Source organism: Sminthopsis crassicaudata, chromosome 3 (assembly GCF_048593235.1).
Source record: "Sminthopsis crassicaudata isolate SCR6 chromosome 3, ASM4859323v1, whole genome shotgun sequence".
In the NCBI taxonomy this organism is placed as follows: Eukaryota; Metazoa; Chordata; class Mammalia; order Dasyuromorphia; family Dasyuridae; genus Sminthopsis; species Sminthopsis crassicaudata.
This window is the reverse complement of record NC_133619.1, coordinates 649,215,344-649,331,518: the sequence shown is the minus strand read 5'-3', so window position 1 is coordinate 649,331,518 and position 116,175 is coordinate 649,215,344. Positions and strand designations below refer to the sequence as shown.

At 43.1% G+C, this 116,175-nt stretch overlaps 1 protein-coding gene across 1 annotated transcript; it reads right to left on the bottom strand.

Annotated features, from left to right (window-relative positions):
• Positions 1-28,045: 28,045 nt before the first annotated feature.
• WDR87 (WD repeat domain 87) lies at positions 28,046-114,117 on the bottom strand. The gene is made up of 8 exons (XM_074302642.1): positions 113,743-114,117; positions 112,170-112,331; positions 92,583-95,494; positions 91,811-92,088; positions 39,207-45,058; positions 29,724-30,926; positions 28,588-29,626; positions 28,046-28,509 (listed from the first exon to the last, which is right to left on the bottom strand). Exons 1-8 carry the CDS (start codon positions 113,815-113,817, stop codon positions 28,046-28,048), a joined length of 11,985 nt encoding a protein of 3,994 aa, XP_074158743.1. The 5' UTR covers positions 113,818-114,117.
• Positions 114,118-116,175: the final 2,058 nt, after the last annotated feature.

The window sequence follows — 116,175 nt, the reverse complement described above, 5'->3', positions numbered from 1 at the left end:
TTCAGTGGAGTGATTGGTGTGTAAACTAGGTTACAATGGTAGTTGGTGAGAACCTAGAGATCTTGAGTGGAAATTTTTAAAAAGAATTTTGGAGATAGGGAGCCAAGATGACGGAGAGGGATACATGATTCTTTCTGATCTTCTCCCATGACCCTCAGCAAATTAACAAATCCAGCCTCTTAATTAGTTCTGGACTGGCAGAATCCACAAATATTGGGAGTGTAACAAATTACTAGCAGAAGATAATTTTAAGATTGCCAGAAAAGATCTGTTTTGGTAGGACATGGAGGGAGGTGGCCAGGTGCAAACAAGTCAAGCAGGGGTGCTAGTACACACTGTGCAAACCTAGGGCATGTGTGGACTCTGTGGTGTGGTGCAGATTCTGCATGGTGGAGAATATAGGGGGATTATTCTACAGCAGTGTTGGCTACTCTGCCCTGGTTGCAAGCCAATAGATTAGCATAGATAAAATATCCAACAGAAACACAAAAGATAAATACTGAACCCTGAAATGCCAGAAACTCGTGGGACCTAGCCACACAACACCAGGAGTGGGTCAGCAGGAGCCCAATACAGCCACTGCCACCTCACTGCCACTTGTAGAGGAAGCTTGGAAAACCTCCCTTGCCCTAAAAGTAGATCCCAACTTTAAAAAATAAAAGAGTCAAAAGACCATAGATCGTTTTTATGGTGAAAGAGAAAAACAGATTTCAAACCCTGAGGAGACTAAAAGCAGATCGTCTTCAGATGAAGCCCCAAAGGGTGATATAACCTGGTCCCCATCACACAAGACTCTCCTAGAAGAAGTTAAAAGAGAGATAGAAGAAGAAAAATGGGGAAAGGGTTTGGAAAAGGCAATGTAAAATAGACTTAGTGAAATGGAAAAAGCATATAATTCAGTAAAAAAAAATTTGACAAAATGGAAAAAGAAAACAACTCCCTGAAAAACAGAATTTGTGAAATGGAAAAAATCCATAGAACAAAACAACTCATTTAAAAACTCAATTGGACAAATACAAAAAGAAGTTAAAAAAAAAAAAAAAAAAGTAAATGAGGAAAATAATTCACTAAAAATCAGAACCGAACAAATGGAAATAAATGACTCAATGAGACATCAAGAATCAGCCAAGCAAAACAAAATAAAACAAAAACCAAAACCAAAAAACAAAAATCAAAAAGAAAAGAAAAGAAAAAAAAAAGTAACTTAGGAAAACAACTGTCCTAGAAAAATAGATCTAGGAGAGACAATCTAAGCATTATTGGACTCCCTGAAAACGATGATTTTAAAAAGAGCCTAGACACTATTTTTCAGGACATAATCAAAGAGAAAAGCCCTGATGTCATAGGATCAAAAGGTAAAATAGTAATTGAAAGAATTCACTGAACACCTTGTGAAAGAGACCCCAAAATTAAAACTCCAAGGAATATCATTACAAACAATTCAAATACTGAGGAGTCACAACAAGGATTACCCAGGATCTAGCAGCTTTCACCTTAAAGGATTGAAGAGCCTGGATGATAGTCCTAAAAGGCAAAGGAACTTGGAATTCAGCCAAGAATAAACTACTCAATTAAACTGAACATTTTCTTCCAGAGAAAAATATGGGCATTCAATGAAACAGGTGAATTCCAATTATTTCTGATGAAAAGAGCAGAGCTAAACAAAAATTTTGACTTCCAACTATAGGATTCAAGAGAAGCATAAAAATATAAAAAGAACTCTTAAGAACATTATTTCTGTTATAGAGATACATAGAGAGTGCATGTATAATTTGATTTTACTGTTATAATATAAAAAAGAAAATAGAGGTAGAAAGGGAATTGTACTGGAAAAAGGAAAAAGTGGAGGTAAAATGAGGGAAATTACATCTTATGAAGAAGCAAAGGAAACCTATTATATTTGAGGGAAAGAAGGGAGGAGGATGAACATTGTGTGAATCTTACTCTCATCAAATTTGGCTCAAAGAGAAAATATCGCATAAATTTGGTTTACACAAAAACTTCTCTCACCTTATTGTAAAGTGGAAGAGGAAAGGCAAAAAGGAAAGGGATAGGCTAAATAGAAGGGAAAACAGAAATAGAAGAAAGGTATAAGAAAGGGGGAAGGACTCTAAAAGGGGAGGGCTGCTTGAGGCATGTGGTGCTCATAAGTAAAATACTGGGAAGGAGGGAAAGGGGGAAAGGAAAGTGAAAAGTATAATCTGGTGAAAATAAGATGGCAGGAAATACAAAATTAGTAGTTTTAATTGTGTTAAAGGTGTGTTAAGGGACAAGTTAATTCTCTGAGAGCCTCCATAGCTGTGAATCATAACATTGGAAGGAATTACAAGGCAGCCTTTGCTGACACAGGTGTTTCGGACTGAGAATGAGATAAATTGGAGACAGAGGGAAGAGGAGAGAGGTCAGACAATGAAATAGCCTCTTAGTCAGAGAGGTCAAAGAACAGCAACTGTTTCTCAGTCTCATTGTATCATCATTGTATCAATGAAGGGCCTGGAATATGATATTCTGAAAGGCTAAGGAACTTGGTATGCAGCCAAGAATAACTTACCCAGCAAAAATGAGCATCCTTTTCCAGGGAAGAAAGATGGATATTTAACGAAAATAAATGAATTCCATCTATTCTCGATGAAAAAACCAGATCTACACAAAATGTTTGATCTTCAAATAAAGAACTCAAGAGATATCTAAAAAGGTAAAAAGAAAACTTGAGAACTATATTTCTGCCATAAAGATTTGTAAAGAACACATGTATAATTTGTCCTATAAACCAGAGGTGGAAAGGAAATTATATCATAAAAAAGGGTAAAGTGGTGGCACTACATCTCATGAAGAGGCAAAGGTAACCTATTATATCTGTTTTTTTTTTTTTGAGGCTGGGGTTAAGTGACTTGCCCAGGCTCACACAACTAGGAAGTGTTGAGTGTCTGAGATCATATTTGAACTTGGGTCCTCCTGAATTCAAGGCTAGTGCTCCATCCACTGCACCACTTAGCTGGCCCCAACCTATTATATCTGAAAGAAAGAAAGGAGGGGGTGAACATAGTGTGTATTAATCGACATATTTGTTTTAAGGTGAAACTTCTTCCACTTCATTGAAAAGTGGGAGGGAAGACGTAAGCTAAGAGGAAGGGAATACAGAAATTGTGAGGAAAAGGGGTAAAATAAGGGGAGGAACCTTAAGATGGGGGAGGGATACTAAAAAGGGAGGGCTGGGAAAGCAAGTGGTACTCACAAATTTAATACTGGGAGGGAGGTAAGAGGGAAGGAAAGAAGAAAAGCATAAGCAGGGGTTAACAGGATGGCAAGCAATATAGAACTAGTCATTCTAACCATAAATATGAATGGGATAAACTCCCCCATAAAGAGGAAGCAGTTAGCAGACTGGATTAAAACCCAGAATCCTACTATATGTTGTTTACAGGAAACATACCTGAAACAGGGTGATACATTCAGAATAAAGGTAGAAGGGTGGAGCAGAATCTACTATGCTTCAGGTGAAGCCAAAAAAGCAGGGGTAGCCAACCTCATCTCAGATCAAACAAAAACAAAAATTGATCTAATTAAAAGAGATAAGGAAGGGCATTATATCTTGCTAAAGGGTAGCATAGATAATGAAGCAGTATCAATATTAAACATATATGCACCAAATGGTGCAGCATCTAAATTCTTAAAAGACAAACTAAAAGAGCTTCAAGGAGAAATAGACAGCAAAACTATAATAGTGAGAGATCTCAACCTTGCACTCTCAGAATTAGATAAATCAAACCACAAAATAAATAAGAAAGAAGTCAAAGAGGTAAATAGAATACTAGAAAAGTTTGATATGATAGATCTTTGGCAAAAAACTAAATGGAGACAGAAAGGAATATACTTTCTTCTCAGCAGTTCATGGAACCTATACAAAAATTGATCATATACTAGGTCATAAAAAACCTCAAAATCCAAATGCAGTAAGGCAGAAGTAGTAAATGCATCCTTTTCAGACCACAATGCAATGAAAATTACATTCAATAAAAAGCCAGGAGAAAATAGACCAAAAATAACTGGAAACTAAATAATCTCATACTAAAGAATGATTGGGTGAAACAGCAAATCATAGACATAATTAATAACTTCACCCAAGAAAATGACAATAATGAGACATCATACTAAAATGTGTGGGATACAGCCAAAGCAATAATAAGGGGAAGTTTTATATCTCTAAAGGCCTACTTGCATAAAATAGAGAAAGAGAAGGTCAACAAATTGGGCTTACTAGAAAAAGAACAAATTAAAAACCCCCAGACAAACACAAAACTTGAAATTCTAAAAATAAAAGGTGAGATTAATAAAATTGAAAGTAAAAAAACTATTGAATTAATTAATAAAACTAAGAGTTGGTTCTATGAAAAAAACCAACAAAATAGACAAACCCTTAGTAAATCTGATTAAAAAAAGGAAAGATGAAAAGCAAATTGATAGTCTTAAAAATGAAAAGGGAGAACTCACCACTAATAAAAAGGAAATTATAACAATAGTCAGGAGCTACTTTGCCCAACTTTATGCCAATAAATTCGATAACTTAAATGAAATGGAAGAATACCTTCAAAAATATAGATTGCCCAGATTAACAGAGGAAGAAGTAAATATTCAGAAAATGAAATAGAACAAGCTATTAACCAACTCCCTAAGAAAAAATCCCCAGGACCAGATGGATTTACATTTGAATTCTACCAAACATTCAAAGAACAACTAACTCCAATACTATATAAACTATATGAAAAAATAGGGATTGAAAGAGTCCTACCAAATTCTTTTTATGACACAGACATGGTACTGATCCCTAAACCAGGTAAGCTGAAAGCAGAGAAAGAAAATTACAGACCAATCTCCCTAATGAATATTGATGCTAAAATCTTAAATAAAATATTAGCAAAAAGACTACAGAAAATCATCCCCAGAATAATACACTATGACCAAGTGGGATTTATGCCAGGAATGCAGGGCTGGTTCAATATTAGGAAAACTATTAGCATAACTGACTCTATCAATAATCAAATTAACAAAAAGCATATGATCATCTCAATAGATGCAGAAAAAGCAGTTGATAAAATCCTACATCCATTTCTACTAAAAACACTGGAGAGTATAGGAATAAATGGACTATTCCTTAAAATAATATGGAGCATATATTTAAAACCGTCAGTAAACATCATATGTAATGGCAATAAACTAGAACCTTTCCCTGTAAATCAGGAGTGAAACAAGGTTGCCCACTCTCACCATTACTATTCAATATTGTACCAGAAACACTAGCCTCGGCAATAAGAGCTGAGAAATAGATTCCAGGAATTAGAGTAGGTAATGAGGAAATCAAACTATCACTCTTTGCAGATGATATGATGGTATACTTCAAGAACCCCAAAGATTCTGTTAAAAAGCTATTAGAAATTGTAACGTGCTCTCCTGGCAGTTACTATTACTAGTCTGTCCTAGACCCACCAGAGTACCTTTGACCACTGTCCTTAGCAGTGTGAACTCTACCCGGCTCGGCTCCTCTGAGGCCTTCAAATGTCTCTGGTCACAATCTCTTGAATCTATAGCTTAATAACCGGTAGAGCACTCAAGAACAACCACATATAATCTTAAAAGCCTTTATTATACCTACTCACATAATGCCCTGACTTGTTGGTTCCCGAGTGAACACCTGGTCAGAAGACCCACGTGTTCACTACCAAAATCCTTACCTCTTTTGGCTATCCATCTTGGCTTGGCCACCCAGGCTGGGGAGCCAGGGTGAAGAACGCCAGGTTAAAAAGAGGGGCGACTGCTGCCTGCAGTGGGCTTACATAGGGCCTGTGAGGTCACACACACAGCCAATCAGCGAGAGAGTCACCCATTATGAAGCTATCTCAAAATGGACAGGATCCCACCTACAAGGCAGTCCTAATATCCACAGAAATTACTTCTGGACCACTCAATCTCCCGATGCACTGTGGCGCCCATTTAAAAGGCTCTTACAAGAAATAATTCAGAACTTTAGCAAAGTTGCAGGTTACAAAAATAAATCCATATACATCTCAACATTTTTATACATTACCAACACAATCCAAGAGCAAGAGATACAAAGAGAAATTCCATTCAAAATAACTGTCGATAGTATAAAATATTTGGGAATATATCTACCAAAGGAAAGTCAGGAATTATATGAGCAAAATTACAAAACACATGCCACAAAAATAAAGTCAGATTTAAATAATTGGAAAGACATTAAGTGCCCTTGGATAGGGCGAGTGAATATAATCAAGACGACAATACTCCCTAAACTAATCTATTTATTTAGTGCTATACCAATCAGACTCCCAAGAAACTACTTTAATGAAATTAATGAAAAAAAATTAAATGAAGGTGGCCTAGCTGTACCTGATCTAGAACTATATTATAAAGCAGCATTCACCAAAACCATTTGGTATTGGCTAAGAAACAGATTAGTTGATCAGTGGAATAGGTTAGGTTCACAGGACAAGACAGTGAATAAAAATAGCAATCTAGTGTTTGACAAACCCAAAGATCCCAACTTTTGGGATAAGAATTCATTATTTGACAAAAACTGCTGGGAAAACTGGAAATTAGTATGGTAGAAACTAGACATGGACCCACATGTAACGCCACATACTAAGATAAGATCAAAATGGGTCCATGATTTAGGCATAAAGAATGAAATCATAAATACATTAGAGGAATATAGGATAGTCTACCTCTCAGACTTGTGGAGGAGGAAGGAATTTGTGACCAAAGGAGAACCAGAGATCATTATTGATTACAAAATAGAAAATTTTGATTACATCAAATTAAGAAGCTTTTGTACAAACAAAACTAATGCAAACAAGATTAGAAGGGAAGTAACAAATTGGGAAAACATTTTTACAGTTAAAGATTCTGATAAAGGCCTCATCTCCAAAATATATAGAAAATTGACTCTATAAGAAATCAAGCCATTCTCCAATTGATAAATGGTCAAAGGATATGAACAGACAATATTCAGATGATGAAATTGGAACTATTTCCACTCATATGAAAGAGTGTTCCAAATCACTATTGATCAGAGAAATGTAAATTAAGACAACTCTGAGATACCACTACACACCATCAGATTGGCTAAAATGACAGGAACAAATAATGATGAATGTTGGAGGGGATGAGGGAAAACTGGGACACTGATGCATTGTTGGTGGAGTTGTGAAAGAATGCAACCATTCTGGAGAGAAATCTGGAATTATGCCTAAAAAGTTATCAAACTGTGCATTCCCTTTGAGCCAGCAGTGCTACTACTGGGCTTATATCCCAAGGAAATATTAAAGAAGGGAAAGGGACCTGTATGTGCCAAAATGTTTGTGGCAGTCCTTTTTGTAGTGGCTAGAAACTGGAAAATGAATGAATGCCCATCAATTGGAGAATGGTTGGATAAATTATGGTATATGAATGTTATGGAATATTATTGTTCTGTAAGAAATGACCAACAGGATGAATACAGAGAGGCTTGGAGAGACTTACATCAACTGATGCTGAATGAAATGAATAGAACTAGGAGATCATTATACACTTTAACAACAATACTATATGATGATGTATTCTGATGGAAGTGGATATCTTCAACATAGAGAAGAGCATTTTTAGCATTTTTTGTTTTTCTCCCCAGGTTATTTTTTACCTTCTGAATCCAATTCTTCCTTTGCAACAACAACAACAACAACAACAAAATTCGGTTCTGCACACACACACACACACACACACACACACACATATATATATACTATAACATATTTAATATATATGGGAATGCCTGCCATCTAGGGGAGGGAGTGCAGGGAAGGAGGGGAAAAATTCAGAACAGAAGGGAGTGCAAGGGATAATGTTGTAAAAAATTACCTATGCATATATACTGTCAAAAAATGTTATAATTATAAAATTAATAAAAAAATAAAAATTTAAATAAAAAAATAAATCTAATTAAAAGAAATAAGGAAGGAAACTATACCTTGCTAAAGGGTACCATAGATGAAGCAATATCAATATTAAACATATATGCACCAAGTAGTGTAACATCTAAATTCCTAAAGGAGAAGTTATAATAGTTGCAAGAAGAAATAGACACCAAAACTATAATAGTGGGAGATCTCAACCTTGCACTCTCAGAACTAGATAAATCAAACCACAAAATAAATAAGAAAGAAGTCAAAGAGGTAAATAGAATACTAGAAAAGTTAGGTATGATAGATCTTTAGAGAAAATTGAATGGAGCCAGAAAAGAGTACACTTTCTTCTCAACAGTTCATGGAACCTATACAAAAATTGCCCATACAATAGAGACCTCCAAATCAAATGCAGAAAGACATTTTTTCAGATCATGATGCAATAAAAAGGCCAGAAAATAGACCAAAAAGTAGTTGGAAATTAAAAAATCTCATCCTAAAGAATGAAAGCGTGAAACAGCAAATCATACCCACAATAATTTCATCCAAGAGAATGACAATAATGAGACAACAGATTTTTGACTTGCAGCCAAAGCAGTAATAAAGGGAAATTTTATATCTCTAGATGCTTACTTGCATAAAATAAAGAGAAGATAAATGAATTGGGCTTGCAACTAAAAAAGCTAGAAAAAGACCAAATTAAAAACCACCAATCAAGTTTGGTATTCAAAAAACCACCAATCAAGTTTGGTATTCAAACTTGAAATTCTAAAGATAAAAGGAGAGAATAATAAAATTGAGAAAAAAAACTTGAATTAATAAATAAAAATAAGAGTTGGATTTATGAAAAAACCAACAAAATAGATAAACCTTTAGTAAATTTGATTAGAAAAAGGAAAGAGGAAAGTCAAATTGTTAGTCTTAAAAATGAAAAGGGAGAACTTTCCACCAATGAAGAGGAAATTAGAGAAATAATTAGAAGTTATTTTGCCCAACTTTATGCCAATAAATTTGACAACCTAAGTGAAATGGAGGATTACCTACAAAAATATGGATTGCCCAGATTAACAGAGGAAATAAATTACTTAAATAGTCCCATTTTAGAAAAAGAAATAGAACAAGCTATTAATAAATAAAATTAATAAATAAAAAAATCCCCGGGACCAGATGGATTTACATATCAATTCTATCAAACATTTAAAGAACAATTAACTCCAATATTATATAAACTATTTGAAAAAATAGGGAATGAAGAACTCCTATCAAATTCCTTTTATAACACAGATATGGTACTGATACATAAACCAGATTGGAAGAAAGCAAAGAAAGAAAATTATAGACCAATCTCTTTAATGAATATTGATGCAGAAATCTTAAATAAAATATTAGCAAAGAGATAGCAAAAAATCATCCCCCAGATAATACATCATGACCAAGCAGGATTCATACCAGGAATGCAGGGCTGGTTTGATATTAGGAAAACGATTAGCATAATTGACTATATCAATAGCCAAATTAACAAAAATCATATGATTATCTCAATAGATGCAGGAAAAGCATTTGATAAAATCTGACTGCCATTCCTATTAAGAGCACTAGAAAGTATAGGAATAAATGGACTTTTCCTTAAAATAACTAGTAGCATCTATTTAAAACCATTAGCAAACATCATATGTAATTAGGATAAACTGGAATAATTCCCAACAAAATCAGGGGTGAAACAAGGTTGTCCACTATCACCATTGCTATTCAGTATTGTATTAGAAATGCTAGCTTCGGCAATAAGAGAAGAAAAAAAGATTAAAGGAATTAGAGTTGGTAATAAGGAAACCAAATTATCACTCTTTGCAGATGATATGATGATATACTTAGAGAATCCCAGAGGTTCTACTAAAAAGCTATTAGAAATAATCCACAACTTTAGCAAAGTTGCAGGATAAAAAATAAATCCACATAAATCCTCAGCATTTTTATACATCACTAAACAAAATCCAACAGCAAGAGATACAAAGAGAAATTCCATTTAAAATAATTGTTGATAGTATAAAATATTTGGGAATTAATCTGCCAAGAGAAAGTCAGGAACTATATGAGCAAAACTACAAAACACTTTCCACACAAATAAAATCAAGATCTAAATGATTGGAAAAATATCAAGTTCTCTTGGATAGACAGAGCAAATATAATAAAGACGACAATACTTCCTAAACTAATCTATTTATTTAGTGTCACATCAATCAGACTCCGAAGAAACTAGTTTAATGACCTAGAAAAAAATAACAAAATTCATCTGAAAGAAGGTCAAAAATTTCAAGGGAACTAATGAAAAAAAAAATCAAATGAAGATGGCCTACCTGTGCCAGACCTAAAACTATATTGTAAAGCAGCAGTCACCAAGATCATTTGGTATTGGGTAAGAAATAGTGTAGTTGATCAGTGGAATAGGTTAGGTTCACAGGACAAAATAGTCAAAGAGTATAGTAATCTAGTGTTTGACAAACTCAAAGACCCCCAATTTTTTTTTCTTTTATTTAGAATTTTTCCCACAGTATATATGCATGAGTAATTTTTTTTATAATATTATCCCTTGTATTCATTTTTCCAAATTATCCCCCCCTCCCTCCACACCCTCCCCCCGATAACAGGCAATCCCATACATTTTACATATGTTACAATATAACCTAGATACAATATATGTGTGTAAATACCATTTTCTTATTGCACATTAAGTATTAGATTCCGAAGGTATAAGTAACCTGGGTCGATAGACAGTAGTGCTAACAATTTACATTCACTTCCCAGTGTTCCTTCTCTGGGTGTAGTTATTTCTGTCCATTATTGATCAACTGGAAGTGAGTTGGATCTTCTTTATATTGAAGATATCCACTTCCATCAGAATACATCTTCATACAACATTGAAGTGTACAGAGATCTTCTGGTTCTATTCATTTCACTCAGCATCAGTTGATGTAAGTCTCTCCAAGCCTCTCTGTATTCCTCCTGCTGGTCATTTCTTACAGAGCAATAATATTCCATAACCTTCATATACCATAATTTACCCAACCAATCTCCAAGTGATGGACATCCATTCAACTTCCAGTTTCTAGCTACTACAAAAAGAGCTGCCACAAACATTTTGGCACATACAGGTCCCTTTCCCTTCTTTAGTATTTCTTTGGGATATAAGCCCAATAACAGCAATGCTGGGTCAAAGGGTATGCACAGTTTGATAACTTTTTGGGCATAGTTCCAAATTGCTCTCCAGAATGGTTGGATTCTTTCACAACTCCACCAACAATGTATCAGTGTCCCAGTTTTCCCACATCCCCTCCAACATTCATCATTATTTGTTCCTGTCATCTTAGCCAATCTGACAGGTGTGTAGGGGTATCTCAGAGTTGTCTTAATTTGCATTTCTCTGATCAGTAGTGATTTGGAACACTTTCATATGAGTGGATATAGTTTCAATTTCATCATCTGAGAATTGTCTGTTCATATCCTTTGACCATTTATCAATTGGAGAATGGTTTGATTTCTTATAAATTAGGGTCAGTTCTCTATATATTTTGGAAATGAGACCTTTGAAAGACCCCAAATTTTGAGATAAGAATTCACTTTTTGACAAAAACTGCCGGGAAAATTGGAAACTAGTAGGGCAGAAACTAGGTATTGATCCACACTTAACATGTATTGGATTACCAGCCACCTAGGGGAGGGGGTGGGGGAAAGGAGGGGAAATTTTGGATCAGAAGGTTTTGCAAGGGTCAGTGTTAAAAAAAATTACCCGTCCATATGTTTTGTAAATAAAAAACTATAATCAAATCAAATAAAAAAAGAATTGTGATATTGTGATCCCCATGATGATGATGATGATGATGAACGTGTGTTTTGACTGTTTATCCCAACAAGTCAGCATAGGGACAGAAGAAGAATGGAGATAACCTTGGGAGAAACCTGCTTTCTTGGTGGATTATGGAAACAAGATAATTTTCTAGGAACTTGTTGGAAACAGCTGTTTTTCTAGGAACTTGTTTGAATTTATGATTCTTTTTAAACAATAAAGAAAATATTCTTTCTTTTAAAAATTATTGGGAAGGATTACAGTGCCTAATGTTGGAAAAGTAACCTCCAACTTCCTCCAATTGTGTCTGCTACAAAATCTATTAGTGGTTGCTAGAATATTCAGGTTTGGCCAGAGCATGCTTGAAAAGCTGAAACCACACAATAACAACCTAATGTGGCTCTTAGGAAAAACATTTAATAGAAATCGCCAGCACAGAAATTACAGTCTTTGTGCTTCTCCACTTGGGAATATGAATCTATTAAAATGACTAAATAATCAAAATAGAATATTCCAAATATTTAGGAACCTCCTCTCCTCTCCATAAAGGGCTCGGCAAAAAATTATAATATCTGTCCTAAGTCAGTTGGCCTACAATTTCCAAGACAATGGTGGAGGAAAAGAAAAGAAGAAGGGAAAAAGAAGGAAGTGGAGTAAAGTGGAGAGAAGTAGGAACACTGAGGGGACAAAGAAGAAGAGAGAGAGACATGGAGAAAGAAAAAGAGGGAGAGTGGGAAAGAGATAGGGAAAGAAGACTCAAGGAGAGTGCATCTAATAAACCTCCAAACTTCTGATCAATCCTTAAGAAGAGGGGAAGAATGAGAGGGCTCCATTGTTCTGCTCCACCAGTGATAAAGGAAAGGTAGGAGCAAAACCAAGAGGTTGTTTCTTTGTGGAAGGAAGAAGGGAAGGGGGCAGAATGATCTCTCTGTTTCAGCAGGAAGTCTTCCCATATTCGTTATGTTCATAAGGTTTATTTTCACTATGAACTTTCTGATGTCAAGTAAGCTGTGGACTTCAACAAAAGGCCTTCCCACAATTATTACATACAAGGTTTCTCTCCAATTTGAATTCTCTGATGTTGAGTAAGTTGTGTGTTCTGATGTAAAATCTTCCCACATTCATCATATGTAGAAGGCTTCTGTCCAGTATGAATTCTTCTAGTGAGAAGGCCTTCTTACATTCATTACATTTACAGACTTCTCTCCAGTATGAACTTGTTGAGTAAAGTGCATACATTGGTGGAAGTTCTTTCCACATTTGTTACATTCATAAGGTTTCTCTCCAGTATGAAGTCTTTGATGTTGGATAAGTTGTGTGCTCCAATGGAAAGTTTTCCCATATTTACTACATTCATAAGGTTTCTCTCCAGTGTGGATTCTATGATGTTCATTTAGGTGTGTGTTCTTTTGGAAAGCTTTGCCACATTCATTGCATTTATAAGGTTTCTCTCTAGTATGAATTCTTTGATGTTGAATAAGTTGGGCATTCTTTTAGAAGGCTTTCCCATATTCATTACAAAAATAAGGTTTCTCTCCAGTAAGAATTCCTTGGTGTTCATTAAGTTGCATCTTCCATAAGGATGCCTGAACAGGGCCTTTCATCTGTGAGTGAGCTGCTGAATTGCTGGATTGGCTCTCCTTCTATTGGCAGATACCATGTATACACAAAGCCCACAAGCTGCTACTCTGAATGGCGATTGGGGATTGCCTACTGTCCACATGCTGATCATGCTTGCAAAATATATATCAACAAGGCTGTATGGCATAATAAACTATGTTAGGTTCTACTTAACAATTCTCTAGCTCAGAGTTCACACAGTTAGTTTAAACTTTAAGAGGAGTTTACACCTTTAAAGAAGCAAGTTCATTGGTTGTAGGAGTTCCCACAAGCCCCTGGGAGTACCCACAAGCCCATTCTCTGGGACGATAAAAAGAGGAACATTGAGTCTGGAAGACGGCAGTCTGGAGAGAAGTCTGTATTTCGATAAGGACAAGACTTCCCAATAGAACAGGGAAGCTCGAGGAGATTCAGAGCCAGGATTCAGGAAGAAGAGGTTTCGAGATTTTACCTTCGCTCTGGCTGGAGGCTCCAGAAGCCTCCCAAGAAACCTACTCCCAGAAAAAAAGAATAACAAAAAAGAAACATCCTCCCAGAGACGGATTATAATTGAGAGACAACAGAACATTTACATTTTGGCGCCCAATGTAGGGCAAGGACTTTTACTTATCCTGACTTTGCCTGATTATGAGCCCTTCAGAGGAGCTAGCCTGGACTTGACAAAACTGGAGCTCTTTTCTCCTGCCCCATTCATCTTGCCTCTGAAATCAAAGGGCTCATATGCCATGAGCTCTTAAAAGCCAGCCACAACAGATCTCCATTTTCTTCTGTATTACACTTAACCCTGGAGTATCTCTTGTGTGCTCCACCAAGAAAAATGACTGTTAAACAATATCAATTATGCCCAGACATTTAGAGTTTATTAACTCTTTTCTTTTTGATCCTGCAGTTATGACATTTCCCCCCCCTGAGGCTGGGGTTAAGTGACTTGCCCAGGGTCACACAGCTAGGAAGTGTTAAGTGTCTGAGACCAGATTTGAATTTGGGTCCTCCTGAATTCAAGGCTGGTGCTCTATCCACTGCGCCACCTAGCTTCCCCAGACATTTTCTATAATTTACTGTTAAAAGGATGATTAATGAACATATAGAAAAATAAGAAGAGATCTCCTAATTTATTCCAGAACTGACCCCAATTCCTTGTTGGTAGGGTCACAAAAAGGGTAGATCAAGGGAAGATAGTATTTTATCTACGTTTTGGCAAATTCTTTCATGTCAAGAATAGAGAACAGACAACATACTGCTCAAATTACTTTATCAATTTTACAGGAACAGGGGGCAGCTAGGTGATGCAGTGGATAGAGCACCAGCCTTGAATTCACAATGCATGAAAGGAAGAGAGAAGAGTCAATCATCCAGAACAAAGATGGAGGGCAGATGGCTAAACTGTGTTGGACAACGTCAGCCTCACAGAACTTTGTGGACAAGAGGATCTTTTGGTAAAAATGTTGGGGGAAATGTTGAGCTATCTGCCTAGTGCCAGCCTCTGCTCAATTGTGGTCCAGCACTGCAGCCATCTTCCATTTCCTCTGTTACTCTTATAATTGAATGGAGTCACAGGAAGCCAATTGACCTGTCGATTGACAACCATTTATCAAGTGCTTTCTGTGTACCAAGGACTGGTTCCTGCCCAAGGAATCCCCAGTCTAATGGTGGAAACTACAAGCATTAAACTATTTTCACACAAGTCATAAACAGGATAAATGGAAGGTGATCTCAGAGAGCAGACTGGAAGGGCTGGAAAAGTGCAATCTGAGCTGAGGATTGATGAGGCAGAAATGAGCAGTCTGAGTGTATTAAATTTAGAGGGGATATTGGGAAAAAGAGGACTGTGTTGAGGACAGTCATATCATTGGGGAAGATTACAGAGAGAGGAAGGACCAGGTTGTCAGGGCCTTGAATGCCAAACAAAGCATTTTGTATTTGTTCCTGGAGGGAATAGGGAACAACTGAAGGTTACTGAGTAGGGGGTGACATGGTCACTTGGTGGCTGAATGGAAGATAGACTGGAGGGGGAGAGACTGAGGAAGGAAGACCACACCTCTTGCCTTCCAGTAGCTTCTACAGTAGCCCATTACAAGGTGATGATGACATAGGAACATAACAGGAGAATAAGGGGAGGGGAGCAGAGTATGCTCAGTTTGAGATGTCTGTGGGAGATGGACCAGTACTTCTTAGAAAGAAGATACTATTTTTCAATAACTGCTTGAAAAAGTATTCAAACTTTCAATTGGAGAAATTCAAGTGAAAACAACAGACTACTCACCTTATCCTCATTAAATCAGCAAAGAAGGAGCTTTTTTTCTCAGGGAAAAAAAAAAAAAAGAAAATTGAGGGCATGCCCATCAATTGGGGAAGGGCTCAATAAACTGTGGTATATGTTTGTACTGGGATATTATTGTTCTATGGGAAATAATGAGCCGAATGCTCTCAGAAAAATACCTGAAAAAGTCCTCCATGAACTCAAGCAAAGTGAAATGTACTGTGTACAAAAAATAATAATTTTCTGGGATGATCAGCTGTGGAATGACTTTGCTATTATCAGTAGTATCTCAGCTGTATTAGCAGTATCACAACCACTCTGAGGGGCTTATGATGAAAAATCCTATCTGCACCAGAAAGGGAACTGGTTGTGTTTAGATACAGAATGAAGCATTCTTTCTCTATTTCTTTCTTCCTTTTAAACTTAATTTTTCTTGAGGGTTTTTATTTTCATTAGGGTGAGAGATCTATATTTTCTTTCACAACTTGACTTATGAAAATGTTTTTGCATAATTTCACATGTGGTTTCTTAATTGTGAGTGAGGTTATAGGAGAGAATCTAGAACTCTAGAAATTTTCAAAACAAATGTAAAAAAAAATTTTTTTTGTTTTGAATGTAACTGGGGAAATTAAATAAATAACATTTTACAAGAATAAAAAAAAAGAGCTGCCATGACAAAGCTGATAAAAACATATGCAGATAAGCAACGAATCTTCCTGGTCCCCTACCAGGACTGTGTCCCTAAAGAGCCAAGGCCTGTCTCCTGAGAAGTATTCTAAATAATTCCTGTCTCTAATGATGAAACTTAGGGAGGCAGTAGAAGAGGGAGAGAGAGCCAGAGAGAGGAGCCATCACTTCAGCTTCTGGTCCAGAGAGGTCACTGGTGTTGGATACTTCAGCACTGGAATGCCCTCCATCAATGCAGATGGGGGCAAAGCCATCCCTAAGAATCACCAGGGTCTCCCAATCAGGATGGGGGGGGAGGTGGTGCCTCCTCCACTCCTCATTCAACCCTCTGCCCACTAAACAATTAAGCGAAATTAAAATTATCTTTATGTAAAATAATGTAGAAACACACACACACACACACACACACACACACACACACACACACACACACACTGGGGGAAGGGATAGGGAAGGCATATTAGAGGAAGGAACACCATCTCTGCAAAGCCCTTGCTCAGGGAATTGCTGAGGGACCCTTTTCCTGACCTCCTAATCATATACAGAGATGGTGAAGTTGGGTAGGTATGTGGGTGAGGAAACTCTTGCCCCACCCCTTGCTCTGGACACCATCCTTCCCAGGTCCCAAAAGCAAATTCAGCCCCACCCAGGCTGTCTGCCTCTGCTTTGATGTTAGGTTCTTACTAAGTGCTAATGAGATAATGAGATGATAGGTTCTTAGGAAGTGCTAAGTCAGTACTTAACAATTCTCTAGTTCTGGCCTTTAGGGGAGTTTTACCTCTGTGAATTAAAGCTTACATGCTTAGGAGGAGCAAGTTCATTGGTTGAACTTTTCCCAGAAGCCCTTGCGTTATTTACGCCCATTTTCTGGGAGGATAAAAGAAGACACCATTGAGCAAGGAGAGAATCTTGTCTGGGCCAGAGTTGGGGTGGCTCTCTGGAGGAAGAAGTCTCTACTCTAGGCCAGAGAGTGATCGGCTCTCTACAGGAAGAAGAATCTGGCCAAGAGATAGAGTTGAGACAGCAGATCTCCTCCCAGAGAGAGATTGGCAGTTTCTGGAGACAACAAAACATTACACTTCCTCAACTGCAAAATGAAGCTGAGGATCAAAGCGGACAGAGTTCTTAGAGTGGCCTCTAGAACACACTCCTTTGCCCTTACCATTCATTCTGCTCAGACGCCAAAGCCTCGATGGAGACCAGTGGACATGAGGGTGGATATCCAATCTCCCCACCAATTGCTGCCCCCATTCTGGTGAGGGATAGGCAGGAAAGCAAAGTTACCAGCTCTGCTGAGAACTTCTCTGACCCCTCCCTTACTTGGGTTGTTGTATTAGCCCCCTGCAAGTTTGAATCTTTTCTTCGAGTTTTCTATATCAGGGTTTGTTTTTTTTTGGGGGGGTTGGGAGGGTTTAGGGTTTTTGGGATTTCTTTTTGGCATTATAGTCTGCAAAGTATCTGCTTAGTAGATCTGGTTTTTGGCCTTAATTTTTGTTGTCTGGCGGGACGTCTCTTGGTGTAAAGGTGCCCTGTGGGGCTCAGAAATATGTAGATTCTCTAAGAACAATTCCAAGGCCATCCCAATAAGGAGCTCAGCTCAGAGAAAGAGGACAACTAATTGAGACTTGTGACTATCTTAGAAAGGAAGCTCCCTGAGAGCAGGGACTAGGCACCTGTGTGAAAGCAAAATGGTCTTGGCCATTCAGTGACCCTTCCCTTTCTGAAGGCCTCAGTAGAGGAAAGATGGGATGTCAGCCCACTGCCCACCATCTCTTCCCTAGTTCCCTCAGGCCCCAGTGCTGACGTGTCCTTTCTTGGATAGGCTAGAGGCTACACCTCCATTGTTGGGTATTTCCTCGGTTGGTTTTTTATTTGCCACTGTCATTCCACTGGATTATTTAACTTATTTCCACTCAAAATTAGGGTTGGTAGGCTTCTGTTTTCCACCATTTATCTGTCACATATTGACTCTCTATCCTCATCTTATTATATAGGGACTATTTATGTACCTTGTGGTATGGTAGAGAGAATGCTGTGCCCAAAGTCATGAAACCCTGAATTTCTCCCGGACACTGGGGTGGGGAGGGGCAGGCAAGGAGAGGGGAGGTCTGGAGTGGGTAGACCTGCCCTGAAAGGCCTGGGGAGAACAAGAAGTATCCTAGCAGGAGAACCTGGTCACAGCACAGAGACAGATATGGGGGCAGGGAAGAGGTCAGCATGGAAAGGATGTGAGGGAGAGAGAGAGATGGCAGAAACAGAGAGAGAGACAAGAGACACATTGAAGAGAGAGAAATGACAGAGACAGAGAGATATGAGAGACAGATGTCAGAGACAGAAATGGGAGAGGAGAGGGAGACAGAAGGAGAGAGGTGGCAGAGACAGAGAGATGAGAGCAGAGGGCAAGACAGAGAGAGACAGAGACATGGGGGAGAGAGAGGTGACAGAGACAGAGAGATTTGAGAGCAGAGATGGCAGAGACAGAGAGAGATGAGAGACAGAGATGGCAGAGACAGAGAGAGAGTGGGATGGCAAAATGACAGAGACGTGGAGGAGAGATGGCAGAGACAGAAATGGGGGGAGAGATGATAGAAACAGAGAGAGATGAGAGAGACAGAGACATATGAGAGGCAGAGAGATGGAAGAAAGAGACTTGGAGGAGAGAGAGAAATGGCATAGACAGAGAGAGACATAGGATAGAGAGATAGGAGGAAGGAAGGAAGGAGGAAGAGAGGGAGAGACGGAGAGACAGAGACAGAGGAGGGGTTTCTTAGGGTCAAATGATGAATTTGGTGCTTGACTTGAAGGATGTTAGACAAGCCAAAGGAAGGGAGGGTGGGGTAGGGAGGAAGCCCCAGTATCTGGGAGATTTCTCCCTGGAGAGAAGCATGATGTCACTGATCTGCCTGAGGTCCTGAATTAAGAGAGTGTGACACAGGGCAAATGTGAACCCCAGTGAGGCCATTTTCAACAGCTACTGTAGAGTGAGATTTGAATTCTGGAAGATAGTTCTTGAAGTCAGGCCTGGTAGTCTACTCACTATATCACATAGCTGCCCTTGGACTTTTACTTTTCTTTGAACCTCTACCCTTCAGCACAGTGCCTGGTACATAGCAACTGCTTAATAACTCCTTGGGTCAAATAACTTTGGTTTATGATGTTTTCCATTGATACCCAGCCAAATCTAAGTAGAATATAGAAGATTATAGGGTCACAGACCTATAGCTGGAAGAGTCCTGGTGACCACCTGATTGATTCCCTTTACTTATAGATTAGGAAAGTATAGAGAACTCCCAGGAAGCTAGAAACTTCAGAAACTAAGATGTTCCCCTCCTCCTAAGATTAATCAAGACACCATTTAAGCTTGAAAACTTAAGGTCCTGGCACAATTACTGGGGCATTGTGAACTTTAAATAAGATTGAGTCTCTAGAAACTAACAACATGCTTCAGAGAATTAGATCATAGAAAACAGAAACCAGGTTTGGCTACAGAACAATATTTTTCATAGTAACATATAGTTTTGCGATGTATAAATAACATTTCTCTCAATACCCAGCTCTACTGAATTACCAGCAACCCCATATCCTTATTTTCAACAGCTCATTTGTTTGTGCTGGCCACAGCAGGAAAATAGTGATTAAAGAGGTAAAATTTAGACTTCCCCACAATCACAAGGGATATGTCGGAAATGGGACTCAGTCATAGATACTCTGATTTCAAAGATTATTAGGGTATTTGGAGGAGGAGGAGGAAAGGAAGGGAGAAGGAGGAAGAAGGAGAGAGCGATAGAAGAAAGAAGAAAAGCAAGATAAGGGGAAGGGGGAGAATAATAGAAGAAGAGGAGAAGGAAGAAAAAGAGAATGAAAAGAGTAGGGAAAAGAGGAAAGGAGGAAGAGGAGGAGAAAAGGGAGGGGAGATGGAAAGAAAGGGAGGACAAGGGGAAGGGGAAAAGAGGAGAAGAAGAGGAGGAAGGAGCAGGGAGAAAGTTTAGTGTCCAGGGCCTCGTGAAGTCCCCACCACATGCACGCTGCCCCGCCAGGTCTCAATTCTTGCTTCCGCCTCCTACAGATGGAGCGACCGGATGATTGGATGATGATTGATCCACGCCCCCAGAAGCAAACCAATGAGCGCACCAATTGGGGAGGGGCATGGCGAGAAGCCAACTCCTCACGTTTTGAACCACGTGCCTGAGGCTCAGTCCAGCTTTTCCGGTACCGTCTCTTCCGGTACCTCCCCTTCTTGCCCCCACCCATCTCGCATCCCCTCTCCCCGTCTTCTCCTCCCTGTTTAGAAGACCCACCTTGGCCTTCCCTTGGAGTCAAAGTCAGCCCAGACTGGGAACTCGGGGCGCGTGGAAACCACCGTGGCTGGAGGACAGGCGAGGCTCAGAAGCAGCGACATCCGGTTTTCTTCCTATTTCCTTCCTTTCCCTGCCTATCCGGAACCCGCCTGTCACGTGTCCAAGGCTAGTCAGGACTACCGAGAAATGCTTGGGTAGGCTTTTGCTCGTGCACAGGAGAGCCCCGCTGAATCAGACTCCTCGTTCTCCATTCGCGCTCGAGGCGAGGGGGACAGCAGGCTGTGAGGAGCAGTCGGAGACCACCCCATACTCATCGTCCATCCCTCTGTCCTGGTTTTATAAGTTTGGCTGCGTGGTTTACTCTCTCCCCGGTCTGGAGTGGCATTCAAGGGTCTTCTCACTTTTTGAAGCCCTCTTCGAGCAGTACGATTTCGTTGATGTGCTTAAGTCCCTTTCATTTTCCCCACTAGACACGTGTGAAAATGTTTGGGGGGCCATTATTCCGGTTCCTGATGGCCATACCTCTGCACACTAAACCTACTCCACTCTCCTTCCTAGGTGAACTGATCCTTGACCATGGATGAGGTGTGAAAGAGTGTGTGTGCATGTGCACAGTAAGGGGCCGGTGTTAAAACAGGGCAAGAAAAAGGATTTGTTAAGCACCTACCCTATGCCAAGCAATTTGCAAATACCATCTCTTTTTGATCCTCATGACAACCGGGTGTGAGTACTGTCATACCCATTTTTAGTTGGGGAAATGACAAGTGATTAGGTGATTTTCCTAGAGTCATTTTTATAGTCTGGAAAAGAATTTGAATTTGGGTCTTCCTGACTCCAGGTTCTCTGTATACCAACGACAGGTTGGCTTAATCTTTCTGAGCTTTATCTATCAAATGAGACCAACTTTACAGAGTAGAGTGTCTGGAAAAATGGAATGGATTCAAAGCACTTCTCAACCTTGAAAACTGAAGTAAACAGGAACTGCTCTTATCTGATTTTTATACTTTTTGCCAGGACTGCTGAACTTGTGGATAAGAGAACATCATAGAATTTGCCTGGAATTTTAAAAAGCTTTGTGAAAAGTAGTTCATTCTGTTTTTATGGAATACATGGGGACCAGTGAGTTAGATAACAATGCAATGAAAGTGATTTAAACTGGTTGGACAGAAATTGATAATGCTTCAACATTCAAATATCAGGAAGTCTCTTGTGGAGGTCCTAGGGACCTGTCCTTGGCTCTGCGGTGTTGTTTTTTTTTTTGTTTTGTTTTGTTTTTTGGGGGGGGATTTGGTTGTTATTTTTCAGTCAATGGCTTGGAGCTCTTCAGTCGGAAATTGGATGACCATTTGTCCCAAAAGTTATTACTGGGATTCCTTTTTTAACATAACCTAGGCTAGCTATCTAATGACAGCTTCCTTCTAACTATTCCATCATTTATATTAGAGGACTTTACATTTGGTCTTGAAGGGAATCTACTGGAGTTTATTGAGCAGAGGGTAAGGTGACAGACCTGAGCTTTAGAAAAATCCCTTTGGTGGACGGAGGATAAAGTTGAGTGGAGTAAAACCAGAGGTTGGCAAATTTCTCCCCTCCATCACCCCCCCAACAGTTATTGCTATCCAAGCATGAAATGATAAGGACCCAAAAAGGGTGTCACAGGAGATAAGAAGCATATTGAGCAGATTCTGCAGTGGTGAAATTCACAAGAGATCCTGGAGGGGTGAAATCCACAAGAGACCCAGGAGAGATAAAATTTACAAAAGATGCAGCAGATGCTGCAGAGATGAAATCCACAAGAGATGCAGCAAGAAGTAAAATTGATAAGAGACTCAGGAGAGGTGAAATTCACAAGAGATGCAGCAAGGGGTAAAATTGATGAGACTCAGGAAAGGTGAAATCCGGTAGGAGATGTAGCAGAGGTGAAATCCACAAGAGATGCAGCAGGGATGAAATCCACAAGAGATGCAGTAAATGCTGCAGAGATGAAATCCACAAGAGATGCAGCAAAGGGGAAAAGACCCAGGAGGGGTGAAATCTTCTAGAGATGCTGGGTTAGGAATTTGGGACACTTGACCTCCCAAAATTGACCAATGGTGTTGGTGGGGGAGGGTGTGTATGACAGAAGAGACTCAGCACCACTCCTGTGTCTCCTAAAGCAATGACTACCTCTTTGTGAATCCTTACATCCAGCCAGTCCATCATCCCCACCTCCCCACATGCACTTCAAGTCAAACCAGGGGAATATATTACAACTTTTATTTGACACAGGCAGAGGGTCCAAGACTTCACCCCTCCTACTTTGGGGGCTGTGAGAGGTTACAAAAGCACAGGGCAGCCAACTCCAAAGCCTTCTCCTGAATGAACCCCTCCTAGCAAAGGAACCAACTCCATTTGCCTTGTTTCTTTGTGACTGGCTCCAAATTTTTTTCACTTCCTTGGTTTCAAAAGGGTCACTGCTTGTATAGATCCCCTTTTCCTTGGCTAAGGATTCAGTCATGTCTTTCTCCTCATCAATAGATCTTTTTCCTTATGCTCAGTTTGTAACTAGGTGGAGAACACAGAATTCAATGGCTTCTTTGGAGAACCACTAATAGCTTCTTCCTTCAGCTCTTGGCTCTCTTGGTGGCTTGAAATCCACACAGTGGTCAACAGGGTTAGAAGGAACATGTTTTTTTTCAGGAGAGCTCTGGGAGTACCATAAACTAAGTAGGTCTATTGAACACATTTGGGGTGGAGCTTGATAGAGACAGGAGGGATTCAGAAAATTGGGGAGATTGAGAGGGCCCAACCCTAGAGGGGCTCAGCAAGAGGACAGATGTCATTGGTCCTACCTGCCTGCCTATCATATTATCCCTAATCCTACAGGGATTAATTTTGGGGTGGAGGAGTGGAAGGAAGATGCAGAGATTAAGGAGGATTTGGAGTCACTGGGAAATGATAGTGGGGATTTGGGGCAGGACCTCAGCTTGATGGGGCTCTGCTTGAGGCAAACTCCTCCAGGCTAGCTCCAAGATGCCATAGCGGGTCTTACCCACAGGCAGGACAGTATGCACCTGATTCTTCTCTGGCAGAGGCACCACTAGTTGGAAGCTAGGTGGCTCTGCTGGGGGCAATTCACTGTTACACAGGAGATGATAGAGGATCCGCTCTCCAGGGACCAGCTCTGTGGCCTGCAAGGCTTTTTTATAGATGGTCTCCTGAAGGGGTTGGGCTTTCCGATCCAAAAGCTGCTGTAGCAGCTGCTTCATTTTAGGAGTCTTGATTTGATACTGATCTAAAATCTGGCAAACCTTGTCTATCAATGTGGAGCTTGTGGCTTGATCCTCTTGTTCCTGCACTGCCAGGAGAACATGGTAGAGTGCCAGGAAGGCATCCAACTGTATCCCCTTTGCCTCTGTCTTTACTACCAAGGATTCCTTACCAGGTACCTGCTTGCCTTCAGTATGTGAGAGTCCTCTTGGGGGTCCAAGTCCTGCTGCAGTGGGCAGGGGTCTTCTTAGGGGTCCAAGTCTTGCTGCAGTCGGGGGGGGTCCAAGCCTCACTGCAGTAGGCTGGAGTCCTAGGAGTTCAGATCTTGCTGCAGTGGGTCGTAGTCCTCTGAGGGGTCCAGACCTCACTGCAGTGGGCAGAGGTCCTCCTAGTGGTCCAAGCTCTGCTTCAGTAGATGGCGGTCCTTCTGGGAGTCCAGGCCTGGCTGCAGTGGGTGGGGGTCCTCTTGGAGGTCCACGCCTCATTGCAGTGGGTGGCGGTCCTTCTAGAGGTCCAGGCCATGCTGCAGTGAGTGGGGGTCCTCCTAGGGGTCCACGCCTCATTGTAGTGGGCCGGACTTCTCCTAGGGATCTAGACCTTGCTGCAGTGCCAGGGGGTCCAGGCCAAGCTGCAGTGGGTGGGGGTCCTCCTAGGGATTCAGGCCATACTGCAGCGGGCAGGGGTGGTCCTAGGGATTCAGGCCATACTGCAGCGGGCGGGGGTCCTCCTAGGGATTCAGGCCATGCTGCAGTGGGTGGGGGTCCTCCTAGGGATTCAGGCCTTGCTGCCGGGGGTGGGAGTCCAGGCCTTGCTGCAGTGGGTGGGGGTCCTCCTAGGGTTTCAGGCCTTGCTGCTGTGGGCAGGATTCCAGGCCTTGCTGCAGTGGGTGGGGGTCCTCCTAGGGGTCCAGGCCTTGCTGCCGGGGGTGGGAGTCCAGGCCTTGCTGCAGTGGGTGGGGGTCCTCCTAGGGTTTCAGGCCTTGCTGCTGTGGGCAGGATTCCAGGCCTTGCTGCAGTGGGTGGGGGTCCTCCTAGGGATTCAGGCCTTGCTGCCGGGGGTGGGAGTCCAGGCCTTGCTACAGTGGGTGGGGGTCCTCCTAGGAGTCCAGGCCATGCTGCAGTGGGTGGGGGTCCTCCTAGGGGTCCAGGGCTTGCTGCTGTGGGCAGGATTCCAGGCCTTGCTGCAGTGGGTGGGGGTCCTCCTAGGGATTCAGGCCTTGCTGCCGGGGGTGGGAGTCCAGGCCTTGCTGCAGTGGGTGGGGGTCCTCCTAGGGATTCAGGCCTTGCTGCCGGGGGCAGGATTCCAGGCCTTGCTACAGTGGGTGGGGGTCCTCCTAAGAGTCCAGGCCATGCTGCAGTGGGTGGAGGTCCTCCTAGAGGTCCAGGCCATGCTGCAGTGGGTGGAGGTCCTCCTAGAGGTCCAGGCCATGCTGCAGTGGGTGGGGGTCCTTGTAGGGGTCCAGGCCTTGCTGCAGTGGGAGGGGGTCTTCCTAGGGGTCCAGGCCATGCTGCAGTGGGAGGGGGTCTTCCTAGGCTTCCAAGCCTTGCTGTGGTGAGTGGAGGTCCAGGCCTGGCTGCTGTGTATGGGGGTCCTCTAGCTGGTCCAGGCCATGCTGAAGTGGGTGGGGGTGCTCCTAGGAGTCCAGGCCATGCTGAAATGGGTGGGGGTCTTTCTGGGGAGCCTGACAGGGCTGCAGTGGGCAGAGGTCTTCCTAGGGGTCCAAGCCTGGCTGGAGTGGGTGGAGGTGTTTCTGGGGGTCTTGGCAGGGCTGCAGTGGGTGGGGGTCTTCCAGAGGGTCCAGGCCTAGCTGCTGTGTATGAGGGTCCTCTTGGGAGTCCAGGCCTGGCTGCTGTGTATGGAGGTCCAGGCCTTACTACAGTGGGTGGGGGTCCTCCTAGGAGTCCAGGCCATGCTGCAGTGGGTGGGGATCCTTCTGGGGGTTGAGGCCACAAAGCAGAGGGTAGAAGTCCTTCTGAGAGTCCAGGCCATGCTGAAATGGGTGGGGGTCTTCCTGGGACTCCAGGCCATGCTGTAGTGGGCAGGGGTCTTCTAGGGGGTCCAGGTCTGGCTGCAGTGGGCACGGGTCTTACAGGAGGTCCAGGTCTGGCTGCAGTGGGAAGGGATTCTCCTGGGAATCCAGGCCATGCTGCAGTGGGCGGCAGTTCTCCTGGGAATCCAGGCCATGCTGCAGTGGGCATGGGTCTTCCAGGGCGTCCAGGTCTGGCTGCAGTGGGAAGGGATTCTCCTGGGATTCCAGGCCATGCCGCAGTGGGCGGGGGTCTTCCAGGGGGTCCAGGCCATGCTGCAGTGCGGGGGGGTTGTCCTGGGAGTCCAGGCCATGCTGCAGTGGGTGGGGGTCTTCCAGGGGGTGCAGGCCATGCTGCAGTGCGGGGGGGTTGTCCTGGGAGTCCAGGTCTGGCTCCAGTGGGCAGGGGTTCGCCAGGGAATCCAGGCCATGCCGCAGTGGGCAGGGGTTCTCCTGGGAGTCCAGGCCATGCCGCAGTGGGCGGGGGTTCTCCTGGGAGTCCAGGCCATGCCGCAGTGGGCGGGGGTCTTCCAGGGGGTCCAGGCCATGCTGCAGTGCGGGGGGGTTGTCCTGGGAGTCCAGGCCATGCTGCAGTGGGTGGGGGTCTTCCAGGGGGTGCAGGCCATGCTGCAGTGCGGGGGGGTTGTCCTGGGAGTCCAGGTCTGGCTCCAGTGGGCAGGGGTTCGCCAGGGAATCCAGGCCATGCCGCAGTGGGCGGGGGTTCTCCTGGGAGTCCAGGCCATGCCGCAGTGGGCGGGGGTTCTCCTGGGAGTCCAGGCCATGCTGCAGTGGGCGGGGGTTCTCCTGGGAGTCCAGGTCTGGCTCCAGTGGGCAGGGGTCTTCCAGGGGGTCCAGGCCATGCCGCAGTGGGCGGGGGTTCTCCTGGGAGTCCAGGTCTGGCTGCACTGGGCAGGGGTCCTCCTGGGAGTCCAGGCCATGCCGCAGTGGGCGGGGGTGCTCCTGGGACTCCAGGCCACGCTGCAGTGGGCGGGGGTGCTCCTGGGACTCCAGGCCATGCTGCAGTGGGTGGGGGTTCTCCTGGGAGTCCTGGTCTGGCTGCACCTGGCAGGGGTCTTCCAGGGGGTCCAGGCCTTGCTGCAGTGGGCGGGGGTTCTCCTGGGAGTCCAGGCCATGCTGCAGTAGGTGGGGGTGCTCCTGGGACTCCAGGCCATGCTGCAGTGGGTGGGGGTTCTCCTGGGTGTCCTGGTCTGGCTGCAGTGGGCGGGGGTGCTCCTGGGACTCCAGGCCATGCTGCAGTAGGTGGGGGTGCTCCTGGGACTCCAGGCCATGCTGCAGTAGGTGGGGGTGCTCCTGGGACTCCAGGCCATGCTGCAGTGGGCGGGGGTGCTCCTGGGAGTCCAGGCCATGCTGCAGTGGGCGGGGGTTCTCCTGGGAGTCCTGGTCTGGCTGCAGTGGGCGGGGGTGCTCCTGGCACTCCAGGCCATGCTGCAGTGGGCGGGGGTTCTCCTGGGAGTCCAGGTCTGGCTCCAGTGGGCGGGGGTGCTCCTGGGAGTCCAGGTCTGGCTCCAGTGGGCGGGGGTGCTCCTGGGACTCCAGGCCATGCTTCAGTGGGCAGGGGTTCTCCTGGGAGTCCAGGTCTGGCTCCAGTGGGCGGGGGTTCTCCTGGGAGTCCAGGCCATGCTGCAGTGGGCGGGGGTTCTCCTGGGAGTCCAGGCCATGCTGCAGTGGGCGGGGGTTCTCCTGGGAGTCCAGGTCTGGCTCCAGTGGGCGGGAGTTCTCCTGGGAGTCCAGGCCATGCTGCAGTGGGCAGAGGTTCTCCTGGGAGTCCAGGCCATGCTGCAGTGGGCAGAGGTTCTCCTGGGAGTCCAGGCCATGCTGCTGTGGGCAGGGGTTCTCCTGGGAGTCCAGGTCTGGCTACAGTGGGCGGGGGTTCTCCTGGGAGTCCAGGTCTGGCTACAGTGGGCGGGGGTTCTCCTGGGAGTCCAGGCCATGCTGCAGTGGGCGGGGGTTCTCCTGGGAGTCCAGGCCATGCTGCAGTGGGCGGGAGTTCTCCTGGGAGTCCAGGTCTGGCTGCAGTGGGCAGAGGTTCTCCTGGGAGTCCAGGCCATGCTGCTGTGGGCAGGGGTTCTCCTGGGAGTCCAGGTCTGGCTACAGTGGGCGGGGGTTCTCCTGGGACTCCAGGTCTGGCTGCAGTGGGCGGGGGTTCTCCTGGGAGTCCAGGTCTGGCTCCAGTGGGCAGGGGTCCTCCTGGGAGTCCAGGCCATGCCGCAGTGGGCGGGGGTTCTCCTGGGACTCCAGGCCATGCTTCAGTGGGCAGGGGTTCTCCTGGGAGTCCAGGTCTGGCTCCAGTGGGCAGGGGTCCTCCTGGGAGTCCAGGCCATGCCGCAGTGGGCGGGGGTTCTCCTGGGAGTCCAGGTCTGGCTGCAGTGAGTGGGGGTTCTCCTGGGAGTCCAGGTCTGGCTCCAGTGGGCGGGGGTGCTCCTGGGAGTCCTGGTCTGGCTGCAGTGGGCGGGGGTGCTCCTGGGACTCCAGGCCATGCCGCAGTGGGCGGGGGTTCTCCTGGGAGTCCAGGTCTGGCTGCAGTGAGTGGGGGTTCTCCTGGGAGTCCAGGTCTGGCTCCAGTGGGCGGGGGTTCTCCTGGGAGTCCAGGTCTGGCTACAGTGGGCGGGGGTTCTCCTGGGAGTCCAGGCCATGCTGCAGTGGGCAGGGGTTCTCCAGGGAGTCCAGGCCATGCTGCAGTGGGCGGGGGTTCTCCTGGGAGTCTAGGCCATGCCGCAGTGGGCGGGGGTTCTCCTGGGAGTCCAGGTCTGGCTGCAGTGAGTGGGGGTTCTCCTGGGAGTCCAGGTCTGGCTCCAGTGGGCGGGGGTGCTCCTGGGACTCCAGGCCATGCCGCAGTGGGCGGGGGTTCTCCTGGGAGTCCAGGCCATGCCGCAGTGGGCAAGGGTTCTCCTGGGATTCCACGCCATGCTGCAGTGGGCGGGGGTTCTCCTGGGATTCCAGGCCATGCTGCAGTGGGCGGGGGTTCTCCAGGGAGTCCAGGCCATGCTGCAGTAGGTGGGGGTTCTCTTGGGAATCCAGGTCTGGCTGCAGTGGGCGGGGGTTCTCCTGGGAGTCCACGTCTGACTGCAATGGGTGGGGGTCTTCCAGGGGGTCCAGGTCTGGCTGCAGTGGGCGGGGGTTCTCCTGGGAGTCCAGGCAATGCTGCAGTAGGTGGGGGTGCTCCTGGGAGTCCAGGCCATGCTGCAGTGGGCGGGAGTGCTCCTGGGACTCCAGGTCTGGCTCCAGTGGGCAGGGGTGCTCCTGGGAGTCCAGGCCATGCCGCAGTGGGCGGGGGTTCTCCTGGGAGTCCAGGCCATGCTGCAGTGGGCGGGGGTTCTCCTGGGACTCCAGGCCATGCTGCAGTGGGCAGGGGTGCTCCTGGGACTCCAGGTCTGGCTGCAGTGGGCGGGGGTGCTCCTGGGACTCCAGGCCATGCTGCAGTGGGCGGGGGTTCTCCTGGGAGTCCAGGTCTGGCTCCAGTGGGCAGGGGTGCTTCTGGGAGTCCAGGCCATGCTGCAGTGGGCGGGGGTTCTCCTGGGAGTCCAGGCCATGCTGCAGTGGGCGGGGGTTCTCCTGGGTGTCCTGGTCTGGCTGCAGTGGGCGGGGGTGCTCCTGGGACTCCAGGCCATGCTGCAGTAGGTGGGGGTGCTCCTGGGACTCCAGGCCATGCTGCAGTGGGTGGGGGTTCTCCTGGGGGTCCTGGCAGGGCTGCAGTGGGTAATAGTGATTTCTCTTCCTTCAGCCTGGCCAGCTGAAGTTCCTTTATCTTGTCCTTCCATAACTGCACCTTTTGCTTGAGTTGCAGGACCTTCATAGCACTGGCTGAGTAATTAGGGAAAATCCGAGCCAGGTCCTTCACTATGGATTCCTGGAACTCAGGACGAATCTCCTTGACTTTCCCTGTGACCACTTGATCTGGAACGCCAGGAGGAATGGAAGGCCTGGGCAGGGTGGGAAACTCGGGCAGCAGGAGGCTCCCTCTGGGTCGGAGTGCCTGGAACTCAGGCTGAACCTCCGTGACTTTTCCTGGGGTCACTCGATCAGAAACACCAGGAGGAATGGATGGCCTGGGCAGGGCGGGAAACTCGGGGAGCAGGAGGCTCCCTCTGGGTCGGAGTGCCTGGAACTCAGGCTGAACCTCCGTGACTTTTCCTGGGGTCACTCGATCAGAAACACCAGGCGGAATGGATGGCCTGGGCAGGGCGGGAAACTCGGGCAGCAGGAGGCTCCCTCTGGGGGGAAGAGACTCTTTAGGGTAGTCTGCCTGTGGTGGCATTACTTCCACTGTGGGAATGCTGTAGGCAACAGACGTAGGGACTACTAGGGGAGCTTTTAGGGTCTCCAATTGGGAGGCAAGGGTCTCCAGATGGGCCGTCTCCACCCACTCCATTTGCTTCAGTGGTGATGTCTGCTCCAGCAGCCAGCAAAGGGTGTCCATGGTTTTTTTGGTGATGGTCCCTTTTTGGCGAAGCTTCCGCAGGGCATCCTGCAATCGGTCCCAGCCTCCTCTGGGGGGCTTGTGCATGGATTCACCATATGTAGGAGGCAGGCTTCTATCACGTCGATCCATGGCCCCCTTGAAGGCCCTGATAGTCTGATGAATCCGCAGAAACCACCTCCAGCGGTCTCGGGGTGACTTCTTTGGGAAAGCCAGAGTGTCTGGCCCCATGACTTCCCACGTAGGACTCTCTGGACGCCCTTCAGATGGAGTTGGGGTTGGGGTTGGGGACACTGCCTCCTTTGGCATTTGTGGAAACTTCTGTGGGGTCTCGAGGGGTGGAGGTCTGGGCTTGTATTTGGATTTGGCCAAAGACATTAATTTATCTTGCTGGGAATCACTTGGCATGGGAGAGATCACAGCCTGCTTAGGTCTAAGCTCTGAAGGAGATTCCAGGTACTGCTTTTTGAGAGGAAATGTTTTCCCCTCAACTTGCAACTCCAGCCCTTTCATAATATCTTTCCTCGGTGTGATGGCAGGCTTCAGATCTACCTTTTTGACACCAAGGTCCTTTGGATGGATCAATCCCTCAGGAGAAATTATTTTCCCAGCAGCTTTACCCACCATTTCAAGACCAATGGCTTTGGGCTGGACCAGTGCCTCAAGTGAAATAATCTTCCCTGCAGGCTTTCTCACCCTTTCTAAACCAAGTTCCCTTGGCTGGACCAATCCCTCAGGGGCTATGATCTTTCCAGGAGGCTCTCCCACCCTTTCCACACCAAGTTCCCTTGGTTGGACCAATCCCTCAGGGGCTATGATCTTTTCAGGAGGCTCTCCCACCCTTTCCACACCAAGTTCCCTTGGTTGGACCAATCCCTCAGGGGCTATGATCTTTTCAGGAGGCTCTCCCACCCTTTCCACACCAAGTTCCCTTGGTTGGACCAATCCCTCAGGGGCTATGATCTTTCCAGGAGGCTCTCCCACCCTTTCCACACCAAGTTCCCTTGGTTGGACCAATCCCTCAGGGGCTATGATCTTTTCAGGAGGCTCTCCCACCCTTTCCACACCAAGTTCCCTTGGCTGGACCAATCCCTCAGGGGAAATGACCTTTCCAGGAGGTTCTCCCACCCTCTCAACACCAAGTTCCCTTGGCTGGACCAATCCCTCAGGGGAAATGACCTTTCCAGGAGGTTCTCCCACCCTCTCAACATCAAGTTCCCTTGGTTGAACTAGTCCCTCAGGGGAAATGATCTTTCCAGGAGGTTCTCCCACCCTCTCAATACCAAGTTCTCTTGGCATAACAAATCCCTCAGGGTAAATGACCTTTCCAGGAGGTTCTCCCACCCTTTCCACAGCAAGTTCCCTTGGCTGAACCAGTCCCTCAGGGGAAATGATCTTTCCAGGAGGTTCTCCCACCCTTTCCACACCAAGTTCCCTTGGCCGAACAAATCCCTCAGGGTAAATGATCTTTCCAGGAGGTTCTCCCACCCTTTCCACACCAAGTTCCCTTGGCTGAACCAGTCCCTCAGGGGAAATGATCTTTCCAGGAGGTTCTCCCACCCTCTCCACACCAAGTTCCCTTGGCTGGACCAATCCCTCAGGGGCTATGATCTTTCCAGGAGGCTCTCCCACCCTTTCCACACCAAGTTCCCTTGGCTGGACCAATCCCTCAGGGGAAATGACCTTTCCAGGAGGTTCTCCCACCCTCTCAACACCAAGTTCCCTTGGCTGGACCAATCCCTCAGGGGAAATGACCTTTCCAGGAGGTTCTCCCACCCTCGCAACATCAAGTTCCCTTGGTTGAACTAGTCCCTCAGGGGAAGTGATCTTTCCAGGAGGTTCTCCCACCCTCTCAACACCAAGTTCTCTTGGCCTAACAAATCCCTCAGGGTAAATGATCTTTCCAGGAGGTTCTCCCACCCTTTCGACACCAAGTTCCCTTGGCTGGACCAGTCCCTCAGGGGAAATGATCTTTCCAGGAGGTTCTCCCACCCTCTCAACACCAAGTTCGCTTGGCTGGACCAATCCCTCAGGGGAAATGATCTTTCCAGGAGGTTCTCCCACCCTCTCAACACCAAGTTCGCTTGGCTGGACCAATCCCTCAGGGGAAATGATCTTTCCAGGAGGTTCTCCCACCCTCTCAACACCAAGTTCCCTTGGCTGGACCAATCCCTCAGGGGAAATGACCTTTCCAGGAGGTTCTCCCACCCTTTCCACACCAAGTTCCCTTGGCTGGACCAATCCCTCAGGGTAAATGACCTTTCCAGGAGGCTCTCCCACCCTCTCAACACCAAGTTCCCTTGGTTGCACCAATCCCTCAGGGGAAATGATCGTTCCAGGAGGTTCTCCCACCCTCTCAACACCAAGTTCCCTTGGCTGGACCAATCCCTCAGGGGAAATGATCTTTCCAGGAGGCTCTCCCATCCTCTCAACACCAAGTTCCCTTGGCTGGACCAATCCCTCAGGGGAAATGATCTTTCCAGGAGGCTCTCCCACCCTCTCAACACCAAGTTCCCTTGGCTGGACCAATTCCTCAGGGGAAATGATCTTTCCAAGGGGTTCTCCCACCCTTTCCACACCAAGTTCCCTTGGCTGAACCCATCCCTCAGGGGAAATGATCTTTCCAGGAGGCTCTCCCACCCTCTCAACACCAAGTTCCCTTGGCTGGACCAATTCCTCAGGGGAAATGATCTTTCCAAGGGGTTCTCCCACCCTTTCCACACCAAGTTCCCTTGGCTGAACCCATCCCTCAGGGGAAATGATCTTTCCAGGAGGCTCTCCCACCCTCTCAACACCAAGTTCCCTTGGCTGGACCAATTCCTCAGGGGAAATGATCTTTCCAAGGGGTTCTCCCACCCTTTCCACACCAAGTTCCCTTGGCTGAACCAATCCCTCAGGGTAAATGACCTTTCCAGGAGGCTCTCCCACCCTCTCAACACCAAGTTCCCTTGGCTGGACCAATCCCTCAGGGGAAATGATCTTTCCAGGAGGCTCTCCCACCCTCTCAACACCAAGTTCCCTTGGCTGAACCAATCCCTCAGGGGAAATGATCTTTCCAGGAGGTTCTCCCACCCTCTCCACACCAAGTTCCCTTGGCTGGACCAGTCCCTCAGGGGAAATGATCTTTCCAGGAGGTTCTCCCACCCTTTCCACAGCAAGTTCCCTTGGCTGAATCAGTCCCTCAGGGGAAATGATCTTTCCAGGAGGTTCTCCCACCCTTTCCACACCAAGTTGCCTTGGCTGGACCAATCCCTCAGGGGAAATGATCTTTCCAGGAGGTTCTCCCACCCTCTCAACACCAAGTTCCCTTGGCTGGACCAATCCCTCAGGGGAAATGATCTTTCCAGGAGGCTCTCCCACCCTCTCAACACCAAGTTCCCTTGGCTGGACCAATCCCTCAGGGGAAATGACCTTTCCAGGAGGTTCTCGCACCCTCTCAACATCAAGTTCCCTTGGTTGAACTAGACCCTCAGGGGAAATGATCTTTCCAGGAGGTTCTCCCACCCTCTCAATACCAAGTTCTCTTGGCCTAACAAATCCCTCAGGGTAAATGACCTTTCCAGGAGGCTCTCCCACCCTCTCCACACCAAGTTCCCTTGGCTGGACCAGTCCCTCAGGGGAAATGATCTTTCCAGGAGGTTCTCCCACCCTTTCCACAGCAAGTTCCCTTGGCTGAATCAGTCCCTCAGGGGAAATGATCTTTCCAGGAGGTTCTCCCACCCTTTCCACACCAAGTTGCCTTGGCTGGACCAATCCCTCAGGGGAAATGATCTTTCCAGGAGGCTCTCCCACCCTCTCAACACCAAGTTCCCTTGGCTGGACCAATCCCTCAGGGGAAATGATCTTTCCAGGAGGTTCTCCCACCCTTTCCACAGCAAGTTCCCATGGCTGCACCAATCCCTCAGGGGAAATGATCTTTCCAGGAGGTTCTCCCACCCTCTCAACACCAAGTTCCCTTGGCTTGACCAATCCCTCAGGGTAAATGACCTTTCCAGGAGGCTCTCCCACCCTCTCAACACCAAGTTCCCTTGGCTGAACAAGTCCCTCAGGGGAAATGATCTTTCCAGGAGGTTCTCCCACCCTTTCCACACCAAGTTCCTTTGGCTGAACAAGTCCCTCAGGGGAAATGATCTTTCCAGGAGGTTCTCCCACCCTTTCCACACCAAGTTCCCTTGGCTGGACGAATCCCTCAGGGGAAATGATCTTTCCAGGAGGTTCTCCAACCCTTTCCACACCAAGTTCCCTTGGCTGAACAAATCCCTCAGGGGAAATGATCATACCAGGAGGTTCTCCCACCCTTTCCACACCAAGTTCTCTTGGCCTAATAAATCCCTCAGGGTAAATGACCTTTCCAGGAGGTTCTCCGACCCTTTCCACAACAAGTTCCCTTGGCTTAACAAGTTCCTCAGGGGATATGATCTTTCCAGGAGGTTCTCCCACCCTTTCCACACCAAGTTCCCTTGGTTGAACTAGTCCCTCAGGGGAAATGAGCTTTCCAGGAGGTTCTCCCACCCTTTCGACACCAAGTTCCCTTGGCTTAACAAGTTCCTCAGGGGAAATGAGCTTTCCAGGAGGTTCTCCCACCCTTTCCACACCAAGTTCCCTTGGTTGAACTAGTCCTTCAGGGGAAATGAGCTTTCCAGGAGGTTCTCCCACCCTTTCCACACCAAGTTCCCTTGGTTGAACCAGTCCCTCAGGGGAAATGAGCTTTCCAGGAGGTTCTCCCACCCTTTCCACACCAAGTTCCCTTGGCTTAACAAGTTCCTCAGGGGAAATGAGCTTTCCAGGAGGTTCTCCCACTCTTTCCACACCAAGTTCCCTTGGCTTAACAAGTTCCTCAGGGGAAATGATCTTTCCAGGAGGTTCTCCCACCCTTTCCACACCAAGTTCCCTTGGCTGAACCAGTGCCTCAGGGGAAATGATCTTTCCAGGAGGTTCTCCCACCCTTTCCACACCATGTTCCCTTGGTTGAACTAATCCCTCAGGGGAAATGATCTTTCCAGGAGGTTCTCCCACCCTTTCCACACCAAGTTCTATTGGCCTAACAAATCCCTCAGGGTAAATGATCTTTCCAGGAGGTTCTCCCACCCTTTCCACACCAAGTTCCCTTGGCTGAACCAGTCCCTCAGGGGAAATGATCTTTCCAGGAGGTTCTCCCACCCTTTCCACAGCAAGTTCCCTTGGCTGGATCACTCCTTCAGGGGAAATGATCTTTCCAGGAGGTTCTCCCACCCTCTCCACACCAAGTTTCCTTGGCTGCACCAATCCCTCAGGGGAAATGATCTTTCCAGGAGGCTCTCCCACCCTCTCAACACCAAGTTCCCTTGGCTGGACCAATCTCTCAGGGGAAATTATCTTTCCAGGAGGTTCTCCCACCCTTTCCACAGCAAGTTCCCTTGGCCTAACAAATCCCTCAGGGTAAATGACCTTTCCAGGAGGCTCTCCCACCCTTTCCACACCAAGTTCCCTTGGCTGGACCAATCCCTCAGGGGAAATGATCTTTCCAGGAGGTTCTCCCACCCTTTCCACACCAAGTTCCCTTGGCTGAACCAGTCCCTGAGGGGAAATGATCTTTCCAGGAGGTTCTCCCACCCTTTCCACACCAAGTTCTATTGGCCTAACAAATCCCTCAGGGTAAATGATCTTTCCAGGAGGTTCTCCCACCCTTTCCACACCAAGTTCCCTTGGCTGAACCAGTCCCTCAGGGGAAATGACCTTTCCAGGAGGTTCTCCCACCCTCTCAACACCAAGTTCCCTTGGCTGGACCAATCCCTCAGGGTAAATGACCTTTCCAGGAGGTTCTCCCACCCTCTCAACACCAAGTTCGCTTGGCTGGACCAATCCTTCAGGGTAAATGACCCCTCCAGGAGGTTCTCCCACCCTCTCAACACCAAGTTCCCTTGGCTGGACCAATCCTTCAGGGTAAATGACCTTTCCAGGAGGTTCTCCCACCCTTTCCACACCAAGTTCCCTTGGCTGGACCAATCCGTCAGGGGAAATGATCTTTCCAGGAGGTTCTCCCACCCTCTCCACACCAAGTTCCCTTGGCTGAACCAATCCCTCAGGGGAAATGATCTTTCCAGGAGGTTCTCCCACCCTCTCCACACCAAGTTCCCTTGGCTGAACCAGTCCCTGAGGGGAAATGATCTTTCTAGGAGGTTCTCCCACCCTCTCAAAACCAAGTTCGCTTGGCTGGACCAATCCCTCAGGGGAAATGACCTTTCCAGGAGGTTCTCCCACCCTCTCAACACCAAGTTCGCTTGGCTGGACCAATCCCTCAGGGGAAATGACCTTTCCAGGAGGCTCTCCCACCCTCTCAACACCAAGTTCCCTTGGCTGGACCAATCCCTCAGGGGAAATGATCTTTCCAGGAGGTTCTCCCACCCTTTCCATACCAAGTTCCCTTGGCTGAACCAGTGACTCAGGGGAAATGATTTTTCTAGGAGGTTCTCCCACCCTTTCCACACCAAGTTCCCTTGGCTGGACCAATCCCTCAGGGGAAATGATCTTTCCAGGAGGTTCTCCCACCCTTTCCACACCAAGTTCCCTTGGCTGAACAAATCCCTCAGGGGAAATGATCTTTCCAGGAGGTTCTCCCACCTTTTCCACACCAAGTTCCCTTGGCTGAACCAGTCCCTCAGGGGGAATGATCTTTCCAGGAGGTTCTCCCACCCTTTCCACACCAAGTTCCCTTGGCTGAACCAGTCCCTCAGGGGGAATGATCTTTCCAGGAGGTTCTCCCACCCTTTCCACACCAAGTTCCCTTGGCTGGACAAATCCCTCAGGGGAAATGATCTTTCCAGGAGGTTCTCCCACCCTTTCCACACCAAATTCCCTTGGCTGAACCAGTCCCTCAGGGGAAATGATCTTTCCAGGAGGTTCTCCCACCCTCTCCACACCAAGTTCCCTTGGCTTAACAAGTCCCTCAGGGGAAATGATCTTTCCAGGAGGTTCTCCCACCCTTTCCACACCAAGTTCCCTTGGCCTAACAAATCCCTCAGGGTAAATGACCTTTCCAGGAGGTTCTCCCACCCTTTCCACACCAAGTTCCCTTGGCTGGACCAATCCCTCAGGGGAAATGACCTTTCCAGGAGGTTCTCCCACCCTCTCAACACCAAGTTCCCTTGGCCTAACAAATCCCTCAGGGTAAATGACCTTTCCAGGAGGTTCTCCCACCCTTTCCACACCAAGTTCCCTTGGCTGGACCAATCCCTCAGGGGAAATGATCTTTCCAGGAGGCTCTCCCACCCTCTCAACACCAAGTTCCCTTGGCTGAACCAGTCCCTCAGGGGAAATGATCTTTCCAGGAGGCTCTCCCACCCTTTCCACAGCAAATTCCCTTGGCTGAACCAGTCCCTCAGGGGAAATGATCTTTCGAGGAGGTTCTCCCACCCTTTCCACACCAAGTTCCCTTGGCTGGACCAATCCCTCAGGGTAAATGACCTTTCCAGGAGGTTCCCCCACCCCTTCTACTCCAAGTTCCCTTGGCTGGACCAATCCCTCAGGGGAAATGATCTTTCCAGGAGGTTCTCCCACTCTTTCCACACCAAGTTCCCTTGGATGAACCAGTCCCTCAGGGGAAATGAGCTTTCCAGGAGGTTCTCCCACCCTTTCCACACCAAGTTCCCTTGGTTGAACCAGTCCCTCAGGGGAAATGATCTTTCTAGGAGGTTCCCCCACCCTTTCTACTCCAAGTTCCCTTGGCTGGAGCAATCCCTCAGGGGAAATGATCTTTCCAGGAGGCTCTCCCACCCTTTCCACAGCAAATTCCCTTGGCTGGACCAATCCCTCAGGGGAAATGATCTTTCCAAGGGGTTTTCCCACCGTCTCAACACCAAGTTCCCTTGGCTGGACCAATCCCTCAGGGGCTATGATCTTTCCTGGAGGTTCTCCCACTCTCTCAATACCAAATTCCCTTGGCTGGACCAATCCTTCAGGGGAAATGATCTTTCCTGGAGGCTCTCCCACCCTCTCAACACCCAGTTCCCTTGGCTGGACCAATCCCTCAGGGGAAATGATCTTTCCTGGAGGCTCTCCCACCTTCTCAACACCAAGTTCCCTTAGCTGAACTAATCCCTTAGGGGAAATGATCTTTCCAGGAGGTTCTCCCACCCTTTCCACACCAAGTTCCCTTGGCTGGACCAATCCCTCAGGGGAAATGATTTTTCCTACCGGCTCTCCCACTCTGTCAACACCAATATCTCTTGGTTGAACTAATCCCTCAGGTCCTATGATCTTTCCTGGAAGCTCTCCCACTCTTTCAAAACCAAGTTCCCTTGGCTGAACCAATCCCTCAGGGGAAATGATTTTTCCTACTTGCTCTCCCACTCTCTCAACACCAAGTTCTCTTGGCTGAACAAATCCCTCAGGGGAAATGATCTTTCCAGGAGGCTCTCCCACCCTTTCCACACCAAGTTCCCTTGGCTGCACCAATCCCCCAGGGGAAATGATTTTTCCTACAGGCTCTCCCACCCTCTCAACACCAAGTTCCCTTGGCTGGACCAATCCCTCAGGGGAAATGATCTTTCCAGGAGGTTCTCCCACTCTCTCAACACCAAATTCCCTTGGCTGAACATATCCTTCAGGGGAAATGATTTTTCCTACAGGCTCTCCCACCCTCTCAACACCAAGTTCCCTTGGCTGGACCAATCCCTCAGGGGAAATGATTTTTCCTACAGGCTCTCCCACTCTCTCAACACCACGTTCCCTTGGCTGAACATATCCTTCAGGTGAAATGATCTTTCCTGGAGGCTCTCCCACCCTCTCAACACCAAGTTCCCTTGGCTGGACCAATCCCTCAGGGGAAATGATCTTTCCTGGAGGCTCTCCCACCCTCTCAACACCAAGTTCCCTTGGCTGAACCAGTCCCTCAGGGGAAATGATCTTTCCAGGAGGTTCTCCCACCCTTTCCACACCAAGTTCCCTTGGCTGAACCAGTCCCTCAGGGGAAATGATCTTTCCAGGAGGTTCTCCCACCCTTTCCACACCAAGTTCCCTTGGCTGAACCAGTCCCTCAGGGGAAATGATCTTTCCAGGAGGTTCTCCCACCCTTTCCACACCAAGTTCCCTTGGCTGAACCAGTCCCTCAGGGGAAATGATCTTTCCAGGAGGTTCTCCCACCCTTTCCACACCAAGTTCCCTTGGCTGGACCAATCCCTCAGGGGAAATGATCTTTCCAGGAGGTTCTCCCACCCTCTCAACACCAAGTTCCCTTGGCTGGACCAATCCCTCAGGGGAAATGATCTTTCCAGGAGGCTCTCCCACCCTCTCAACACCAAGTTCCCTTGGCTGGACCAATCCCTCAGGGGATATGATCTTTCCAGGAGGCTCTCCCCTCCTTTCCACACCAAGTTCCCTTGGCTGGACCAATCCCTCAGGGGAAATGATTTTTCCTACAGGCTCTCCCACCCTCTCAACACCAATATCTCTTGGTTGAACCAATCCCTCAGGGTAAATGATCTTTCCTGGAGGTTCTCCCACTCTCTCAACACCAAGTTCCCTTGGCTGAACAAATCCTTCAGGGGAAATGATCTTTCCAGGAGGCTCTCCCACCCTTTCCACACCAAGTTCCCTTGGCTGGACCAATCCCTCAGGGGAAATGATCTTTCCAGTAGGTTCTCCCACTCTCTCAACACCAAATTCCCTTGGCTGAACAAATCCCTCAGGGGAAATGATTTTTTCTACAGGCTCTCCTACCTTTTCAACACCAAGAGCCCTTGCCTGGACCAATCCCTCAGGGGAAATGATCTTTCCAGGAGGCTCTCCCACCCTTTCCACACTAAGTTCCCTTGCCTGAATATATCCTTCAGGGGAAATGATCTTTCTTGCAGGCTCTCCCATCCTTTCAACACCAATATCTCTTGGTTGAACCAATCCCTCAGGGGAAATGATCTTTCCTACTGGCTCACCCATTCTTTCAATACTAACATCTTTTTGGGTTGGTCTTTCATGGGAAATGATCTTTCCCGCAGGTTCACCAACTCTTTCAATACCAATGTCCTTTGGCCGGACCAGTCCCTCAGGGTAAATCATCTTTCCAAGAGGCTCTCCCATCCTTTCCACACCAATGTCCCTTGGCTGGACAAATCCCTCAGGGGATATGATCTTTTCAGCAGGCACACTCACCCTTTCAACACCAAGGTCCTGTGGCTGAACCAGTCCCTCAGGGGAAATGATCTTCTTGGCAGCCTTACCCAGCCTTTCAACATCAAGATCTTTTGGGTGGACCAGTGTTTCAGGGGAAATCATCTTCCCTGCTGGCTTACCAAGCCTTTCAACACCAAGGTCTTTTGGCTGAACCAATCCCTCAGGGGAAATGATCTTCCCTGCAGTCTCACCCACCCTCTCAACACCAAGGTCCTGTGGCTGAACCAGTCCCTCAGCAGAAATGATCTTTGTAGGCTTATCGGGAGCCATTTCTTCCTCATATAGTGATACTTCTTTTTCTTCTTCTTCCTCCTCCTCTTCTTCCTCTTCCTCTTCTACTTTCTCATCAGCCTCCTTCACCTCTTTTGAAAACATAGATTTGTCTTTCTCAGCCTCCTCTGCAGCAATTGCTTTTTGGAATGCCAAAACCTTCTGCCTTTGCCATCTGAGGAATTCCAAGGCATCTTTCATATTTTCAGTATCTAATTGTCCTTCTCCTACCAGGCTCTCCTCTAAAGTCATCCTTCTTTCCAGTAAAGCCAAGTTGCGCTCCTTCCTGGCCATTTTCTCTTCTTCCTTTATCAGCTTTTTCTGTTCTTTTATCAGCTGCTTTTCCTCTTTATCCAGTTTCTTTTGTTGAGCAACCAATTCCTTCCTCTCCTCAGCTAGTCTCTTCTCAATGATTTCCAGCTTCCTGCGCTCCTTTTGCACAGCCGCTTTAGTCAAGGGCTGCTTTATCTCTTCTTTCCCAAACACGTCTTCCAAGGATAGCTTTCCTTCAGAGAATTTCTGCCTTTGGTCACTGAGCCGTTTCCACTGTTCTCTGATGTCCTCAATTTCTTCCTCAGTCTTTCTCATTTCTCTCAGACGCTGACTCCGTGTATCATCATATACTTGTGGTAATTTCTGAACCGCTAGCTTCTCTTGTGTGATCAGTTCCATCTTCTTATCAAGGAGCTCTCTTTCTTTTTTGGTTATCTCAAGTTCTTGCTGGGTCAGGTGCCTCTCTGCCTGGAGCAGGTTCCACTCCTCAGCAGACTCCAACTCTTCTGGCACTAATTCCTCCATTTTTGATGGTTGCTCCTGACCTTCCATTAACAGTTCTTTCTCCCTTTCTTCTTTCATAAGCAGAATTTCTTCCTCAGTGGACAGCTTACGCCCTTTCTCTTCTTCCCCCTCCTCTTTCTCTTCCTCTTCCTCTTTTTCTCTCCTCTGCTTTAGTAAAAAGGGCATTATCATTTTTATTTTACGATGAAATGTCTTTTTTCCCTTAGTATCAAACTTTCTGGGAACAAACTTTTTCCTTTCCTTGGGCAGATGTTCTTCTTCCTCTGTCACAGCCTCCTCTTCCTTCTCTTCTTCTTCCTCCTCTGGGGATGGTGCCTCCTGTTCTGGGAGACGGGGTTTTCTCCTTTCCTGAAAATATCTTCTTGGCCTCTTCACTGCACCCTTCTCACTTGCCCTTCTTTGCTCCTTCATGATCAGTTTTATCTGCTGGTCTGATAGTTTTCGGTTCTCCTGGCGCAGTTCTATTTTCTTCTCTACCATCTCTATTTTTTGCTGGGCCAGCATTTTCTCCTTCTGGATCTGCTTCCTCTCTTCCTGGATTAGTTTCAGCTCTTCATTAGTCAGTCTCCTCTCTTCTTCCATAAGCATCTTCTCTTCAGGGGACAAGGCCACAACATTTTCATCCTCTGGCCTCTCCTCTTCAATTTGGGTATACTTTGCAAAAAAAGTTAGTTCTCTTTCTTGTTGGGCTTGAATTCGGTCCTCCCAGGCCTGAATTCTCTCCTCTCGAGCTTTTTCCATATTGAACTTTATGATTTCTCTCATGTCCTTCATCTGGTTCCTCTTTTCTGTGTCCAGCATGTCTGTTTCTAAATCCTTGGAAGAAAGTCTTCTTTCCCCTTTTTTGAGATGCTTAGCTTTTATGCTCTCTTCTATGTCTTTCATCTTCTCCTGCCTAGTCTCTCTAATTTGTCTTTTGGCTTCCTTCATTTCCTCTTTGAACAATTTGAATTCTTCTGGGGTTGTGTCCTCTTGGATCAGGAGGTCTTCTTCCTTGATGAGAAGTGACTCTTCCTTGTTCAAATTTTCTTCTTCCTTAGCCAGTGCCTCCTGCTCCTTGATCAGCAATTCATGTTCCCTATTCAGCTGCTCCTCTCTCCGTGCTAGTTCCTCCTCTAGCATAGCCAGCTCACGTTGTTTCCTGGCAAGCTTCCTCTCCCTCCTGCCCAGTCTCTTCTGTTGCATGGCCAGCTTCATTTCTTGCTTGGTGAGTTCACTCCCTTCAAAGAAGAAGGTTTTCTTTGACCTGACTTTTGGGGAAGATGGAGGAGTGATTGGAGGACTCACTTCCAATTCTTCTTGCTCCATCTCTTCTTCCATCTCTTCAACTGGCTCTGGGCCTTGTTCCTTCAACCCAGGAAAAATCTCCTGAAAGCGTTCCCAGCTGGGCTGCTGCTCCGCCAATACCTCCCTCGCCAAGGTCACCAACTCATCAGTCAAGTTCTTGGCCATGCTCTCTTGTAAGTCAGAAACACGTAGGGTCATGAGGCGGGAAACATCATCCCTCCAAGAATCTTGCTCTTCATACCTTTTCTCAGGTTGGGGAGCTTCTACTATCTCTTGAACCTCCTGCTCCATCTCTTTTTCCTTCTTGCTGATTTCAGGCTCCTTGCTAATTTTATACTTCTCTTTGTCAGTTCTTTTGCTTCGGGTTTTCCTCATCACCTTAAGGCCCACATCAGGCAGGGCTCCTAGTGAAAGCGATGAGGAGATACTGGTTTTGGTAGCCAAAGTCATTGAGGAAAGTGCTGAGGATGATGTAGATGTCTGAGAAGTACTTTTTCTCTCATGAGGCAACTTGATAGGTCCCTCTTCTTCTTCCTCTTCTTCTGCTTTTCCCTCTTCCTTTGCTTTCATGGTTCCCTCTACTCTTGATTTCTTGTGTCTTTTCTCTTTTCTTAATTTCTTGAGTACCTTTCCTTCTCTTTCTTCTCCTTCTTCTCTTTCTTCTATTGATTTCTTGCTCTCCTCTTCTATTGATTTCTTGCGCTCCTCTTCTATTGATTTCTTGCGCTCCTCTTCTATTGATTTCTTGCGCTTCTCTTCTATTGATTTCTTGCGCTCCTCTTCTATTGATTTCTTGCGCTTCTCTATTGATTTCTTGCGCTCCTCTTTTAATGATTTCTTGCGCTCCTCTTCTATTGATTTCTTGCGCTTCTCTATTGATTTCTTGCGCTTCTCTATTGATTTCTTGCGCTTCTCTTCTAATGATTTCTTGCGCTCCTCTTCTATTGATTTCTTGCGCTCCTCTTCTATTGATATCTTGCGCTCCTCTTCTATTGATATTTTACGCTCCTCTTCTATTGATTTCTTGGGCTCCTCTTCTTCTATTGATATCTTGCTCTCCTCTTCTTCTATTGATATCTTGCTTTCCTCTTCTTCTATTAATATTGTGCTCTCCTCTTCTTCTATTGATATCTTGCGCTCCTCTTCTATTGATATCTTGCGCTCCTCTTCTATTGATATCTTGCGCTCCTCTTCTATTGATTTCTTGAGTTCTTCTCCTTCTTCTTCTCCTTCTATTGATTTCAGGCGTATTTCTCTTGATTTCCAGGATCTCTCTTCTCTTGATTCCTTGTAGCTCTCTCTTGCTGCTGCTGTTTCTTCTTTTTCTTCTTCTTCTTCTTCTTTTTCTTCTTCTTCTTCTTCTTCTTTTTCTCCTTCTCCTTCTTCTTTTTCTTCTCCTTTTTCTTCCATTTGTTTCTTGTATGACTCTCCTCTTAATTTCTTGAGTGCACTTTCTTTTAATTTCTTGTATCTTTCTTCTCTTGATGCCCTGAGTATCTCACTTCCTTCTTCTTCTCCTCCTTCTTCTACTACTGATTTCTTACGTATTTCTTCTTCTCTTGATTCCTTGAGTTCCTCTCCTCCTTCTTCTACTTCTCTTTCTTCTCCCTTGAGTTCCTCTTCTCTTGATTCCTGGAGTCCTGCTTCTTCTCTTAATTTTCTGTATCTCTCTTCTCTTGATTTCCAAAGTTCTTCTTCTCCTCCTTTGTCTCCTCCTTCTATTGGTATCTTGTATCCCTCTTTTCTTGATTTCTTGTATGGCTCTTCTTCTCTTGGTTTCTGGTATCTCTCTTCTTCCCTTAATTTCTTACGTCCTTCTTCTATTGATTTCTTGAAACCCTCTCCTTCTTCTCTTTCTTCTATTGATTTCTTGAGTTCCTCTTCTTCTTTTGATTTCTTGTGTCTCTCTTCTCTTGGCTTCTTGAGTCCCTCTCCTCCTCCTCCTTCTTCTTCTCCTTCTTCACCTTCTATTGATTTCTTGTATCCTTCTTTTGATTTCTTACGTTTCTCTTCGCTTGATTTCCTGCGTCTGAATTCTATACTTGATTTCTTGCGTCCAAATTCTACACTTGATTTCTTGCGTCTGAATTCTACACTTGATTTCTTGCGTTCCTCTCCTCCTCCTTCTCTTTCTTCTTCTACTGACTTCCTGTGTTCCTCTTTTGATTTCTTGGGAATTTTGCCTACACAGGATAAAAAAAGAAATGGAGCATTAAAAGGAAGTACAAGCCTATAGCCTGGGGGAATAGATTGGTTTGCCTGGGGCTCAACAGACTCCATCTAAGGTCATGTTGCCTCTTCAGCACTGAATAATGATGTAGAATACAGGATCTCACAATCAAAATCCCAAATTTTTAGGAAATCCTGTAATTCATAACTTTTCTTGAACTAGAATGGATACCCTAGCCCTGAATCTCTGTCCAATAACCATTTTCCTATTCATCTCTATGTCTTGGAACACAGCACTTCATAGACATTTGATCTGACTTTTTAATTTATATTCCCTCTCCTCCTCATTCTTTTTTTTTAAATTTCAGAATAAAACAAGCATTTCTATAAATAGTATAATAAAGTGATCACACACAAAATTGCAAATCCATTATGTACAACTTGCTATTCCTTTTATTTTATTTTTTAAAATAGTTTTTATTTACCAGATATATGCATGGGTAATTTTACAACATTGACAATTGCCAAACCTTTTGTTCTAATTTTCCCCCTCCTTTCCCCCCCCCCCATGGCAGGTTGACCAATACATGTTAAATATGTTAAAGTATAAATTAAATACAATATATGTATACATGTCCAAACAGTTGTTTTGCTGTACAAAAAGAATTGGACTTTGAAATAGTGTATAATTAGCCTGTGAAGGACATCCAAAATGCAGGTGGACAAAATTAGAGGGACTGGAAATTCTATTTAGTGGTTCATAATCATCTCCTAGAGTTCTTTTGCTGGGTGTAGCTGGTTCAGTTCATTACTGCTCTATTGGAACTGATTTGTTTCATCTCATTGTTGAAAATGGCCTCATCTGTCAGAATTGGTCATCATATAGTATTGTTGAAGTATATAATGATCTCCTGGTCCTTCTCATCTCACTCAGCATCAGTTCATGTAAGTCTCTCCAGGCCTTTCTGAAATCATCCTGCTGGTCATTTCTTATAGAACAATAATATTCCATAATATTCATATACCACAATTTATTCAGCCAATCTCCAATTGATGGACATCCACTAAGTTTCCAGTTTCTGGCCACTACAAAGAGGGTTGCCACAAACATTCTTGCACATACAGATCTCTTTCCCCTCTTTAAGATCTCTTTGGATACAAACCCAGTGGCAACACTGCTGGGTCAAAGGGTATGTAATATGATAACTTTTTGAGCGTAGTTCCAAATTGCTTTCCAGAATGGCTGGATGAATTCACAGTTCCACCAACAATGTATCAGTGTCCCTGTTCACTCCTGATTTTAATGGGAATGGTTGCAGTTTATCCCCACTACATATGATGCTTACTGAAGGTTTTAAATAGATGCTACTGATTATTTTAAGGAAAAATCCATTTATTCCTATACTCTCAAGTGTTTTTAATAGAAATGGATATTGGATTTTATCAAATGCTTTTTCTGCATCTATTAATATGATCATATGATTTTTGTTAATTTGGTTATTAATATGGCCAATTATGCTGATAGTTTTCCTAATATTGAATCGGCCCTGCATTTCTGGTATAAATCCTACTTGATCAGGATGTATTATTCTGGGGATGATTTTCTGTAGTTTTTTTTTGCTAATATCTTATTTAAGATTTTATCAATATTCATTAAGGAAATTGGTCTACAATTTTCTTTCTCAGTTTTCAATCGACCTGGTTTAGGTATCAGTACCATGTCTGTGTCATAAAAGGAGTTTGGTAGGACTCCTTCATCCCCTATTTTTTCAAATAGTTTATATAGCATTGGGGCTAATTGTTCTTTAAATGTTTGGTAGAATTCACATGTAAATCCATCTGGTCCTGGAGATTTTTTCTTAGGGAGTTGATGAATAGCTTGTTCTATTTCTTTTTCTGAAATGGGACCATTTAAGCAATTTACTTTCTCCTCTGTTAATCTGGGAAGCCTAGATTTTTGGAGGTAGTCATCCATTTCACTTAGGTTATCAAACTTATTGGCATAAAGTTGGGCAAAGTAACTCATTATTTCTCTAATTTCTTCTTCATTAGTGGAAAGTTCCCCCTTTTCATTTTTAAGACTAACAATTTGATTTTCCTCTCTCCTTTTTCTAGTCAGATTTACAAAAGGTTTATCTATTTTATTGGTTTTTTTCATAAAACCAACTCTTAGTTTTATTTATTAGTTCAAGGTTTTTTTTACTTTCAATATTATTAATTTCTCTTTTTAATTTTAGAATTTCAAGTTTAGTATTTGATTGGGGGGTTTTAATTTGGTCTTTTTCTAGCTTTTAAAGTTGATCTTCTCTTTATTTTATTCAAGTAAGCCTATAAAGATATAAAATTTCCTCTTATTACTGCTTTAGCTGCATCCCACAAATTTTGGTATGATGTCTCATCTTTGTCATTATCTTAAGTGAAATTATTAATTGTATCTATAATTTGCTGTTTCACCCAATCATTCTTTAAGATGAGATTACTTAGTTTCCAATTACTTTTTGGTCTGTTTACCCCTAACTTTTTGTTGAATGTAGTTTTTATTGCATCCTGATCTGAAAAGAAAGCCTTTACTATTTCTGACTTCCTGAATTTAATTTTGAGAACTTTATGTCCTAATGTATGGTCAATTTTTGTACAGATTTCGTGAACTGCTGAGAAGAAAGTATACTCCTTTCTGTCACCATTCCGTTTTCTTCAAAAATCTATCTTACATAATTTTCCTAATATTCTATTTACCTCTTTAATTTCTTATTTGTTTTGTGGGTTTATTTATCTAATTCTGAGAGTGCAAGGTTGAGATCTCCCACTATTATAGTTTTGTTGTCTCTTTCTTCTTGCAACTCTTTTAACTTCTCTTTTAGGAAGTTAGATGCACCACATGGTGCATATATATTTAGCATTGATACTGCTTCATTGTCTATGTTACCCTTTAGCAAGTTATTGTAAAGGGCTAGAACTGAGCAGATGCACTTGGATAACAGAGCACGTGAGGCTAATTACCAATTGGACAATTCTCTATTAACATGTTTGGAGGATGAATCTACTCAACTCTTTGCTGGCTCAATCAGTAGGTGTAGTAGCGTGCTGTTGTCTCCAGAAGCTGCCAATCGCTCTCTGGGAGAACTGCTGTGTCAACTCAAATCTCTTCCTGTAGAGAGCCGACTTCCCTTCCTGCAGAGAGCTGCCTCAAGTCTAGAGCAGAGACTGACTTTTTCTTCCAGAGCTGCCCTCTTTATCCTCCCAGAGAATGGGCGTGGGATAATGCAAGGGCTTCTGGGAAGAACCACTTCAACCAATGAACTTGCTCCTCCTAAGCATGCAAGCTATTCCCTAGGAATTCACAAGTCAAACTCCCAGGAAAGGCCAGAACTAGAAAATTGTTAAGTACCGACTTAGCACTTAGTAAAAACCTAATATCTCATTATCTCATTAGCACTTAGTAAGAATCTAACAGTGGAGAGAGAGGAAGGAGGTGTGAAGATTGCTAGATCTAACCCCCTGACCTCAACTGCAAAAGACCAAGAATAAAGACTTTTGCTTATCCTGACTCCTGCTAAATCTAAAACATCCAGGGTCTCAACAAGATATAGTTTCCTACATTCTCTCTTTTGATTAGATCAATTTTTGCTTTTGTTTGAACTGAGATAAGGATGGCTACCTCTGCTTTTTTGACTTCACTTGAAGCATAATAGATTCTGCTCAAGCCTTTTACCTTTACTCTATATGTATCTCTCTGCTTTAAATGTGTTTCCTGTAAACAATATATTGTAGGGTTCTGACTTTTGATCCAGTCTGCTCTCCATCTCCGCTTAATGGGAGAGTTCATCCCATTCTCATTTACAATTAAAATTACTAATTCTGTATCTCCTGCTATCATATTATCCCCAGATTATGCTTTTTTCCCTTGTCTCCCCCAACCCTTTCCCCACTATTAAATTTATGAGCCCCACTTGTGTCACGCAGCCCCCCTTCTTTAGTATCCCTCCCTCCTCCTTTTAAATCCCTTTCCCTTTCTTGTACTCTTCCCTTATTACTCTTTTCCTTTTCCCTTTTCCTCTCCCTCTTTTTAATGAGGTGAGAGAGAATTTTCTGTAAAAGCAATATGTCAATTATTTTCTCTTTGAGCCAATTCTGATGAGAGTAAGATTTACACAACGTTCCTCCCCCTCTCTAACTTCCCTCAGATATGATAGGTTTTCTTTGCCTCTTCGTGGGATGTAGTTTTCCCTTTTTCTAATACTATCCCCTTTCCATTTCTACTTCCCTTTTTGTTGTTATATCAGTAAAATCAAATTATATATGTAGTCTTAATGTATATCCACAACAGAAATACAGTTCTCAAGAGTTCCTTTTACCTTTTTCTGCTTCTCTTGAGTCCTATGATTGGAGATCACATTTTTTGTTTAGATCTGGTTTTTTCCTTAGAAACAAATGGAATTCATCTGTTTCATTAAATGTCTATCTTCTTTCATAGAAGAAAATGCTAAACTTAGCTGGGTAGTTTATTCTTGGCTGCAATCCAAGTTCTTTTTCCTTTCAGAATATCAGATTCCAGGCCCTTCGATCCTTTCATGTAGAGGCAGCCAGATCTTGAGTGACCCTTATGGTGGCACCTTGGTATTTGAATTGTTTTTTCCTGGTTGCTTGTAGCATTTTTTTCCTTAGTCTGATTGATAGTTCTGAAATTTGGCCATAATGTTCCGTGAAGTTTTTTTGTTTTGTTTTGTTTTGTTTTTTAGGGTCTTTTTAGAAGGTGTTCGATGAATTCTTTCAATGCCTATTTTACCTTCTAGTTCTATTACCTCTGGACAGTTCTCTTTGATGATTTCCTGTAAAATAGTACCTAGGCTCTTTTTTTCATCATAATTTTCGGGAAGTCCAATAATCCTCAGATTATCTGTCTTAGATCTATTTTCCAGGTCTTTCGTTTTGCTATTTGACAATTTTTCTCCAGATTTTTTTTTTTTTTTTTTTTTTTTTTTTGGTTTTGCTTGACTGATTCTTGGTGTCTCAATGAATCATTCATTTCTATTTGTTCAGTTCTGATTTTTTAATGAGTTATTTTCTTCATTAGCTTTTTTTACTTCTTTTTGTATATGTCCAATTGAGTTTTTAAATGAGTTGTTTTACTCTATGGAATTTTTTTCCATTTCACTAAATTTGTTTTTTAGTGAGTTTTTTTTTTTTCAATTCACAAATCTTACTTTCTTGGGAATTCTTTATCTTTTCCAATTCCCAGATCCCACTTTCCTGTGATTTCTTTACCTTTTTCAATTCCCTAATTCTGTTTCCTTGTACTTCCTGTGAATTCTTTACCTTTTCCAATTCACATTTCAGGAAGTTGTTTACCTTTTCCAATTCACATTTCAGGAGGTTGTTACTCTCTTGCATAGCTTCTCTCTCCTTTCCCCATTTTTCTTCTAACTCTCTTTTGAGATTTTTAATAATCTCTCCCAGGAGAGTGTTATTTGGGATATTGTCCAGAGGATGTTTGCTATTAGTCTCCTCAAGGTTGGAAACCTGCTCTCTTTCTGTATAGAAGCTATCAATCATTCTCTTCATTTTTTTATTCATTTTTTAAAAAGCCTTTAGAGTCTGCCTTCAGGGCAAGGAGGTTACCAGCTTCCTTTGCAGAGCAAGGATGGGTATATAGACAGTAACTGTCCTCTCAATGGGCTGCAAGGGCGAGCTACGGGAGTGCTCTGGGAAAAGCTCCACAGGGAAGTGAGTAGGCTTGGGTATCAAGGGCTGGGCTGTGTAAGTGCCTTGCAAGGAGCCCCACTGTGAGGATTAGCAACTGCCTTGGGGCTAGATATTAAGCAGCAAAAGTATCACTTCCCCCCCCCCCCCATAAATGCCTGCTTTGAGTATTAGTGTCACCCTATCCCTCACTACACTGGAAGTATCTTTGCCTGGGCAGCACAGTCCAGCTGGGGAAATTTCAATACCCCAGGCCGAGACCCCCACTGTGCAGATGAGAGGCTACCCCAGGCTGTGCCTCTGCTATGCAGGTTTGTGACTGCCCCCCAACAAAAGCCCATAGCTGCAGAATGCTGAAGAGCTGTGTTATGGTCTGCTCTGAGTCACTTCTGGTCCTGGGTGGGCACAGCCAGATCCTGCTCTGGCTTCCCTCAGAGTACCTTCTACCTTAGATTCCAATTTCTCTGCTGGTCCACTACTCTGCCATCAAAATAAAGCAGTCAGGCTATGGCAGATAGCTCTATATAAACCTTCCAACTGCAGAGGCCACCCTACTCCTGATTCTATCCCTGCCCTGCGCCAGTATGCTCCTGCCACTCAGGACAAACCTTTTCTAGTGATATTCCAGATTATCTTCGGGCTGGTGAGTTGTAAACCTTACCAGTCTAGCACTATTTTTGAGGCTGATTTTTTAAATTGGTAATGAGGGTATGAGAGGAGCTCAGAATCTCACATGTGTGTTCTCCACCATCTTGGCTCCACCTATTGCTATTTCTTTTAAATATATAATAGCTGTCATATACATTTTTTCTTTTTCTTTTTTTTTCTTCCCTCTCCCCTGCCATAGAAATGGCTATTAGACACAAATATATATATATATATATGTAAAATTATCCAATACATATTCTATTTATCAGTTCTTTCTCTAGCAAACCCCTTCATGTGCTGAAACAATCCTATTCCATTCCATCTCTTCCAATAGATAATCCCCTGTCATTCCCACTCTTAATTATTTTCAATCTCTGCCTATTTGCTGGCCCATATCCTACTACCTACAAATATGTCCATAACTGTCCTAACCTGAAAAGAACCTCATTTGAAGTTTCCGTCCCAATGATTACCATCCTATATCTCTTCTATCTTTTGTGGCTAAACTTCTTGAGATGATACCTTCACTTATTTCTCATTCTCTTCGTAACCTTTTAGAATTCCATGCGAGAAATGATCTTCTCTGGAAGCTGACCCACTCTTTCAGCACCAAGATCTTGTGGCTAGACCAATCCCTCAGGGGAAATGATTTTTCCAGTAGGCTCTCCCACCCTTTCAACACCAAGTTAATTTGGTTGGACAATCCCTTAGGGAAATGAGCTTCCTTACATGTTCACTCCCTATTTCAACACCAAATTTCTTTGGTTGGACAAATCCCTAAGGAGAAATGATCTTCCCTGGAGGCTGACCCATTGGTTCAATTGCAAGGTCCTTTGGCTGAACCAATCCTTCAAGGGATTGGAATTATCTTGAATCACCACATTGTTGAGCAGAGCTAAATCCATCACATTTGATCTAGTTGTTACTGTGTGCAATGTTCCCCTGGTCCTGGTTACTTCACTCATCATCAGTTTATTCTAGCCTTTTCTTTACATACTTTTTTGAAAGCAGCCTGCTCATGGTTTCTTAGAGAGCAAAAATATTCCATTACCTTACTATACCACAACTTATTCAGCCATTCCCCAACAGATGGGCATCTACTCATTTTCCAATTCTTTGCTACCACAAAAAAAAAGCTGTTACAAACATTTTTGCACTTATGGATCCTTTACCATTTTTTATGATCTTGTTGGGATGTAAACCCAGTAGTGACACTACTAGATCAAAGGGTATGCAATTTTATAGCCTTTTTGGCATAGTTCCAAACTGCTCCTTAGAATGACAGAATCATTTCACAATTCCATCAATAATGCACGAGTGTTCCAGTTTTGCCACATCCCCTCCGACATTTGTCATTATCTTTTGGACAGCATCTTTCAAAAAATTATCAAGAAAAACTTCCCCTATATCTTAGAATCAGAGAGCACAGTAGTCATTGAAAGAATCCACTTATCACCTTCTGAAAGAGATCTCAAAATAAAAACTGCAAGAAAATCCACTGCATCCAAATTCCAGAACTATCAGGGCAGGAAAAAATACTGGAAACAGCCAGAAAGAAGACTGTAGGGACTGAATGTGGATCACAACATTATATTTTCACTTTCTGTTGTTGTTATTTGCTTGCTTTTTTTTTTCTTTTTCAGTTTTTTCTTTATGATATGATTTTTCTTGTGCAGCATGATAAATGTGGAAATATGTATAGAAGAACTGCACATGTTTAATATATATTGGATTGCTTGCTATCTAGGGGAGGGGGCTGGGAGGAAGGGAGGGAGAAAAATTTGGAACACAAGGTTTTGCAAGGGTGAATGTTGAAAACTATTTTTGCATGTATTTTTAATTTATGTAATATAAACAAGCATTTCCATGATACAGCATAATAAAAAAATGATTTCACATTTATTTGATATTTAATAAAGTTAAATTATTTACATCCCTATTTGGGAAGATATTACTTATAACAATATATCTATTATGCAGTTAGAAGGGGTATATTTAGAAAGAGGGTATGAGTATAAGTTGATATTGATGTGATTTAAAAAAATTAAGGGATGAAAAAAAGAATTGTATTGGGAGAAGAGGAAAGGAGGAGGCAAAATGGGGTAAATTATATCATATGAAAAGGAACTGTTACAGTCAAGGAAAAGAAGGGAAGGGGTGACCATTAAACCTTACTTTCATTAGTATTGGCTCAAAGAAGGAACAACATACACAATGAGTGCCAATAAATCTGACAATCTAAATAAAATGGATGAATGTTTACAAAAATATAAATTGCCCAAATCAATAGAAGAAATAAAATTCTTAAGTAATCCCATCAACATTTATTTGTATTTTTTTTTTTGTTGTTGCTGCTGCTACTGCTGTTGCTGTTGTATTTTGTGCAGGCAATTGGGATTAAATGAGTTGCCCAGGGTTACACAGCTAGGAAGTATTAAGTATCTGAGAACATATTTGAACTCAAGTCTTCCTGACTTCAGGGCTGGTGCTCTATCCACTGTGCCACCTGGCTGCCCCTTCAACATTCATTTTTGTAAGATTTTGATTTTCAAAATTTTTCTCACTTTCTCCTTTACCTCCCCCAACCCCAAGACAACAAGCAATGTGATACAGGTAGCAATACCTAGTTTGAAATAAATGTGACAAATTCACAGTAGCCAATCTTTTTGGCAAAAGGAGATTTACTTAAGGGAAGAGGCTCAGACAAAATGAAGAAATACAATAGACAACAGGAATGGCAAATACAAAACAGAATTGAGAGAACATATAATTAGACTAACCAGTGTTAGCTAGAGTAAGTAGAAAGATGGCATTAGAGGGAAGGCACTATGAGGAGAGGAGAGAGAGAGAGTAACCTTATGGTGGACTTAGTCCTGAAAAGGACTTAGCAAAGATCTTCATCCTAACCAGATCTTTTATACAGGAAATACAGCTTTGGAAGTTTATTAGGGAGAACAGAGAAGTAAAGATGGGAAGGGGTCAAGAGCCAAATGAAATTCACCTGACAGACCAGGTCCCAGACCTGCCTAAAGATTTGCTAATCAATATCTGAAAGGTTGTTTAAAGATACCCAGACGTTGGGGAATGAACAATGAGGATTGATAAAGAGATCCTTCTTAGACAGTCGAGGAATTATTTGATAATAGTTATCTAATAATAGCTTCTTTGTGTGGGGGGGCAGGGAGGAGTAACTCACATGAGATTATACATATGCAATCATTTTAAACATATTTTCATGAGTCATGTTGCGAAAGAAAAATCAGAACAAAAGAGAAAAACCACGAGTAAAAAAAAACAAGCAAATACAAAAGGTAATTCTTCAATCTGCATTCAGTCTCCCTAGTTCTCTCTCTGGATTTGGATGGCACTTTCCATCCTAAATGTGTTGGAATTATCTTGGCTCACTATAGTGCTAAGAAGAGCTAAATCTATCATAGTTGTTCATCAAATAATCTTGTTGAGAAATCCCATTTAGAAAAAGAAATTCAATAACCAATTAATAAACTCCCTAAGAAAAAATCTCCAGGCCAGATGGATTTACAATTTTTTTTAATTTATTTTTTATTTTATTTTATTTTGCAGCAATAGGGATTAAGTGACTATCCCAGGATTACACAGCTAATAAGTGTCTGAAGCTGGATTTGAACTCAAGTCCTCCTGACTCCAGAGTCACTGTGTTACCAAGTTGTCCCAAACAAGTGAATTTTATCAAATATTTAAAGAATAATTATTTCCAATAATATATAAATAATCTGGAAAAATAGGTGGAGTTCTATCAAATTCCTTTTAAGACTTTTTGGGTTTAAGGCATGGTTCTTAATAAATAAATAGATTCCAAACAAAGCCTTAATTGGTCACTGTTTGGGTCTGAATTGACTCAGAGAGTGAATGTAAATAGCAATCATTTCTGTTTTGGCCAGAAACCTGGAGTGTCTTTCCTTTCCAGATTTATTTTATTTTATTTTGACTAGGTGAAAGAGACTATTCTTTATCTTAATTGCTACCTAGTCTTAATCTCTGAATGGATGTGGCCTCAGTCAAAATAAGACCTTGTTAAAAAATACAAAAAAACCCCAAAAAAACCTTAGCTTCAAAAGGTTAGTCTCCCACTGCATTCCAGGGCCTTCTCCAGTCATCCAGATCTCTCTATGGCCATTGGATTCAGATGGCTCTGGAGGAGAAAGTGAGGCAGGAAACCTTGCACAGCCCTCCCAATTCACCTGCAAGTCATGACATTACCTCCCTGACGTCATGGTCCTCTTCAAGAAGGATAAAACAACAACAACCTTTTAAAACACAAATATGGTGATGATACTTAGAGAAGAGACAAAACAGAGAAAGTTATATTTTCCCTAATGAATATTGATGAAAAGAAATTTATATAATATTAGTAAAGAGATTACAATAATATGGCAGTATTTGTACCAGGAATGCAGAGTGAAGTCAATATTAGGAAAACTCTTGACGAGGGAAACTGAGGCTGGAGACCCTAAAAAGAGTCACTTTCCAAGTTATCCAGACCCAGAAGGCAGCCCAACCCCACCTCTGTTAAGTACCACTAATTTACCTTTCTATAGAGTTCAGCAGACACTACCTAAGTTTTCTATAGAGCTGAACTAAAGCTAAGTACCCCTACTTAACTTTCAATAGAACTGAATTAATGTTAAGTACCACCACTTAAGCTCCCTATAATTTGAACTATCACTAATCAAACTTTCTATAGTCTTACTGAAGCCTATTTCAAACCCAAAAACTCTGTATTGTCTCAAATCATTTATACGAGGGTGGGAAGAATGGGCAGGTGGGCAGAACGGACAGAACTCCATCCAAGAGTTTTGCTCCACTGAGATTTCTTGATTTATAATAAACCTTTATTTCTACTTTTACTTATAATTTAGTAAATTCTTTTACTTCACCCGCACCTAGTCTCATCAAAAGCCTGTACATCCCCAAATACTCTCAGCATCAATAATAAAACCAATAGAAAGCATATGATTATCTTATGAAATGCAGACAAAGATTTTGACAAAATATGTCCCCATTCCTATTAAAAAAACAAAACAAAACACTAGAGAACATAGCTTTCCTTAAAATGATAAGTAGTATCTATCTAAAACCCACAGCAAGCATTATCTGTAAAGGGAGTAAGATAGAAGCCTTCCCAAAAAGATCAGGAGTGAAACAAGGATGTTCATTATCACCACTAGTTTTCAACATTATGCTAGAAATGTTAGCTTTAAATATAAGATTAGAAAAATAAATTGAAGGAATTTGAGTAAGCAGTGAGGAAACAAAACTATCTCTTTGTAGATGATATAATAGTATATTTAGAGAATCTTAAAGAACCAACTAAAAAACTAATTGAAGTCACTAGCAAATTTAGCAAAGTTGTGGGATATAAAATAAATCCACACAAATTGATAGGATTTACTCTCTTCCTCTGACAAGAAGAAGCTATAATCAGGTAATTCTAATTATTTATTTTTTGTTGTTTTAAATTTTATTTTTAAAAAACTAAGAAAAAAAGAATACAAAATAAAATAAAACAAAACAAAAGAGTACATAGTCATGTGACCAACAGAACATCAGGAAGGATTCAAAATATATAACAATGAATTGCCAATTCAAGAAAGTATATTAGTAGAAGAAATTATATTCATGAGTGTCCATCTTTTCTTTACTTCCTTGTAAATTGTTCTTTTGTTCTCTTCTGTGAATCTTTTTGATTTTATTTTTCTCCCTTTCATTCCCCCCCTCCCACCTCTCCCAGCCAGGTTATCCTTAAGAATATATTAATAAGAATATATAGCTAGGTGGTGCAGTGGATAGAGTACCAGCCCTGAAATCATGAGAACCTAAGTTCAAATCTGGCCTCAGATACTTAATACTTTTAGCTCTGTGACCCTGGGAAAGTCACTTGACCCCAATTGCCTCGACCAAAAAAAAAAAAAAAAAAATATATATATATATATACACAAAAAAAATATATATATATATATACACAAATACACACACACACACACACACACACACACACACACACAGAGCTTGCCCCCCTCCCCACATCTTTCCTTTGCCTTCTGACACTTTGCTTTAATTTTATTCCTTAATTTACCTTGTTATTACTTAATTTCTATCCACCCATGGATCTTTCCCTTGTCTTCTTCCTGCACCCTTTGCTTCCCTGTCTGCCCATCCTTTGTCCCTTATTTCTTTGTAGATTTTGTAGGATAATATGCCCTTCATAGGATATATGTAGTGTTGTCTATTTAATCCATATAATTACATCTTTGGGAACATGGAAAACTATGATTTATCTTTAGAGGAGGACTTTGAAGTTAAAAAAAAAATAATAACATGAAATGGCTCTCTACCCAGAAATAATTTATAGAATTCATTCAGGGGCAGCTAGGGGGCGCAGTGGATGGAGCACCAGCCTTGAATTCAGGAGGACCGGAGTTCAAATCTGGTCTCAGACAATTAACACTTTCTAGCTGTGTGACTCTGGGCAAGTCACTTAACCCTAGCCTCAGGGGGAAAAAAATAGAATTCATTCAAATTTTTTTAAAATCAAATGAGAGACACTGCAGAAAAACTAAAAACAAACAAACAAACAAATAAATAAAAACCATCCAAGAAAAGCAAGAAGATTATGGTAAAAAAAAGAAAATTTCACAACCACAAGCCTCCCTTCAATGACTGTGTCTCTCCTTCCTTTCTCTTCTTCTTCTATACCTTATTTGTGTAACACAATTACTATTTATTATCTTAACTCTGCCCCAGTCTTTCATTTCAGCTACTCTACTGCTGATATCAGTTTTTAACATGTGGTAATATATATTTTCTATGTAAAAAATCATAAAAACTTATCCATGTTAAATTCCTTGAAATTTTTCTTTGGTATTGGCTCTTACATGTTAAATTTTCTATTGAGTTTGCATTTGGTTGATAGAAAGTCCTGAAAATCTTGAAGTTCATTGAATGTCATTTTTTTCTCATTCATATTATGGATAATTTTTCTGGATAGATATTTTTGCTCACAGGTCTAGTTTAGATTATTGATATATATAATTCCAGGACCTGAAGTCTTTTATTGTGGCTGCTGATAAGTCCTGTACAATTCTAATTATAGTTCCACAGTATTTCAATTATTTTTTCTTGTTTCTTGCCAAATTTTTTCTTTGATCTGGGTTTTTTTAAATTTGGCAATAATATTCCTATGTGTCTTCCATAAAGGATCTTGTTGAGATGCTGAATTGGTGGATTTTTTTCTATTTCTACTTTCCCCTCACGTTCTATCACTTCAGGACAATTTCTTTGGATTATTTCCTCAATTATCGTGTCAAGGTTCTTTTTTTGGTCACAACTTTTAGGCAGTCCAATTATTCTTCTATTTTTTGTTGTTGATCTGTTCTCCAAATCTGTTGTTTTTCTTTTAATATGTTTCATGTTCTGCTCTATTTTTTCATTCTTTATAATCTGTTTTGTTATTTCCTGGTCTCTTGTAGCTTCATTAGCTTCTCTTTGTTCAATTCCACTTGAACGAGATGAGGTGAGATCTTTCAAGACAGTTGTAAAAATCGAGTAAGGCTTCATCTACTTCAGAGTTTGAGTAGGCCTGAAAGACTTTGAAGATTGCAAGGGCATACTTAAGTCCCCTTCCTGCTATCCTCCCTTGACATCATTTTCTCCTTATTTCAGTCAAATATGGGCAACTATGTACTTATAGGTCAAGTTCAACTTCTCAGGTAGATCTCAATGTTAGAATTTAAGACCCTCAGCCAATGAGGATGAGGGTCAGTGGTGGGAGGGGGTATTTGCATTAGGGATTAAAATTGTTAACCCTGCCCCAGAAGGTGCTTCTTCCCTTTTGTCTGCTCCTTGGGTGGGACACCCTTCTTGGGAGAATATATAATAAATTTTGCTTTGCTTCTAGAGATCTCTCCAGTTTTTTTTATTAAATGGTGACCCCTCACCATTTCTGTACCACACATACTTTTCAAAGAATTATTTTCATCTTTGGGACTTTTTATCTCCTCTTCTAATTCGTTAACCTTTCCCCCCCCCCCCATAATCTTGTTTTTATTTTTATTTTTTTAGTTTTTCCCCAATATCTCTCATTTGATTTTTAAATTCTTTTTTTTTTTTTTGAGTGCGTTCTTCTATAAATTTTTTTCTGGGCATAGAGCCATTTTATGTTCCTTTTTTTTTTTTTTTTTTTTTTTTTTTTTAAAACTTCAATGTCCTTCTCCAAAGATGAATCATGGACTTTCCTGTTCCCACAGCAAGTTTCTGTGGTTGGATTCTTTACTTTGTGGGCTCATTTTTTTTTTTTTATTGAGACGAATTAGTGTAAATACCTCTAATCATGGGGTGGGGAGATGGCGCCGCTAGTTTCCTTTTTTTGTGCCACAGTTCCCTTTTATTGTCCTACCTGTTTCCCTAATTGGACTGACTCACTTTCCCTAAATTGTTCTGACTCAGTTTCCCTAATTGTCCTGCCTCAGTTTCCTGAATTGTTCTGCCTCAGTTCCCCTGGTTGCAACACTCCTTTTCTGCCCATTAGAAAAGATAATTAGGGCTGTGGAGATCTGACATTCCAGAAGAAAAGACTCCAGATGTCCTATTTCAGATACCTAATTGGCATTGTTTATAACTTTAAGTTTCAGACTTTGTCTCTAAGTTGGACACATCCTTAATTCTCAGTTCATTAGAATTTATGGTGCTACCCCCCCCCAACCTGTCAGAACAGGATTGATGGTCCCTACCTGGAGATTCCTGCTCAATAGAGTTTGGAGTCCACTCCTCTGCCTTTGTTAACTACTGTGTATAAATGTGTCATTGAGAACTCGAATTCACTGCTGGATGCTTTGGACATCAGCCCTGGGGGCATCATTCCCCCAGAACTCTTTCTCCCTCTCAGAAAACCAAATAAAATATTGAAAACTCTCTAATTTCTATCTTGCCTCAGTTTCTCCAGCATTACATTTTGGAGGTCCCACTGAGATATGAGAGCAGGATTAGAGATTAGAAACCTTCGAGTCTCTGCCTTGAGCCTCGGGTTGGCTGAGGAGCTGGGCTCTTTTTTTAAGAAAAGGCTGGTCCTCTAAATTTCTTCAGAGTTCCCAGGAAGAGAACAGTTTCTCTAATTGTTATCAAATCTGGGTCCCCAGAAAAAGTTGGGCTGATGAGCCATACAACTCTGGGAAGTGTCAATAGGCTGCTAAGTGGCATTATCTGGTTCTGAGTGTCTTTTAAGACACCTATCTTGTTTATGTACAAGTGGCACAACTCTGGGTGTTCTAGAGTATAAATCTGACACCATGTGGGTCTGATTCTGATTCTGGTTGCTTCTTGGCAAAATCTTGGTTCTGGTTATATCTAGGTATTCTCCATGAAGGCAGAAAAATGTAAGGGCCCTTTAAATGGGCGGACACAGTGCATCGGGAGATTGAGGCCCAGAAGTATTAGGACTGCCCTTGGGCGGGATCCTGGCCATATTGAGATAGTTTCGTAATGGGTGACTCTCTCGCTGATTGGCTGTGTGTGTGACCTCACAGGCCCTATGTAAGCCCACTGCAGGCAGCAACCGCCCTCTTTAACCTCCTGCTGTTCACCCTGGCTCCTAGCCTGGGTGGCCAAGCCAAGATGGGTAGCCAAAAGAGGTAAGGGTTTTGGTAGTGAACACATGGGTCTTCTGACCAGGTGTTCACCAGGGAACCAACAAGTCAGGGCATCAGTTAGGGCATTATGTGAGTAGGTATAATAAAGGCTTTTAAGATTACATGTGGTTGTTCTTGAGTGCGCTACCGGTTACTAAGCTATAGATTCAAGAGATTGTGGCCAGAGACCTTAGAAGGCCTCAGAGGAGGCGAGCCGGGTAGAGCTCACACTGCTAAGCACAGTGGTCAAAGGTACTCTGGTGGGTCTAGGACAGACTAGTAATTGTAACTGCCAGGAGAGCACGCTACAAATGGCGCCCAACGTGGTGGACGCATCAGGAATTATCAGGTTTTGAAAATATTTAATATTCAGAATTAAGATTCTGAAAGATCCGGTAGAAACGCCACTTAAGAGGGAAGACAGAGAAGCAATATGGACCCAGGTAACTCTGGGATCAGACTCAAGGACACAGCTGAACATAATGCTTATATCAAGAGGTTAAAGAGCCAGATGGAAGATCTTTTAACAAAGATCACCACTGAAGAACAGCAGGAAGCTTGTAATCAAGCTCCACAAAGGCTATCCCCACACCCAGTAAATAGAGCTAGGAGAGGGAGCAACCTAGAGCTAATGCGATTGTATGACAGTAGAGAGTATAAAATGCCACAGCAAGAGTTGCTGGAATTGCAGGTTAAACTACAGATGGAGATAGAGAAAGAAGAAAAAGCTAGGTTACTACAGATAGAACAGGAAGAGTTCAAACCAGTGGCAGAAACTAAGGAAGGAAATAAACGAACCACGTGGACTTCAGTTGTAGAAATTCTTCTTAGCGTTTTGTTGGTTTACCTTGTGCATTGTTGTTTTAAGGAATTTATTGATTACTCTTTCATTGAGAAGAAGTTTAGTTCTTTTTATGTGCAAAGCTCAGGTTTGATTTTAAATCAGCCTTTGGGGAATTTTCCAATTCTTCCCTCTGCCTCACCTTCTTGGGCCAAGGGAGAAGGGGGAGGAGGAAAAGGAAGGGCGATAATACCATCAGCACTGCCCATTAATCCATTTAAAACTCCTGTGTCTTCATTTCAAAGGACAGGAGTAGGCTTTATGCCCCAAGGCAAAAAGGAATTGTGGGGTATTGAGTATAATCAGAAAAGTTTTAAAAATACAGTTCAGTTAATTTCTAAGAAACCTTACAGGGACAAGACCTTGCAGTTAGAGAGAGTGGAGTTTTATACTTGTAAAACTGCTAGGATCGTCTTTGGAGAGTTGGAACTCCTCTTTTCTTACCTCGTGGATTTTCTACTTCCACAGGTGGGCTTGATTTCCCAACCCCCTACGGGTACTTATAAAACAGTGTTTATGTCTAGAATGGGTTGGAAAATTGTTGTTTTAATCACTAGAATAAATAGACAGTGTGTGATCTTTGACCCAGGAGGAAAAGTAATATCAGATTTATTGATTCACACTACTGAAGTACAATTCGGTATCAGAAACTCAAACTTTGATTTTTAGGCAAAAGAATTCAGGGATATAGCCGAGTGTTCTAGTAAAGTCATTACTGCACAGACTATCCCCAAGATCTTCTCTTCTAAACAAGAGAAGGGAATTTTGGGATATGTGATTGCTTACAATTTTTAAATTTTGATTTTACATTTTTAAACATTTTTGATTTTACATTTTAAAGTTATTTTGGTTTTATATTTTTAATCTATTTTGGTTTTACATTTTTAAATTCTTTGCCTTTTACCTTAGCAATGCACTTCGGGCATACACAGAAAGTGCAGCTAAGTGACAGACTGACTTTTGTCTGACTTTTGATCTTTTTGACAACAACTTTGTTTCCACTGTGATGTGGAAAGGCCTGGATGGCATTTGGAAAGGCCCAAGTTGGGCCCCGGGGACATTCCTTCCTAGGTGCAGATCCAGCAGCAGAGTTCATCCCCACCAGAGACATTTGTAACCTGGGGATCCAAGAGAAGGACCAGACAACAGTCCAGAGAGACCAGCCAGATGTCCGCAGCCCTTCAGACGATGGCAGCGATGCCCCTCCTGACCGTGACACCAGAGACAGCAGACACAGTTCCAGTGTTGCAGCTGAGATGGACTGTTTTGGGTGATACGCAATATAAAGACTGTAAATGGACAATGGGCCTGCTTGCTTCTCCCGTGGCCACTTGCCATATGGTGGCCTGGGAAGAGGCTTTGCCCTATGCTTTCTATTGAAGGACTATGCTTTTAAATTAGTGGGTGAAAAACCAACACACCCACCTGCCATTGTTATTGAGACAATGTTACTGGACATGACTTTGCTTATGTGCACCTGTGAATCTAGAATTGTTCTAGAATTGTGAAAAGTGCAATAGAGAATTGTGATAAACTAGAATTGTTCTAGGATTGTGAAAAGTGCAATAGAGAATTGTGATAAGCTAGAATTGTTCTAGAATTGTGAAAAGTGCAATTGAGAATTGTGATAAGCTAGAATTGTTCTAGAATTGTGAAAAGTGCAATTGAGAATTGTGATAAGCTAGAATTGTTCTAGGATTGTGAAAAGTGCAATTGAGAATTGTGATAAGCTAGAATTGTTCTAGAATTGTGAAAAGTGCAATTGAGAATTGTGATAAGCTAGAATTGTTCTAGGATTGTGAAAAGTGCAATTGAGAATTGTGATAAGCTAGAATTGTTCTAGGATTGTGAAAAGTGCAATAGAGAATTGTGATAAGCTAGAATTGTTCTAGGATTGTGAAAAGTGCAATTGAGAATTGTGATAAACTAGAATTGTTCTAGGATTGTGACAAGTGCAATTGAGAATTGTGATAAACTAGAATTGCTCTAGGATTGTGAAAAGTGCAATAGAGAATTGTGATAAGCTAGAATTGTTCTAGAATTGTGAAAAGTGCAATTGAGAATTGTGATAAGCTAGAATTGTTCTAGGATTGTGAAAAGTGCAATTGAGAATTGTGATAAACTAGAATTGTTCTAGGATTGTGACAAGTGCAATTGAGAATTGTGATAAGCTAGAATTGTTCTAGGATTGTGAAAAGTGCAATTGAGAATTGTGATAAACTAGAATTGTTCTAGGATTGTGACAAGTGCAATTGAGAATTGTGATAAACTAGAATTGCTCTAGGATTGTGAAAAGTGCAATAGAGAATTGTGATAAGCTAGAATTGTTCTAGAATTGTGAAAAGTGCAATTGAGAATTGTGATAAACTAGAATTGTTCTAGGATTGTGACAAGTGCAATTGAGAATTGTGATAAACTAGAATTGCTCTAGGATTGTGACAAGTGCAATTGAGAATTGTGATAAGCTAGAATTGTTCTAGGAGTGTGAAAAGTGCAACAGAAAATTGTAAGAAACTAGAATTGGTCTAGAACTGTGATAAATGTAACTAGAATTGTGACAACCTACCTCACTGATATTTGTTAACTAGAATTGTGATGTTTTACCTTGTTGACTTCCCACCTCAGTGTTGACATCCTACCTCATTGGCTTATTATCTCGAGTATGACTTTGATGAATGGGTTGAACACTTGGGCCACTGTTGAGCCTGGTTCTCATTGTCATACTTCTGTTTACGGATCTGCTGCTTTGTACCTCCTTGGGCATAACACTGTCATCTCATGGATCAAGTGAACTATAGCTGGTGCTAAAAGTTTAGCTTGATGAGATGTGCAGTTCCCACAAAACAAGAGAAGGGAATTGTAAGGGCCCTTTAAATGGGCGGACACAGTGCATCGGGAGATTGAGGCCCAGAAGTATTAGGACTGCCCTTGGGCGGGATCCTGGCCATATTGAGATAGTTTCGTAATGGGTGACTCTCTCGCTGATTGGCTGTGTGTGTGACCTCACAGGCCCTATGTAAGCCCACTGCAGGCAGCAACCGCCCTCTTTAACCTCCTGCTGTTCACCCTGGCTCCTAGCCTGGGTGGCCAAGCCAAGATGGGTAGCCGAAAGAGGTAAGGGTTTTGGTAGTGAACACATGGGTCTTCTGACCAGGTGTTCACCAGGGAACCAACAAGTCAGGGCATCAGTTAGGGCATTATGTGAGTAGGTATAATAAAGGCTTTTAAGATTACATGTGGTTGTTCTTGAGTGCGCTACCGGTTACTAAGCTATAGATTCAAGAGATTGTGGCCAGAGACCTTAGAAGGCCTCAGAGGAGGCGAGCCGGGTAGAGCTCACACTGCAAAGGACAGTGGTCAAAGGTACTCTGGTGGGTCAAGGACAGACTAGTAATTGTAACTGCCAGGAGAGCACGCTACAGAAAAAGGCACCAAATGGGACTTGGAAGCTTAGAGAAGTTCAATTTGGATTCTGGGAGGGAAGAATCTCAAGCTGAAACAAACTTCTCTCGGAGCTATTACTGGGTTGAGAAGCCCCTAGTGTGTATGTGTTAAATGTTTTGTTGTAATTGTGTAGTCTATGTCTGTGTGATTTGTGTTCTGTGTTCTGTGTGTCTGTCTGTTTTGTTTATTTAAGAGCTCTATTAAGTTTTAAGAACAATAATTAAGAAATTTTGGAATTGGCTATTTCAATGTTGCAACTGCGCTTAGTATAAAAATTGCTTGTGATTTTAAAGGCAGATGGTTTTTCCTTGGAGTAGGTTTTCAAAGCCTGCTAGAGTAAAGGGCAATAAAACCTTATTTGATTGAAATTCAGACAGGAGAAAACATTTGATTAAGAATTTTAGGATGATTCTGAAATTGTGGGAAATAATTTTACTATTGCCTGTGAATGCTAGATTTGCTTATTCTGAATATGAGATCTTGGAACTTCAGTTCCAATTGATCAATGAGGGACAGAATCAGCTATACCTAGAGAAGGAACACTGGGAAATGAGTGTAAACTGCAGTTTTGTTTTTCTTCCCAGGTTTCTTTTACCTTCTGAATCCAATTCTTCCTGTGAAACAAGAAATTCAGTTCTGCACACATATTGTATCTAGGATATATTATAACATATTTAACGTGTATAAGACAGCCTGACATCTAGGGGAAGGGGTGGAGGGAAGGAAGGGAAAAATCAGAACAGAAGTGAATGCAAGGGATAATGTAAAAAATTACCCATGTATATGTATTGTCAACAAGTTATAATTATAAATAAAAAAATTAAATGAAAGAAAAGATATTGGAATTTGTTTGAATATTGAAAACTTTATTACTTAAAGAGGAAAAAGAAAAACGTATCTATTTTAAGAATGGCAGAAAATTTTTTTCCTTGAGAAGCAGTCTGCTAGTAGGATTAAAGGGAAATAGCAATAAAATTCAAGCTTAGCCTGGGCTGGACAATAAATCTCTAGAGATAAAAAAGATGCTAATTGCTGTCATAAGAATACTCAGGCAGAAAAAAACAAAAAAAAAAAAAACAAAAACAAAAACAAAACAACTTTTTTTTTAAAGCTGTATTTAGTTTGGTTCAGAGTTTTTTACCTTCTAAAACATATTGGGTAATTTGGGGTTTATTTAGCTATTCACTTTATTGTGAATCTTGAATGTTTTGAAGGGAAAATAAGAGGAGAATGAAGGTGATTTATGAAGGATTGAATTGTAGGAGCAATTCAAGGTTTGCATGATTTTAGGAAGAGAAATGTTTAGGAAGGTATCTGGGAGGAGAAAAAAGAGATGGGGTAGGGAGAAACGGGAGAGCATCCTTTGTCTTCAAAGGTAAAGATTCAACTCACCACCTCCCCGATGCTTTCTGCTACTTTAGCAATGAAGCATCTTGTTAGGAAAGTTGTTGGAAATTGGTTAAAGTATATAGTAAGAAGGAAAGAGAAAGTTGAGTAGAGGGTCGGGAAGCATGGTGGAGTTAGGAGAAAGTCACGTGGAATAGGGAAAGGGTGGAAGGAAGGCCATGTGAAAGAAATCCCCTTCCCCTAATTAAGCCTGATATAGAAGGGTGGCCATGTGAAATCCTTTCCTCCCCCCCCCCAAGTGTGTTCCAGCCACTTTTTGCAAAGGCAAGGTTAAGTGACTGAATATTTGTTTCTTTTGATATATAATGGTTTCCTTGGTTAAGGAATATGGTCATAAATGTGATCCATAATTTGATAGGGCTATTTCTAAAAGTTTAATATTTTAAAAAAATTCTTGGATTCTTTTATGTGGAATTGAATATGCTGTATAAGTTTTAATTGATTGTATTAATTGTATCCTGAGATTATGCCTATCATTTCAAAGGCCTCTAAACATAATAGTTTTGTTCTTTGTCTTTTTAAAAGTGTTTCTGTTATGGACAATATGCAATTTGGTATTTTTTTCTATGGACTGGGTATTTTAAAGCAAAATGATTTGTATAATGTTCAACATATATCTATTTGGGTATGAAAAATGTGATCTTACTGAAACAAATTATATTAACCATGATAAATACCTGGTTGGGATTTATCTGAAATTTTGGTTGATGGGATTTCTTATTGGAGGTAAAATTTCTTGGGTTCACTGTTAATTAATTTATGCTACTTGGGAGTTTTAAAGCTCCAACTTCTGACATTTAGTGGGACAATTAACTGGAGTAAAAATGAGTTAAAGCTATTTTACCCTGTATGTGTTGAAGGTTGAGTTTTAACTGCTTATGTTGTTATAGTTATGTCCCTGCATTTTTTCTTTCTGTGACTAATTTCTATGATTAAAGCAATGGTCAATAGAAATTGTTAATGCATTTCAATTATGTTATACTTTGCGGTTTCCAATCTGGTTACATGTCATACCTTGCTGTTTCTAACCTGGTTATATATAATCATTATATCCTCAGTACTTGGGCAAATACGTATTTAGCCTGACCATCTATCTGTTACTGCATATTGTGTCTATGATATTCCAGTGTTTTTAAAGGACAATTAACAGTAGTCTATGAAACCTAACTGCTGTTGAGACTACAGCCATTTGCCTGTCCTGTGAAGCAAACTCATCTCTTCACATAGGAAGCTGCTGGCTCTTCACATTTTGCAGCAGTCTTGTGAACCAAGTCTTTCTATCTCAGACTGTTTTAACCTTTATTTTTCATATTTGTGGGGCTTTTTGTTCTAAATTTTGGTCAAATTACAGATATTGACTTGTTTCTTGGGCCTAGATCAGTTATGATTGTCAGCACGCCACACCATATCCTTCCCTTGCATGGACTGAGAGTCTCCGCCTGTGCTCAACTTGGAGCAATTTTTTTTTAAATTTTTTTTTCACAGTATATATGCATGAGTAATTTTTTTAATAATATTATCCCTTGTATTCATTTTTCCAAATTATCCCCCCCTCCCTCCATTCCCTCCCCCCGATGATAGGCAATCTCATACATTTTACATGTGTTACAGTAAAACCTAGATACAATATATGTGTGTAAATACCATTTTCTTGTTGCACATTAAGTATTAGATTCCGAAGGTATAAGTAACCTGGGTAGATAGACAGTAGTGCTAACAATTTACATTCACTTCCCAGTGTTCCATCTCTGGGTGTAGTTATTTCTGTCCATCATTGATCAATTGGAAGTGAGTTGGATCTTCTTTATGTTGAAGATATCCACTTCCATCATAATATATCTTCATACAGCATTGAAGTGTACAGTGATCTTCTGGTTCTATTCATTTCACTCAGCATCAGTTGATGTAAGTCTCTCCAAGCCTCTCTGTATTCCTCCTGCTGGTCATTTCTTACAGAACAATAGTATTCCATAACCTTCATATACCATAATTTACCCAACCATTCTCCAATTGATGGGCATCCATTCAACTTCCAGTTTCTAGCCACTACAAAAAGAGCTGCCACAAACATTTTGGCACCCACAGGTCCCTTTCCCTTCTTTAGTATTTCTTTGGGACATAAGCCCAGTAGTAGTACTGCTGGGTCAAAGGGTATGCACAGTTTGATAACTTTTTGGGCATAATTCCAAATTGCTCTCCAGAATGGCTGGATTCTTTCACAACTCCACCAACAATGTATCAGTGTCCCAGTTTTCCCACATCCCCTCCAACATTCATCATTATTTGTTCCTGTCATTTTAGCCAATCTGACAGGTGTGTAGCGGTATTTCAGAGTTGTCTTAATTTGCATTTCTCTAATCAGTAGTGATTTGGAACACTTTCATATGAGTGGATATAGTTTCAATTTCATCATCTGAGAATTGTCTGTTCATATCCTTTGACCATTTATCAATTGGAGAATGGCTTGATTTCTTATAAATTAGGGTCAGTTCTCTATATATTTTGGAAATGAGACCTTTGTCAGAACCTTTAACTTTAAAAATATTTTCCCAATTTGTTACTTCCCTTCTGATCTTGTTTGCATTAGTATTGTTTGTACAGAAACTTTTTAGTTTGATGTAATCAAAATCTTCTATTTTGTGATCAATAATGATCTCTAGTTCTCCTCTGGTCATAAATTCCTTCCTCCTCCACAGGTCTGAGAGGTAGACTATCCTCTGTTCCTCTAATCTATTTATTATCTCATTCTTTATGCCTAAGTCATGGACCCATTTTGATCTTATCTTGGTATATGGTGTTAAGTGTGGATCCATATCTAATTTCTGCCATACTAATTTCCAGTTTTCCCAACAGTTTTTTTCCAAATAATGAATTTTTATCCCTAATGTTGGTATCTTTCGATTTGTCAAAGATTAGATTGCTATGGATGTACCCTTTTTTGTCCTTTGTATCTAATCTGTTCCACTGATCTACCTGTCTATTTCTTAGCCAATACCAAATGGTTTTGGTGACTGCTGCTATATAATATAGCTTTAGATCAAGTACACTTAGACCACCTTCCTCTGACTTTTTTTTTCATTAGTTCCCTTGCAATTCTCGACCTTTTATTCTTCCATATGCATTTTGTTGTTATTTTTTCTAGGTCATTAAAATAGTTTCTTGGGAGTCTGATTGGTATAGCACTAAATATATAGATTAGTTTGGGGAGTAGTGTCATCTTTATTATATTCGCTTGGCCTATCCAAGAGCACTGAATGTCTTTCCAATTATTTAAATCTGACTTTATTTTTGTGGCAAGTGTTTTGTAATTTTTCCCTGGAGCAATTTTGAATGAAGTTTCTTCCCTTAACCCCGATGGACTGATATGGGGGAATTTGGGAGCTCTGATTGGGTCATCTATTACTGTGTGTTTAAGAATTGGGATGGGATTTGTTAAAACTATGTAAATATTGCTGTAATGTTTTAGGGATTTTTTAGGAAACCCTATTCTGTATAGGATTTACTCTTGGGATTTATGTGTGAGATAGTTATTTGATAATTCCTTTCCATGAGGAAAAAAAAGGGAGGAAGAGATAGAAAATTGTGGAAACTGGTGGATTTTTTTCAATAGCTGAAAGAATGGGAAGCCCTAGTTGCTATTCACTTTGCCTTAGACACTTCTGCCTCACTCCCTATCTCACTAGTTCAGATTGAATTTGGAAGTCTTTTAAACAATCCTTTTTTTTTTTTTCCATTTTTATATGCTTTAGCTTTGGAACCCCTTATTCTGTTAGAGTTGCCCTGGCAGACTATTTTCTGATTGCATGCTTTTTAGGAACCACCAGAAATAAGACACCTTGGGACTTGGTAGTCTCCAGTCCTGTAACCCCATTAATTACTATTTCAGCATTTTCAAAGGACCTTAAGTTTGGGGTTTGCTTGCTTTGATAATCTAACTGTGCACACTTTGTTCAGAAATCTGAATCCTTTCTGTATCCTAATAGCAGGCTTGTCTGTTCTTCTGGGCAGGGACAAGTGGAGTTACTCCAAGCCTCACTCTTCTCTTTTGAAGTGAGTTGCCCCTCTTAGGATGGGCAGCATGACTGTCTTGAGCCCTGCTGCTCTATAAGCAGAGGCTGAGTTAAGTGCACAAATGACTGCAGACCACCTAACTCACAGTGAACTGTCTATCTCCAACTGGATTCTCTGGCTAAGATGCTCCGGATCTGCAGAGGACCTGAAATGCTAGCAACAGGGAGCCTTTGTATTGCTGATTAACTCTGGGATTATCAGGGAGAGACTTGTCCTTGCCATAAGTCCTTGCATTTTTCTAGTTTTATTTTGGTTTAATTGCCTTACATAGGGTTGGTCAAAATTATGGTGCTAAGACCTATTTAGAGGAAGGTAATTCAATGATTTGAATTTTCAGAAGAGAGTGTGGAATGTTGTACTACAGTTCCCTTTTATTGTCCTGCCTGTTTCCCTAATTGTCCTGTCTCAGTTTCCCTAAATTGTTCTGTTTCCCTAATTGTTCTCCCTCAGTTTCCCTAAATTATTCTGACTCAATTTCCCTAAGTTGTTGTAAAGGGCTGAAACTCTGAATAGGTGCACTGGAATCAGATGACTGAGCACTTAAGGCTAATTACCTATTGGACAATATTCTATTAGCATAAGCTTGGAAAATGACCCTTCTCACTATTCTGTGCTGGCTGGATCTTTTGGTGTATACAGATAATTGTAGGAGGGATTAGGGGGTAGAGTAAGACAAGCCAGAGTCACTTTGGAGGAGAATGAGGAGATGGGAGGTCGGTAGGTGGAGAGCTTGTGGTGGTTTTGTCCATCTCCTTTGCTTCTCCCCCTAAAGACCAAGAACTTTTGTTGATCCTGACTCTGGCTGATCCTGGGGTCAACAGGGAACTAACTCGGTCTTCACAGATTGTCCTGCTTCAGTTTCCCTAAATTGCCCTGCCTCAGTTTCCCTGAATTGCTCTGCCTCAGTTCCCCTGGTTGCAACCTTTCTTTTCAACCCATTGGAACTGAGATAATTAGGACTGTGGAGATCTGACATTCCAGAAGATAAGACTCCAGATTGTCCCATTTCAGATACCTAATTGGCATTATTTATAACTCTAAGTTTCAGATTTCCTGGCTCTAAGCTGGATACATCCTTAACTCCCAGTTTGTTAGAATTTATTGTCCTATCCTACAACCTGCCAGAACCAGAGATGGTCCCTGCCTGGAGATTCCCACTTACCAGAGTTTGGACTCCATCCCTTTGCCATTGTTTAGCTACTGTGTACAAATATATTATTGAGAACTCGAATTCACTGCTGGATGCTTTGGACATCAGCCCTGGGGGCATCATTCCCCCAGCACTCTCCCTCTCAGAAATCCAAATAAAATATTTAAAACTCTCTAATCTCTATCTGGCCTCAGTTTCTCCAGCATTACACCTTCAGCTCTCCCCTCTAACCTGGAGCCCCAAACCAAGAGCTTCCCCCTCTTGCAAGTGCTGGCAGCCAGTAGTGCCTTTGCACTCCCAGTGTGCTGCTTCCTTCTTGCCCAGGGCCTCTTCCCTGAGATACAGCTGGCTGATGTGCCCAATTAACCAAGATTCCCTCAGTCTTCCTGGACTCAAACCCCCAATCGTCACAATGTTCAGGGGAAAAAGGTCTTTGTGGTTCCTGCTGAGACTCCAGCCCTACCTAGTTCTCCTCAGGGCTCCCTATTTGGTGTTTGTGGGAAGCTAGCCCAGTGGTGTTTGCATTCCAGACAGATTAATCCCCATTCTGGAGTCTTTCTTCAGGTCATCTTGGGTTATACCAGGAGGACTCCTGTTTTGCTTAAGTCTTCTTGGTTTTTCCCCAATCTATCTGTCGGGAAATCTAAAGAGCTTGAAATTTACCAACCTACGCTGCCATCTTCCCAGAATCCTCCCTTCCAGATAATTCCCAGATTTTCTAGAGAAGAACTCTTTATCAACCCCCATTGTCCATTCCCCAAGCCCTGGGTACCTTTAAACAACCTTTGAGATGTGAATTAGCATTTCTTTAGACCACCAGGTCTGCCAGGAGCATTCCATCTGGCTCCTGACTCTTTTCTCTGAGTTTCTGATTTTACTGCTCTGGTCTCCCTGAGGAAAAAAACTCCCAAAGCAATATTTCCTCTAGAAAAGACCTGCTTATGACAAGAATTTTGCTAATCCTTTTTCAGGACCAAGCTACTATGAAGTTACTCTCTCTCCATCCTTATAGTACCTTTCCTGGAAATGTTGTCTTTCTCCTAACTCTGGCTAACTCTTGTTTGTCTGCAAAACTCCTCCATGGATCTAACCTGCCAGTCAATGGCATACTCAGATCTCATGGAAGATTCCTTTAATGGATTCTTCCAAATTCCTTTCCTTTGTAACCTTGTTGCTCTCCCAACTCTATTTTATATTTGCCCCTCCAAATGCCTATTTTTACTTTCTCATTCTGTTTGTAACCTCTTCCCTAAATAAATCTGCCTTTTGCCAAAGAGAATGGGCACCGTGAATTTGTTTATTTCAAACTAGGTATCCAAACCCCAATACAAATTATCAGCATTTCTCTACATTACCAACAAAGCCCAGCAGCAAGAGATAGAGAAATTCCACTTAAAATAACTATATAAAATATAAAATATTTGAGAATTTATCTGCCAAGACAAACCCAAGAATTATATAAACACAATTACAAAACACTTCTCAAACAAAGTCAGATCTAAACAACTGGAAAAATATCAATTCAGTGCCATATCAAACTACCAAAAATTATTTTTTAAAGGTAGAAAAAAATAATTTAAAAACTCATCTGGAAAAACAAAAGATCAAGGATATCAAAAGAATTAATGGGAAAAAAATACAAAGGAAGGTGGCCTCCTCATACCAGATCTAAAATTATATTATAAAACAGCAATCATCAAAAACATTTACTACTGGCTAAGAAATATAATGATGGATCAGTGAAATAGACCAGGTGATGAGACTGAGGTGAGAAATTCACACCAAATGTTGGGGTTTATGTAGATACATCAAATTAATTGGCACCAAATGTTGGGGTTCAGCAGCAATTCACATGTGAAGAAATCAAAAGAGCTTTCTCCTAGGCAAAAAGTGTATTACTTTCTGGTTGGATAGAATAAGGTGGGGTTACCTAAGACCTTTGCAGAGGGTGGGGCTGTAGGTTGGGTTGATGCTCATCAGTATCCTTCCCCGCTTACCTCAGGTAATTATCAAATTACCGGATAATCTTATCAGAACATCACGCTTTGTCTGCTAACCCCACCTTGCAATACAGGACCTCATCATTAGATACACAACTCATGGTAACAAATGACTATCAAATATATTGTTTGATAAATCTAAAGACTCCAGCTTCTGGGATAAGAACTTAACTATTTGAAAAAAAAACTGCTAGAGAAACTGGAAAATAGTATGGCAGAAACTAGGCATAGGCCAACATCTCATCATATTCCAAGATAAATCCAAAATGGGTACCTGATTTAGATATTAAGGATGATGATATAAGTAAATTACAAGAGCAAGGAATAGTTTACCTATCAGATCTAAAGAGAAGAGGAAGAATTTATGACCAAACAAGAGGAAGAGAACATAATGAAATGCACTATAGATAATTTTCATTCAATTAAATTAAAAAGGTTTGACCAAGCAGAAAAATGGAAAACAATTTTTACAGCAAGTATTTCTGATAAAAACCTAATTTCTCAAATACATAGAAAAACAAGTCAAATTTATAAGAATACAATTTTTCAATTAATAAATGGTCAAAAGAGATAAAGCAAAAGAGTTTTCAAATGAGTAAATTAAGGCTATCTTTTATTACATGAAAAAATATTCTAAATCACAAACTAACAACTCTGAGGTAACAACTCGCATCTCTCAGATTAGCTAATGTGATAGAAAAGGAAAATGATAAATGTTGAAGATATGAGAGAATTGGGACACTGATGCGTTGCTGGAGGAACTGCGAACTGTTACAACCACTCTGGAAAGTAATTTGTAATTATGCTCAAAGGGCAATAAAACTGTATATTTTGAAGCACGCATTGTGACTTTTTGATCAAACAATACCATTATTAGGTAAAAAAAAAATCACAAAGAGCACTTAAGGCTAATTACCTATTGGATATGAGACAATGACTCTATTAGTATATGTTTGGATAAATGGCTCTTTTCACAGTTGATTTGGGGTGAATGTTTGGTGTTAAGATAATCATAGGTAAGGATTAGAGGGTGGAGAGACAGAGGCCAGAGACTGACTTTGCAGCAGGACTAGGAGGAGAGAAGTTGGTGACTTTGGACTTGGGAATCGAGGATACATCTTTGGTGAGTTATGGCAGTTCACCTGCTTCTCTCACTTCTCCTCCTAAAGGCCAAGGACTTTTACTTATCCTGACTCTGGCTGACCGCAAGGCCCTCCAAGGAACTAGCCCTTACTCCACACATAAAAAAAGGGGAAATGACCTAAATGTACAAAAAAAAATTACAGCAGATCTTTTAGGGGTGTCAATGAATTGAAAATTGAAAGAATACATATCAGTTAGGAAATAGGTGAACAAGTTGTGGCACATGAATGTAAAGGAACACTTTTGTTCTATAAGAAATGGTGAGCAAGCTGATTTCAAAAAAGTCTGGAAAGACATGAACTGATGCTTAGTAAAGTGAGCAGAATCAGGAGAATATTGTACATCGTAACAGCAACATTGTGTGATGATTAATTATGATTGATTTACCTCTTCTCAGCAATACCATGATCCAAGACAATTCCAAAAGACTAATAATGGAAAATGCTTGTCCATATTCAGAGAAAGAACTTGGAATTTGAACACAGATTGAAGCAGACTATTTTCACTTTTTTTTTGTTTGTCTTTTATTTTTCGTGGCTTTTCCCTTTTGTTCTGTTTCTACTTTTACAATGTGACTACTATGGAAATATGTTTACATGATTGCACATGAATGACCTATATAACATTGCTTGCCTTCTTGGGGAGGGGTAATGGGAGAAAGGGATAAAGAATTTGAAACTCAAAATCCTATAAAAATGAATACTGGAAACTATTTTTACATATAAGTGGAAAAATACTATTTACAAATATATACATACATACAAATGTATATGTATGTATGTATATATGATGGGGATTGAGGTCCCTTTAAGATTCCTTTCTTACCCTTTTTGAATTCCAATGATATCCAGGCTTTCCCAGCCCCCACCAGATCTGAGCTAGCTTGGGCTTTCCCAGCCCCCCACTATCTGCTCAGGTTTCCCCAACCCCCATAAACAGCTTCTTCCTTATCTAAAAACCCACTGAATTCTATTCAATGCTAACCCTGGCCAAAACCATCCAGGAGCCTGGGACTCCACCCACTTTCAAGATTATAAAGGGGAACCCTGGAAGTCCACTCTTTGCAGGAAACCCCCCCCCCCAAACATGGTATCTTTCCAGCCATGTAAGAGTTCCTGTCTGCCCAGCAACCACCTCTGGCCCTGGTGTCTTTCTACCTTTACTCTTACTTCCAAACGCCTACAATAAACCTTTTTTTTTTTTTTTTTTTTTTAATCAATCTAGATTTTCGGGCTTGTAAATTCCTTTATAGGGGACTCTGTGCTGTCACTAGACTATCCTTGCGCCGAACCAAAAGAGGTTCCCCCTTTTCTAACTCTCATCATGTGGTGGCCCTCCTGGGGAAACCCAAAAACAGAAACCCTGAAAAATGAAACCCCCAAAACTAATCTTAACCTTTTCAGATCTCAGAACCAATCTGGGTTCTCAGCTGCTTGCACAGTATTCTTCTGAGAAATCTGTGTTTTTACCAGGGAATCCAGAACTCTGGATAAGGTAAAAGACTTTTTTTTTCTTTCCCTGTCTTGCAATGAACATCCAAGTCACTTTAGGCTTGGGTCGTTGTTAGAGCTCTACCTCGCTCGAGCACAATTCCTTATGAATTGCTGTGGTTTGACAGAGGCTTCCTTTTGTCTCATTCTCTGTCTCTAGAGATATGAGAGAAGCTGCAAGAATTTGAAATACTAAAAGCTTTTACCTGTCCACAATCTAGACACACCTCTGCCTCTTAAAAAAAAAACCTTTTCTTAGCAGATGCTTGCTTTGAAGATACTCCCTCCAGAAGACAAAAGACCTTCTTTTACAAGGCATTTCTAATTACTTTTCTCTCACCAGAAAGTTGGCTCCGAACTCTGAAACAGACAGGAGAAAGTGTCTCATCTTCACCCCTCCCCCCACCATGTGGCTGTTCTGAGGACCCCATCCCTCTTGGGGGTCCCAGGCCAGCAATCTCTCTGATCTGTTCTGGGGGAGCCCCACTCCTACTCCACGGTAGTGGTCAGTCTGTAGCCATGAGGAGAAAGGTCTCTGGATTGGGGGTGAACTTGGAGATGTGTCTCTACCTGGCACAAAGGTACAAGCTACCCTGAAGTTCTGGCGTGAGCCCTCACCACCACCATCCGGGAAGCACTGGGTAAGATAACATCTCTCCCTTCCCCATCCTCTCTCTTCTCGAACCTCTCCCATGTGGCTTGGCAACCTGCCATTTAATTGTATAGTGGGAAATTGGGGATTCAAAACTGTAAAAATAGGAGCAGAGGCTTTTAGCTCTCTCAAAAAGCAAGCTTGTCTCATACATTATAAAGCTTGCTCCATACATTTTAAAATGGGACTCAATTTCCCTGATTTGGTCATCCTGCATTAGAGCAATGCCTCCAGTCACAGCTTTTCACTGTAGCAGCCTTAAAATTAAGCTTTTCCATGCTTTTAAGAATAGACAGAGGATTTAAAAACTGCTCATTTTTTCCTTAGTCTCAGGGCACACTTACCTGCTCATGGACAGATAAAGCCTAGATGTCTGCTCTTACTTTCTATGTCTCACTCTCCTACCTAACCTTGCAGGTGGGAACTCCTTACCTTTTGCATTTAGCTCCCATTTTTCTCGATTGGCATTCTATGCCCCCTGCCAACAATTAATTTCTTTTCTAAGCCTAGTCCTGGCCAGGTTGTAGCTTAAAAAAAGAACTTTGTAATGTTGGCTGGGGAACAAAATTCCAAATCAAGGCAAATTAAATGAATTGTTAAGAGAATAAATATGACTTCTGTCTCCATCTTATTCCCTGAACTGCAGCAGTGAATAAGTTCGGAAGACAGAGCCTATTTTCAAAACTCCTTAACTACTTTCAATTTGGCACCTCTCTAGAATCTTTATTCTGTTCTGCCACAGTTCTTTTTTACTGCCTCAGTTTCCCTAAACTGATCTCTATCTTGCCTCAGCTTCTCTGGCATTTCAGTCCAAGGAGCTTAGGGACTATAGAATATGAATAGATTCTCCTTCAAGCTGTCTCTTAATGCAGAGACAAACTTTGGGCTTGAGAAAATAGCTGACTTAACACCTAAACTCTGGGTAGAATTCCAATCTCTCTCTCTCCCTAACCCCCAACTTTCATTTCAGGAGTCACATATCTCCAATTAGGGTGCTCCAACACCCCCACACTCAACTCACTAAAGGTTGGAGGAGGCAGAATCTTTTGTCTTTCAATTGACCCACTGTTCTCTGCTAATCACCTAGTTAGCCTGGAGTGAAGGCTAGCTGCCTTCCCCTTCCCCCTCTTTCTTGAAAATGGAGTGGGGAAAAGGCCACATGGAATTCTTCCACACCCACCTTCCACAGAAGCTTGGCCTTGTAAAAGATTCTCTAGTAGACCCACTTTAAATTAATTGATCTATTTTTAAGACTCATTAAAACTGGGGGATTTGCTAAAACTGTGTAACTATCATTGTATGTTTGAGGGATTTTAGGAAATTTATTAGTCTGTTATGTATGATCTGATAATTTCTGTAAAAAGGGGGAGGAAGGAAACTGATTACATCTAGTCAGGAATTTTGGAAAAACTTATACATTTTTCTTAGGTTCACACTGAATTGGAAATTATTTTACTCTTTGCTTAAATTTTATTAGACTATAATTTTGCTGGGTTATGTTTTAACTTTGAAATCCCTTATTCAGTCTTTGGGATTATTCTTTAGAAACAACCAAAAATCAGACACCTGTCCAAGGATTGAATCTGTTTCTCCACCCCTGGTACCCCAGTTCCTTAATTACTATTTCAGCATTTTGATATCAGGACTCTAATGGTTTGGGGTGGGTTGTCTTGGTCTAATTGCAAAATTTACTCAGAAATCTGTCTCCTACTAGCAGCTCCTGTTCCAGAGAGAAGGGAACAGGTGGAGTTACTCTAAGCCCCATTTCTTCCCTCTCTTGGAGCCCCTCTTAGGGAAGCAGAACTGCCTTGAGCACTGCTATTCAACAGAGGCTGTTTCATGCACAAATTACCACAGACCTAAGACTGTCCATCTCTACCTGAGATGCCCCCCAACTGCAGAGATTCTTACAGGGAGGCTTGTGTGTCTCCCTGAATGAGGAATGCTGTTTGATGCTAATAATTCTGGGGTTATCAGGGAGAAACTGGTTCTTGCAAAAATCCTTGAATTTTTCTAGTTTTAGTCTGGTTTATTATTTTCCTAACTTAGTTTCCCTAATTGTCCTGACTCAGCCCCGTTTCAGTTTCCCTGCTTCTTAGTTCCATCACACCTCCCTGGCCTCCCTATCAGAAGACCTGATTAGTGTAAAAGAACTTCGGTTTAGAATATCAGAATGCCTCTCCCATCCCAAGCTATGGGAATGTCTTATCAAGATAGTGCTTCCCCCTGATTATGTCATCTCTCTGGAGACCTACCCCAATAGTCTGATTGTTCTTGCCTCTATTTCAGTCTTTCTGATTTACCGTTCATGAGGTTTTGTTTTTCCTTTTTGAAAGCCCCCACCCTTTTTTTCTATAGTGAGACGAATAGCCCAATTTCCCAGGACTTGATTGGATGCTATTACACTTAGCTGGGTATTTCCATTGAGACGTCAATTGTAAATACTTCTGTGAAATTGTCAAAAATTAAAGTTTTTGTCGTATCCCTCTCTCTTGGGGACACCCAAAGAGAACAAAAGCTATAGAATTGGGGTGCTTGGGGCTGGTTACCGCCTCTTAATACAGAAATTCACTTGCCTTGAAAAACTCCACTGAACAGATTAGCTAATCTATCTCCACCCACCTTGAAAGGGCTTCCTTTGCTGCCAGCAAAACACACTCATCAAAGCTAGCTCCTTTCAAAATAAAAGAGGGTGGGAAAGAGCAATAAAATTCAAACTTAGCCTGGGTTTCTGCCACTTTAAATGTGATCCATACCTTGGTAGGATTTATTTCTGAAAGTTTAACTGCTATTTTTAAGAACTTCTTAAATTCTTTTATGTGGAATAGGACATTCTGTATAAATTTAAACTGATTGTACTGTATTGGGTCAGAACCTCTAAAATAATAAGTTTTTTTTCCCTTGTACTTTTGAAAATGCTTCTGTTAAGGACAATATACAATTTGGGATATTTTTCTATGTATTGGGTATTTTAAAAGCAAACTGATTTGTATGAATAATGTTCACTTATGAAACATCTACTTGGATATGATAATTGTTTAAGTTATGAACTTATTGGGACAAATTCCTTACTGCTATCAATATAAGGTTATGATAAATATTTGTTTATAATTTATCAGAAATCTGATTAATAAAAACTGTTTTTAGAGATAAGATTTCTTGGGCTTATAGTTAATGCTTTTTAGGAGTTTTAAAGCTCCACCCTCTGACAGTTAGGGGGACAATTGATTGGAATAAAACTGGGTTAAAACTATTTTTGTACTGAAGGTTGACTTTTAACTGCTTATGTTATGTTATTGTTATGTTCTTGCATTTTTTTTTGCCTTTTCACCCCCACAGTGAAACACCACAGGGGTTGACCTGGCCCCCAGCGTCCTGCTCCCTGATAGGAATTTGGGGTCTGGTCCTGTTTCCCTTTATCCCAGGACAGCCCAAATACCTCAGGGGCCGGTAAGCTGGGTAGGCATCCTGATATTTGGCACTGCCTCTGATCCCTTCCACCCCTCCCCCACAAAGAGTGGGGAAACTAGGAAGGAAAAGATTCAGGATCTTTGCTTATTGAGTAACCAACTCTATTATTTTAAAGAAAAGCACCACAGTTAAAATATTTCCAAGAGCTTAAATTGCATTCTTATCTTGATCTGCAGCCCTGATAATCAGGGATATACTCATACCTAGACCCTGCCTCACAAAAGATCAGTGGCTTATTAAATATACTAGATATTAAGGCCTCTTGCCTCCCCTGACTTCCCAGTCCACACCCTTTAATCCCAACCCCAGGAGGAATTAGGGATGAAAGGGCTAGGCTACAAATAATCTTTTCTCTCAGCATTTTCTCCTATTTCTCTTTGATAGTTAGATGGTTCATCAGCACTTTACAAGCAGCCCACAGAAGGGACCTGATGTATTTCTTGCTAAAGGCCCCATTCCCCTGAATGTCCACCTTGGATGACACCCCACTTTTAATCTGTTCCTGAGATCTGTTTTCTCTCGACTTCAAACTTTGGCTTCTCAGCCGCCCTTCAGCCTGGAGAACATAGACTGGACAAGTGACTGGGGACAACTGACTGGGACACCCCCTAGATGCCCTGCCATCCCCCATCCCCCACACCTCACACCTCATCTCCTGGCATGAAACCCCAAATCTCTACGACCCTTGTCAGCTCGAAGCAGTTAAGAGGAAATCATCTCCCCTTTTCCCACATGCATCTGGAGGTGACTAAGGGGGGAACAAGAAGAGGAGACCCCGCTACTCTGAAGGTCTTTGGAGAAAATCTTCAACTTTGCCTCAAATGAGGGACGCTGCCCCAAATCCTTTTTTTAAAATGAATTTAAGTCTTAACTGTTTGAGGAGGGAAACGATGGGGGTTGAGGTCCCTTTAAGATTCCTTTCTTACCCTTTTTGAATTCCAATGATATCCGGGTTTTCCCAGCCCCCACTGGATCTGAGCTAGCTTGGGCTTTCCCAGCCCCCCACTATCTGCTCAGGTTTCCCCAATCCCCACAAACAGCTTCTTCCTTATCTAAAAACCCATTGAATTCTATTCAATGCTAACCCTGGCCAAAACCATCCAGGAGCCTGGGACTCCACCCACTTTCAAGATTATAAAGGGGAACCCTGGAAGTCCACTCTTTGCAGGAGCCCCCCCCCAAAAAAACATGGTATCCTTCTGGCCATTTAAGGGTTCCTGTCTGCCCAGCAACCACCTCTGGCCCTGGTGTCTTTCTACCTTTACCCTTACTTCCAAACTCCTACAATAAACCTTTTTTTTTTTTTTTAATCAATCTAGATTTTCGGGCTTGTAAATTCCTTTATAGGGGACTCTGTGCTGTCACTAGACTATCCTTGCACTGAACCAAAAGGGGTTCCCTCTTTCCTAACTCTCATCATATGTATGCATGTGTGTATACACATATACACACAAACACACACAAATGATGAGGGAGATGGTTTCAGAAAAGCATGATAAGGTTTGTATGAACTGATACAGAGTGAAGTAAACAGATGTAGGAGAACAATTTATAATAATAAAAACAATATTGTAAAGACAAATATTTTTGAAAGACTTAGCCACTCTGATCAATAAAATAACCAATCACAATTGCAGAGGACTCATGATGAAACATGCTATTTACCTACAGATAGAGAAAAGATAGTCTTAGAGTACAGATAAAACTTCCTTCATTCCTTCTTTCCCTCAATCCTTCCCATTGTCCCTCTCTCCTCCCTCCCTCCCTCCCTCCTTCCTTCTTTCCTTCCTTCCTTCCTTTCTTCCTTCCTTCCTTCCTTCCTTCCTTCCTTCCTTCCTTCCTTCCTTCCTTCCTTCCTTCCTTCCTTCCTTCCTTCCTTCCTTCCTTCCTTCCTTCTTTTCACTACTGGGAAAATTTGTATTCCCTGATAATACATATTTGTGATAGATTTCCTTTTTCTTGTCTTCTCCTTGGGTAGAAGAGAGGGAAAGAATTTGGAAATGAAAAAAAAAAAAAAAGAATAAAAAATCTTTGCCTTAAAAAAAAAAAGTTTTTGAAAAAATGTAGCAACTATGATCCACCCAATGATCCATAGCAATTGCAGATGCCTCTTGATGAATCTGCTGCTGCTTGCTACCAGAGAAAGAACTACTGGATTCAGGGTGAAGAAAAAGACAGATTCCAGTACATGAGGCCATAGGATTTGGACATGGCCAATGCAAGAGTTTATTTTGCTTCCTGACTATATGTTTTTGTATTTTTTATTTTTCTCAAGAATGGAACAGGACTAGGGGGGAGAAAAGACATTTGCATTGGCAGAAAAATAAAACTATTTGAAAAAAGTAAGGAAAAAATATTAAGTAATCCAACCTAGTTATTTTGTAGATAAGGATCCCAAGGCCCACAGCAGGAAAGTGACTTGCCCAAGAACACAGGCACCAAGTACCAGAGGTAGGAATCAAACTCTGGTCTTATTGATGTAGTGCAGTTCTTAGGACATGAAGCAATTGTTTCCTCTAATTTTTCTTTATAAATTTACCTTCTTGCTCCTAGTTTTTGCTAACAATTATAATAAACTTTGCCCCTTGACTTGGAGGTGGGTCTGAACCTGCAAAAATTTTTGAGACATCTTGTTGTGAAGGACCATGCCTAAGTGAAGGGACAGGTCATTTCTCTGAGAGCTTTCACAGCTGTGAATCATAACTCTTGAAGGAGTTACAAAACAGCCTTCGCAGATGGTCCTTGTGGATGAAATAAATTGGAGGCAGAGGGAAGAGGAGAGAGGTCAGACAATGCAACTGTCTCTCAGTCTCCTTGTATCATTATCATTCTTTCACATGAAGAGATTCATTCTACAAGTCTGAATTAGGCCTCCAGCAGCCAATGGCGGATGGCTCCCATATCACAACATATAGCACCCAACGTGGGGCATAAGAAACACAAGAGACAAAGAAGCAGCAGTGCTTGAGAGCTGTTTGTAAGTAGGATCCTCCCAGAGTTCCTTTGGTAATCCTCGGGGAAGGAAAGGGAGAAGAGCCTGGTAAAATTTTTTTTAGTTGGGATAATTAAATGGGCCAACAAATCAAAGGGCCCGGCCAGGAGACTGATGAGAGACTTAAAGGCCTGTTCTGACTATAGTCCACTTCTCCATTTGAAAGTTTGCCTCCATGACATCTCACAAGCTTCAACACCTGCTATAGTGCTGTTTGCACCCCCTAGCATGCGGACTCAGATTCCTTAGCCTGTGGACTCAGATAATAGCTAATGCACAAACTTACTGACCGTGCTGTGAGGGAAGGGAAGAATAATCATGTTTCCATAAAACAAAAAGCAGGGAATTATTAAGGACCATACGTAGGGGAAGGGACAGGTCAATTCTCCGAGAGCCTCCACAACTCTGAATCATAACACTTGAAGGAGTTGCAAAGCAGCCTTTACTTAGGCAGATGTTTCTTGTGGGTTGGGAATAAAATAAATTGGAGGCAAAAGGGAAGAGGAAAGTGGTCAAAAAACACAACTGCTTCTCAGTCTCCTTGTTTCATCATCATCCTCTCACATGAAGAGAGATCCATTCTACAGGTCTGAGTTAGACCTCCAGCAGCCACTGGCAGATCGTCCCCACATCACAGCACTTCGTGATGTCTGAAACCCCAAATTCTGACCCACCTGGTAGAAACAGGAGGGAGGCAGCAACTGCAGGAAGCACATACTTCACTAAGCACCTCCCCAACCCAGTTGGGAGGAAATAGGAGTCAGGTCCCATAGTCAATATTCCCTGAACCCTGACACCTGACTATACTACCACCAAAGGGAGATCCTGGCACCAGCCACCCCAACATTCAGCAGGCTATGTTCAGCAACTGCCTAAGAAGAATCTGGGGGGCTGACAGGGCCTAGCATGACAGTGTGAAGTGGGAGAGACAGTTAGCTTCTGCCTTTGGCAAGACCACTATTCTCTGTTATGATTGCAGAAATGTATTAGTTATGTGATTTATGGTAAATTACTTTATCTCTGTGCTTTGTTCAGGGCAAATGCTATGTGAATATTGTTTTATTGGATGTAATAACATCATACTTGATGACTTTATATGGGTTTTTAGATGTGACCAACATATAATGCCAATGTTGAGAGAAATGATTTTGTGGGGAAGTAATTTGGAAGCAAATTCACCAAAATTAAAATAACCACTACTGGGCTCCCTAGAACTTGGAGGATAGTGCATAGAAGAAAAATAGTCTCTTTCTCTTTCTTTCCCCTTCTCTCCTTCCTCAAATGCATCAGGATCAATGCATGGAGTGGGAAAGGGGGGAGGGAGAAAGAGAGAGACAGAGACAAAGAGACACAAAGAGAGAGACAGAGACAGAGACAGAGAGACAGAGACAACCAGAGAGAGATAGAGAAGGGGGAGGAGGAAGGGAGAGAGGGAGGGAGAGAATCTACTCAGTGAAATGCTACTTGAATGAATGAAAACTGCTACTTGAATTATGATAGTAAAAATAGTTTTAAAGGGGCTTTAATTAAAACCCATTAAAGAGATATGTAAATTGTAATCTTTGCACCAACAGTGTTACCAGAACACATGAAACTTTGGAAAAACAAACAACAAAAAAAGCAATAAAAACTGCCACAATAAAAACTTTGGTAGCAAGCAATCTGCATTTGCATTATTAGGAGTCAGGCTTCTGGAGGCTTCAGTGAAAATTTCTAGATGAAAGTCTGCATTGTGAAATAAAAACTGGCATTTTGAACTGAACCAGTTATGCCCGGCGAAAGAACTCTGGGAGATGACTATGAACCACTACATAGAATTCTGCCTGCATTTTGGATTTCCTTCACAGACGACTTGTACACTATTTCAAAGTCCGATTCTTTTTGTACAGCAAAATAACTGTTTGGACATGTGTGTGTGTGTGTGTGTGTGTGTGTGTGTGTGTGTGTGTGTGTGTGTGTGTATAGTATTTAATTTATACTTTAACATATGTAACATGTAGTGGTCAACCCGCTATCTGGGGGAAGAGGTGGAGGGAAGGAGAAGAAAAATTGTAACAAAAGGCTTGGCAATTGTCAGTGTTGTAAAATTACCCATGCATATATCTTGTAAAAAAAAAACCAAAAAACTATAATTAAAAAAAAAAAAAACCCTGGCATTTAACCCCTTTCTGCTCCCAAAAGAGAAGCAATTTGTGTGAATTGGACAATCAAACCATAAAGTGATTGAGTTTGATTGGAGCATCTAGTTAGAATTTAGGGAATCTCACAAATTAAGTCAATTTAAAAATATGTTGCCATGTATGTTAAAATTGGAAACTTGAGTGTAAATTATATGAGAATCCTATCCATTTTTGTGAGAGATTCTGTTCTGAGTTCTTAAGAATTGTCTTGTTTTCTCTCTGAAAGAAAAGGGAAAATTCATGCAATATAACTATCAGGGAAGCTCAAACCCTCCCTGAGAACTTTCAAAGCTGCAATAGCTTGAGGTAAGTGTTAGGTTCTTACTAAGTACTAATGAGATAATGAGATATTAGGTTCTTACTAAGTGCTAAGTCGGGTACTTGACAATTCTCTAGTTCCGGCCTTTCCTGGGGAAGAACTTGCATGCTTAGGAGGAGCAAGTTCATTGGTTGGAGTAATTCTTCCCAGAAGCCCTTGCATTATCCCACACCCATTCTCTGGGAGGATAAAGAGGGCAGCTCTGGAGGAAAAAGGGAGTCTCTGCTCTAGACCAGACTTGAGTTGGCTCTCTGCAGGAAGGGAAGTAATTTCTCTGGATGAGAGTTAACGGCAACTACAGGAAGAAGAATCTGTCCGAGAGATTTGAGTTGACACAGCAGATCTCCTCCCAGAGAGTGACTGGCAGCTTCTGGAGACAACAGCACGTTATAATTGGCGTCCACAAGGTGGGACAAGGACATATTCTGAGTCCTTCAGAGGAGCTAGACTGGACCATCGCACTGAACAATGAAAAGATGATGGAAAATTTGTTTAAGTATTTCCACCTTTCCTATTAAGAGGAAATTACAGGTAAGACTACTTGACTATTTCTTATGAAAATTGTAAGATTGTTAACTGAGTTATATAGAGTTACTGCCATTATGTTAAACCTAAAATTGGTAATTACTCTGTGTGGAAAAAGAGGGATGAGGTGAAAGCTTTATTAGTTTACCTTGAAGTCTGAATGTGAGAAGCATCTTTCCCCCTTCACAAAGTGAGGGGAGGTATCAAAGAGCATAGCCCACAAAAGCTCTAAGGATAGTTTGGGTGGACAGGTAGGAACAGCAAGCTCAGCATCTTCTCTCGAGTCTGTCAACTCTCCTTAATTTATAAGCTTGTCAATTTAGTTTCTTTCTTTCTTTTTCTTTTTGCTGAGGCAATTTGGGTTAAGTAACTTGCCCAGGGTCACACAGCTAAGAAGTGTTAAGTGTCTGAGACCACATCTGAACTCGGGTCCTCCTGACTTCAGGGCTGGTGCTCTATCCACTGCGCCACCTAGCTGCCTCTGTCAATTTTCTTGAATCCATCAGTGTAGGCAAGGTCATCAGTCCCAAGATATCCCTGTTTGGGATGTATAATTCCTAAACAAGGGATGTGTTTACTGAGAATCTTAAAGCTTGTTTATTATATAGAATTGATTTCTAATGATTGGTCTTTGCATCAGGAAGACTTTAAACTGAAGAAGACAAGAATAATATGTAAAAGATGTTAAGTGAAATCTCTTATGTGTGTGAGTCCTGGTAAAATTTTATTGCTTATTGCAACTACATGATAGTACAATCACAGCCTTAAGCTGTGATTAATGGAACTTGCTATGTGAGATAAAATCTCTTGGGACTGTAGCTGATGTTCTTTTGAGTTTTGAATTTGGGTATGATTATCTGATAGAGCAATAAGTCAGTAAACCACAATTCCAGAGAAATGCCATAAATTACTCAGAGGGATGTGATTCTGAACTGTTACAGGTAAATGTTTATATCTGGGCAAAACCTAGGACAACCTTGGTCTCCACTTAAGGTTGGATCTTTGGGACTCAGTTTTCCAGTTATGTTTTTTTGATCAGGCATGTTTCCTTTCTAATTATTCCCAAGTCTGGTTATGAAGTAGAATTCTTACTCCATGACATTGGTTGTCAACAGAGCTAAGGATTGCTTTATTCTGTCACGCATGTGCTCTCAGGCTGAAGCCTGAAGGACTAGTTTTGATACTATTATAATCATGTCCCTGAATTTTCCTCTTTTGTCAAATTTCTATAATCAGAGCAAATTGTCAGCAGAAGCCATGAGCATGATACAAATATGTAAGATCTTGCCATTTTCAATCTGAAAGTACATAATCATTATATACTAAATAATTAGGCAAATGAGTATCTAGCCTAATCATCTGCCTATTACTAGATATAAATCTGTATGAAATAAGGTCCTTAAATATTTTGAAATAATATAAGAATAACTGGATATTGATACTGTCTCTGGGATCTAACTGATATTCGATTGAAATTAAATCTGATGGAAGTGGATATCTTCAACATGAAGAAGATCCAACTCACTTCCAGTTGATCAATGATGGACAGAAACAACTACACCCAGAGAAGGAACACTGGGAAGTGAATGTAAATTGTTAGCACTACTGTCTTTCTACCCAGGTTACTTATACCTTCGGAAATCCAATACTTAACATGCAACAAGAAAAATTGGATTTACACACATATATTGTATCTAGGTAATACTGTAACACATGTAAAATGTATGAGATTGCCTGTCATCTAGGGGAGGGAGTAGAGGAAGGGAGGGGAAAATCTGGAAAAATGAATACAAGGGATAATGTTATAAAAAAATTACTCATGCATATATACTGTCAAAAAATGTATAATTATAAAATTAATAAAAAAAAGAAATTAAATCTGAAACATCTTCAGTATGGTTTAGAGAAAAGAATTTTAGTGCAATCAGTTTTCTTAGAGGGATGACTTAATTAGATATTTTGCATTATAGCAATAAAAAAGTTAGCTTTATTCAAGTTTGTTACTAGTGTGGAAATAACATATTTGTAGTGTGGGTCTTGTTGGTCCAGACATGTTACAGACACTGCCTTATATATGTTGTACTGAAAATGAATACTTACATACCAGATAATATGATGGTATATTTAGAGAACCCAAGAGATTCTACTAAAAAGTTATTAGAAATAATTCACAACTTTAGCAAAGTTGTTGGATACAAAATAAATCCTCAGAATTTTTATACATTACCAACAAAATCCAAAGCAAGAGATACAAAGAGAAATTCCATTCAAAACAACTGTCAAGAGTATAAAATATTTGGGAATCTATTTACCAAAGAAAAGTCAGGAATCATAAGAGCAAAATTACAAAACACTTACCACAAAAATAAAGTCAGACTTAAATAATTGGAAAGACATTAAGTGCTCTTGGATAGGCCGAGAGAATATAATCAAGATGATAATACCTCCTAAACTAATCTCTTTATTTAGTGCTATACCAATCAGACTCCCAAGAAACTAGTTTAATGACCTAGAAAAAATAACAACAAAATTCATATGGAAGAACAAAAGGTCGAGAATTGCAAGGGAACTAATGAAAAAAAAAAGTCAGAGGAAGGTGGTCTAAGTGTACCTGATCTAAAGATATATTATAAAGCAGCAGTCACCAAAACCATTTGGTATTGGCTAAGAAATAGACCAGTTGATCAGTGGAATAGGTTAGGTTCACAGGACAAACTAGTCAATAACTATAGCAATGTAGTGTTTGAAAAACCCAAAGACCCCAGCTTTTGGGATAAGAATTCATTATTTGACAAAAACTGCCTGGAAAACTGGAAATTAGTATGGTAGAAACTAGGCATGGACCCATACTTAACACCACATACTAAGATAAGATCAAAATGGGTCCATGATTTAGGCATAAAGAATGAGATCATAAGTAGATTAGAGGAACATAGGATAGTTTACCTCTCAGACTTGTGGAGGAGGAAGGAATTTGTGACCAAAGGAGAACCAGAGATCATTATTGATCACAAAATAGAAGATTTGGATTACATCAAATTAAAAAGCTTTTGTACAAACAAAACTAATGCAAACAAGATTAGAAAGGAAGTAACAAATTGGGGAAATATTTTTACAGTTAAAGATTCTGATAAAGGCCTCATCTCCAAAATATACAGACAATTGACTCTAATTTATAAGAAATCAAGCCATTCTCCAATTGAAAAATGGTCAAAGGATATGAACAGACAATTTTCAGATGGTGAAATTAAAACTATTTCCACTCATATGAAAGAGTGTTCCAAATCACTATTGATCAGAGAAATGCAAATTAAGACAACTCTGAGGTATCATTACACACCTGTCAGATTGGCTAAGATGACAGGAAAAAATGATGAATGTTGGAGGGGATGTGGGGAAACTGGGACACTGATACATTGTTGATGGAGTTGTGAAAGAATCCAGCCATTCTGGAGAGCAAGCTGGAATTATGCCCAAAAAGTTATCAAACTCTGTATACCCTTTGATATAGCAGTGTTACTAATGGGCTTATATCCCAAAGAAATACTAAAGAAGGGAAAGGGACCTGTATGTGCCAAAATGTTTGTGGCAGCCCTTTTTGTAGTGGCTAGAAACTGGAAAATGAATGGATGTCCATCAATTGGAGAATGGTTGAGTAAATTATGGTATATGAATGTTATGGAATATTATTGTTCTGTAAGAAATGACCAACAGGAAGAATACAAAGAGGCTTGGAGAGACTTGCATGAACTGTTGCTAGATGAAATGAGCAGAACCAGAAGATCACTATACACTTCAACAACAACAATACTGTATGAAGATGTATTCTGACTGAAGTGGATATCTTCAACATACAGAAGATCTAATTCACTTCCAGCTGATCGATGATGGACAGAATCAGCTACACCCAGAGAAGGAACACTGGGAATTGAATATAAACTGTTTGCACTATTGTCTTTCTACCCAGGTTACTTTTACCTTATGAATCCAATTCTTACAGTGCAACAAGAAATTCGGTTTTACACACATATATTGTATGTAGGATATACTGTAACACATTTAACATGTATGGGATTGCCTGTCATCTAGGGGAGAGGGTAGAGGGAGAGAGGAGAAAATTCAGAAAAGAAGTGAGTACAAGGGATAATGCTGTTAAAAAAAAAATTACCCATGCATATGTACTGTCAAAAATTATTATAATTATAAAAATTTTTAAAATAATAAATAAATAGATAAAAAAAAAGAATACTTACATGCCCTCCCAAGTCCTTTAACCTGCAAGGGTGTTATTACTGGTGTTTCCATACCAATTGTTATCCAACGTTTTCCTGAGCTTTGTCTTGTCTAGTATCTAAGCCATGAACCTCCAACTACTTGCTCAATCTGATTCCTATCTTCTACCTTATCTCGAGACTCTGCACTTTTCAACATCTATCCATCTCAAACAGGACTGCACTAGGGAGGGTCAGCTCTCCTCCTCTTATGAGCCTGAAGCAGTTCCAGAAGATGATCTTCATTCCTTTACCCCAAAATTATTTGGATCCCAACAGCACGAATGATGTGTTGCAGCTCTTAGGACATGAAGCACCTGGTTCCTTTAACTTTTCTCTATAAATTTACCTTCCTGGTTTTTTTCCAACTTCTTCTGGAATTGAGTATGCTTTAATTGGCATTACAATTTTGATAAACTTTACTCCTTGAGTTGGAAATAGGTCTGAGCCTGTAAATTCATTCATTCTTTCTTTCTTTTTTTTTTTCCCCCTGAGGCAGTTGAGGTTAAGTGACTTGCCCAGGGTCACACAGCTAGGAAGTGTTAAGTGTTTGAGATCAAATTTGAACTCAGGTCCTCTTGACTTCAGGGCTGGTGCTTTATCCGGCCCCTAGCTATACTGAGCCTGCAAATTCTTTTGAGACACCTTGCAAAATGGCTCTGAAACCCCAACATTTTGATTATACTTCATAAAGTCCCTCATCAAGGCCCTTCCTAACCTGTGCTTTCCTCTTGGGGTAGGCCTCAGGGCGCCAAAGGCTCTTCTTCCTTAGGGCTTCCAGGGATCCCAGCCATACTTACCTAAAGACTTCGTGGATCGGCGTGGATGCTTGGCCCCTTTGGGAGCCTTGACAACCTTGGGGGAAGGCTCTGGGGCTTGTTCAGGCAGTTTATAGGTCTCCATTATATCAGTCACATCCTTCTCCTCCATCTCTTTGACCTCTAAGGACTCTTGCTCTTTAGTCCCCTGGGTCAGGTCGTCCTTGATGTACTTGTCCACCTGATTAGATAGAACTTGCAGGTCCACTGGCCGAATGCCCAGTATCTGATTCAAACTCTCATCTCCTATGGTTTGTTTCCTAAGGAAGCCAAGGCCAAGATGAAGTCTGGAGGAAGGCCCTCAGAACAGGGAACATTAGGGTCAGGAGGAATCTGAGAACAGGGAACATCAGGGGGGGAAGGGATCTCAGAACAGGGAACATCAGGGCTGGGAAGGACCTTAACACAGAATGTCAAAGTGTATAGGGCCCTTGGAGCAGTGAGTAGGTGCCCTCCCATTTAGATTCAGTCTGTCAGGTCTGCCCAGGGCTTTCTACACAGCAGGTCATATAGCAAGTCTAGAGCCTGGGTGCCTTGGCTTGCTGTTTTGCCTGCCCAGACTTGTCATTGTTACAATGAGAAGGGACTGTAGGACAGTGCTGGAGGCCAGAGGAGTCAGAGACTAAACCCCGGGGGCCTCCCAGAGTCTGGACTCTTGGGAAAAATGATGCAGAGCCATAGGGTGCCCAGGTGGAGAGCCCAGCGGGAAGGGGCCAGATAGAGAAGCAAGGTGGGTCAGGCCCGCCACACTTACTGCAGTTCAAAGAAGATGCCATCCTGATGGAGCAGGCTGAGGAGTTCCTTCTTTGTTTTGACTCCTGTGAAATCCATCATCAGATTCCGGGCTTTCTGGTGCACTTCCGGGTCTAAGTCTATCAGTCCCCAGGCTAAGGGGATGGCGAAGAAGTGGCTGAGGAAGCCCAGCTTCTCCAGCCCCTCCCAAGCCAGCTTGCGGAAGACGGGGAGGGCGTGGGAAGTGTGGATGACCAGGTATTTGGCTGTGGCCGAGCGTAGATGGGGGGCCACGTTGTGGGTGGCGAAGATCTGCACCAGGGCGTTGGTGCACTTCTGGTACTTGTCTGGGTCCGAGTCGGTCATCATGTTGAGCAGAGCCAGGATCGTGTTGTTCAAGCCCACCCCACTCATCCTCTGGGACAGCTTGGTGCGGTTGTCGATGAAGATGTCACGGGGCAAGTCGGCAAGCTTCTCTCTGCGCCTGGCCAGGTTGAGGCGAGTTTCCCCTAAGAAAGGGGTGGCGAACTCCTCATCCCAAAGGGGAGCCATGTGCAGGGGAGACATCATGTGCAAACGAGATGCTGAAAGCCCCTCAGGCTCCATGAATTCCTCAGTGGACCCCTCCCCAGATCTCAGAAAGACAGGAGTGCCCTCTGGCCAGAGAAAAGCTCGCACCACGGAATTGGGAACATAACCATCGGGTGCGATTATCCACTTTCGCCCCTGGCCAAAAAACTTCTGCACCAGTGGAAACCGGTTTATTTCGTCCCAGCCCATCGGCTGGGTAGCCTGGAAGGCCGAAGTCGTAGGTTGCGTCAGCTCGTGGTGCCTGCCCTGCCTCCCCTTCTTGCCCGGGGTCAGCCAGTGTCTTTCCCGGCGCTTGTCCTCGGAAGCCGGCTGGAGGCCCGCTCGAGCCTCCTGCACCACGTGGGGGACAGAACGGTCAAAGGCAATGGCCCTTAAGTTGACTAGGGTCTCCAGTCTGTCCATCTTCTGCTTCCCATTACCCACATAGAGGTAGTGTGGCGCAAATATACTCTTAAAGGATAAAAAGAAGCCTGGCAAGAAAGGCTTGGGGGTCTCCGGCACCTTGTCCTGTATGTTCATGACTGATAGACGGGTTAAGACAGGAGCCGGGAGAAGCATCAGGCAAGACACCAAGTAAAGGCTCTGGTTGACTGTGACAAGCAGGTCACCCCTCTCATTGGCAAAGCAGAGAGTCCCAAACTTGAGGAGTGAGTCAAAATGGGCCAAAAGGGTGCCCTGGAGGTCCCAGAGCTTGACGGTGCCATCTAAAGCACCCGTGACAAAGATGCCCAGGTTCAAGCAGATGTCAAAGGAAGTGATGTGGGTCACATGCAGGGTATCGGTCTCAAAGAAGCACTCCTCTGGCTTGCTGTTGGAAGACGCCAGGAAGTCCTGGTAGTGCCAGAGGCGCAAGCAATTCCCCTCCGTGATAGCAGCTACTGATCTGGGCAGCAGAATCATGTGACTGAGCTTGCAACTGCAGAGAATGCTGGTTAGGGACACCAGGTTCACTTTTTTCCCTTCGAAGACAGCCTCAGTTAAGTTCAAGTAGTCATCCATGCCATAGGAGCAGAGGAAGGAGCTCTCTCGGGCGCTGCAGGGCATTCCCGACAAGGTGGACAGTGCCAGCACTGTGGCAGAATGCAGGTTCTTCTCTATGCGGGCACAATGATGCTGAGACAGCACCCTCACCATGCCGCTCTCGTGCCCACAGAACACCAAGCCATCCAGCCCCCGGCTCAACTTAGGCCTTCCGTAGGCCAGACACTGCACCCTGTCGTTAGCCTTTGGGGAGGGGCACAAGAGATACTTGGCCGTGCACGGGCAGCGGGTGGCATCCAGCACCAGCACATCTGGTTTGCCTGTGGCCACGAAGATCTCCTCCCGGTCAGAGTCGTAGGTCCAGTCGATAGCTTGGTCCAGAAGGGCAAAGGGCCAGCTCAGGATCAGGAGATCACCAGTCAGGGGGCACAGGAAGCGCAGGAGGCCGTCCTGAGTGTAGCACGATATGCGGGGGGGCTTGCCTTCCCGGCAGACCAGGCGCACTTCCTGCGGGTTGGAGCCGCAGACGCTGAAGAGCTTGTAGAAACAGGGCAGACGGTACACTGAGAAGGTGGTGGTGGTCTGGGAGAAGAAGGCCTTGGACCGGAAGAACTCCAGGCGGATCAGCTCTTCCTGGAACTTCACTTGCCGCAGCAGGTTGCCTAAGGTGAGGTTCCACTCCTTGACCAAGCCCTCCTTCCCGGCTGTCAGCAGGGTGTGGGCCTCAGGCCGGCTGCGAAGGCACACCACCGCCTTGGTGTGCGCCTGGAATCTGTGGAAGGTGCAGTCTGGGTCTAAGCTCCAGGCCTGGATCTGCCCGGCCTTGTTGCCGATGTAGAGATAGCCCTGGATGTTGCAGGTGAAAGAGCAGGTGAGAGGCGCCCCGCTACTCTGGCTGGTGAAGACCTTGGCTTCCTCAAAGCGATCCTGGCTGTGGCGCTTGAAGGTGCGCACCAGGCTCTCGCAGAGCACCACCATGTTCCCATTGGGCCCGGCCATGGAGATGTCCTGCACCAGCTCATTGCCAGCCATCTTCACCTCGTAGGCCTGGTGGAGTCCGCGCCCGCTGGGCTCAATGACCCACAGCACCACGGCCCCCGCGAGGCCTGAGAGCAGCATCCCCGACTTGGAGTCGTAGCTGAGGCAGCTGATGGAGAAGCGGCAGGGAACGATGCACAGGGTGCGCAGGAGCCGGGTATGGTCGCCGAAGAGGCGCAGGAACATGTCCCCACAATGAGCGGCCAGCAGCCGATGCTCCCCAGTATGCACCAGAGCCTGGACAGGAGGCAGGGACTCAGACAAAGGGAAGGTCTTCTTCTCCAAGTTTTGGTGATAACCCTTCACCTGCACCCACACCACTGCCTGCAGGGAGACAAAGACAGGAGGTGGGGAGGGAGGAGGAGGCAGCAGGGCCCCCAGGCTCCAGACCCTCGTTGGGGGGGGGTCTAGGACCCTGGGTGCGAATGACAAGGAGGGGAGTCAAGGTAAAGAGGAGGAGAGGAGGAGGAGCAGCAGCAGGGGAGCCGATGGGGAAATGCAGGAGGGAAAGGGCAGAGAACACGGAAATGGGTAAACAAGGCTGGAAAAACGAGCAAGGAGAATTCGGAGGAGTGCATGTGGAAGGAGACAGAGAAAGGGAGTAGAGGAAGAGGGGAGGAGAGCAGAGCGTGCCTAGTCCAAGGGAGACGAGCAGGCCCTGGGGGCCAGAGCTCCATGGAAGGGAAAGCTTTCTGAAAACTAGAATTCTCTCCAAAAGGAAAGCATCTCCTGGAGAGTCTAGGATGAGGTCAGATGGCCATGGGGAGCAGACGGACTGCTCTTCTTATCCCAGCTGCCTGCCTAGATCATGGCCTGCCAGCTGGGGGAGGGGGAGGAAGAAAGAGGAGGAGGGAGGAAAAGAGAGAGAGGGAGATGGAGAGATAGAGACATACACAGAAAAACAGAGAGACAGTGAGAGAGAGAGAGAGAGAAACAGAGACACAAAGACAGAGACTGAAACAGAAAGATGGCCAAAGAGAGATGGGGGGAGAGAGACAGAGTCCCAGCCCTTCCTGGGGTGGAGGTGGAGGAGGGCTTTCCAGGACCCAAAAGAGCTGTAGGGAGAGAGGGCTTTTAAAGGGAGTCCTTGCACATCTCCAAGAATCTCTGTGGCTGGAAGGGAACTCAGCAGATATCTTATCTAAACCCAACTCACACCCCACCTTTTGTGTCCCCCCAGTTTGCTTCTAAAACATCTGGGATAAGTGGCTGTCCACTCACTTCTCAAAAACCTCCAAGGACCCCCACTCCCAACCCCAGGCAGCCCATTCACCTTGGGGATAGCACCAGCTGCTATTAGTCATCCTCCTTCTTTCTATTGCTCCACGGTTCACTTTCTGTAGTGGAACCAGAAAACCCAAATCCTCCCTCCTCCACATGATCACTCCTGAACACAACTCTCATGTGGCATGAACCTGGGCCCTTCACCTTCCCGAATGCCCTCTTCCGGAAGTAGTCCAGCTTACTCCTTGTCTTTCTTAAGCCATAGTACCCAGAATGGGACACAATGCTCCTGAAGAAAGCTTATGAGCACAAAGTGAAGAGAGATTCTGACTCCCCCATTCCTGGAAGCTAAGACCCCCAATACAGCCCCAGATCAGTTCAGCTCTCTTGGCTGTCAGATTTGCTACTGATTTAGTTTAAGCCTGTAGTCCACCAAATCAGGCCCATGTTATGCTGGTGAAGTTGTTTTGGGATAATTCTCTGTAGACATACGCATTTATTGAACTGAATTTCGTCTTTTTAGATGGAAACAGCAGTGGGTTTATCACTTAACCACACCTTCTTTCTCTTTTCTCATTAACACTGATCTTACTAACTTGTTTAATTTACATTGTTTTATAACCTTTTCTAACTCATCTTGCCTTGCCAATGTCCTTCTGCTTTCCCCTTCTGACCTTGTTCCTGATAGTCTTTGGATTTCCAAACTAGCCTGTGAACTAGCTACTTTAATTTCCCATTCACACTCTTCCAAAAAAATTTTGGCCACCTTTGCATGTGGTATTCCCTTATTAGCATGCAAGCTCCTTGAGAGAAGGGATTGTCCTCACTTCCAGTTGATCAATGATGGAGAGAAATAACGACACCCAGAGAAGGAACACTGGGAAGTGAATGTAAATTGTTAGCACTACTGTCTATCTACCCAGGTTACTTATACTTTCGGAATCCAATACTTAATGTGCAACAAGAAAATGGTATTTAAATACATATATTGTATCTAGGTTATACTGTAACACATGTAAAATGTATGGGATTTCCTGTCATCTAGGGGAGGGAGTAGAGGGAGGGAGGGGAAAATTTGGGAAAATGAATACAAGGGATAATGTTGTAAAAAAAATTACTCATGCATATATACTGTCAAAAAAATTTTATAATTATAAAATTTTAAAAAATATTAAAAAATACATAGTAGGTGATCAATAAATGCTTGTTGATGTACAACAAAAAAGAAAAGAAAAGAAAAAGAGAGAGAGAGAAGGGATTGTCTTTCTTTTGCATTCTTAGCTCTTAGCACAATGTCTGACCCATAATAAATGTTCAATCCATCCTTCCTTTCTCCCGCCTTGTTTTCTTCCTTCATCAAATCTGAATTCTATTGAGCTTAGTAGGTGGAGTAAGTCAGCTGCTCAGTAAAAACTTATTATGAGTCTACTATGTTCTACTATGGATGTGAAAATTAGATGAGGGTTTAGTTTTCAGAGTAAGGAAACTTAAATTAGAGAAAGGTGGAGAAATGGAACAAATCAGAAAACAATGAAATGGAACCTAAAGGATAGGCTGCTGTAGAATAAGATGAAACAAAACTTATGGAGGGAAACCATAAATTAGAATAAGAAACATGTTATATAAGATGTAATCAGGGGTGAAGACTTATATTCATGTAAGGGAATTAGACCCTCCAGATAGATTGTAACCTCTATAGGACCTAGCCAAAAGGGGAAACAGGAGAAAGACTTGTATTTTGGGATTGGGAGTAAAAAATTGTGCTTCTTAATTTTAAGGGTGTGTCTACTAGCTTAGACATCTGATCTTGCAAGAATATAAATAAAATATTTCCTTGCTTCATCAGTGGATCTATAGAATTCTTGATAAAATGCTTCTCTCTTACAACAGAGAAGCTTACAATCTTCACAATGACTGTGGTGATAATGATAATAATCAAAGAACTTGCTATGGAATTGGGAGATAAGATAGATTCCTGGGAGTTTGCAGTGAGTTTCTTAACTGTCATATTCTGGAACTGTTTCTTGGCTGGTCCTCATAAAGCATGAGATGGAGCAAAACTCAGAGAAGATTAGAGATGATTCATTTTATCTAGTCCCTTCCTCTGGATCAGAGATTTCAAAGTATGGTAGAAGGGCCTCCAAGGCATTGGGGTGAGCAGAATCCAAGAGTCTTGGGCTGGGAGATGGAAGGCATGATTCTGAAGCCTAGCCGTGTAATACTAGGTGTATAATCCTAAACCTCCTGTTTTCTGTTTCCAAAGCATAATTAGATTGTGAAAAGAAAACTATGTACCAATATGGAAGGCATAGGAGAAATGGACAGTCCTTGAACTTCACTTTCACCTAAACTAAGAGGGCAGAACACACACATGCATATATGCACATGCACACACACATAAAGTTGGTATAGAAAAACATTAATTTCAACAGAAATAAGTATAGGAATAGGAAGAAAGGGGAAAAATACAAGAGGAAAGGTAGATTCAGTTATAGATTAATCATAAAACAAGAGGATAGTGAAGAAAAAAATTAAAAGAAGGAAAGATGAAAAATTTTAAAAATTTGAAATAAGCAGGAAAGGAGAACTATAGGAAAGAACAGAATGAAGAGAAATAATTATCATAACTGTGAATGTGAATGGGATAAACTCACCCATAAAACTAAAACTAGCAAAATGGATTAGAAAGCAAAAATTTAACGATATGTTGTTAACAAGAAACATTTGAAACATAAAGCCTAATACTGAGTTAAATAAGGGGTTGGAGAAAAAAATCTATTAAATTTCAGCTGACAACAAACAATGAAAAAATGAGTAGTAATCATTATTTTAGAAAAGACAATAACAAATATTGAGTTAATATAAAGGAGGAAAATATAAGTAATCAGATAATAATAAATCACCTATTTCACTGTTTTGCTTCTATGGGTATCCCACACTCCATTAAGACTGATAATGGACCCTCATATATGTTGGGATTACTAGGTGAGAACTCGGGTTGTCTGGATAGTGACAAGGTGAGAATTCAGGTTGGACAATTACAAGGTGAGAACTCAGGTTGACTTGATGGAAGGAGCAGGCTCATTGGCTGAGGTGGTTCTTCCCAGAAGCCCTTGCATTATCCCACGCCCATTCTCTGGGAGAATAAAAGAGAGGACTCCCAGAGATAGAAGAAGGTCTCAGCATTGCATCAGGCCTGATGGGGCTCTCTGCAGGAAGGGAAGTCACTTCTAAGGACAAGAGTTAACAGCAACTGCCTGGAGACAACGGTTCTCTACAGGAAGAAGAATCTGTCTGAGAGATTTGAGTAGACACAGCAGATCTCTTCCCAGAGAGCGATCGGCAGCTTCTGGAGACGACAGCTCGCTACAATTGGCGTCCACACATGGGGCAAGGACTTTTGCTTATCCTGACAAGAGGAGCTAGACCAGACCTTTGCAATTTGGCGCCCGAACAGGGACAGACACAGTCCTGATTCCAGTGGAAAAGCTTCCGATCTAGATCTCAGTCTCTCTGACCCAGAACTGTGAGTAACGAGGAAACTTTGTTAAAGATTAAGTGAGCGTGCTAATAGATAAATAAGGAACTTAACTTGTTAAGGGCTAAACCAGGAATCTCTTATAGCTGAAATGGGGCACATGTTAGCTAAATTCAATCCCTGGACCTCAGCCGACTCAACCCCAGCCCCAGAAGCAACCTCAGCTCCACCCCCATTCAGGAGTGGTACTATAGAGAGTATAATCAAGATAATTGAGGAGCAGAGTTTACTTGTAACCTGGGTACAGATTGCTAAACTCTTGGCTGCATTAAGACGCACATCCCCTTGGTTCTTAGAGGAAGAAAAGATAAATGTAGATAAATGGAAGCTAGTGGGATATGAAATGAAAGAATTTCAAGCAAAAAAAGGGCCTCATTCAATTTCTGCAGAAGTATTTTATATCTACAACATAGTTCAATTAGCCTTAAACTATCAAGCAAGTTGTAGGAGAAGGAAAAGTTCTAAAAATGAACAGAGGAGGAAGTGTGAGGAAAAAAGGAAAGATCAAGATCTTTCCCTAGACCAAGAGGATTTAAATGAGGAATTATGGTATGATTCTCTTGAAGAAGCTTCAACCCTGCCTAGAGAACAGATTATTGACAGGCCCACATCAACCCCACCTTCAGAGATGGAGGAAGAAAGAGGGGAAGAGGCAGAAACACAAACAGAATTGCCTGTGAAGCAGCCTAAGCCTATGACAAGATTAGAAAAAGCATTGGTTAAATCTAAGAGAGAAGGACAGGATATAAGTGATTTTATACATGCATATCCTGTGATTGAAGAGATTGACTCTGTAGGTCAAAAAAGGAGAAGATATGCACCTTTAGATTTGAATAAAATTAAGGATTTGAAAAAAGGTTGTACTCTTTATGGGGCTACATCAGCTTATGTCAAAATGTTACTAGATGGTTTGTCTTATGAAGTCCTAACCCTGAATGATTGGAAATCCATAGCAAGGACATGTCTGGAACCTGGAGAAAATTTATTATGGCTTGCGGAATTTCATGAATTATGTAAAATTCAAGTCAGATGCAATTTGGAAATAGGAGTTAACACACAATTCACTTTTGAGCACTTAGCTGGTGAAGGTCAGTATGGAGAGAATTCGGAACAGATTAATTATACTATGACAATATATGAACAAATTGCTAAGGCTGCAATAAAAGCTTGGGGTGTCCTTCCTGGACAGAAAGATCGTGGAGAGGCTTTCACTAAAATACAGCAAGGTCCCAATGAACCTTTTGCAGATTTTGTGGGACGTTTGCAAACTGCTGTCAAAAGAACTATTGGAGAAAATTCAGCTACAGAAATAATGACCAGACATCTGGCTAAGGAAAATGCCAATGAGATTTGCAAAAGAATTATATGGGGATTAGACAAAGATGCTCCTTTAGAGGAGATCATAAGACGCTGTGCTACAGTGGGAACAAATGCTTTTTACACCCGAACAATGATGAATGTGGAAAGACAGGGTCCCTCCTGGCAAGGGCCTTCTAGAGAAACTCGGCGATGTTTTCAATGTGGAAAAATTGGGCATCTAAGAGCTCAGTGTAGATATGGAGATACAGTGAGAAGACAGGGTGAGAGAAGACCTAAAACTCCATGTCCAAAATGTCACAAGGGCCTCCACTGGGCCTCCGAATGTAGATTGACCCAGGGAAATGACAGGTGGGGCCCAGCTTCAGCCCCCCAAGTGGGGCATGATGGCAGCCGAGGTTACATCCAGAGAATTTTAAGACATGATCAATCAGCCAAAAGGCAATCAGATGGAAGAAAGGGATTGAAATTAGGAAAAATAGAGTTGTGTGCAGTAGAGACTACCGAGATACTCCCTGGAGAAGTGAAATCTGTTCCTGTTGAGCCTATGGATCCTTTGCCTCCAGGCACAGTAGGCTTGACCATTTCACCTTCTGAGAGTGCCTACAAAACAGTGTCCATCCATACACTGATGTGGGAGACTGGAGAACGTGTATCTAATATCCCAGTCACTAACACAGGCAGACAACGTGTGATTTATCAACAAGGAGAAGTAGTAGCATCAGGCTTATTGTTATGGACCCCTAATAAGCAACCTAGTGATAGTCGCCTAGATTTTGACTCCAATGAACAAAATCCAGGAATATATTGGACAGCAGCTGTGACAGCTGACTGACCTATGCTTACTATTTATATAAACGGAATACCATTTGAAGGATTGGTAGACACGGGTGCAGATCGTACAGTTATTAGAGGTGCCAATTGGCCCGGTCACTGGCCAAAGATTAAAGCAGACACCTATATGTCTGGGGTGGGAGGATCAATAGCAGCAGAAGTTAGTGCTAGGCCTTTGAGATGGGTATTTGAAGGAGAAACAGGAGCTTTTACTCCTTTTGTGGTTGAAAAAATCCCCATCAATCTGTGGGGAAGAGACATTTTACAGCAGATAGGATTACAAATAAGCACTTCGGCTTTTTAGGCAGGGCTGCTGTTGAAGGCCTACCTGCACTTTCACCAGTTCCTATTCAGTGGAAGACTGATTCACCAGTGTGGGTAGAACAGTGGCCCTTAAGAAGTGATAAAATTCAGGCCTTATTAGACATAGTGCAAGAACAACTTGACCAAGGACACTTGCGGCCTTCTCTAAGTCCTTGGAATTCCCCATTATTTGTGGTGAAAAAGAAATCTGGAAAATGGAGGATGTTAACTGATCTAAGAAGAGTAAATGAACAGATGGAAACTATGGGAACTCTTCAGCCTGGACTTCCATCTCCTACTCAGTTGCCAAGAGAATGGCCTCTATGGGTTATAGACATTAAGGATTGTTTCTATTCTATTCCTCTAGATAAGGAGGATATGAAAAGATTTGCTTTTTCAGTGCCTAGTGTTAATTTGGCCGAGCCTTATAAAAGATATGAATGGACAGTTTTGCCACAGGGAATGAAAAACAGCCCTACTATGTGCCAAATGTATGTTGCAGCTGCTCTTGCTCCAGTAAGAAAAGCCTTTCCAAAAGTAATATTGTTACATTATATGGATGATATTTTGGGAAGTGCACCTGAGGAACAAATGTTAGAGGCATGTCTACAAAGGACCATGGAAACATTAAAGTACTACAAACTGCATATAGCTACAGAAAAAATTCAAAGACATGCTCCTTTTCAATATTTAGGATATGAAGTATATCCTAAGACACTCACAGTACAAAAGCTTTCTTTAAGAACAGAGAAGTTGAACACCTTAAATGACTTTCAAAAATTAATAGGAGATATCCAATGGATGCGTCCAGTGTTAGGCTTAACTACCAATCAACTACAACCTCTATATGACATTTTAAGGGGAGACAGTGCTTTAAATTCACCACGCCAGCTTACAAAAGAAGCACAAAAGGCTTTGAGAGAAGTTGAACTGGCTTTATCCAATGTGGTTGAAAGAGTCACTCAAAAACCCTTGGAAATATCAGTTTTTGCTACAAAAGAGGCACCCACAGCAGTCCTTCATCAAGGAGACAGAGTGATTGAGTGGGTGAACCTCCCAGCACAACCAGAACAAAGCCTTACACCTTACCCAGTGCTTGTGGCTAGGATTTTATTAAAGGCTATTAAGAGAGTAACACAATTATCTGGAATAAGTCCTGAAAAAATATACACATTCTATACTAACGCACAAATTAATGTATGCTGTGAGACCATCCCAGAATGGCAAATTTTATTGGCCACCGCTCCAAATTTTGCACATGGATCTCCATTAAAGATTACCCAGCTACTACATAATTGGCGATGGATTTTTGAAGAAAAGGTTTCTAAGGTTCCTCTTAAAGGACCAACAATCTTTACAGATGCCTCCAAAGAAAATATTTGTGCCATATACTCTCATGATTTAACCATAAAGAGAGTAATCAGGACTCCTTTTCAATCCACTCAACAGAATGAATTATTTGCTATCATGCTAGCTCTTACTTATTACCCAGGAGACGTAAATATAATTACTGATTCAGCCTGTTCAGTAGGTGTAGTACAAAGAATTGCCACAGCCCAAATAAAATTTGCAGCCTCCAATATTTATCAGCTCTTTAAGGAACTTCAAGAGCAAGTGAGAAAACATCCAGGCAAGATTTATATCTTGCATGTCCACTCACATAGTGGACTTCCAGGTCCCATTTTTGATGGAAATTCAAAGGCAGATAGCCTTCTAACCATGTTAGCCAGTAGTCCTTTATTTCAGGAAGCACAAGAATCTCATTCTAAATATCATCAGGCTGCTCAAGCTTTACGTTTACAATTTGGAATCACAAGAGAGGAAGCTAGGAGCATAGTAAAAAGCTGTACAGCTTGTCTTCCTTTCCATGCTCCTACACTCCCTCCAGGGAAGAATCCTCGTGGCTTGAGACCCAATGAAATCTGGCAAATGGATGTGACCCATTATAAATCTTTTGGTTGTCTATCTTTTATTCATGTCGTGGTAGACACCTTTTCAGGATTCACATTTGCAATGCCAGCAGCAAAAGAGACAGCCCGAGTGGTCACTGAATTCCTTATACAAGCTTTTGCAATTATGGGTGTGCCACAAGCAATAAAAACAGACAATGGACCTGCATATACGTCCAAACATTTTACACACTTTTGTGCACAGTATAAGATTTTACATACCACGGGCATACCCTTTAATCCTCAAGGGCAGGCAATAGTAGAGAGAAGAAACAGAGATATTAAGACACTCCTCCAAAAACAAAAGAAAGGGGGAGCCACAGGTAGCCCTAGGGAACTTCTAAATTTAGTTCTCTATACCATTAATTTTCTAATTTTTGACAAAGATGCACTGGCTCCGGCAGACAGGTTTTATAACCCACCAGAAGGGCAGTGTCCAGTGCGAGCATCTCCACTGTCCTTAGATAATCGCCAAGTGATGTGGAGAGATCCAGAAAGTGGTGAATGGAAGGGACCAGATAGGTTAACTGCCTGGGGGAGAGGGTTTGCTTGTATTTCTTCAGCAGGAAAAGGAATCAGATGGGTGCCAACGAGTCATATTCGCCTTGTCCATCAGAGAGAGACAGAAAAAGAGAAAGACCTCAAAATAAAGGAGAAGATCTAAGAAACATCTGACACTGAAAGAGCATGGATAATAAGAAGACTGTTAAAGAACTTTAAAAACCAGCAGGAATCATTGGACTTCCTCACACAAGATGAGACTAATGGACAATGGACTTATGGACATTTATAAATTTTCAATTTATGATTATTTGATTATGTTATTTGTCATATACTTCTAGCATGTATTATGTTACTATGTTACTATGTGCTTATGTAATTTATGTAATTATGTGTAATACTGGAGGCTTGGGATTGGCAATAGAGGCCAAAAGATGGGCTGGACCCATTATGGTCTAGGATTGTCTCATGGGGAGTGGGGTATCATGTGACATATACTGGCCATGCAAGGGACACCCTGTCATAGTGATATCCTTGTCCATGTGGGAGGGTTGCAGTGGTATATCTACATAAAGGGCCATCAGGTTAGTCCCTTAGAAAGCACAAGCCTCCATGGGACACATTCTTGTCAGTCAAGAATTGGGCCTGCAGTTTGGCACATGGGAAACCATCTTGGGCTCTGGTTCTTGGACAAATGGCATGAGAATTGGATACCAGTTCTACACTAATGCCTGTCTTGGAGGGAAAATATGCATTTATGTTGGGAGACTGTAACTGTTACCAAAGAAACATTAGATTTTTACAATGTTACTTGTTGAGTATCAGACTGTATTTGTGATCATTAGAGCTCATATATCAATGCTTCCTGTCAAAAGTGAGAAACAGACCTTAATCAAGCCATTAGAAAAAAAAAAAAGATGTATCACTGGAAATAGGAGCAGAAGTAGAGTTATTGAAACTCCAGGCTCAATTACAATGTGAATCCAGACAAAACTGCTGAAAAATATCAAACATTGGTTTGATAATACTCATTCATGATGGTTAAATTTCAAATCATGGATTGCCCTGTATGTTATGTTGTTACTGCTTTGTTGTTGTCCTGTAAGATTAGGATGATTTTATAGATCTTTCTCCACTATCCTTTCAGAGGTTGCAGCTCAACAAAGGATTTTGTATCTAAAAGATAAAAAGGGGGAATTGCTAAGTTATGGATTCTGCTGAGAGTGAGTACTGAGGCCACCTCGACCTTTGGTGCACAATAAGTTTTCAGCCATGTTGCAGAAATGTCCTTGTTGAGAAAGGGGCAATGACTTGTGATCATGGGAATGAGTAAGCCAAGGGTCACAGCCAGTGGCTTCGTCAGCAGGGATACCTGAACAGGGCCTCTCACCTATGATGGAACTCCTGAATTGCTGGATTGGCTCTTCTCTCATTGGTAGATACCATGCATAAACAAAGCCCATGAGCTGCTTCTCTGAACGGCGACTGGGGATTGCCTACCATGCCCCTGCTGATCACACTTACAAAAATGTATATCAATAAGGCTGTATGGCATAATAAACTGGAGCTCTTTTTCATACTGAGTCTCCCGCCCCATTCATCTGCCTCAGAGATGAAAGGCTCATATGCCATAAGCTCTTAAAAGCCGACTGCAACAATATATCACACTTGAAATATCATTCCCAAATCTTAACAGTATTTTTATATAATGTCCTCCAAAATTAAACCCAAGAAACTTTTAAACATAGCACTAATGTGACATAATCTTAAGAACTAAAATGTAAAAAATGAAAATTTACAGCTAATATAATAACATTAATCCAGTTGTAAGCATCTCCAAATCATCTTGGTAAAATATTCCACAGCCTTATGTCCTACTTTGGCATTCTAGGAAAATGACGATTCTAGGAAAATAGCTGGTGCAATTCAAAAAGTGTTGGATTTGGAGTTAGATAGTTCTGAAGGTGGGCAAGTCAATTCACCTCTTATCTGTAAAATGGGAAAAATTATAGCACCTATTTCCCTAGGCTGTTGTGAAGATTATAGAAAATATATTCAGAACACTGAACTACAGATTTTAAAGTCCTATATAAATACGAGCTATATTTGCTATTGTTGTTGTTATTAATTCATACTGAATGCTTTCTGGAGTCTAAAGTAGTTGTCTCTTTTAATCTCTCAGCTGCAAGGTATGACCCTCCTAATTATTATACAAAGTACAGATCAATTATTTAATAAATGATGATGCCCAATTTATTAAAGCCAATATATTTCCAAAATTTTAATTGCTCAATTTTAAAGGTTATTTTTCCAAGTCCATAAAACCTAAATACTAAAAATAAATAAAGAAATGAAAATAAATGTGAGGTAACTCCAAGAAAAAAATAATCTAGAAAACAAATCAGGAAGAGATAATCCAAGAATCTCTGGACTTCCTGAAAACCACAACTTAAAAGAAAAAGGAAAAAGAAAAAAGTCTAGATGCCACATTCCAAGAAATGGCAAATTAAAACTGTCCAGACTTATAGAATCAGAGGGCAGAATGAAAATAGAAAGAATCAACCAGTTACCTCCAGAAAGAAACCCTGCAATGAAAACTTCCCAGAACATCATAATGTAAAATTCAAAGCTTCCAGTTTAAAAAAAAAACAATACTACAGGTAGCCAGAAAGAAAGATCAAGTACCAAGGAACCACAGTCAGGATCACATAAGACTTGAGAGCTACCTCCTAAAGGCAAAGGTGAGCTTGGAATACAGGTGCTAAAAGGCAAACAATACAACACTGCAACCAAGAATAACTTACCTGCAAAACTAAGTATATACCTGTAGGTGAAAATATGATTTTAATAAAATAGAGAACTTCCAGTCATTCTTAAGGAAAATATTAGAAATGAACAGAATTTTTGAAATGTAAACACAGGTGCCAAGAAAAATCTAAAAGGGTAAATACATTGGAGCAATTGAAAAGGATTATCCAAAGAAGATGTATTTATAGTCTCATGGGGGAAAGAAACAAGTGTCTCACAGAAGGAGTTAAATCAGCCAAACATAGCTGAGGGAATATAATTAAGATGACAATACTCCCTAAACTAATCTATTTATTCAGTGCTATACCAATCAGACTCCTAAGAAACTATTTTGATGACCTAGAAAAAATAACAACAAAATTCATATGGAACAACAAAAGGTCGAGAATTTCCAGGGAAGTAATGAAAAAAAAAATTAAATGAAGGTGGCCTCGCTGTACCTAATCTAGAACTATATTATAAAGCAACAGTCACCAAAACCATTTGGTATTGGCTAAGAAATAGACTAGTTGATCAGTGGCATAGGTTAGGTTCATAGGGCAAGATAGTGAATAAAAATAGCAATCTAGTGTTTGACAAGGCCAAAGTTCCCAACTTTTGGGATAAAATTCATTATTTGACAAAAACTGTTGGGAAGACTGGAAACTAGTATGGCAGAAACTAGGCATGGACCCACATTTAACACCACATACTAAGATAAGATCAAAATGGTCCAAGATTTAGGCATAAAGAACGAGATCATAAATAAATTAGAGGAACATAGGATAATTTACCTCTCAGACTTATGGAGGAGGAAGGAATTTGTGTCCAAAGGAGAACCAGAGATCATTATTGATCACAAAATAGAAAATTTTGATTACATCAAATTAAAAAGTTTTTGCACAAACAAAACTAATGCAAACAAGATTAGAAGGGAAGTAACAAATTGGGAAAACATTTTTACAGGTAAAGGTTCTGATAAAGGCCTCATCTCCAAAATATACAGAGAATTGACTTTAATTTATAAGAAATCAAGCCATTCTCCAATTGAAAAATGGTCAAAGGATATGAACAGACAATTTTCAGATGATGAAATTAAAACTATTTCCACTCATATGAAAGAGTGTTCAAAATCACTATTGATCAGAGAAATGCAAATTAAGACAGCTACCACTACACCCCTGTCAGATTGGCTAAGATGACAGGAAAAAATAATGATGAATGTTGGAGGGGATGTGGGAAAACTGGGACACTGAGGCATTGTTGATGGAGTTGTGAAAGAATCCAGCCATTCTGGAGAGCAATCTGGAATTATGCCCCAAAAGTTATCAAACTCTGCATACCCTTTGATCTAGCAGTGCTACTAATGGGCTTATATCCCAAATAAATACTAAAGAAGGGAAAGGGACCTGTATGTGCCAAAATGTTTGTGGCAGCCCTTTTTGTAGTGGCTAGAAACTGGAAAATGAATGGATGCCCATCAATTGGAGAATGGTTGGGTAAATTATGGTATATGAAGGTTATGGAATATTATTGCTCTGTAAGAAATGACCAACAGGAGGAATACAGAGAGGCTTGGAGAGACTTACATCAACTGATGCTGAGTGAAACGAGCAGAACTAGGGGATCATTATATACTTCAACAATGATACTGTACGTGGATGTATGCTGATGGAAGTGGATATCTTCAACACAGAGAAGAGCTAATCCAATTCCAATTGATCAATGATAGACAGAATCAGCTACACCCAGAGAAGGAACACTGGGAAATGAGTGTGAACTGTAGCATTTTGTTTTTGTTTGTTTGTTTTTCTTCCCAGATTATTTTTACCTTCTGAATACAATCTTTCCTTTGCAACAACAACAACAAAATTCGGTTCCGCACATATATATTGTACCTAGGATATACTATAAGATATTTAATATGTATGGGAATGCCTGCCATCTAGGGCAGGGGGTGGAGGGAAGGAAGGGAAAAAAGTGGAACAGGAGTACAAGGGATAATGTTGTAAAAAAAAAAAAAAATTACCTATAATTATAAAATTAATTTTAAAAAATCAGCCAAACATAAGGCCTAGGGGTGGTTTGTTCTACTTAGATGATCTCAGGTAAAGAAAGAAAAGGGAGGAAAAAAGGCACAGACTAAGGAAGGAAGAGACGAAACTAACTGAAAGTACACTCTGGATAGCAGAATGTCCCTCTTACATCTATATCCTCAGAAGCTAGTATGTAGTAGTCCCTTCATACTTTTCTGTTCATTCATTCAAAGTACTTTTCTTCAAGCACAAAACAACAGAATCTCTTGCACAACCATTCCTGTGCCCTCTTTGTCACTCGGAACCACATAGAAACAGGTCTGACCTCTCTGTTCTTTGACCCCCTGGCTCCCACGCAGGGAATGTACATCTTCTCTTTCTTAAAGATGAAGCTTAGGAAGCATCTTCTGCAAAAAAGCCTTTGCTGAGCCTCCCAACGCTCCTGTTGACCTCCCTCCAAATGACTGGGAATTTGGCTAGTTTGTACATGTGCGTGTAGTGCACGTAGAGGGACATCTTTTATGTTATACTGAGGAGAGTAGGACTGCAAATGGCTGACTGTGGGAAGTAACTGGAGCCCACTGATTCCCTCTGGTGACTGAGCTAGCTCAGCTCCCTTTCTTCCCAATTATGAGTCTAGTGCAGTTTCTATCTTGTAAGAAAACTATTCAATTGTGGGAAATGAGAGATCACCGTTCTTTTTGAACTGGGCCACCCTGTCTGCTGGTTAGAGACCCTTAACTAAGGACCTAGCTCACACTGACCAGAAATGCAGTCAGACCCAATATTCTAGGCAAGGTTTTAGGCCCCATCCTGGTCACTCGTTTTCCTTTGATTGTCCCCTGACATTCTGGGAACAGCACCCCTCCTTTTCTGACTTCAGAGAATGGTACCTGTTCATTCTCCTCTTCTCAACTGGAAAATTGTTAACCTTTTCTCCAATTAGAAACCAGATTACCCAATGTTGTATTGTTTCAGTGAATTGGTCTTATTTAATTACTTGTTTTTAGCGTCTAAAAATCTGTCTGGGACAACTAGATGGCCCAATTCATAGAACCCTGGCTAAGTTAGGAGAACTCAACCCTATAACCCTAATTGCTTTGCAAAAAATGAAAAAATAAAAATATAAAATATAAAAAATCAAAATCAGTTTCTCTCTGGGGGCAGCTAGGTGGCGCAGTGGATAGAGCACCAGCCTTGAATTCAGAAGGACCCGAGTTCAAATCTGATCTCAGACACTTAACACTTCCTAGCTGTGTGACCCTGGGCAAGTCACTTAACCCCAGCCTCAAAACAAAACAAAAAAACCAGTTTCCCTCTACATTTGGGGTCCAGCCCTAAGCTGGAGAAGGGGCCTGGTGTTGTTTGGCAATCGACATGCCCCACTTAAAAAATCAATACACCAATACACTTGGAAGCTCAAAGCTTTGTTTCCTCAGTCATTTCCCTTTTCACTCATAGGATATGTCCTTCTCTTCTTCCCATGAGCTTCTTGCAAAGGGGCCTCATTTTATTCCTTGTCCCTACGCTCCCAGAATACTGCTGGTGGGCATTTTGACAGGAGGTTCTTAATACTTGTGGCCTGGCATCAAAAGTAGAACAGACAACGGTTTTCCCATTTTTAAAACTCAGTTCTGTCCTTTGTGAGCCGGTGCTTCGGGTGGCTCCCTAGGGTGGATGGGGAGGGACTGGCGTGAGGGACCTTTGAGGCCCAATCAGCTTCGGGGTCCTGCTCTGCTTCATATTTTTACCAATGACTTGGAAAATATGGAGATGGCCTCTTCCTGAAGTTTGTGGATGAGCCAGCCTGGCGCCTGACCTCCCCTGCCTGAGCAGACACAGGGGCCCCAGGTTCCAGGAATCAAGTTACTAAGTACAAGATGGGGGCCCATGACTGTGATCAAGGTTCTGGGCTCTCTAGCAGGTTGTGGGGTCCCTACTCTGGGAAGCTCCATGCTGGACCATAGGACGCCCCGGTCTGCTCCCAGTTGGGTGCACGTGCCCAGTTCTGGGCCCTGTGTTTCAAGACGTCACTGCTGAATGAGAGAGCACTTGGAGCAGCTTCCCCTGGGATGGGCCTCAGGCTCATGTCTATGAGGATCAGCTGTCCCTTGGAAGGGGGCTCAGGTTGGCGCTGCCCAGGGGGCAGAACAGAAGGGGTACTTCCCAAGCAGTAGGGCTGCCCCACAATAGAAGGAGCTGTCCCGGAGGCAGCAGCGCCGTTGGAGAGATTCCCAGAAAGTCCTGCCCTGGCCCACTGAGGTGGACCCTGAGCTCCCTGCCATCCTGAGATTCTTGGATGTCAGGCACTGAGGAAAGGGGATTTGAGGGGGATGTTGGCAGCCTCTGCCGGGACACCCGCCTCCCCTATGACTTATGGCCAGAGAGTTTACCCTCCCTCAGAGTCCTCACCGCCACCCAGGGCCTCCCCGACTCTTCTTCCCCACCCCAGGCTTGACGGTCCCCCACTGGTTGCCCAGGAGCACGGGCTGCAATCCGGGTACACTTACCTGCACCTCATCCCCCTGTATCCAACCCAAGGACACGTAGTAGTGGGCATCAGTAAAGTAGTGGCAGATGGTGGGCAGTTTCTGGGGTTTGCAGCTCTCCGAGAACAAGACCCGGGGGTGATCGCTCAGGACGATCGGGGCATCTGGTTGGATCCCGAGTTGCTGGAGAAGGGGGGGTAAGGTGAGACGACTGCTCCGCCTCCTCCCCTCCGTCAAGGACCTTCCTCCCTCTAGGCTCCCCAGGTACTCCCTGGGCCTCCACGGCCTCCAGGCCAGGCTCTGCCCTCTCTCACCTTCCAGACCCAACATGGGGCTCTCCCCACAGCAGCAGGTCTCCTTGGCCCAGGTCCTCACTCCTGTACCTGGACTATGGCACTAACTGCCTGGGAGGGGGGGAGCTGCCTATCTCAGTCTCTCCCCACTCCACTCCAGCCTCCATTCAGCCTCCTAAAGCCCAGGTCCAACCACATCATCCCCTTCTCAGGAGCCTGCAGTGGCCCCTTCCCAGTCTCTTTACACTGGGCCACCCTCAAGGCACTCGGACCCTGCCCTCCCAGAACTTCCATTTTCCTGGGAGTCAACAGTATCCCTGCTAACCCAGCCCAGTAGCCCCACCCTCAAGGGTCAGGCTTAGCCAGGGGCCAAGGGAAGCCAGGGGGCGGCCGGGCCTGGGGGCCTTCCACCACAGGACACCAAGAACAGAATCCAGGGCCCCGGTTTTAGGACTTGTTTGTGTTGGAAAGAATGGGGAAGCTCCCAGGCTTCCTGGGTCCCCTTGAACAATGCTCTGGAGGCCGGAGGGCATGAGCCCCTTAGAGCTGAGCCAGGCCGTGTCTCCCCTTCAGGCCCTGGCAGCCTCCTCAGCCTCATTTGGCCTCTGAGGAGCCTCTTCCTAACAGCACTGGGGGCCCCCCACTCTACACAAGTGTCAGCTTGGTGCCCCGCTTGGTATTCCCCCTTTCCCCCTCCCCGATTGCAAGCTCTCTGAGGGAGGAGGCCTCATTTTATGTCTCCTTCTGTGTCTGCCTCCAACCGCTGGCCCGGGCAGGAGCCTGCAGATGTGCTGTTGAATCGAAATGAGGCGATCCTTGCCTAACCTCCCACCTGCTGCTCTGGAGCCCACTGGGCAGCCCAGCACTACGGCAGTGGGGAATTCTCACTTTCACACTACTCCGAGAGGCCAGCCCGACATCTGAAGACGGGGAGCTCACTACCTCCCGTGGCAGCCCCTTCCACCCGGGGATGGTTGTGACTAAATGGAAAGCACCTCCTCAGGACCACAGTCTGCTTCCTCACGGCCCACAGGACCACAGAAGGGGCCAGAGGAAGCCTGGAGACACCATTGGAGCGCACAGGCCCAGAGACGGAGCGACTTGCTCGAGCTAGGCCTTCCAGAGTCCCATTGGCCCAGAAGGGCTCCCCGTGACCCTGCCAGCGAGCCCCTTGCACCCTGTACTTCAAAGCACTTTGTATCTTTGGGCCTGCCTTCCTGGGCCTGTCCTGCACCGGGGCACCCTGGGGGGCCAGGCTGGGAAGTGTCAGCTGGGAGGTCTCTGGGGCTTCCGGCTCTTACCGTGCGCTTGTTCAGGACATTGCTGATAGCTTTCTTCATATGTTTCCATTCTAGAATGAGCTTTTTCTCAGCCATCTTTGTGCTTGCTAAAGGTCTCCTGGCCCAGAACCTGCAGGGACCAAGAACACACTTACATATATGGCCCCAGAGTGCTGTTAGACCTCTGGCCTCTGGCAGACCATTGTTAGCTCTAGGGACCACGGAGGCCCAGAATGGGGAAATGTGGGACCACCGAGGCCCAGAGTGGGGAGAGGGAGGGATGTGACCATCAGGCCCAGAGTAGGGAATGTGGGACCACCGAGGCCCAGAGTGGGGAGAAGGAGGGATGTGACCATCAGGCCCAGAGTAGGGAATGTGGGACCACGGAGGCCCAGAGTGGGGAAATGTGGGACCACCGAGGCCCAGAGTGAGGAGAGGGAGGGATGTGACCATCAGGCCCAGAGTAGGGAATGTGGGACCACCAAGGCCCAGAGTGGGGGATGCTGGATGGGGGCTCTGGTGCTCAGGAGCCTTGCCAGAGATGGAAGGTCACAGAAAAGATCCTCAGTCCTGGATCCAGACCCTGCAGGAACCTGAGGCTGCCTGATGCAACCTCTCATGTGCCAGGGAAAGGAGTCCACACATAGGGAAGGATGCCTGGGATACAAAGTGCTGAAAGGGAGGTGTTCTCCTCCTGGGGTCAGCTCCCTGACCCCTGCTCTAGGGGAGCTATCCCAGCTATTGGGTTCTCCTCCCTGGGCTGGCCACCCTCCTCAACGTCCAGGTGTTTGCTGTCCCTCTTTAGATGGGCTTCCAGACTCCCGCCCCAGGTAATGAGACTGCCCTCCCCTTTCATGACATGTCATTGTTCCCATTTCACAGAGGAGCAAATAGAGGCTTGGGGACTTGCTCTGCCCAAGACCAGAGAGTCTGGTGGCCTCTACCCCTCACTGACCAGACCTCTTAGGAGGTTCTTTCTAGCCCAACGGCAAGAGCAGGGAAGCCACTCCTTTCAGTTCCAGACAAATGGGCCAAGATGGGCAAGGAGGGACCATGGAGCTCCAGTGGGCTCACCAGTCCTCCCTCCATGGGCGCTGATGGCAACCCCCTGAGGTCTTAGGGGGTCTTAGTGGGGCCTGCTCCCACGTGGCCCCAGCAGGGATGGAGAAGAGGTCCGGGGGGTGCACCCAGCTTCTGGGAAGGGTAGCATGAGGACAGGGTCCTGGGAAGAGAAGCCCTCGCCCCCACCCCCTGCCCAGAAGGCCCGCCTTCCCAGCTTCCAGGGCCCTACTCACCCAGGCTCTCCCCACTCCCTGAGGCCCCAAGCTTAGCTCTGGATGCTTCCAGCTCAGTCTGTATAATTCCAACACAGCTGATCCCTGGAGGGGGAGAAAGGAGGGGGAAAGGGAGCAGGGGAAGAAGAAGGGGGGGCAGGAGGAGAAAGAGGAGGAAGAGGGGAGGAAGAAGAGAGGAGGAGGGGAGGAAGAGGAGAGGAGGAGGGGAGGAAGAAGAGGAGGAGGGGAGGAAGAAGAGAGGAGGAGGGGAGGAAGAAGAGAAGGAGGGGAAGAAGAGGAGAGGAGGAGGGGAGGAAGAAGAGAGGAGGAGGGGAGGAAGAGAGGAGGAGGGAAGGAAGAGGAGAGGAGGAGGGGAGGAAGAGGAGAGGAGGAGGGGAGGAAGAGGAGAGGAGGAGGGGAGGAAGAAGAGGAGGAGGGGAGGAAGAGGAGAGGAGGAGGGGAGGAAGAGGAGAAGAGGAGGGGAGGAAGAGGAGAGGAGGAGGGGAGGAAGAAGAGAGGAAGAAGGGAGGAAGAGAGGTGGAGGGGAGGAGGAAGAGGAGGAGGGGGGAGGAAGAGAGGAGGAGGGGAGGGGCACTGGAATCACTCCCGGCCCCACCGCCTGCGGCCCGGGGCCCCAGCTTCCCTCCTGGAGAGGCTCGGGTCAGCAGCCCATCCGGGGCCCTGAGCAGCCTGGCACCCTCCCCACCCTCCCCAGATCCTTCCGGGTGCGCCCGCGCCCGCGCCCTCCGCCTCCGCGGGGATCCCATCAGCTCCCAGGAATGCGGGGCGCCCGGCCGGCTCGCGCCCCAGCAGCCTCTGCGCTGAGCGCCCCGACCCACAGACATCCCCACCCTGAGCAGTCCCTGCCGAATTCCGCCAGCCCAGCCTCCTGGGCTGGTCGGTCCGTTTGGGGATGGAGAGAGAAATCGCCACTTCCTTCCGCTCATTTTACAGATGGGGAAACTGAGGCAAGTGGGGTACCGGCACACAGCCGGCGTCACTGCCCCTCTGGACTCCCCGCCCCGCCCCCACCCGGTATGGCGCCGGGGCCTGTCCATTTCACCTGGACAGCGCCTGTCCTCGGACCCTGCCCTCGGGCCTGGCCACTCGCCAAACTCCAGGCCGAGTCAGGATCTACACCGGAGGCACAGCCCGGCGGTCTAGACTCTGGGCCGCCTGC

Bases quoted from the DNA above. Each gene is read 5' to 3' on its own strand.
- WDR87 (XM_074302642.1), bottom strand. From the start codon at position 113,817: ATGGCTGAGAAAAAGCTCATTCTAGAATGGAAACATATGAAGAAAGCT. The intron at 92,089-92,582 runs GTAAGTGTGGCG...TGGCTTCCTTAG, and splicing joins GGCATCTTCTTTGAACTGCA to GAAACAAACCATAGGAGATG. The intron at 45,059-91,810 runs GTAAGTATGGCT...TATCCTGTGTAG, and splicing joins CCGATCCACGAAGTCTTTAG to GCAAAATTCCCAAGAAATCA.